Source organism: Semicossyphus pulcher, unplaced genomic scaffold, assembly GCF_022749685.1.
Source record: "Semicossyphus pulcher isolate SPU_LCO1_2020_fin unplaced genomic scaffold, fSemPul1.0.p SCAF_4, whole genome shotgun sequence".
Lineage (NCBI taxonomy): Eukaryota > Metazoa > Chordata > Actinopteri > Labriformes > Labridae > Semicossyphus > Semicossyphus pulcher.
Genome location: NW_027211715.1, coordinates 3,926,976 through 4,071,154, shown reverse-complemented (window position 1 = coordinate 4,071,154; position 144,179 = coordinate 3,926,976). Strand labels below are relative to the sequence as shown.

Below are 144,179 nucleotides of genomic sequence, written 5' to 3'. Positions count from 1 at the left end.
ATGATTCTTTCAAGCAACAGCTAAAATGACGTTTGTTTTCCTCGCTGCACTGACATTTCCTGAGCCTGCATCCTGAACAAGCAGCAGATAAAAAAACTAAAGAGCTCTCCAATTAAAAGGAGCTTTTAGTGAGTCTGAGCAGTTAATGAAAAACTCATTTATCACACGCAAGACAACCGAGAGTGACACAGGAAATGTGCTGCGAACAACGTCTCACTGTAGTTTTCTATAAGGAACACAGAAATGTTCTGTGATTCAAGGCCAAAAGATGAAGAGATTTGTGCTCTGGCTCCAGTATCTTGTACACTTGTAAGCGCAGAGATAAGATACTGCGGTGTTTCAGGCGTCCGTTAGCCTTGAGAAGAATTTAAATGTTGGAATTTAATGAAAGTGAAAGTGTCTAAAGCTTAATGAGTTTCCATTCAAACACCAATCTGTGAAATAGTAAGTAATATCTGTGAAACTCCTCAGTGTTTAAATGTTTAATAATTTATAACCTACATTTCCTACTTTAAAATCAGTAGCTTTTTTGCTCTGATTGCTCTCCTGGTTTTTGCTTTGGGATCAATAAAGTTTCATCCACACCTCAGATGTAACTCACCTAAGTACAAACATTAGAGGGATCAAATGACCAGGCAATAATCAGACTGAAATTAAATCTTACTGTGCAGAGTTAATGCAGTTTTAATGAGGCTTAATTCATAAAACACGAGTGAATGAATGGACTCCGCTGGCTGCAGTAGTCAGCCCTGGCTCTGACCTGCATGCATTAATGAGAGCCATGTTTGGACAGGCGCCTATCCCTCCACAGGGACAGAAAACATGCTGCTGCGGGGTCATTCCCATTTAATAAATGTCACACAGAGGTAACCTGAGCAGCGGCTGTAATTAACTGAGCATGTTTGTTGGCTGAGTGGCCTCGGCAGCTCGGGGAGAGATGACAGGGAGGGTATGAAGACGGCCATCTTCATTTAGGGACAGTGTTAGCGTTAATGAGAGGCTGTTCAGGTCATCCACCAACAATCAGAGGAGGCATCACAGTCAGGAGAGCCAGGTTGACAGGATATAACCCTCAACCTGATCCACATGACGACACTTGTTTTTATTTGTATTTAATGATGTTATTATGGTTTAGTATCATTTCTGTATGTAAACATTTAGAATATGAAGTGTAAGGATCTTAAACTGGGTATTTATGTTTCCGGTGACGTATGTTTTGCTTTGATAACTTGCTGCTGTGACACCACAATTACCAAGGTCTCTCTCTCTCTCTCTCTCTCTCTCTCTCTCTCTCTCTCTACAGTATCTATCCATCTACCTCTCTCTCTCTACCCGTCTCTCTATCTACCTATTTCTCTACCTATCTACCTACAGTATCCATCATCTACCTCTCTCCACCTCTCTCTCTCTCTACCCGTCTCTCTCTCTATCTACCTCTCTCTCTATCTATCTACCTACAGTATCTATCCATCTACATCTCTCTCTCTACCCGTCTCTCTATCTACCTATCTCTCTACCTACAGTATCCATCATCTACCTCTCTCTACCTCTCTCTCTCTCTCTACACCTACCTACCTACAGTATCTATCCATCTACCCCTCTCTCTCTACCTCTCTCTCTCTCTCTCTCCCTACCTATCTACCTACAGTATCTATCCATCTACCCCTCTCTCTCTACCTCTCTCTCTCTCTCTCTCTCTCTCTCTCCCTACCTATCTACCTACAGTATCTATCCATCTACCCCTCTCTCTCTACCTCTCTCTCTCTCTCTCTCTCTCTCTCCCTACCTATCTACCTACAGTATCTATCCATCTACCTCTCTCTCTCTACCTCTCTCTCTCTCTCTCTCCCTACCTACCTGCTATCTGTCTGTTTATGTACTGAAAGGTCAAAAATCTGCGTGCGCACTGATTTTATGCACACAAAAAGGGGTTCCCTCATGATTCACAATGCCAACACCACACGATGCTGCAGTTGAAATGACCACAACAACCTCCTTAGTCAACTGTATTGACTGATTCAAGACAAAAGACGGTGACTGTACAGACATTTATTTTAAATAAAAATCTTGGGATAATAACTTTAAGCAGATAAATGCTACAATGTTTATGAGCTTACTAACTTTGTCTGTCTGCCATTTTGTGCTTGGTGGGACGCATACAGTGGATTTTGCAGTTTTTTCACCAGATATGAAATGGGCCGTATGAGGGAAGTAAAGATTTAATTTAGCAGTGAAGGTGTTGACCAAAAAAACAAAACAATAACTGAGAGAAGCTAAAACGCTCAGTAGAACTGAAGGTTGATGGAGTTCTCATTGGATAAATATGGACCATTGGAATTTGGAGAGGTGAAAACTCCAGTTACACTTTTAACTTTTAAAACTTAATTATCCGACATGTTTCGCTGGTGGCTTTCTGGGCCCTCACAAGAGCACATGAGGCTGCAGGGAACATTCAAAAGAGCCGGGAGTGAAGCAGAATTCATGTCTAAAAAGGTAAACTCACCTCACCCGAACAGATCCAGTGTTCTCGCTGATGGTATTTTCTTTGTATTTGCACCTGTTTCTAAAGTTTCATTGTCTGTAGACAAACGCTGCTGGGTGATGCAGCTTGTGATTTTTCTAGGACAGGTCGTCTACACACACACTTCATAATACTAAAGAATACTGTAAAAGCTGCAGGCTTTCTAAAGTGAGCCATTGTTTACCCATTTGCCAAAAGAAAGTGACTTAACAGAGCCAATCTTCAGGATAGTAAAGCAGATAAACGCTACGATGTTTACCAGCGTCTCACTAACTTTGCCCGTCTCTGTCTGCCATTTGGTGCTCGGCAGGAAGCATGCAGTGGGCTTTTACAGTTTTTCAAAAACAAAACTGCATCTTGAGATTGAAGCAAGCAGTAAATTATGAGCCAGACGACCAGAGCAATAAACTGAAGATGCTAAAACACTGCCGAGCTCACTGAGGCACAGCACAGTCCAGCAAGAACGTGTGTGGGCTCTACACTCAACATTAAACAAATCCATTTCACACATTCTTGTTATAAAAATATTGATTATAGTGGCTTAACATATATATAAGGAAGTATTTAAAGTAAAACGTAGAAATTGCAGCCAGTGTTTAAAGCTTTACGGCTGTAGGATGGTTCCTGATTCTTCCTGGTGCTTTAACGACGAGTTATTGAATTCTGATCTTTTCCTCTGCTGCTGTGCAATCTAAGTTTCATTGCTGCCCATCTTTTCGCTTCAAGAGAGACTTTAAACCACACTGGCAGGTCAAACATTGTGGCAAAGCACACATTGTAGTTTCCCGGAACACTTCTGATGACAGAGGTTTGAAATATCAACGCATGAACAGATGTAATGGAGTCTAAATGCAGCTCTATGTAATTTGTTGGTTGCTTTTGCGAGTCAGCCCACTATTTGGGCTCATTTCAATGCAAGCACAGAGGAAGTTGTGCTTCATAATTACATGACAGAGCCTATAACCACACAGTGGGGCTGTAAAGCAGTGTAATAAGGAGACAGTGCTGCACTTACCGAGATCCAGATGAATGCTGGGAACGAAGGAGTTGACAAAGAACATGAAGATCACGACGCCAAGGACAGACACACACTTCACCAAGAGCACCTTGTCAGTTATTTTGTGCTGTGGAGGAGAAAAATATATATTCTTTTATCATACAACCCACCACATTTCTCTTAAGTGGAGTTTTTTCAAAGACTAGGCCAACTTCATTATTGTGATAACATCAATGCACCACAGTCGCATGAGTGAGGAGTCTGTCTGAGGTGAAGGATGAAAGCTTACCTTCTTTTTCAGCTCTTGAATGTTTTGTTCCCAGTTCTTATCCTCTTGAGAAATTTGTCTGTCAGAGACACAAAAACATTTTAATCAGGTTATTAATTTAATTTTGTAAGCAGGTACAGACTAGTCAGTCCCTTAAGAGTATCAAAATATATGTTGAATCATGCAAACTGTTGCCTTTAGCAGCTAACAAACGTTTTCAAGTGTTTCTTTAAACGTGTTTCTGGTACTTTTGTATTTCCCAGTGTTTGGAAACTGTATGGGCCATAACTGTTGTGATTATTTGGAAACCATGATGGACAATGGGCCAAAAAAAACAACTATTCTTGGATTTCTCATATTTTTTGCCTGAGCAGGATGACTACCAGTTTTTTTGTTTGTTAAGATATAAATGAAGATGTCTTAGATTTGTCAGTCCATGAGGAGACATATTTTGTCTAACTTTTATCTTCCTCTCCAATTGAAAAAGCTCGGCTGCATTTTGTTTTTCCGAGTGTTGAATTATCAAACCAGGAAGCTAACCCTTCAGTGTCCTACGCCGCACTTGCAGAACACAAATCAGAAAAACCTGATTTTGTAACAGGGAGTTGTTGAACATCCACCAAAGAATTTTCATAATATGTTAAGATGTCCAATGATTCTTCTGCGTGGTCTGAAATAATAATACCCCCAGTAAAGAATGATATCATGGAGGGAAGTAGAGACTTCAGAAATGAGTCAATCCTGGTGTACACTTTGTGTTCACTGTTCATTAGAGGAAAGGTGTGGTCCCTGCCCGTTGGGTTGAGCAGCCTTCACACGTCTATGAGCTCAAGAAATAACCAGACATTTACTGTCTGCATTGATTCAGAAGGTTGATTCCTTCATGGTTTTACTTACATAACTTTCAGAATTATTTGTCTCATTCACACAACATGTACAAATACCGTCTTTATCATCTGCTAAACTAAAGAACTAGTTCCTGTGAGATGTGATGAAACCATTCTTAACGATGACAGATGTATTGTGTGTTTTCTGTGCTTTTTTTTCACCTTTGGAAGGTTTTCATCATCTTGTGGAGCAGGTTCTCCAGGTTGAGGACTTTTTGCATCAGGAGACATTTCACAGCCGTCTCCTCTCGGCTGGCGGGGTTAATGCGCTGAGCCGTCTGCCTCCAAACCAGGATCTCATGCTTGAGTTCTGCAGGAAAAGGACAAACAGGGCAGGAGAGGAAGCCACCTGTTTAGTGCATGTTAAACACACAGTCAGTACAGTGATAATGCGCTCGAGCAGTATGTAGCGAAGGGGATTTTGTTGATAACAGCTCCGACAGCTGAGGCTCACAGAGAGGATATAAAGAGGTTTTCGATCAATATGCTGAGAGCTCCCATTGAGGGACTAATGCAACCAGGCGATGGGCGCATTGACCAGCTCAGGAACAGCCAATGCCGAAGCGAAGACGCAGCCTGAGGGAGCTGGACGCCTGTGTAGATATCAGTAGGTGCCATCCTTTTTCAGGAAGGTTGCTAGGTGACCTTAATTGGATCTAACTGGCACAGGGAAAAAACATTCCTGTAAGCGAATCTGCACAATTACCAGTCGTGGCGGGGGCTTTGGAGCTGATTTAGCCGCATGCACTCCGAGGTCGGCCAGGTTGGCGGGAGAAGCGGAAACTCCACGGGGTGGGATTTACAGATGGGCTATCAGGCCTGCATTGAGCGGCCGCAGCAGTGATCGGCAGCAGCTTCCCTCAATCTGCCCGGGGCTCTGTGTGACAACAGCTCTTTACAGGCGCTCTTCCCCACTCTCTGAATGGGAGCGGTGATGGCGACTGGGGAGCTTGGCGGTCTCTGTTTTAATGATGCCCTGCTGAGGTTCTCCCAGAGGGGGGGCACCGTAGTATTGTGGGTAAACACTGATAAGAGGTGACTGTGTTTCTGGGAGAATTGCAAACAATTCCACACAGATATTCCTGTTTTATTAGTTCGGCCATTATCTCCATCCCTGCTGTCTCAAAAGCAAAGCTCTTTCACAGCGGGTACATTTTAGGATGGAGGACAGTTAGCACCCAAACTAAACACACCCTGGGGTTTTTAATGTTATTAAAGGGTCTCACTCTGTCGCTGGTCAATATCTAGGCAGAGTTAAGTAGAGCCGAACCGATATGAGATTTTTGAAAGCAATATTTCCACCCATTTAAGAGGGGAATAAATTACCAGTTACCTTCTCTTTCTTGATTATGCTCTGATTTTACACTGATATGATGACACAAAGGTAATCAGGAGGCTGATTTGTTCAGCTGTGAAACTCTGCGACAAGTGCTGCAGACAGTACTGAGTAAACCACAGAGTCAGAGCTGGACAAACTATGTGATGTCACCATTTCTTAAGAACCAAAAGCATTCGGGCCTGTGTCCATTAGCAGCGCTTTTTGTATTTTGGCATTTCTCTATAATCACATTAGTTATTGTTGTTATACTGAGGCACTCGCTTTTTACCCAGACTGGGCCAGGGACTAGATGAGTTTAGTTAATTACACACACACTCACGTTAAGGATAAATCACTTTATTAGAGACACTAGGTACAGGGGTGCTGGTTCACTTGTTGTTTGCTTTGGTTAGTTAAAGTTATAACCTCAAAGATTTCAGTTTCGTTCTCTTTGGCGGCACCTATGGCGATAAACAGTAATTGCAGGAGCACACTTCCCAGATATCCAGACAGTGTTGCATGTGTGACGTCCACGGTTGGCTCCGGTTGTAACTCTTGATTTTCCTGGCTGACGGTCGCTTTCCTTTTCAGACTGTTTGCTTCATCTGAGCGTCGAGTTTGTTTCTTCTTCTTTGGATTTTCACTTCTTGTTGAAGTTGTATCTGTAGTCATCCATCTTTTCTTTGTTTGTTCAGCCATAGTAGATTACTGTTTACTCGCAGAGTCACTTGCAGAGACCTGAAAAGCAGCCGCTTAGCTCCGCCTACCCTATTTTTGCCTCACCTTTTGTTATTGCTATTTAACTGCTTTTGTTAATAAATAACTTTGTTTTACCTAGAAAACAAACTGGTTTTATGTTGCTTCCCTTTCCCCTCACAGGCTGGGCTGTACCAAGGCAACATACAATAGCACAATCACAATAACTGACGGGAGTCCTGTGCTGCTCGAAGAATAAGTACTTTTTATTTTTACTGATGACTAGTCAAAGCCTGCAGCTGAACATCAGAGTAAAGCGTTTTCTGAGTTGAGAAGTGTCTTGGAGTCTGGGTGAGTCATCAGACCCTTGAGGGAGCAGAGCTGCTGGAGGGGGCCAAAGGTGAAAGTTTTCTACCCTGTGAAACTATACTGAACTGGGCCTCAACATGAATTCTTTGATGAAACCAGTTTTTGCTTGCCTAAAAAAGCATTAACAGCTTATCTATCACATCATGACCGCTGTAATCTTTCCGTCTATTACGCCTTTATCCAGAAATGTTTAATGTGAGAGGACAGGGTCGTCTGATGAGAATGTGAATGCAATACAGAGAAAACGCCTGAGACACAGAGGGGAGAGTCTTCACTTCAGAGGGCAATATACATCATGTGTGGGAGTCAGAGGGCTCAGGTCCAGCGTGGAGTTAATTAAGTTTCTGTGAGGTCATTACATCTCCAGAGAAGGTGAGCAGCTGCACCGAGGCGTTGGTGTGTGCACAGGTGTTCTCATGAGATTTAAAGACTCCATGATGATAATCAAAAGCAATCAGAAATGATTTTTGATTGTGCTGCGTTCAGAGCAATCCTGCAATTTACATTGACAACTTGATAACTCCCCTGCACACCGGCGCCCTTCATCAAAACATCGTCTCTATGAAAAATGACTGCCACGAGTCTGAGAAAGATATTCACTCACCAACTATTTCAATGGACTCTTTGTTGTAGAGTTTCTTGTTCCAGTAGAGCATCCGCAGGAAGGGAAATGAGGTGAGAAGGACGAGGCAGATCCCGAGGAACATGTAGCCTGTGAAACTGGCAAAGTCAATCCCCTGTAAGACAAAGAACAATCATGTGTCAGACAACAAAGACTTCTGAGCATGCCCAGACATCAGTTCTGGTGAGACAGAAAAAAAAAAACATTCACAGTGATTATCTGTTCAGCACTGACACAAAGTGATTTGGTCTCTATGAAGGCTCCGACTCGAAATAAAGTTTAAGCTTTACTGCTCACTGTCTGAGACAAAAGTCCTGTTCCCACCTGAGGCCGCTGGAACTCTTAGTACCACTTTGCAAAGAACCAAAAGGGTTCCCTCAGCACGTTGTTGTCTGCCTTTCCACCAGTGAAGATTTAGTTGATAGTTTGTGGATGGGTGAAAAGAAGTGGCTGTTTTTATACGTCATTTTTGCGCACGACAACAAGTTGTAAAGGAACAATTTCATTGATGGAGTTCTTTGCAGCAGAAATGCTCAGTACTGTCAGTACTGATTCGCAGCTGCAGATTTTATCTTTTTTAATTTTGTTTTGGGGTTTTTCGGCCTTTATTGTATAAGATAAGCGAGGAGAGACAGGAAGTGTGGGGAGTAGAGAGTGGGGGATGACATGCACCAAATGATCAGCAGACCGGGAACCTGCGTTCAGTGACTTTAGCCTCTACATGGGGCGCCTGCTCTACCAACTGAGCTAAGCCAGCGTCACGCAGCTGCACATTTTTAAAGTGGTGGTTGAAATAAATGCTGCAAATACTCAACTACTAAAAATGTTCTTCGGCGCACGTTCAACCCCAGTTGCAGTTCTGTGGACTTTTTCAGGCACACTTCCCCCACGAGCAGGGACTGTTTAGAAGTAACATAATGTTCCAGCAACTTACCGGTAGTTTTGACATTTCTGAAGTGATGGTTGAAGTGGGTTGTTTGAACTTGCAAACACTGAGTATATTATTATTCTCCTGTTAAGAGAAGTCGGAGTTCTGAGACAGAAGCTAAACTTGGAAAGGGTTGAAGAATATCAGAGCTATCTAAAAAAGCATACATTAAAGTGATAATCTCGGAGATCTCAGTTTCGTTCTCTTTGGCGGCACCTATGGAGATAAACGGTAAGCACACTTCCCTGATAGCCAGACAGTGCTGCATGTGTGACGTCCACGGTTGGCTCCGGTTGTAACTCTTGATTTTCCTGGCTGACGGACGCTTTCCTTGTTTGCCTTCATCTGGGCATTGAATTTGTTTCCTGTCTTTGGATTTTCACTTATTGTTGAAGTTGTATCTGTAGTCATCCATCTTTTCTTTGTTTGTTCAGTTGAGTTGTTTACTCGCAACACTTGCAGAGAGCGGAAAAGCAGCCGCTTAGTTCCGCCCACCCTCTCTGGCAGACCAATCACTGCTGGCTGATGGAAAACGCGTCACTAACTGGGCGCCGCTTGTGATTCTTCCACAAAAGTCTACAAACTATACTTGGAATATTTTAACCTTGCAGTGCAACCACGCTTTCATATGGCACTACTTCTGTATTCATATGCATGCTGTGTACTTTATCAGATACGTGTTTAGGTCAGAGAGTTCTGTTGGGAGCTAACACTGAAACAAATAAACTCTGCCTTTAATCTGGACCCTGAACTCTGTGGTCCTGTTGCAATGGGAACGTTCTTGTGGTGGAAAGCAGCTCAATAAAAACTGTGGTAGCACATGTAACCACGAATCTAACATATCACTTTAATACAAAACATTCTAATAATCCCGGGTGTTAAGATGGATACAGTGGCTTTATATTAAGTGGCTTTACAAGGTATAAAAATGTATATTAGAAGACAGCCTTAGGGAAAAACACAACATAAGAAGATAATTGCATTCTCAAGCTTACATGTCCACAGAGCTGTAGCTTGGCATGGATCACATCGTTCTTCCTGCATGAGTAAAAGACAGCAGCCCCGGGCTGAGGCTGTCCTCATAATGGAGAGCTAATCTTTCCCAGACAACACGCTTTTATCAGATACGTCTTTGCAGATGTGTCCTTGTATGAAATTATAATGAGTTCAAGTTCAACTGCATTGTCATGTGTATAAGAAACACAATGAAATTCCTGCACTCTGAGTCTCTCTGCCAGCATTCAATAAATACAACACATGATAACACACAACGTGAGTGCTCGTGCGTGCATCAGCTGTTCAGCAACCTGATGGTCTTTGAAAGGAGCCTCTAAATAAAGTCTTTACTATATAATGTCTGACTTTGTCCTATCAGTGCTAAACACTGTCTTTCCTCCTTATATTTCCACATGGTAGAATAGAATAATAATAAAACTGGTTAACAGTGACCTCTACAGGATTTGCAATTTTCAAGTTGCAACAAAAGTCTAGGATGAAGAGAGAGGAGGAGTGATACGATGAAACCTGAAGCAGGATAAGGATAAAGATATTCTCAGACACGACCTGAAAGCTCTGAAATATCAGATATCTAATATTCAATCAAGTCTGAATGTGCAAAAGATCTTAAACACCTCATTAAGTCTGCAGTAGATTTAATGCAAAGGTCCCTTTCATGTCAGACAATCTATAATTCCATCACTATGTCGTCTCATTGCCTCACTCATACAGCACAGCTCTGCTTTATTCATGCCTCCACAGAGAGCTGCTCTCCCAGTCTGCTGTGACCCTCAGGGCAGCCTGGTGGGTTGAGGACAGCTGCTCATGCTCAAGCAAGCCGGGTAAAAATGAACACTTGAGCCTTACTGAGATAGAGTTCTTCAATCTGATATGATTCTGCCTTTAAAGAGAAAAAAATCACAGATTACTACAGCTGTAAAGTCGGTCTGTACCCGACTCAGTATTTTGTCAGTCGAATTGGATTTGGCTGTTTAATACAGAGCTGTTCCTTCCTCTTTAGTTCAGCCCTTCACCAAACACCTGTATATATGCTAAAATGAGTCTGAGGTTTTACCTGTAAGACTCACAGCTGCTGCCAGGACAGCCAGACATTAGAATAAATAAAGTCGACTACTTTCTTGTTATACGTATCAAGTCACGCCACCCTCGTTTTGATTGTAATATTCAACCTGAAATCCCACCGTAAAGTATCGAGAGACTCCCATTTTTAGATGAAACTGTTTCAGTGTTTTTAGCGGTTTTGATAAGCAGGTACGTTTGTTTTGGAGAGGAGGATATCGCTGGGGATAATTTACTCCCAGTAAAAATCTTGTGAACAACTTACACTGAAGAAAAGTGAAAATCCAGTGTTTAACTGTGTAAACTTCTCCATGTGGTGTTCTTCATGTGCTACAAGACATATCAGGGTCATCATCAGCAGTCATCTCCATGGCTGGGCCTGTCTGCTTTTAAACTGCAGTGTACCAAGGACAGGCTGAACAACACGTTTTCAGATCGGCAGGTTTGAGACGTCACAAACCTAAGGAGCCAATCCCGTTAATGGACGGGGTGACGCTATGCTTATCATTATGTGTAACCTATGGCAACCACTTTGGCGATGCGCGAGCCAACTGTAACCATCATTGTAATTTTTGCAAACTCACTGCTGACTACTAACGTTTACGTTACTACTGCTAATTACTACATTTCAAGCTAGCTACGTTTCAACAAGTTGCCACTAAACGATGAAAGAAACGGGAGAAGGAGGAGATGACTCGGGAGGATTTTTACGAGGTAATTAAACGTATATTGCAAAAAAAACATATCAAACACAATTTATTATTTAAGCAGAGCATTTTATATGTCTTAAATTATAACTGGAGCTGCTCTTTAAACCAACGCTAACCTCAAACTGAAATGAAAATACGTTTCTATGTGAATTGTGAACCTTTTTTTTTTTTACTGATAAATATAAAACGTTTGCTCAACTGTGAAGTTCTGCAACATGTGCTGCAGACAGCGCTGGGAGTAATGTATTATAACCTACGAGGCGCACTCTGCTGGACAAACGATATGACACCTTTCCCGTACCAATCTGAGCACTGTTTTCTGTATTATGGTCTGTAGAAAAGTTTTCTTATAAATAGATTGACTGATATCTTGTTTCTATATCTCAGTCCAAGGAACATTTCCCCAATCATACACGAGTGTTGTGTAGGAAAACAGCTGACAGCAAAACACTACAGCACGACAGTTTGTTTGTGTGTTTGCTGTAATGTATCTCTGTTTGCAGCCGTTAACTATGACCCTGTTGTGTCCATATTTCAGAGCCAATGTCAACCACTCCTCCGACCGGTTGGAGGGGATCCATTTGGCAAGTAGAGTCACCAGTGTCCCTCAATCAAATTATACCAAAATGAGAGAAGGACTTTGTATGCGCCATGCTACCTTGCCCTGTGACAACTCAAACACAAGGACACTGCGATGAGGGCAGAATCACCTAAACACACACTTCACAGCCGAGCCGTGATTTCTATTTCTGGATTTCCCCTCGAAAAATCCCCTCGACACAAACAGGCGAGTATGCAAACAAACAAACGCACAGCCAAACAAACCATGCATGCCCACACAAGCTGTCCTTATCAGAGGCCAGACATGACTGGATGAGCGCGCTTCCCCTGTTTCCCCGCGGTTCTGCCACCTGGGAAACTGAGCCAAGGCAAACTGGACAGCGGGCCGCGGGAGCCCGGTGAGGAAGGATGCTACTGTACACCAGAGGAGACCACATACTGCTGCACCCGCAAAGGCTAAAATGTCACACGCCGTGAACAGATGCCACATCAAGCAGCTGGGAAAATGTCATGTCTTCTAGTGAGGCAGGATTCTGCCCCTCCGAGTATAAGACGAGTGAAGGTTATGAGAAGAGCCTACAAGTCATTGCCCTTTTCAGATGGCGACAGGCTGCTCTGATTACCTCAGTGAAATGTTCTAACTGCTGTTTACTTTTGTCACAGTCTGCATACAGACTGTAGACAATAGAGGAAAATCTGCCGCTTAATGCTTTTCCAAAATAACAGGCTGATAGAGAATACTAATCAGGGAGTGTACAGTGAAGTCATTTTCATTCTTATCACAAGGTCGAAGCCAAACAGACTAACAAGTATGTAGATGCAGTAATGATGTGCAGCAGCATGACGGCATTTCTTCTCAATCAGTGGGATTGCACATTTTTGGTAATTTATGAAAGAGTTTAAGGGCCAGGCTTAAGGAAAGAAAATGAGAGGGGGAGATTTATTTTTAAAGTTTACAATTAGAGAATAAAGTAACAAGACTAGATCAAAACCTCGTATGTGGCTGACCGCGTCAGGTCAATGTGTGCTTTTGTGGGCAATGTGTTACAAGGACTGTCCGTATGAGGCCGATGACAACGTGTTTGAAAGCAGGTGCGAGCTGCGTACGTGGGTGAGGACAGAGGAGGAGCAGCGGGAGACGTGCCAGAGGAGGTCCGGTATGCTCCATGATCCACCATTGCGATATCGCAACTCTCTCTCTCTACAGCTATGAAAGTACCGTCACTCAGTCAGTCAGTCAGTCAGTCACATAGAGACCCGTGTGTAGAGCTTAAATTGTTGAGAATAAAGTCAGAATAAAATTGAAATATTGAGAATAAAATAAGAATGACAATAAGGCATAATGTCGTAGTTAAAATGCAGAAGAATTCAAACTGAAAGGGGCCGTATCTTTTGAATTGATATTCTTATATTTTCATGGGTTTCACATTGTTGGGTGTTTATTGTTCACAGTGAAAAAGTGAAAACTGCATAATTCCGTGTTTTTCCAGAATGACATTTTTAAAAAGGTCGCCTCTGAAACGGGCCGTTCAGAACAGCTGCAGGTTTCTACGTAGAACCTTTCGCTGAAATCAACCAATCGTCATTCACCGTCGTTCACCTCAGGCTCAGTTCATCCTTGACTCCAAGTGATCAGTTTGAAGCAAAATCTGAAGAAAGTTTCTCCAGGTGTTCCTAAGATATCGCGGTCACAAGAATAGAATGGACATGAGGTCACTCTGATCTTGACCTTTGACCACCAATATCTAATCAGTTCATTCTTGAGTCCAAGTGGACAACTGTGCCAAATCTGAAGAAATTCCCTCAAGGCGTTTCTGAGATATCGTGCTCAGAAGAATGGGACGGACGGACGGGCAACCTGAAAACACAGTGCCTCCGGCCACGGCTACCGCCAGCACAGAGGCATAAAAAAATCTTCTTCCTCTCGTTATTTTTCCTGATACGTGGCCCTCCATACATTTCCCATAGAGCTGTCAAAGACAAATCAACCTGAGATAATTACATATTGAATGTGCCCCAGAAATAACCCCCCACATGGAACACCCTGAGCCCGGTGGCACTGATACATCGATTGTCATCAAGGTCTCAACCAACACTGTGTACAGTGTGATGTACGTCATCCAGCACCGGGGAAGGACTGAGCGTTCAGTTACATGCTTTCACACATTATTGCATCAGCAGTGACACCGTCTCCTTCACAAGTTTAATCACACACTAATACCAAACTGGGACTGCAGCGTGCCCAGGCATGCCACTTATATGTGACGAGAGCCACACCAACGCAAGCCGCCGCCGCCGAGGTGTGCGACATGTTGCAGGAAGGGGAAGCACCGGAGGGATGTTGCTCTACATAGGCATCAGAAATTATTAAATGTGCTACAAGAGGGAACGTTGGGACAGCTGGGGTGTTTATAATAATGTATGAACTGTATGACATATGATACTTATGTATTAGACAGCAGACCGCCATCGAGGATGATAGTCCAGTCGTCCAAGATATAGAAAACTGCAGCACAACCACTGTTATGTGATTATAGGGGGCTGTACCCCCCTCACAGTTTTGTCTGTTTGATTAGATTTGGCTATTCAACACTCAGATTCTAATATTCTGTTATGCACTAAACTTAACTCCTATAGAAGCCTACATTAACCTTTTTTTTTTAACCTGTAAAACTCACATTTAGTTTTATTTATAAGCACTGTCTGCAAATGAAATCTTTCCAGCTGAATACTTACTTACAAGTCTTAGCATTTCGAGTCACATCACCATCATTTTAACTGTATTGTTTAACGATAATGAGGACTCAGTGAGTGGTTAGTTAGCGAGAGTTGGCAGCAGCCAGGCTCGTAGCCCCTGAAGCCCCACTGAACCATTCATCTTGAAGGTTAACTTTTATTTGGTGTTTTTAATGACTTTAATCACAGGTTCTGTTTGTTTTGGACACTGAGGAGTCATATTGAGAATTTGTTGGTTTACAGCCTCCTACAATGGAAATTTGCAAAAAGCGAAATCAAATATTGAATGCCTGAAATCATGAACATGGCAACTTGTTATAAAAAATATAATGTTAAAAATGTTCTGCTGTATAAAATCTGCATACAACAGTAGGCAACACTGAGCAGGTTCACTGAAAGAGGAAGGTGTTACAGTTTCTGAGTCGTGTGATTTATGGCTGCAGCAGCATAATAATATAAATTGGTTTCACTGCCACAACATATCCATTCATCACCTTCACATCAACATAAATATGGGCCATGACTCACAACTGTATAAATACACATATAGATTGTGCTGAACAGAGATAACACGTGTACAACCCAGCACTCACAGATGGTAACATTTACCCACAGTGCAGATCTTTAAAAACACTTGTACATCTGTCTGTTCACTATAAATATGTATGCGCTGTAAAGGCTGTGTTATTTAACGTCTTGTGTTAAGTGTATCTTCAAATATAATTAGTATTATGACCACCTTAGAGGAGGCAATCGAGATGACTGGAGCATGGCACTCCTGCAACTCCTGCAAGACTCATAATTCCACTCAGACATGGGAACATTTTCAACGACAGTAGCATCTTTGAAAACTCCTTTTTTTTTCAGTACACATAATGCAGAAAACAATGCCTGGAATAATTCACAAATGTCTTTCATTGTCTTCACCTGGTTGTAATGCGCTACAACCGCAAGACGGTGGCTGTAGCGCATCTCAAAGCTGTTCACTAACCGCCATTAAATAACAAAAGAAGAAGAAGCATTAGTGCCAGGTACGGGTAAAACGGGTGTGGCACTGTGAGATTCGAAGTAGACAAAAATGCAGTGGCTTCTGCAGCTGTTACAGAGTGCAGTGTGAAACTCCTTACAAAAAATGAAAAGTAGTTAAAGTGCAAACTTTGCCAGGTAAAATAAGCCTCTCATAAGCCTACAACTATGCAGAGTCATTTGAAGTGAAATAAAGCCAGAAAAAGTAACTTGGTTGGCCTTTCTCCTTCTGTCTGCGAGTGTCTGCGTGCACGGGAGTTTGAATAATGCTCGAGTTCACAGTGAATTTTGTGTAGTATTTTTGCTTGCAATGCCCATCCCTACTTTAGAGTTTCTTTGCATGGTGATATTGGTGTGAATTCTTCATATAAAAGGTTTTTTTATTCAAGTTAAAAAAAACAAAAAACTATCAGTTTTAAAATTCCCATATCAGGGATAAACTTGGCAGAGGCATTGAGTATTTCCTGTCTCGAGTGGTGACTTTCTGATATATTCGATTCATTTTCTCGTCTCCTTCAGAGCTTGGAGGGCGATGAATTAACCCTCCTGTCATGTTCGTTTCTCCCCCCTTACTTTGGTGTTCCTGGGCTGTTTTAAATGCTCTTAAATTAACATAAAAACCATTAATTATCATCAAATTTTATTTTATACCTTTTTAAGCTGTAAACAATATCTCAGACTAGTGGTTGACATGAATAACTGCAGTGAATATAAAAAGAATAGACACTGAAAATGTATTTTAAATGTCTTCCATTTCTGAGACATCCTGCTCTATCTCTGGTTCAACTTCAATCTCCTCCTCATCTGATTCAGAAATGCTTCAGTCTGAAATGTGTTGTCCTTGTGGGGGAATGTGTTGATGTGTATGGGGATGTTTTCCTGTCCTATTTCCTACCTGATGGATGAACATACTCTAGTGTTACCCATTCATTTCCTTTGGTGGTCATTTTTGACCGGGAACACCACAGGTGTTACAAGGAAAGTGGTCATCAGCAATTTTATACGTATCAAGTCTCCTATTTGTTACTTTATTTTCTTCTTGTCTTGTACCTTGTGTCAGCGTTCCAGCATTCTCTTCGTGTCAGCCCTCGTGTTTCTGACCAGCCTCTTGCCTAACGTACCTTTGCCTGCCTGTTGACCACCTTCTTAGATTAACGGACTTTGAGTTTTTATCGTGTTCGAGTCTTGCATTTTGGGTCCTATTTCTTGGTTCAGTGTCACAGTATGTTCAAATGCCTAGTGTGGAGGATATCATAAGACCTTGAGGCGATCAAATGTAAAACACAATATTTATGATTGATGAAATTCTGTAAATCGGTCAGATTTGACCCGAACAGAATCTTCAAATTACAGTCAGAGAATCTAACTCATACTGCTGCCTAAATTCAAAAAACATCCTTCTATTTATTATAAACACAAAGAAGATAAATAAAGAACTATTAATGACTTGCATGCATTTAATGAGACGTGTTTCTAAATGCATCATTCACCTGTCCCATCTGTACAGCTCTAACAGCAATTTTCCTACATCTTATTAGAAGCATTCAGAGTTATGGTTAGGGAGAAAAGCATTATGTTCGCCTTCCTAAGCATCTGGTTCATGAGTCAGATTACACCCAGCTGATCTGTAGCAGTGTATTAGAGCAAGTTTAGGCATGAGAGCTGTGAAAGTGCTTACTTCTCTGCGCAGGTCCTGATTTGATACTATAATCACATTGGGTGGATCACCGACAGCTGTGGCAGCCCCTCCAATGTTGGTGAAGATTACTTCTGCAATCAGGACATGTCTGGGGTCTAGATTAAGCACCTCACACAACCTGCAAAATCAGATAGAGACAGAAAAGCCCTTTAGCCCCGATTAGATTGCGACGTGTGGGAGAAAGTAATACAGCAATATAAAAAGGATATTGGAAGATAAAAAGCATTGGTCCTTTAACATCAGGTCTGTACAGGATATCCACCCTGCTGGCCTGATAACAGGTTAGAGCACAGTTTGGCACAGATCAGGGTTTTGTGTATCAGGTGTTATTTCAGTCAAGTCAAATATCATCAATATTCTGACCTTCTGGCAACAAAAAGAACTTAATAACAGTTCAGGGTTTGGACTCAATTCAAGAGCAGGAAAAAGACAACAGCAATGGGGGAGAGAAAGAGGTGGGCGGTGCACACACTCTTGATCTGAAAGAATGGGCACTGGAGTAAATTGTAGCTTGTGAGGAGTACATCTGTTTTTAGGAATGAAATCCGTGTTTGCCCTGGCGGGAATACATTCAGCTGTTTCCAAAAGAAGGTCAAGATTTATCAGCTGATGTGACTCTCAAAAATACTGTCGGGCTACTGGACACTAAGCTATGATTAGATTCAAGATCTGTAAGTTAAAAGCTAAGAAAACTAGTCATGGTTATTGATAACCTTTACTTTCTTTAACTATCACATTAACTGTATCCATGATTCAGTATTTATGAATAATAATACATTATCAGGTTTACATTAGCTTAGCTTAGCTTAGTACAAAGACTGGAAAAAGGAGGAAACGGCTAGCCCGGCTCGTCCAAAGCTAACCTACAGTTTTCGCAGAAGCACATTTTATTGTTCACAAATCAGTTATATCTAGTTTGTTTAATCAAGTTATTATTAGTTTATGGGGGGATACACGCCAAACCAGGCTAGCTGTTCTCCCCTGTCTTTGTGCTAAGCTAAGCTAAGCTAAGCTTGTTGAATTCTGGTTGTAGGTGATTCTATATACAACTTATTATTTTTTTATCCATATTCTAATATTGTATAGATTTTCTTTTACATATTTAAACATATTTAAGTATAGGAAACAAATTCACAACAATGTTGTGACTGCTGCAAAACTGTTAAGCCATAATACTACAACTGTTTTCTCGCGTCACTAACTGGGCGAGCGTTTCTTTTTCTTACGCAAAAGTCGCCACAGACACCCAATCTGTAATAATACTATATACTGCAAATGCAAAGGCTTTCATCAGTGGGCCATAGGCTCAGTCACCATTGTGTTACCTCATTCGGTGATAGAGACTTAACAGACATTTTTTTACATGAAAATCTTTGAGATTGTATCTTTAAGGTATCTCTTAAAGCTAAACATTGTCGGACCTTGGGTTTTGATTTTTTCATGCATGTGGGGTCCAAAGATCTGCAGGTTAATTAAGTTAATTATTGGAAACTGTTGTAGCCCAGTTGTTTGCCTGTTTGAAATGATATTGTAAGAGAATTTTCTCTGCTGCCATCACAGCCTCTATACGTTTTATCTGCTTGTAAACTGTTACTCTAAATTATTTCTCCCATCTGTTACTGGACTCCTAATATTGCTCTTAGATTCTTATCACTTTATAATCTTATCAAGTTAATTATAAGATTGTTTTTTATTCCATTTCATTTGCATCTATTTTGTAACATTTATATTTTTGTGTGTTCATGTATCTTGTGAACAAAAATCAGCTCCAAACATATTGGCCTGAGAGGGACCACTTGGCTGCACTTCACCTTATGGTGACAGGGGTGAAAAGCATCATGGTGGTCACATTGTCCAGAAAAGCAGAGAGAATGGCGGCTATGAGACAGAGGATGATGATCATCGGCCACACTCTTCCTCTGGATAACTGGTAGGCCTGCAGAGAGAAAAGTAATGAGTCATAGATTAACGCTATTAGCAATAAGAAAATCCATTAAAAGAATGTCCTGATTTATTCCCAGTGCAGGTGTGGAATGATTAGAGAAGTTATCACTGAGTGGTGTTGCCCCTGAAGTAATCAGACAGTTCTGAAGTTGATTCTCAGAGCATCAAGAATGTCACAGTGAAACATCAGAACATTTCCTTTCTACGCAGCAACACTACAGGGTTACTTATGTAATTCCATCAGTAGCCACATAATATATAATAACACAGATTCACATTTAAGCTCAGGATGGCCATTTTTGTATGCAGTAGTACGATGTGTCCGAGCTCTTCCCAGAGAAGGTATGTTAATTTGGAGTGCCTGCCCTCGTCCGACTCGCACTTAAAATTCATGAGCCTGCATAATCCCTCTGTTCTCCAGGTCTGAGAGCTACTGTACCTGAAGGACGAAAGGCATTCGCCCTCCTTCACCATCTACGGTGAGTATTCAGGATTAAAACAGAGCATCCCAGAGATGTTTTTCTGACGGCAGGAAACCTTGACCTTGTACGGAGAGGATGATGGGCTTATGTTCTACTTTAGAGTAATAGACTAATGTGAGAATGTGTATTATTTGAGGGACACATGAGGAGCAACAGCAGAGCAACAAAGAATACAGATTAAATGGAATAAACTTAACACTCCGAGGATGTATGAAAATACAGCTCCTATAATCTGGCATTTCATATTTGTCCTCTATGGAGGAAATAACACAGACATCTTTCAAACATGCCTGCAGTCTATTTGCGTCCTAATGGCCCGACTTCGAGGCAAGTTCCTGCTAAGTGCATGGGGGCTCGGGGCTGTCCCACTGTCAAAGTGCCTTACAGTGGTGATGCAGACTTTTCAACACCAAGTTGCAAATTTGGTGATGTTATATTCACACAAGAATGTCACAAACACAAACACATACTGAAGTTGTTAAAATCTTTGTTTGTGTTTTAAGGTGATGCTGTTTCCTGGTAACGCGTGATGTCTCGATGGTGTGTCCCGCTCCTCCTTTTGGCATTTTAAATCCTCATGGACTCAAGAAATTCACGCACTGTGCTCCTGACGTCAGTTAGTCCCTGAGGGTTTGTTGCTCAGGCTTCAGGTGGGAGAATAATATTCAGACATAGAGCACATTGTTTTTGTTTTTCTTAAATGACTGGGACAGCATCAAACGCTCAGTAAGGGAGGTCAGTGATCAAATTCATAAACATATATTGTTTAGTTCTCCATATGGATGTTGTGTTTATTAATAAGAGTCTTTACTGTAGTTTACAAATATTTTAGAAGTTAATGTTAATTTTAATCCCTTCAGAATCAACATTATAATCCATGTCTTTGAGAGGGACAGTAGGACTTTCTATACTTTATGAAACAGAGACTGATTGAGGCAGAAAAGATTTTGTTTTCAAGAAGATGAGGAGATGTGGACATGACAGCTGAGGGACGCTTTAGAAAGAAATTACTGACAGCGCCCACTGTGGATTGGAATAATGAAAGAAGGTTCTGAAGTTTAGTTGTTTATCACAGACTGAAGGGAGGGTAAACAGCAGGGTTAGATGATAAATCGTTCAATCACAGCAATTGCGATGTGCGCATGTACAATAGTCACACCGCGGCACGTGCAATAGTGTTGCAAAATAACTGAAACCATCGAGCTGCTACTTTTTTTGTGGCTTCGTGCAATAGGAAAAGAGACGTTTGTACAGCGACCTTGAGTGTCCTGAAAGGCGCTTCTAAATAAAATGTATTATTATTATTATTATTATTATTATTATTATGATCAAGGCTTTCAGAGGGGGCTTTTTAGTGTATGTATTCCTGTTATCAGCAGCACCTCGTCCCAGTGTTGGTTAACACTGTGACCGCATAAACGGACATTTCTCGGAGCGGATGTGACGCGGAGTGTTTACTTTTCGGGGCCACACCTGCAGCGCACACACTGTGTGAGGACAGGAAGTAGCAGACTGTGAGCTTCCGGTTACTGTGCGGTTAATGTTACTGTTACCAGGCTGATCAAGCTATTTAAACATACATTTGAACATCATTTTTAGTGATATAACATGGTATGATGACATACCGTGTAAGTACGCATCTGCAGGCCATCACTCTATTTTACCTATTTTTTAAAGAAACGTGTCGCTCCACCTGAACTCTCTCTACTTTTTTATGTAGGTATCAGAGTCTGAACCAAGTGTGGTAAAAGAAGGAGAGGAGTTTTGTTATGTTAGAAGAAAATAGACTTAAAAGTCCCAAATAATAAAAACTTATTTTTGTCAATTGCACATGAAAACACACTACATTTATCTGATAACATTTCCTGTTTTTTTTTTTGTTATATCGCAATACATATCGCAGAACAAAAAGTTATCACAATGTCAGTTTTTTTTCCAAAAATCATGCAGACTACTTAAACAGAATATTTTTCTGGAACATCACCGACCACAAAGTCATGAAGTCCAAGATTAATCAAATGAGAAACAATGAAAATGAACGATCATATAAAAAGCTGTATTGGACTTTTGGGGGTAAAGATGTTACACATTTAAATCTGTGTGTTATGTTTTATATGTTCAGTCACTCAAACTGTCCAAAAAATATAACTAACTTTTTTCTTCCAGGGCTCAGGAGGACATGTTGAGGAATACAAATGTTTAGAGGTGATGTCTATGAAAGTCAATTATTTGTCTTTAAATGAGAAATATAAAAAGATACAGACAGTACTGGCCTAGTTTTCTGAACAAACTTCATTCTTGTCAGCCTTTTGTATACTCTACATCTGAGCCAGGATGTAAACATGGCATCACAAATCTTTCTCATGTCAGATAGGTCAACATTAAAACTAAAGACGTGATGTACCAGAGGTCATTTCAGAAATAGCTCAAAGCCTGACGCCTTCCAGGCGGCTCATTTCACAGATTTCTCACTCAGTATCCCACCCTGTCAAAAAGTAAGCCTGCTGATATATTATTAAAGGATGTAACATCTTCCAAAAGTCAACCTTACTCTATTGATTTAGCTATTTTCTATGTTAGCAATGAGACCCATCATTATTAACATCATACAGAATACTCACCTTCACAGCACAATAATCAAAGAAGCCCGTCTCGGAGAAAATGGCCACCAGCACCATCTGGAAGAGACAGAACACGTTTAGTAAAAAAAAAATCTTTTACTTTATGTAACAAAATGATATGTCATCTTGACATTTTAAAAACAGTCACGACAGACTACAAGATGGTGCTTATGTAAGAGAGGATATTTCAAATGGGCAAAAGTTTTCAAGATTTTTTACGTATATTCTTCACATTTATATATTCTCTTCATACTTCATACTTTGGTATCACATCTGTTTTTGTACAGAAGCAACACCGTCTCTCTAAAGAAAGAAAGTTCTTAAAAGGACTTTGCAAACTTGGTAAAAAATCTTGCTTGTGAGTAATTCAAACTCGACTGAATTTATATAAAATTTACACAGTTCAGCATAATAGTAACACATAAGGGTACAATAATATGTTCAAGTATTTCCTAACTAATGCGTGACTCATGATGTTTTAATGCCTGAACTAATGCAGGATGAAACGTGAATTCCTGTTGCTCACTGTTAACAAATGATCAAGTCATCGTGACTGTATGTGGTAATTGTAAAATTCGGTGTAAAGACGCTCTTTCAACCCTTTTTTTTGCATCTAATAAGTGGGCTGCGTCCTACATACAGGTGTGATCAATACAGAGGTATAAAATGCAGAGAGAGCTATTTTATTGTGTACAGTATTTTACCCAGACGATGGCACTATAATCTAGCTAAAGCTTTGTCACGGACATGCGCCGTCATGATCGCCAGTGCAGCCGCCATCCTCACAACAATCAACGTTACCGTACACTGAGCTCAACTACCGCACCGGTAGCTAGCAGGATTGCAAACTTGACATGGTGAAAACAGACAGTAGTCTATAATTTGAGTGCGTTTTCAATGTGTATCAAATGAAAATAAATAGTGTGGAAATAACTTTTATACACGTTTTTATTAATAACTAGCTGTAGAAAACCTTTGTCCCTCTGGGATACCCCCAAACACAGATTGTGTCTTATATTTCAGATTTTACGGTATCTTCAGCTAAAGAATGTTAATTTACACTTCTTACGTTAATTTATTTGCAGACAGTTTGCTATTTTTCAGTCACATAAAACTTAATGTATTAGCTAGGGCTGCGCAAATAATCACAACGTCATTGTTATCGCAATATGATTATTATTCACAATAAAAACATCACAGAACTTATAGTTTGTCGTAATGAATAACAACTATTTCCTGTAAACAAGTCATGCGTTCTCGCTCAGCATGTGTTAATGTTGTACTTAGATGGAGCCCTGTGTATCACGCCCATGCTTTCACACCACTTCGAAGTGATCAAATGAAGCCCAAGCAGCTATCAGCTAGCCTTAGGTTAATTGGTGTCAATTTAGTGGTGAGAAAAAACAACAGCAGCTTTTTGGACTTATTTTGGATTCAGGGGGGGGCGTGTTATCACAGCAGAAAAACATAGAAACTAAAGGTGCTGATGCGCACTCTTTAATATTTATTTATTTATTCCACTTCAAAGTGTTGAAATATTGAACCATGTAATCGCACATCAGATTTTCTCATACTGTGCAGGCCTAGTATTAACTCAGCCTATCTAGAAGCCGAAAATTCTGTCATAGAAATATAAACCTTATTTTAAATAAAGCTTGTTGTAACTGGAATCGAGCTCACTCGGAGGATACACATTAACAAAACAGTGAATAACCCTTCTCTGACAGCTTTGAATTTATCACAAGAAGTCAGTGATTATCTTTTTTAATGGTGAGCATAGGAATACATCCTGCTTTATTACAGGCATTAAATCATCAGTCATGCGTAATTAAGGCATTTCTTTCACAATTACTGTTAATTGTTGTATGTATGATATAAATACAGGGTTTGCGTCATACATAATCAGTTAGTTATTGTTTCAGCTTAGTTCAACTTTTTGCCCTAGTTACTAATTGTACCGTTTTTATATAACTGCTTTATATAAAAGTTTAGTGTGGCACATATAAATATACACAGTATCTGTTAAATGTGTCGTCTGAGGTTTGGAGTATTTTCAGAAACTCTCTCTGCTCTATTCTGTAGAACGAATAAAAATTTCAGTGGCAGCTGTTGACGGTGGAAGTTGTCCAAAGGAAGCTGCCATCTGTGGTCATGCATCAATATGAAACTCAGACATCACTGATCCACAGAATACGTGAATAATGAAATCTGAATATTTTGTTATAGTTTAATGACCTGCTATTAAGTTAGTGTCTGAAAAGAAGGGTTCAATAAAATACTGTGAAGACACGCTTCCAATTTATACCCAAGTTGACAGGTCATGCTTGTTTCCATGGAGACAAGATTTTATATTGTCAGTTTCACTTGCCTCCACAGAAACAGACTTCTCTGTCAGTGGTTGGGAAGGCTGTTAGAAAACGTATTAAGTGGATTCAACGTGTCAAATGGTGATAAACAAATAGTGAAGGAAGGTTTTTCTGCCTTTCCAAGAGGAGAGTCGAGTGAATTCACAAATAAAAAACATATTTGATCTGAGAGTCTAACCATGCCAAACAGAAGAGCCAGCGTCTCGTAGTCGATCCACTCTACCACAGTGACCAGACTGGGACGCTGTGGGAGGAAGAATATCATTAGATTCAACAGGGATTTACCAACAATTATAAGATCTGTGAGAGAAAGAACAAAATCAATAAACAGGGGTTGGATACATTAATCTTCAGTAAACTTCCTTTAAAGTGAAACCAAATGTTAAAAATGGGTGTGAGCACAGATATAACTCCCTCCTGGCCCACATCTTCCCTTTGGATGTGATTTGTCTCTTTCCACAGACCTGTTGTTTCTGCAGAGGCACAGGTGGACCTCATAACTAACGATGGCTCTGTTCCACAAAAGTGTCCCAGTGAGCCACACAGGATAAATACCATCAAACTGGAACCCAGAGTAAAAGTTTTTTAATTAAATTTGAGTACACCTGTGGTTTCTCTGCGTAGGTTGGATTTCTGAAAACAGTTTTCCAACAAATTGCAACAAGCAACAAAGTAATATTCTACTGACCTTTGAAGTTTAGGAACGGAGTCCTTCCTGCATTCATTATGCACCGTTGTTTCCCCAAAATACTGTGTTGCAATAAATTATGAACACGGCTAAAATAGAACTTCCCAAGACAAAGGACGAGTCCATTATTTATGTAGAAACCAGGGCTAATCCAAACTCTAGCTAGTTTAACAAGCACTCTGATTAAACAACGGAATAGATGATCTAGAAGGACATGATAAGTTTTCTCTGTTTCAGCTACAGTACCTAGCTAACGGCTTTCAGCTAGCAAACTAACTTTCTAGCTTATTTCAAACACCTGGAAAACCTCCACAAGGTGACATGTTTGACGTAGTCTGGCCAGGGAGCTTGCTAAACTACACTTCCTCAATCTACTTCACTTCCTGTCCTGGACTGTTCTCTGGACTCCACAGAGGAGGTGGGTGAGAGGAGGATGCTATCAAAACTGACATCCATCAAGGACAACCCCTCTCACCCCCAGCATGAGACTGTGGGGGCTTTAAGCAGCTCCTTCAGCAGCATACCGAGACACCCACCCTGCAAGAAGGAGCGCTACCGCAGGTCCTTCATGCCCACTGCTGTCAGACTCTATAACACCTCATTATAGTGTAATAACTGTTCTGTAACTATCATCAAAATTCATAGTACAATTATTCTCCTTTCCATACATAGCTCATCATGCAATGCAATAATCCTGAGCAATAATTTCTGCTACAGTGAGCAATATTAAAGATATATTTTTGTATCTTATTCTGGTTTTAATCATAATACTACACACTGTGTGTTTTGATTTTAAAAGATGACTGATGAATAACCCCTGCATATCTTTCGACAACTTTCTCAACAGCTATGGCGACAATTTCAAATATTATTGCTTCAAACGATTACAGAGAACACCAGCTTTGACTGACAGTGGCTTAGTGTTCTCAAAAATCAATGGCTAATTGCTAACTCATTTTTTGACAAAAGAAGTGTTTGGATGAACCAAGTGGACCGGCATCATTCACTTATTTATCTCACAGCTCATTAAAACAACAGGGAGAAGAGACTTACATCACCGATGAAGGCCAGAGCGGCTAAGGCAGCAAAAGATCCCAACATGGCAGCCAGAGTTCGATGCACAATCTGAAATTCAGAAAGATTCACCATTAAAACTCCTTTCATGCTTCTGAATGAAAGAAGGCGAAACCATTTAAGTGCCAACATTCAAATAAAGATATAACTATTTTTTTATCCTTTAATATCGCCAATAATGACAAATCTGATCTGGTCCTTTCTTCAGTCAAAGTAACAGCAATAATTCCTTAATTCCTTTAATTCCTTAATTCATATGTATTTAACATGAAGTTTTCTCGTTCAATTCTTTAATGATTTTGAATGGTGCCTGCCTTTGCTGTTTTTGTTATCTTTTATTAGATTATCTGATTCCTGGTATTCAGCACCTCCAGCTGAACAACTGAACAAACATTTTTCAACATTTTCAAAAAACCAAATTATTCTCAGAAGAGTCTGGACTCGGCAGCAACAGGAAATATGAGTCAAAAATCTCTCTGAAGCTTGTGTTCCATTAAGTCTGTTATGATCTGTTATTTTCCTCTGTGTAAAACATGAAGAAATCCAAAAGGAGATATTACAGACAATTCCATGATGCTGTTAGGAGCCGCTCTCCTCCAACAGGCTCCATCACTCCTCTCATGTATGATGCAGCCCATTATTAAAAATTGAGGCACATGATAAGCTCGGATGTGTTATCAGACATCATAGCTGCTCCTCTGACATTCATGCGTCCCAATAAATTATAGGAAAGTAGGTCATTTCATGAATATTGGTAAATGCAGATGCTGAAAGTGGGAGCCTTTTGTCTAGAGCTACAGTAAAATGGACAACTACAGCTTATTAAAAAATTAAATTTAACTGTTCAATCTGCCTCATGCAATGTTTCATTAGCAGGTTTATTCTGGCAAAAGAAAACTGTTGTGTATTTTTAATGACAGTTGTCTCTAAAGCATGCTGACCTCGTCGAACTACTCAGAACTAAACTCGGTCTTGTCGTTCAAGCTGAATAAAAGCTGACGCTCTTCAGACTTCTTGAAATGTCTCTTTGTCCGATCTTTTCAGATAATTCATAAAGGAGAACAAAAGCATCTTCCTTCTCTGCCTCGGCCTTTGTCAAAAAACTGTGCTGCGGTTGTCTACTTTAGACCCCGGTGAGAACATTTTGCTTAAGTGCTCATTAAAAATAAGATCACTTTTAAAGCTAAAGTATAACGGAGAAAAATAAACCTCCTCAGCAGAATGAGGCGTTCACTGACAGAGCTGAAGTCTGATGACATTTTGCTGATGTCTGAATAGCTGTGCACTGTATGCTCTCCTACTTTATAGACAATCGCTCGCATTTTCAATTACAGCCTCTGCCGGCTGACAGTCAGTAACAGAGCTGACACATGAGAGTGTGTGCAGAGTGCAACTGTGCTGTCATCTCTCACAGCCCGCTGTTCACTTTCACATCGTAGTGTTGCCCCTGCAGGCACAGATTATGGAGTTCACACCTTGTCGAGCTCAGGAAGATTAGCCGGTCTAATTAAAACCAAACACTGGTGGAAATAAATGAAGGTAACATGTACATGTGGAGAGCTCACGCCTAAACAAGGATCTGTAAAGTGGGAAGCTGGTGAGCAACACATCAAAGTTGTGATAACTAATATGAGGGAATGTAACAATTATTTCATATCTTATAAGTAATTAATTAATCGGAATGATTAAGTGTCAACTGACTCATTATTAATGATTAATTACATATATGTTTTTCAATAAAATTAATATATTTTATTTAATTATTCATATATTAATAATTTGCACTTCCTGGGGTGATGTAGGTTTTTAACACCTCCTTAATAATTTTACAATTATTTGCAATCCATAAAAAAGTTTCATTTGTGTCAAAAACATTCTGCGTTGTAAACATGAACATTTAAACATTAATTACTTTAACTTACAAACCTGCCCAATGAAAAACTATACATAACAGATAATGACCACATTTAAGGCATGATACTTCTTCAACCCAGATTCCAATTAAGTTGGAGCACTGTGACAAGACGTAAATTAAATTTGCAGGCATGAAATTCCAGTTGAGAAAATATTTACAATAAACAATAAAGTTCAACATTAAATCTTCATCCTTTCAATTTAAAATATACAAAACAGGATTAGCTAAGCTAACTTATTGGGAACTGGGGTTGTACAAATCACTACTGATTAGACCTCTGCTCAAGTTAAAGTCAGTTAAAGTTACCTGTGGACGACTATCAGGCAGGGATGCTCTCATGAAATGTGCTATCAAACTGCATGTAAATGTACAGACACAAGAGCTGGGACACCGATAGGCTGCCATTTATTGTGAATGTAACATGGAGTTTCAGCTTGGGACACAACAGGAACAAACTGAACGAAATGAACCACTTTCTTGTTTAAGGTATATCTGAAAATAGTCAAATAGAATATAGTAAGTAAGAGGATGTAATTATGAGCTCTGAGCAACATACTCCCATAGAAAGAGCTACTTTGTATCAGTTTGTGTAAATGCAGCACACAATTCAGGATGTCCCAGGCTCTGATGGCTTCATTTGGACAACTGTTAATCTGTCTCCATAAAGTCACCCAATCAGTTTTTGACATGACAAAATCAAGGTGTGACTAATTTCATAAACAATGGCTCTTTTCCTTTTAAGTGTCCCAGTAAGCCGTGACAGTGGGACTGTTTGCAAGCATGCACAATGCTGGGACCCTGAACCCGAAGCAGCTAAATTTAGCTGTCAGCCATGTTATTATTATTTAGACCTTTTCTTTTCCTATGACATGAATATCACTCATAGCAGCAGCAAAATGAAAACACCTTCAGGGATTTATCATTGGTTTGTAGCATGTTACAGTTCAGTACAGTAGATGAGGGTAAAATCAGCTCTTCCTCAGCTGTACCCGTTTCACATTTCAATTTGGTACAACGAGATTCTGTACTGAACACCAAACTTGTTCATAATTCATCCAACAATTTACCTCAAAGATGATGAGAACATAGACCCCCGCCAGGATGACTCCAGCCATGGCCACCTGTGTCTCCACAGTGACGTAGAGCGACTGGTAGGTCATGGATAACGGCACCACCTCGTTTTCATGGAGGAAGGCTTGAACTGTGATGGCGATGGGTTCACTGTGCAGGAGAGGAGACAGCACAGCAGTGAGGATGATGTCTGTCTTTCACACTGAAACTTCATAAACTACAAAGTATTGTCAGACATTGTTCATGTAATGTTTTAATATTTAAAAAAACGACTATTTCTGAAGTACAGAACACTGTCACTTAATTTATTGTTTTTTGGTCAACAATTGTTTCAAGTTGTTCCTCTTTTATTCTTCCTGTCTTCCTGTTTTATTCACACATTGCTGTGTATTTTACTGTTGGGTTTTTATGTTTTGTAAAGCATTTTTGTAACGACACTTTTGTAGGTGCTATAGAAGTCTAGCAGCTGAGATAAAATAACCCGAAGATCGTACATTGGTTTGTAAAGCTTCCAAAACACAACTGCATACACTCAACATTAACGGACTTAAAAGATGTTTGTTTCTTAATAAATGAGACATTTAATCAAAAAGCACATTTAATGCGTGAGGATAAAAAAGTAATTAGGCCAACAGAGAAAGAACGATTGAAAACAAACTTCTGAATTTATGCACTTTACGTAACGTGTCAATTTAGCAACTGTGGGATAAACTGCAGCAGGTCCAAGGATTTCTATTTAACATAGATTTAATGTAGTTACTTGACATTATGTTGATCTATTACATCATATCTAAATCAGCTGTTTATTTTCTAATTCCTGAAAAAATAATGACATTTTTATCAGGCTTCGCCGTACTTTGTGTTTAGTGCTAATTTGCAGATCTAGTGATATACCTTAGTATTGTATTCCAACTTTATCAATCCTCCAAAATACTTTATATTGAAATAAAAGCTATATGATGAGAATCGGGGAGTGGTTCAACCCCAAACCACTAGATAGCAGTGTTGTAATCTATGTTACATATCTAAACATACACCGCTAGAACAAACACAAATGCTGTGTTTGAAAAGCCGTACTATCCTAACAGTACGTACTGATTTGGCCAACATGTAGTATGTAGTATGCAAACAAAAGAAAAATATGCAGTATGCCAAAAATGCCCTGAATGTCGCACTGATTCGGAGAAAATCTCCAGGATGCATCGGACCAGTCTACCTCGCTTACTGTATCCCACAATGCAAAGCGCTGCAACATCACAGCGGCAGTTGAAATGATGGACAGCAGCAGCATTCCAGCAGAAGGGGGCGCTATAGCTAAAGAAGCGGCGGTTATTGTTTACTTCCGCCTGGCGTAGCATACTGCAAAATTTATTTGAAAAGCTCCTCCATACTACAGACTACCGCCGATATATAAATATACAGTAGATCTGCACTGAAAAAAAAGCCATCAGCTCACACAGTCCTTTTGTTCACAGTTGTGCATGTTAAAACCAACACAGTTCATACTTGCTGAGCATGGCAAAGGTTTTTGTCAACAGTATCTGGTCACTTCGCTCGCCATGGAGAGGAATGGTCCAGTTATGGATCACCTGTTCACAAACAGCAGAAGATAAATGAGTTTGTTTTGCACTAATCAGCACTTCACAGATGATACAGCGAAGTATTATAATTCATCCTCACCGTCTGAGCTCTCCGCCTCCGCTGTCCCGCCTGCTCCGTCTGCTCCACCTGGATCAGGATGTACTCCTGTCTGGTGAAGTCGATCACCCCTCCTGTGAACGGGCCTCCAACCTGCAGCCTCAGCATAGCGTTGTCTCGAAAATCTGTCATGTTCATTGCTGTGGGACGCGGACAGTCAAGAGAAAAACGTGGATATTTTGAAGAGAGTTTGTGTATTTGACAGTAGACTGGCACTCAGTCTTTTGCAGATGACTGAATTTCCTTTTATTAATCATATAATAAAAAACAGCACAGGACATTGGAAAAGGACATGAGGAAAGTTTCTCTACACTTTCACATTTTGAAACTGATTAACGCTCCATAAGAATAGGTGATTTTATACAGTGCAGTGTCCCTATTCAGTCCTTTACTGAATATAAAAAAGAAAATAGTATTCTTTTTTCCTTGAATATGACTCAGGGATTAAAACACTGCAGTAGGGAGCATTTATTCACCTGTCAGGATGGCTACCACTCCCTCTTACCTATTTTCTCCTGCAGTATTCACTCTGATTAAAGCCAGATGAAGAACATTGTGGATTTTTCATAAGTCTTTCAAAGTCTGCATGCCCTTAAACTCAAAGTAAAACGCACATTTATTATGTCTCATCCCTCTCCTTGTAGATTAAAGGCCAGTTGGGTCGTTTGCAGCCCACTTTTTTGTATAATTTCAGAAAAAGAGAGAAAATAAAGATGCATCGACAGAGATGAAGTAGGGAAGGATACAGAAACTCTCCGTTGAAGAGACTGCCAGCATCCTCCAGGGGTTGTTTCTATCTGGATACATGCTGAAGAACAGCTGAAAGCAGAATACATTCATCAACATATTATTCACTCAGTCCACACAGTTCCCCCAAGACATATGGAGGTGCTGAGAATACAGAAAATATTTGAAGTTGAACCCATTATGTAGCAAGGTATGAGTGATAAACCACAGTAGGTCTGAGTTAAAGTCCATTTTGTTGTGTGCTGTTGTTTTTAGTTTGGCAAACATGTACCTATGACAGAAAATGAACTTAGTGGGCTAACTTACTGAAGATATTTCTCTGCTTTCTGCCCAGTTTGACTCTTTCAAATAGCTTCATCATGAATGATTTAAATTGGGCAAAGAGAGTTACAACAGATGGCGTCAGAGTCATCATCTAATCTTCCTCCAAAATCCTCTGATCAACTTTTTTGTCCTTGTTGGGCTGTATAATGCCAATAGACATTTACCACAGGACATTTACAAGACTAAAAAAAAATCACATTAGATCAGTAAGTTTAGTTGATGTTGGTAACGCTTAAAGGAAAAATTCCCCCCTGGAAAAAGCCGCTGTCAGTCAAAGCTGGTGTTCTCTGTAATCGATAGAAGCAATAATATTTGAAATTGGCGCCGTAGCTGTGGAGGAAGTTGTACAAACAGCTCGCGGTTTCGCCCATTCTACATTCCTACAACACCCAGCGTGCATTGCGCCCCTCCCTCTGAAAGGAACGGCCCAGCGAGAGATGCTGGAGTGAAATACTACCGTTTCACTGCAGGCAACGGGTCAGAGCGGGACAGAATCTGAAATACGACGAGAACATACCGGGTAGTCTAAAAAGCCTTTCTGCAGTTTACATTTCAAACTGATGATTTTGAACGAGACATGACATCGGAGGCGGGCGTCCTGGATTGAGGAAGTGTAGTTTAGCGAGCTCCCTGGCCTCCGCCGGATGACGCGTTTTACGTAGTCTGGTGGAGGTTTTCCAGGGCCCATTGGAGAAGCAGATGGCATTTTTTTCCTACCATAATGGCATTATCTCTCTAAATAGCATGATAGGACTGAGGTTGAAAATCGGTGAAGTTGCCCTTTAAGGCTTAGATTTTGTTTAAATTTGTCCTGGCAGTGAGATGTTGGCTGTTGGACAGATTTGGTTTATAAAAGATGATAGCAAAGCAACACAGAACATGAGATGAGCACAGCTGAAGCATCAAATAGGTAAGGACGCCAAGTTTGACTTTATAGCTTAAAAAAATCCAAATTATAAATAAAAAAATAAAAAAATTGCTGATTTCAAATAGCATTATCTCCAGGGTATGCTTATCGTTATAGATATCTCTCAGTAACTAAAGAGGGACACGTCCACTTACACTGCAGAGAACAAGAATAGTAAAGATTGTGGCAATTCTGGAGACTGTGAGGCAGCATCTGAAAGACAAAAGAGAGAACATCATCAACAGAATAAAATAGAAAGTGTTCCGTGTGATAATGCACTGTATACCGGTGGTTTCAGTGGTAGCCATTCCACAACAGTTGGGGAACCACTTGAGGGGTCTCACCTTATGCTGCTGGTGAGCCTAAAGTTGATGTTGTCCAGAGGGTCCTTGTCCGAGGAGCTGGAGCGGGACAGGGACAGGCTGTTGACCTCGCTGCCCAGTCGATACCTCTTCTCCAGGTCCAGGGGCCCGTTGTCCCAGGGCTCCCCCTCCCCTTCAACGAAGCTGGGTTCATGTAGGGTCATGTAGGTTATGCTGCAATAGAATAATCCCCGTCAGTCATCTGGGAATCCCTAACGCTAGCTTCAGTGACACAAATAAACCCGGGTCTTAAGGACACCAGCTGTGGATGTAAGCTGGTAAATTAAAAAAATGTTTCTGCTGCTGAAAAAGAAAAACACGTCTACAAAAAGACAAACGTCCTCTGATCACAGCTTCTTTACGTTTGTTTTGCACACACTGTCAATTGAATCAATGTAAGAAGGGTTTCAAATGATGTGGTGAGTCGAGCCATTCATTGGACAACACTGTTAGCATGTCATTCTGGTTCTGTCCAACATGAAATGCTCCAATTGAAAAATACTGTGTGTAAAAAGGGATTTCACAGTCAGACACCGCAGATAAAACTGCTCCATTAACAAAATACATATTTCTAGACTACAGAACTTTAGTACATTTAACAAAAAGGGCAGAATCATGTGAATAAATTGTATGAATAAATTAAATTATTAGTTCACTCAACAGATTTCATGTCACTTTTCATAATGTCACTTTTAATGATGTTGGAGTTGTCTGGAGATATCACAAAGAAAGATTTAAACTTGAGGCTGAAGAAAATCTTCTATTTTTCATGAGAAAGTGTGTCTGAGTGATGATATCAAGCTCACATGCCAAACTAGCTAGTTAGCTGGCTAGTTTAGCAGCATTTAGATGGGTTGGCTAGATAGGGCAGCCATGTTAGCAACAATAAAACAAAACTTTGAGGTACTATGAGTGATTGGAATTACAGGTCTTTGAAGCGAGCTCGACATTCCTTAACTAATGAGGTGTGAAATAATCACAAAAAGTCAGTGTCTTGACCAATTGCTGATGGTGAGCAACAGGAAGTCATGATACACCCTGCGTTTTAAGGTTCGGTTTTAAAGTTCCCTTTAACTCTTACTTTTCAACATCGTACACTGGATGACTAAGCATTATTGAATCATCATGGACATATGTGGATATGAACACCCACTGCATGCGTTGAGTTAGTGGAGTTACCTGTAGGTACACCGGATCCAATCCTAAATTTCCACATTGACAGCGGTGTTTAAGTTACAACAACCACATGGCCCACATGAACACTAACAAACCATGGGAGATTGATTAGACAGAGCTGATTAACATCATTAAGGCTTACATGAAAACATATGTTGAGCATAAATTATCTACAAAATTAGTCTATTCTTCAACTAAAGCGCTGCCATGGCTGGAGGCACACATTGTTTTTGAACTGTTGTGTCATGTATGTGGTGTCTGCCTCTTGCTGTTACATGTTGCAATGAAGCATTATCACCTAAAAGAAAGGGAGCTACCTAAGATGCATCTCCAGAGAGTTTACTGTGTCCTCTTAGATTAACATTCTTAACATGATGTTTACCTGGCAACATCACTTGGGCATGATTTGGATCAGATTCAAACTGAAACATCCCACTTCACATGATGTTGAGTTTTCCAGCCCTTAATTACTTGTGTTACCAGACATAATGTCAATGTGTGGTTGTCACTAACGTAAACACAATTAGATCGGACTTCTTCCTCCTCTTCTAGTGTTTTTTGACAGGTAGCTGCCACTTAATGAATAAGAATGGAAGACGGGGTTGGATTTAGAAAAGGCTGTGAAATTCCAGCAGAGCAATAATAACAAGGGTGCTGAATTATCATTACTGTGTCAGTGCTGAATGAGTAAACACAATGGTAATTGAGCCTTAACACACTGCTGGAAGCCTTTGCATATGCACTTTCAACTGGCATTAAATGCTGGGTGTCCAGTGACCATTACCACTTCAAATCGTAAACGATGTCCATTACCCAGTAGTTCAGATTAAGACAAACAATCAAAGGGATGTTACTGGACGTGTGGATCTCTGTTAGACTGACTACATAAATACACCTTTGATTACCACTTATTGCCATTAGTGTGGCCAAAGGCAACAAAACTGAGATCTTACAGGTGGCTATTTTAAGATATGGCAGTATCTGCTCAAAGCTGGCTGGTGACAACAACACTGATAAAAAGTGACAGGAAATAAAAATGTCCCTGGGGAAAAAGATAAAACAAGGTTAAACAAAACAAGTGTTATCAATTTTTAATCATTACACAATGATAAATTAAATGATTTAATATTGCATACTTTGGGGCTCCATAGCAGATCAGTAATCTAAAGTGAAAGCGATTACTCACCTCTCATCCTGAGAGAATCTCAGCAGAGGGGATCTCTCTGACAGGTTGGCTGAATTTGATTTTCCTCTGAAAATATTAAACATCCCGATATTGTGCCTGAAAAAGAAAAGGAGTGGAATAAAATTGAATAATTTCCAAAATAAACATCTTAATCTGCGCTTTTCAAAAATATGTGTTCTTTGACCCAAAAGCCCACAGCTGCCACGGCACAGCTGTCAGTCACTGGTTAAAGAGGTCTGCAGGACCCTTTGTAACCCACGGTTGGCAGAGAGGTGGGTGAGCAGCTGGTGACTCGACACCTGAGGAGATCATTAAAGCATCTTTGTCACCCTGCTGCTGCACTGTATCCCCGAGGCTCCTGCAGGCTGCCTCTGTCAGGAGCCTCACAGCTGGGTCTCCACCAACAATCACAACATGCACATGCACACACACCCACTCTATATCTGTCTTCATGTCTGTCTTTTAAGGCTAATCACACCCACACACACACATACATTGAAAGCTGCTGTTGCTGGTGATAATTCTTTATCTTAGAATGTCCAAAAGCAGAACCAGTGGCGCCCTCTGCCATAGAAATGGTTATCTTTTCGTTTACCAAAACACCGATCTAATATTTCATCAAGCCCACAGTCATCTCAGCAATTACTCTGACAACAGTAGAGACATCATGAGAATCGTTACATAATGGAAGACCAACCCCCTGAGCCAAAACTGTTAGATGGAAATCTTTCTGAAAATTAAAGGTCCCCCTCGGCTAATCTTATAATCTTGAAGGGTTTCTACCGTCTGCCTGTCAAAGGGGTCGGCTGCGTAAACACACTCTGTGAGCCTCCTCACACAGCAGCAGGCAGTTTTGTTTACTGTTATTATTTTTTCAGAACCGTTCTGGGTTAATTAATGCATCAATATGAGGTAATTGTATCGGGCTGGAGATAATTCAGTAATTCATAATCCCCCACTTGTTGTTGTTGTTGTTGTCTTTCACGTCTGGAGGGCATTACCAAACACACTGCAGACAGTTGGGTGCTATGAATCAATGAATGTGGTAAGGGTGTTGGATAAAGGAGTAGATTACATTAGGGAAATCTGCCACATTAATCCTCTTTGGAATCTCTTATACAACTAAAAAGAGATTTACTGAATGTCTACAAAGGTTTTTTTCCCTCCTCTTACCCTGATATGACTCGTCTCCTGTCCCCGAGATGTGACTGAGCACAGAGATTGTGTGGTCTCTCTCTCACTGCAGAGGAGTCTTTAAAGGATATTGAGACCGCTGTCTTTTTAGGACACCAACTATACAAGGGCCTGTCAATGTTATTAAAAGTATCTTCAGATAATATATCATAATCTTTGTGATTCTCTGTTACCTGGAAACAAGACCACTCTGCAGGATTTTGTTGTATTTGCTTTGGCAGGGGGGTTTGGTTCTCCTCCTGTTCTGACAGATTTCCATTCAAACTGATTAAGGCCTCATCTCCATTTTTTAACATGTGGCAAATACAAAATACTCTAAAGACATATTCAAATACCTATCTTAAATAGATAACATGTTGGCCCCTTATATATTAAACATAGTTATGTGACTCATTGTCACCAAGTAATAATTATTTGGCTTGAATCTTCTTCTTGTGTGGCTCGAGCCGAGACAGGGCTGTGTACAGACCTTCTTTCTATTCAGTGCACACACAGAACAGACAGCCAGTGGACCGTAAGGAGATATTCCACGAATTTGACAAAAAGCGTATTGGATTAGAATCACATACCCCCTTTTAAAGGTGCCAAATCGACAACCTGACAGCTACCACCACAGCAGCATTCTCTCAGCCAGAAAAATATCATAAAAATGTCAGATGCAATCATGTTCAGGTTTTTAACAGCAGTGGACCCTCACCACTTCTGTTTCTGTAAGCACTAAACTACATGCAGCAGGTGAACAGGTTTCAAACTTTATATTCTCTGTCCAAATAAGCTTGTTCACACAGTTTAATTAAATCAATTAAGTACAGTTGGTCTTTACGGTCTATTTTTGTTGTCTATTTTTTTTTAAAGCTATGCAACTTTCGTTTTTCTGTTGTCATGTTTCATCCACAGAAATTTATAAAACCTGATGTATAAAACGTATTATCATCATCACTGCAAAACACATAACAGCTAATACGGCCAACCACAAGACTTTCCAGGAATCAGCTGTAGTAAACTCTTCATCATGTGCAACTTTGACTCAGTTCACGAAGCAAAAAATTCCCCAGTTTAATCTCAATAACGTCACAGCCACGGGCTTGAGATTAGCACCCTCCTGAGTGAGTGAGATACACACCCACAGACGCACACATGCTTAAGTCTCTGTGTCTGTAAATGTTTCGACTTTAGAGGAATTCCAGTGTTTTCCAGGTATGCTCATACATCCCCTGGAAGATTTAACCAACAGGGCATGTGTAACTGGATCCTGCACGTGTAGTTAAACTGTTGGTATGTCTTTACTACAGGAAACCCAGTGACGGGAGAGAATGAGTGCCAATCCCTTTTTAAACTAGAACACAGGAAAAACTTGTGGCATATAAACTCTTAAGCAATTACACACAGCTTTGAAGTTTAAAGTTCAGAGAAACACAAACTTCAGACTTCTAGGAACTGTTTTTGGGCCACTTGGGGGCAGCAGGATCCAGCTATTAACAAAACAATGACAGACAGGTCTATAATTCTATGTTTAGGTCTTTATTCTATGTTTATATTTTGCAGTACATGCTTTTTATTTTCTCAATTTTTTCTAATTAACTTTATGGTTATACTCAAAAATACCAAAAGCTAATTCCTTGCATGTGAAATGTCACTCGGCAATAAGCCTGTTTGTTATATTTTAAGTTGATGTGGTGAACCTGTGAAGTGCAGGGTGTATGGAAACCTCATAAAGTAATTCCTCTGTTTCATAGAGCTCCATTGTTGTCCAAAAACTACAACGCCCAGCTGTTTTAAATTATTCTGCCTCTTCATGTTGCCAGTTGTAACAAATGGACTCGGCCCCAAGTCCACAAGCTGAGCAAGTCAAACAACACTGAAGCATCGACGGACAAATGTATTGTTGGTTTGGCCAAAATAAAACAGCATTTCGAGAGTATCTAACTAGAGTATAGCGAAGAGTTAAACCAAATAGGGAGGTGGTAGGTACCATTAGGAGAAGGTTGATTTGAACATTTAAAAGTGGGGATGTCTTAACAAACATGGAAAAGTAAAGTCTTCAGAGAAAACTGAGTATCCGTCTGATTGCTCCAAGAAGCTGCTGATGCAATCCAATGTAAAATGCTTTGCCAGTAATCTGTTATCAGGTATCACTTTCCAGGGTAAAGCCCTTAACCATGGTCTGTTGGAGGTTTGAGGTGGCTAACAATCAAAGACAGACCAACATACCACACTTTCTCATCCTAGGCTGTATACTGGGTGAAAGTCCTGGGTTGCTTGGCCCATCTATCTACTTCGACGTAAAGCGGACTATGTCGGTCGGAGTGTCTGATATTGCTGCAGTTGGGTTTACATTTGCCGAAGTTGACAAAATGCGGACACTGAAGGGTACCTTGTGTGTCTATATGAGAAACAGAGAGCTGTAATAAAGCATCTGTATTTGACAACTTGGAAAAGAGAAAGGGCTGTACAGGCCACTCTGTTGCTAGCTTGCTAACTAATGAACCTTAGCAGCTAAAAATGAAGACAGATTGATGTTTTTAATGTTTTTAATTATTAGTTGAAAGTGGTTCAAAGTTACGTTATCACTTCAATTTTCATTAAACAGATAGAAAGCATGATGAGAATCATTTGTTTTCTTTGACACGTGTTGTTGAACGGGTGCACAAAACGATTGGGAAGGAATTTTTCATTTCATCTCAACTCTAAGCACCTAAACTCTCTAAGTTGCACTTGCATATGAAAGCTTTAGGACACTTTAGTGTTTGACCAGGGTTCTTTCTTCAGCTAACCCGGTTGCCACTTAGCCAGTCTTTTCACTTACTGACATTGAGCTGAACCAATGCGAGCCCCCAGAGCAGCTTTCCCCTCAGCAATTCTTGTAAAAAATCAATAAAACTCAAATTGAAATCTTGTCAATAAACCACCACGAGGGAGCAGAAACACATTTTCAGTAGTCTTACCCATCCTCTTGTCGAACAGGGACAAATCCGTCATTATGGATGGCGCACTGTCCCGTGGGCAGAACTGCAGACTGCTGCAGCTTCTGGGTTTCTCTCTTCTCTGGAAAGCCCTGCAGAAGAAGCAGCTCCCCAAAGTTCCCCGCGACAGCCTCTGGTGACCTCAGGCTACTCCTGCCCTGAGGGCCTTGGGCTGGCGTCTGAGACATCTCAATGTCCAGGTTGCCTTTGTTCTCCAAGTACATGGTGAGTTAGCTGGGGGGTAAAAAGACATTCATCAGAAAAGATTCATTGGCTATGTTAAAATAGATAACTAACAGTTAAGACAGCATGAACTGATTGGCCACTTGGGCCTGAAAAGAGGAATACGCAAGCTTATGGTTGCCTACAATAGTATACAGTTGCTTATTTACATCATCCAACTAATAATAGAGATACGTTTGGAGTTATGTTAATTGTCACACAAAAAAACAGTCCAATATTTTCTCTATTTGAGCCCTGTCTTGCTGCTAAATGGTAGCACTAGATTTGTGAAACTCTAGAACCAGATTGGTAAGCATTCTTTCTTCATAGCACAAGGCATTTTTTGTGTACAATAAAGAGTAACAAAGTCTTTGCAGGATGGCTGAATGTTTAACACACATGTACACAGGAGACAAGCGTTTGTCCTAAATTAGTATCATGTTAGCTGGTGAAGTTATTTGTCAAGATAGACTGACAACACTGACATACACACACATGGTATTTTGGTTGTCATAACGTTAGCGAGAATGCTAAGGTAAGCCAACTAGCTCTAACATAAATATGCATGACTCCGGCATTGTGCTTCGTAACCAAACGGCAAATTACTCAATTACCAGCCAGATCAGCCCCGGGAGTCTGTGTGAGTTAGCTGATGTTATCCACTCGATGGTGTTTTGCTACGTTGCCTAACTGGCAAATCATCTGCGATAGCAGACAAGCTAATGGTAGCTCTGTGTACAATGATTTAGGTGAAATCTTCAGCAAGGAAAACCACTGCCACTGCCTCCTCACCGCCCTTATGACTGCCCCATTGAACTTCTGCCTGGAGCCACCTTGCCATCCAGCCACTTGTATAACCTGTCTCGTCCTTAAAGAGCCACCATTGAGAAATACATCGGAGAATCCCTCGCTGCAGGCTTAATCCAACCCTCGTCCTCCCCAGTGAGTGCAGGTTTATTTAAGAAAGACAAGACTCTCCTTCACTCATCTGAAAGAATACTTCACGTCAGCTCCACTCGAAGAGTGGAGACACTGGTTGGAGGGTGCTGAGTTTCCTTTTGTGGTGTGGACGGACCATAAGAACCTGGCTTACATTTAAGCTGCCAAGCGCTTGAAGCCACCAATCCCTTCTCCTGGAGTTTCCAACTGGGTTGGATTGAGTATGCTCATAATTCTCTCGCCTTCTCAGGCACTGGCATGTCTCTTTTTGAAAGCTTTTTAGGAAGGTGTCCAGTCCCATCTTCGGCGCTGCCGCAAGGTTTGGAGGGAGACCCGTGCTGCCCTGCTAAGAACGGTAGCCCACAACAAACGCATCACTGACCGCCATCCGACCCCGGCTCCCAACTACATCCCAGTCCAGGAAGTTTGGGTATCCTCTAAAGACATTCCACTCAAGACTGACTCTAAGAAGCTTTCACCCCGTTACATTGGTCCATTTGAAATAGCAAGGATCATTAACCCATTCACTGTCAGGCTCAAAAACTCTGTGGATTCACCCATCTTTCCATGTCTCTCTGCTCAAGCCTGTGTCTTCCAGCCTATTATGCACTTTAGAACTCCCTCCACTCGCCCGGATCATCGACAATCATCCAGCCTACACTGTCCAACGTCTTTAGGAGGTGCACCGCAGGGGCCGGGGTCTTAGGTTCATTTAAGACTGAACATAGCGAAGAGATGGTAACGCTAGATTATATACCCAGAGGACCAGGGTGTGTCCAATTCGAAACCAAAAAGTCAATAGTGAAGTATCTTTTTAGTCCAAGCAAGTACTTTTAGTGCCTGGACCTAAGCACCATCAACGTTGGGAAATGGCTGCATGTTCCCTAACTAGTTTCTAACTTTGTCCATCTTGTATTTGGTGCCAAGCAGGTAGTGGATAGTCATTATTCTAGAGCTTTCTGTGCTGAAAACATAGTAGTGACAGATGGCAACCCTAGATTTACGTGACTCTCACAAGATTTTTACAAGTTTTTTCTTCGCTGTGTTTTTACAGGATGTAAGATTCAGTGGCTTAATGGATTTAACTCAGAACTTACACACTGGATACCCGAGTCCATTTTCAAACAAAACACTACTGAAGTATAAATTACCCCATAAATAATCTAAATCTAAAGCTAAGCAAATACTTTGGTGCCCTAACCCAACCACCTTCTATGCTGTGAAACAGTTCCAGTTTGGTCACACCTCTATCGCACTACACTTTTGCGGAAGTAAACAAATTAGCCTTTAACTCAACATTAATAACATTACAGGCACTTTTTAACTTGTCTGTGGTAGCTGTTGTTGCTGTTAAACTCTGCATTGTTTATTGCTACTACTGTCTAAATGCACAGGAGGCAAGCTTTTATTCAAGCATCCTGTGGTGTTATCAGCCCTAGAGCACTGCTGTTTTGGGTGAGATATGCAGTGCCTGTTTGCACTAGCACACACATGCCCAGGGACCATGAATGGTCATGTGATAAGTGTTTTCAGGCCATCTAATATCAGGTGATCTTATTTGTTAAAGCACCATTTGTAAATGAAAACAATGTAATGTGAGTATAGCCTGAGGCGACAGATGCTAATAATCTCCATGGAGCTTTGACAAACAGCAGAGTGGGGGGATAAGCTTCAGTGGGTTCACATACGAGGGGTCTTGTGACCCATTTTTAATATGAAAATATTGATTAAAGCAGGTATAAAGTTACAGCTGTGACTCTTTTGTTCACTGACTCTTCTGCGTTACTTATTTCGTTTTATAAAGTGCCTTTTGTCTGCTTCACCTTAGTTGACCATCATAACTTTTCTCATCAAGTGATAATAATGATACACAGTAGTTTAACATCACATCCTTAACTCAGTGCATTTTATACGTCAGTTGTGCTAACCTTTCTGAAGTTGCCCTCTCCCGGGGCAAACGGGAACAAGGAGCTCTATTGTGCAGCTGAGATCGAAGCCAATGTGCACTATAACAGCTGAGTGATTCTCAGTATGAGGCTACCGACCTCTCAGCATCAGGTCAGTGGATGAGGTCAGCTTTAGCAGACATGAGGTACTTGCCAACACAAAGGCTGCATGAATTCGATGGGATTATTGCTCACATGAAAGGCAACAGGAACTCATGTGTGACATTTGAGCTCTCTGTGATAATGACCTCTTAGAGTAGGAAGACTACAGTCTTGTCAAGCAGCAGCACAGGATCAAATAACTGATCCTTCAAACATTTCCAAGAAAAAAGGCTCCTGAGGGCGATCCTTCCACTGTTAACGTAAAGACTTTAAACCATCGATTGTACAGAAAAAAATAAATGAAGTACAACTACTTCTCTTCTACAGCCACAAAAACCAACCTTCAAGACATTCAGTTATGCACAATGAATCTTAGATTCACTTGTGCCACTTTTTTGGCATTCAGAAGAGAGTCAATGAATGCTCTCTGCTGTTTGGTTACACCTCACATAATAGCCTTGTCCAATGCTTGTGATTTGCCTCATCATAGAAAAGAATGATCCTTTCTGTACGACATCCTGCCTGTGGGCTGTGAGCAAAGACACGCATAAACTGCTTTCTTAAGTTTTTCCACACTCGTTCACAGCAATTAGAGCATCGAGATGAACACCTCTCAACTGGTGAGTTACAAAAAAGACAGAAATGTACCACGGAAAAGACTATTAGAGAAGATTTATGTGTGTCAAGTAGTTGAATTTCTTTCTGCTTTTCAATTTTCACCATCAGGTATTGTCTGAACATATATAACATAATATAAAAACCACACACCTGGTTATGTATTAGCAGAATGAAAGGGATTTTTTACAAAGCTTTTGTGGTACTGTACAGCAGCATTAGGACATAATGCCTAAACCCCCTGGAACAAAGCCCACTACTGTAGTGCATAGTAAATCCACCACACACAGACGGCAGGACCCAGAGTAAACCCTGACGTTAAATTAAATTATAACTTTTATTTTGGCGACAGAAAGAGACAGAAATGAAAGTGACTTACTTTTAAAGATGAAGATGGAAGTTGTTCGAGATGATGATGATGATGAAGACAAATAGAAAGACGATAACGATGATGGTAATAGTGATGATTCGTGATGTTAAATATCCAACAGCAAAAATCACAAGTAATTCATGCAGACAATCCTGGAGAAATGCTGATGTGTAGAACTGATGCTGGGTTTCTTTTTACAGTTGTAGTTTATGTTTGTACGTAGACGAGAGAGGCCAAGTTTCTCCTCCTTTGCTGTGCTCCCCAGTGAAGGAGGGAGATGTTGCTGAGCACTCTATGTTGGGAGCAGGGGGGGAGTGGCACAATTTTCTCTCTCCACTCAAAGCAGAAATCTTTCCCATTCAGTTATTCTCCCCCGTTTTACAACCAACCTCCCCACGATGATTAGCCGCCTCCCCCCTCAAACCACCACCTTCACCACCACACTTCGAATCCACCAGTGAAAAGAACATTTCATGACGGTTGCTTGAAGTAAATAAATACCGTTTTAGCCACATTGAAGTAAATGTTTCCATTCAAAATGAAAATGTTAGATGCAGATACAGATGTGTTTTTGTGTGGGTGTCCTGATACGGTTAAGATTACAGAAAAGGTGATATTTATGCTACTTTGTATTCTAGTATTTTTCTGGGAAGGTGGGCTGTCAAATATAACGCCTAACCCGCTTAAACAGGTTGAGTCACCTCCACAGATTTAAGGTGGAGAGAGGTCAGATGGGTCAGTGAGGCTTCAAGGGAAACTTAATCCCCAGGGTTGCTTTCCAGAAAGGAATACTCATTTGAAGATTTTTTTGTTGCTATTTTTTTTTTACTTCTTTTATAACTATTATCTATTATTAGTAATTATTGTGTACATAACTCTTCTCTAAAAACTGTGGCCATGCAGCTCATAGGAAGCCTCTTTAATTAAAGTCACTAAAGTTTTTATTTCACAAGCCGTGCAATTCTGATTCTTCGCTTCAGCTTCTGGTTTATTTTTCATACATATAATTGTATCTTAATAAAAATGACACTATGAAAATGCCAGTTCAAAATGGGGAGTTTGCATCTGTGGGGCAGGAGAGTGGGTGTGAAGTGAAGCCAGTTAACCTCGACTTAGTAAGAAAAGGTCAGGAGGTCCGCTTAAAAAAATGTATGTCAAAGGCAAATCTCCTAGTTCAAACATGACCATGACCACAAAAAGGTCATGGTGTCAGTGATCAGCATCACTCAGCTTTCCTATTTACTGTCAGTTTTGGTTTTACATTCCTCTAAAAAAACATTTAAATCACAGAATCACCAAATTGAAGTGAGGGATTGGGGGGCTTTGTTTGGTGCTATAGCCAAATCAGTGTCCATCTTTAATTTAATCTTTAATACATTTCCCTTTGACCCAACACAAGTGGGCAAATTAGGATTTTAACATCCTGCCATCCATGAGTAAAAGCCTGTGAACCAGACTAACAGGACCTAAGTAATGAGAAACTCCAGCCATTAAAAACCTTCCCACAATGTAAATTATCTATTCAGTGAAGTGAACAAAACCAGTGGCAGAAATATATTTCCATTAACTCTCTCACAAAATGACTTTTGCAGTCGAATGATTTCAGTGTGTGGAATTCCAGCATCGACCTTTTCCATTCTCAGAAATCAGCGAGAACAAAGTTTCCCATTGAGCGGATGGAGTCACCTGGTCTGGACTCAGTGTTGCTGGCGACACCAGAGGATGAAAGCTACGCACAGAGGATGTCCAGGGGGAGATCCTGGTCTTGTGGGCTGAGGTCAGCTATGATGAGAGAACAAAGAAATCACATGTACAAGGAGAGTGAGAGTTAGCCAGGGGCTTTACATTATATTAACCAGTGTCACTACAAGCTCAGGGAGTCTGTACTGAATGAGTTTCTCACTGCTAAATGCTTTTACCCTAACACAACAAACACAGAAATCTTCACCATCCTGAGGTACTTTTACAATCCTCGGGCGCCCCATGTACAGAGGCTGCAGTCCTCGACACACTGATCGCAGGTTCAACTCCCGGTCTGCCGATCATTTGGTGCATGTCGCCCCCCGCTCTCTACTCCCCACGTTTCCTGTCTCTCTTCAGCTGTCCTATCTAATAAACTGGACTTGGCTGAAGTTCTCGAAGACGTTTCCCCTCTCATCCAAAAAGCTTCTTCAGTTATAAACTGACCGACAGACAGAGGCTTATATTTCAAGCTCCGTCCACCAGTCAGTTTAGAACTGAAGAAGCCTTTTGGATGAGAGGTGAAAGAACTTCAGCCAAGTCCAGTTACCTATTGGATGAAGCTTAGAAGCTAACACTGATGTAATGATAATAAAATGCTAAATAATAATAATGAAATATATTCTATTCATAAAGCCTTTTCAGTAGGACTGGGTTTAAAAAAAAACGATTTTTCAGATTCACATCGATTCTCATTTGAATGACGCAATATCGATAAATAAATCCAGAAATCGTTCTTTAAAAATATGAAAAAATGTGTCTGATCACTCACGTTTCTGAGCGCCCGGGAGACATGCCAGGACTTGTTTACTGCGCCTACTACAGAGACATCAGTGATCACCGACGGACTCTTTTTATCGTGTGTGCGTCCATGAACATGCAAGTTAGTTTTGCACTGATGTTGATGTTACTCTCTGTTAGCGTCGGCTTTGGCCGCGAGTGTATTTTCGGCACATTGTTATACAAAATGCCTTTCCCCATAATCTTGTGGCCAAATCTCAAAGCAAGTCGAACCCCCTTTCTTTTAATCAAAACCATGAGCCAGATGTACAAACTATAGGGGGGGGAAAAAAGTTGACTGCTGTGTGTTTGTCACGTTAAATACAGAGTACATGATGTAACTCATTTGGGGTCAATTCTTACTGTAAACATAAAACATTTTGCACCATAATAATACACCAGGTTAGAGGTGCATTGACATTGTAACTGAAATACCCCTAACCAAATCGATGTCCAATTGAATCGAATCGGGACCTCGTGAATCAGAATCGAATCGAATTGAGAAATCCTCATCGATACCGAGCCCTACGTTTCAAGGTACTCAAAGACACTTTAGAGAGTTAAAATGTTCATAGATGTCACCCCAGTAAAAATACAAACATGAAGTAGGTTGGCATCAGAGAGGCGGAGGCTGCAAGAAGGAGTGTGTTGGTGGAGCAGGTCAGTGAGGTAGGAGGGTGTTTGTGAGATTATGGAGAATTTCTGAGTGAGGAGAAGGACTTTGAATTGGATCTTTTGTGGGACAGGGAGCCTGTGGAGTTTCTGAAGAACAGGGGTGATATGGTCAAGCGAGTGGGAGTGGGTAAGCAGGCGGGCAGCTGAGTTGTGGAGATACTGGAGTTTACCAGAGACTCTGGATGCCGGAGAATGCTTTTACATCCTCTGGGAACGATGAAACCATGAGGGACTCATCTAACGCTTGTTGAGATATGACAATAACAACAATAACCAAAAGACAATGCCATAAAAATACAACTATGTGCATAAACTTCTAAAGTAGCATAATTCATGTTCTTGTTTCTTAAATTGGGATTTAGCATTTTTTGATCACCACACACAGCAGCCTGGATCAGGAGCAGGATTGTGTGCCGCCAACCCACTGACCTCTCTGGCTCAGCAGAAAGCTAACCAACCATTAAAGAGCAACAATGGGCAAGGAGTAAGGCACCACTACCATATCATCAGTGCTGTGGCACAAATGGCTCACAGCCAAGCAAGGCGCAGAGCTTATATTCAGCCCAATCTACAGCCTGAGGAAGGCCATCTTATAGCAGAAGCCTAACCTGCCTGAAGGCTAAATGAGAGCAGATGAAGATGATCTTGTGTTATCCCTCCAGCATGTTCAGGGTCTACCCCAGAGTCTGCAACCTGTTGGAATTACACGGAAAAGCTCCAAAGGAAGGCACCAAGGAGGCATCTTATCATATGCCTGAACCGCATCAGCTGGCTCCTCGCAATGAAAAGTAGCAGCAGCTCTACTCCAAGCTCCCTCCTGATGTCTGAGCTCTTTACCCTATCTCAAAGTCTGAGCACAGGCAACCCGGGGAGGAAACTAATTTCGGCTGCTTGTCACCTTTTATTATTGCCAACCGCTGCCTGCTAAAAATATCCCACTTGGTATGGACACTTTTACTTCCTGCGTGGCAGCCTTTGCATCCACTTGCAAACATTTTTACCAATTACCCAAATTATTTTAAATAGGGCTATGGTTTAGGTGTTTTTAATTTATTATTGTTATTATGCCAGAGAAGTCCTGCTTTAATAGGACATGACTGGTGTATCTTATAGGTCGACATTTTCAGCTTCCGTGGTGGCATAAGTTTTTGTTTTTGTCGAGGTCTTGCTCCCATGATCCTCTTATCCTGTAGGTGTGAGAGGAGCTGCCTGATTCCTCCGCAATTTAGGCTGTAGCTGTTTGGGTGAACAGTGGCATAGGTCAGGTCACTCAAACACTTCAGAATCATTTGTAGGGATGCACGATATTGGATTTTTTGCTGATAGATTGCCTTCCTTTAGCTCTCCACACAGACTGTTTTTCCTGACATAAATAAACCAAAGCCTGCAGACACGTGATTGATCAATACTAGTCAGACTACAAACACACTGCAAATGTAAACCAGAACACTTGCGATTCCAAAGTCCACATTGTAATCCATCATTGGCCAAATTTAAAATATAATGTAAATAGTCAAACAAATCAAAACTGGATGTGAGCAATAAATGAATTGAGCACTGAGGTTTGCACCGTATTCAAAGAAAATCTGAATTAGAGCATGAACATGAAACCAGCTTTTCTGTGGCTTTAACATTTAGTCTAAATGTCCCTCAAATAAACCACAAATGTGCATATAAGGTAACGCAGTATATTCCCCATGCCACCAGTCCCTCTCATTCACTTTCTTTCCAGGAATGAATAATGCTTACATACGGTTCACTGGTCCTCATTACTGTGGTCATGACCATGCATACTTTGATGAAACAAGTTATCCTGCACTCATGACTGAACCACTCCCATAGTCACACTCCAACATTTACAGTAACTCAAATATGAGCTTCAGGTAATGAACAAGGAAAATACTTAGCTTCACGTACTATAATCTGTTTTATTGTTTTTAAATACATTACAGGGCTCCTGATAATCAATTTAGCTACACAATGTACATAACACTTTTTACTGCTTCTCTTTAAAGTAGAAATATTCCTCTAAGCTACAGTTACTACACTGATTTACAGTAAAGATTAAACGTAGCCGAAAAGGAGAAAAGAAAAGCTCTTTGAAAGTTGCAGACACAGGACCATCATGCTCTTTGGTCTACCTCCCACATGCAGTCACATGCTGCTGCAGACACACACACAGCTGCCTTCTCCCTGTCTGTCTGTATGTCTGTAATCTGGCCTGATACTTCTCTATTGACATGTTAAACAGTTTAACATGGTGATAGATAGTGATGTTAGAGAAAGTTGCCTAATAACTTGTACTTAATAAGTCAGCTGTTTGTTATAGTTGTTCTACCACAATAGAGAGCAAAAAAGGGAAGTACACACGGCCAATGAAGTGTTTCGGTGCAGTTTTGCTCTCTTTGTATGGCACCTCCCTCCATATTCAGAGACTAGAGGCTGGTCCTGAGTCTATTTATTCAAAAAAAGAGTACAGTGCACAGGTTATGACTGATAGCTGACCCCATTGTCCCCTATATATTTTTCACAAGCCAATATTTCTGAAAATTATAAAATTTTGCAGACAGACAAATTAGGAAACAAAAGTACTTTGTTCCAGACGTTTCTGTCTCAGCAAACAATTTGGCAACCGTTTTTGGAGAGGGGGAAAAAGAGACCACGCCCACTAAGGAGACAGGAAGCGTAAACCATTTCTGATCTTGGATTTAGTTTGTAGTGGGTCATCTTTGTTCTAGAGAATCTCTGTTCACGGGCGGTTGCGGCGCAGGGGGTTTATGACTGGTGGAACTTCAGAGGGGCTGGATTATTTTTAGCAGGTGCTTATGATTGACACAGCAAACAATGACAAATATTATTACTACAGAAAAACGAGATGTAACTTAATGTACTGCGCAAACACACTTAATTCTCTGCATTAGAATTGAGCAAACAAAAACATGCAAAAGTAGCTAGGTTAAGCTAGTTTCCGGCTAGCTAGCATCTCCCTGCCAGCTGAAGCCAACGTTAGCCCGCGGCACACAACAAATGACAGAATTAGCTTACTTTTTAACTTACAGTATTAATGCAGCTCGTTCACTTCTCATTCAGCTCGACAGTCCTCATCTTCCTCCTCATCGTCCTCAATATACTCCATATTTGGCATCACAACGTCTCCATCACGTTACCAGTTTTCAATAAAAAGTAAAGTGGTCCATAATTTGCTAATTAGCTTAAACACACATAAAAACACGAACTTATTTATCCGAATCGACTCTTGACAAACGGCTAGACTAGAAACCGTTGGAAAAACGTATAATGTTGTCGTCACAGGCAAACAGACGGCCAATAATATGAGCCAACCAATCAAATCGCACAAACCGTTAAGGTCAATGGTCAACACCGTCATTACGTAAATGAAAACTGATCAGTTAGTTACTTTTTGATGTAATGGGGATTTCGGCTCTTTTCAGTGATTCAGATCATTTGGCTCAGCAAGAAGAGCTGTAAAATGGCTCTTTATTCGGTATCACGTCAGGATTTCAAATTTAACAATGTTTTGACATTAATTGTTGAGTCTGCACACATATTTACTTAAATTGTTTTATAATAGAATTAGACTGATCATTTCCAGAATCATTATTTTTGGTATAAAAACCCTGAATAAAAATATCTATTTAAAAATATTACTAACTCCTAGATATCCAAAAACGCGGTCGTCATCTTTTTTTAACTCCATTAATTTAGCTAAAATAAATGAATGAAATACATCGGCTGTCAGATGGGAACCCGCTCTTAGAACTGAAATGCCCCTGTAAAATCAACCCTTATTTTTCTTTGGGAATAATTGAATTTTAAATGTGTTTAAATCCTATAAACAAGCCAGTTAACCCCAACAAAATGTCTCTTTTAAAAAGCAGCAGTGCCATAAGTTCCCTTTGTTGGATTTGGATCAGATCCTCACAGCAGAGCTAACTACAGTATATGCTGCGGAAAATATCCAACCAATTGGAGTGCCAAGAATCTTTTAAGAATACATTCACATTGTCAAAGCCAAAACAAAACTTTCTGTAAATGCTGTGATTTCGAAGAGGCGCTGTAATTCTCTTATCCAAGATATCCAAAACTGTCGTAACTGTGCCAGAGGATTTTGTGTTTGTGCATTGCCAGGGGTGAAACCATGTTAAAGTAATTGGGGGGCACAAATCAAAGACCTACAGCAGAATTTTACCCACTATTTCAGGATATTTTGATATGAAAATTTGCACATTTATAATATAGTTTTAGGGACTAAATCTTCACTATAGTATTGCGGATAGTAAGAGGCTGATTGAGTAAATTTTTTTAGGGGGCTTATAGGAGTTCACAGACTTTCATTTAAACACGTAGAAATCTGTAAAATTGATTGAAAATACGTTGAAATAAGAAGTGAGAATTTATATAAGGATGACATAAGAACATCACCGCTCGCATTGTTTCCTGTGAGTAGTTTATGTAACAGAATATACAACACATAAGCACAGATGAGGGCAAGTTCCTCGTCTCTGCTCCCCCCCCCTCCCTCACTGTACTGAGAAGCACCTGACTCCCACCAGCATAATGTACTTTGTGATTATTACTGCGCACTAAGTCTGCAAAGAATGCTAAGGATATTTAAGCCAAATCAAGGCCTCGTAAAACACAGAAGGGTTTTTTTCCTCATGGCTTTGAACTACACAGAAGTCTGCATACATTTACAGGGGGGAGAGGTCACTCTCACACACATTTACAGACGAGCGGGGGTTAACTGCAGCAAGAGACACTATGAGGAATGTCCTGAAGTCTGTGCACGAGTGAGAGGGGTCTTAAGCCCCTCCATCACCTTTTTTCCCAGCACGTGAGGGAGGTGCAGCCCCTCCTGATGCTGGATCACCGCAGACAACAGCACGCCACCGAGGTAATCACGGGAGATTTATTTAATCCCAAACAGCGGCACGGGTTAACAGTGATGTCAAGTTAACCCCCTCCCCACTGTCCTACTGAAACCTTTGTGCCATAAATTTAAAAAATATTCTTAAAGAAATCAAAACGTAAATCTGATTTGGTTTTGGCCACAGCTCCGTCTGGTGTAAAAAGGAAAAGAAAACCTAAAAGAACCCCTGACCTAGTTTGGAAAAACACTAAAAGGTGGTTTTATAAGGAGAGTAGAGAGTTAACACTTTCCCAATCCAGACTACATGTAGTATTTTTTCAGAACAAATAAACCAAGAAAGAGATGAAACTCTGAGGACATTAAAAACACTGCCTGTAACACTTGTTTCTCTTAAAGCTTCAGATCCTGCTGCTTGTTCGGCCGCCTACAGAGAATTAAAGGAAACTAGAATAAACACAAATCTGCCAACCAGTCTTGTTGCAGTTTCCATCCGTCAGTTACCCACATAACGACTTAGTAAATTGGTGTTTGTATTCTGAAATATTTTAAAGACCACTGAACCCCAAAGAAGCAACAGCATAAGCAGGCCTACATTAAATGGGAGAGGTTGCAACATAATAGTTTAAAGGAGGGAGATAACATGATTGTTAATCGACTCGTCTTCGACAGCATCACAAACAGGTTCACGAGGGGAGACTGCAGGTGACGTTCTTTTAGTTCGATTAAAACAAACAAACACACAAACCAGTTGTAATTATTTCCCTCCAGGTGCTGCTGAGAATCACGTTCACAAGATAAAGCCTGAGGTCGCAGTGCCCTTTGACCGAAAACTGATCAGGTCATCCTCTATTCCACAAAGATGTTGAAGATCTTCCCTCCAGCTGTCCTGTGACACCACGTTCACAACGACTGGATGCCATTAATGACCAGAAATGTTTTTTTATCCGCAGTAACATTGAAATTAACCTTTGACCTCACTTCATCGTATTAGACATTTGTGTGAAATTGTGTCTTTGGGCCTTTCTCAAACTGGAGAAAGCTTAAAAAAAAAAAGCTACATTAATACCAGTGAGGCAGAGTCATTAAAATCACTCCACATCATGAGGAACGTAAACTCCATCCCGAGCTTCCTTGGTGGCTTTTCTTATCTGTAAATGTATTTTTCAAACTCATGTCAATGAACTGCCGAGTTTTTACAACCGTCCCTGTGAATATACATTTTAAACTTTTCACTTGTATTGTTTTTATACACGAAAACAGTTTATTAGATCCTGAATATAACGTTAGACATCAGTATATCATTTCATGTTTCTGAATTAAAGCAGTTTTCGTTTGTACGGGTAACAAACAGAACTTTAATTCACAGCGCGTCTCATCTCATGATGAACATCACACAGCGTTCACCTGGTCAGTAAGTCAGCTTCGGTGCAGCCTCGCTGGTGGAGGGTTTAACAACCCACTCCCACTCCACACTCAGAGGGTTGGGACAGCACTCAATGTGGTGGACCCTCCACGCGAGCGCAAAGGGAGTGGAAGTGTAGGGACAGGGTTAGGGAGTGGTTTGAGAAAGGCCCCAAGTAATGGTACTAATGCTTGATTAATTGTCTAAAACCTTTTTTTTTTTTACACAGTGACCTTTGACCTCTAAAATTATCTGTGCCAAGTTTGAAGATATTCCCTTCTGGTGAGATGTTATGTTCAAAATAATGTGACAGACAGATTTAAGGACAGATGGACAACTAAAAAAAACAAACGCACAAAGCTGTCGCCGGCGTGGAGGCAAAAAAACCCAACTCACCAAACATCACAGAGAAGTCTTCAGTAGTTTCTTCATTTGATTTATTAACAGAAATGTATTAACATTTAATATGCAGGAATGAGACCTTCTGTGAATACATGGCACAATCATATTATATACATTCTTTCAGGAGACAGTGCACAGACATGGTGGAGGGAGGGGGAGTACAGGAATCTTAAAATGACCCTTCAGTGGGCTCTGAGTGACGCGAGCCGAGTGAGAAACACTGACTTTTTAAGTTAAAAATGTTGTTTTTTTATAAAGAAATGTGGCTGTTACCAAGAAACAAAAAGTAATCCTACTGTTCTGTCGCACATCAATTTCTATATACAAACTAGGGACAGGAAATTCACACAAACCAGAGGGAGAATCTACCACAGTGCTAGGCTGGAGCCTTTTTTTTACTTTGTAACAATATACATAATTCCCATGTAACACGACAATTACATGTGCAGCTGATCACCTCACTTAATTTTAAAGAAACTAATTAGAGCAAACCTGCTGTTTGTTCCTCTCTTTAGCTTATAATGCTTTTAAAGCTCATTGCACGTTTTTCCCCCACAGACGTCTGTGTCTTGGTATGAATGTGTTAATAGGTGAGATTAGTGCAGTCTCTCTGTGGCAGCTCTTCTTTGAATGATCCTTCTACAAACTTCAGTGTCCGGTTAAGTAGTCCTGGGTGGAGTCTGAGGCGAAGGAGTCGGCGTCCTCGTTATCCGAGTCTTCGCTGCTGTCGTCAGCGGCGGGCTCCCCGGAGAGGGCGATGCGGGCGTAGTCGTCGGTGTCGATGGACTTGCAGAAGTGAATGGCGTATTTCAGTTTCTCCTCCAGCACCTGTTTACACGAGTACCTGGGCAGCTTCAGCAGGAAGAAACACGTGTAGGACTCTGGCAGGAAGTGGTCAGGGGGGTTGTATTTATCCAGCACCTACGGACAAAGAAGATTAAGTTATGACATCAGTTTGGTAAGGAGTTATATTTCTTCACTGAGGAGCTGCGCCATCTACAGCAGCTACGTAGGCTTTGAGGTTGTGGTTTAGCTGCAGGGTTTTTCCTGCATAGAGGAACTTTTGGCGCCTCCCAAAGAGGTTTCAGCCAGCGCCAAAGGAAAATCACCAGCGCACCAAAATCATAAGAACTGAGAATGACTGAACCTGAACCCTCCGCCGTTAAGCTAGCGCTAATGTGAGAGGGGACTTCCTGTGATCTCTAAAATAAAAGCAGTTTTATTTCTGATGGAAATGTTAAAAGCGGCGAGTTAGAACCGCTACAGACTTTTTTCATTATGTCCTGCCTCCTGCACCCCTCGCCTAAAGCAGTGTTTACAGAAGGCGAGAATGCAGGCGGCCCATGTACAGAGGCTATAGTCCTCGACGCACTGATTGCAGGTTGGACTCCCAGTCTGCCGATCATTTGGTGCATGTCTTCCCCCCCACTCTATACTCTCCACATTTCCTGTCTCTCTTCAGCTGTGAAGAAAGATCTTCGTGAAGCCCCTGAAGGTAAGCTCAAGCACAACCACACTACGGCTACATGACTGATGACCTTAGGGCACACACGCACACACAAAAGCTTATAACTGTTAGGCTTTGTGAGGCTAGGGACTGTGGAGACAGAATTTATGACTTCACAATTCGTTCCACCTTCCTACTTAGTTTAAATTGTCTCGAGTGTATTCTTTTTCTCTCCTGCGATCACATCAGTGTTAATCAAGGTCTTGAAGTTTCCTAAGAAACCCCTGTGATTAACTTCCTTCTATACATTTGTTTAGCCATCAGGCTGTGAGTTCTTCACCCCTAAGACCACTGTATGAGCCTCGAGAAGCTAGCTTGAACCCTCTTGTTAGTTGGGTCCCGCAGAGACCACCCTCTGAGAATGACACCGTAGCTTCTTTCATCTTGGTTGTGTGTTGCCCTTTGTTGCTTTATGTCAATTAGCATAGCCTTTTTGGTAAGCCCTTTGTTTTCTGTTACTCAAGATATTCTGACTAGAGCTGACTCTAGTCAGAGAGGTTTTCTACAATTGCTGTGATGATCTCTCTCCACTGCGCAGTGAATAAAACTCATCTGAACCAGCCACTGAATCGGACCTGAAGATTATTAACTTCTTCTACAGGACCCTTACAGGTTCTTCAGTCGGAGAGAAGGGACGGTCGTAGGTTTCAGAGTTCCCCTTAGTGACCCTCTTTAGCTGGGGAGATAAAAAGAGAGACTCCTATAGGGACCAAGTAGTGGACAACAAAAGCTAAGTGAGTAATAAAGTTTGTCAGGGAGCCAGAACCTCCGCAAGCCTCAGGGCTAATTAAGTGTTTCAGGTCGCGGAGGAGGCCAGTGAGCGAGCAGCGGACACTAGGGGACCCACGGTGGTAACCGGACAAGGGGATAAAGGAACTAGCTGAGATTGATGTAAAGATTTGGATTACAGTAGATTAAATTTAATCCTTAAAAATTTGATTGATATTACTTGATATTTATTAGTGACCAAAATTGCAATCTTAAGTCAATCATTCCTTGAGGGTTAAGGGCCCGCTAGCATAGTCCCGTCGATCTGTGAGCGCCACAGGCAGAAGATTAATGAACGTTCCGTCGCTAGCAGGAACAGAAATGTTGCCGAGCAGAAGTAGGAAGTTGCATAACATGTATAAAATAAAAAGTGTAATGCTTGAGTTAACGTACTTTTCCGTCACAGCCCTGCCTTCTCCAAACTCCACACCCCTCTCCCTGTTACTCACTTCCATCCCCCTCTTCAAATGTTGTACAGAATTAAAACATTTTTTATACCAGTTTTGTAAATTGGGTTTTCATTTACTCAAGCATAATAGACATTTGAACCAACCCTCTCCCTCCTTTGTTTCAACATTCCACAGGGTCAGGATGTAAACCTTGGGACAACAATGATTGTCGTTATTAGGGGTTAGAGTAGAGCTTTAGCAAAGATACCCCCCAGTATCTCAGCTGCTGCACCGTGCTCCCTTTACATGTTTCATTTTCAGTCCATCTTTCATCATATTCACCCTGTTATTAATCCTTTTCATGCTCATCGCCATATTCATTTATCTCGTGTATATTTAGTAGTTTAGTTAATAAATTCTTCATTAATTAAGATCTGCATTACGTGTTTTGTATGTGTGAAGGACTAAGCCTCTGTACACCGCGAAACTAACTCAATTCTAGATTGTAGCAACCTTCAGATTATGAGATTGAATTAAAATAATTAGGTAACTAATTATATGTTTTCCCTGTTTTACCAAAATAGGGTGGTGCCCCGTTAAATACCTATGATAGGTTAAGTCTGTTAATTAAAGTTAAAGTTAAATTCTCGTCAATATAGAGTGCAGGCATTCTATGACGAGTCTAATTAATTCTTAAATAATTAATCGACCGATTTCTGCTACACTGTAGAAGAGGAGATGAGAAGGCTGATACTACTCCCAAATGGAAACATGGAGAAAGAGCTGACACTGTCCACAGGCAGCTGATCAGCCTCAGAGACTCATGAAAATTAGATCACTTCAATTTAATTCACAATAAAACCAAGTTTTAGAAAAGCCAAAGAGTGTTTTTTTTGCTGAATAACTGCCATTGGCCTGGCACCCTCTGCGACTAGACTCCAGTAGTCACAGCTTCTGGCCAAGATTTAGTTCAGCACGAACCCTGCCATAAAACCACAAATAGTGGTGTTCACGCCAGTTTTCAACAGATAAAAATTACTTATCTAAATTGACAGGATGATATGGAATAAGCATAAAAAACTGGTGTTTTTGCAGCATTCAGCAAGTGAGATTTAAGACTTTCTATATTTTTCGGACCACACAGACAGCAAGTTAAAAGGAAATTCTGATATAGTTAAACGGACGCCCGATGTTTGCAAAATGTGGGGTCCAATCGAGGAGGCCGTAAAAAAGCAATTCATGTTCTGTGAGGTAAAATTATGTTTTTGTCTGGTGGCTTTGAAACAAGCAATGTAACAGCTGTTTCAGGTTTTTAAAAAAAGAGTCTTATTCTCTCTGTAATGTTGTCAGACACATCAAATAACAATTTGAGCCTGTCGGCGGCAAAAACAAGAAAAGTTCACTATTACAACCATTTTTAGTTTTATTGAAATATCTTGTAGCTCACATAACAGCCTTCAGCAGACGGGAAAATATTGAAGATATTGTGAATTTCATTTAGTTCGGTATTTTTAAACCTGGGCCCTATTTGTACAAATGTGTGTCAAAAAATGACTCATAGGAACAAAATCAGTCCAGTAGATAGCCTCCGACAGAGCCGCAATGGCTGCAACATAATCCAGGGCAACTGAGCCCGATCAAAGTACGTCCACTAAAATGTTTTAGCCACTGACAGGCTCAGATCGTTCCTCCAGGTGTCCGACAACATTACGGAAATGATCTCCGTAATTTTTTTAAATTTTTTTAAAGAGTAAGATCATTTTTTTAAAGAGTAAGATCATTTCGTGTAACCACAAACAGAAGTCTCGCTCAAGGAGAAGTCTCGCTCTGAAATCACGTGGGTGGTGAGATGTTATTCGAACAGGACGGTGATAGAGCTGGAGAGAGGATTTGTTTACGTACAGGACTGCCAGCGGGAATATATTTCAAAAGCCATGGCTGAATATTTACCTGATTTCGACAAAGAAGGTGAGGCATTTGAATTCGATGGCCAGGGGTGTCCAGGGACGATACCTCGGACACTACACAGCGCTGTATGACCATGTCAGAGGATTCCCCCCCCTCTGATCAACAGGGCTGTGCTGCAGACTTTCTTTCATGTGCCCAAAATAAACTGGAGGAGGCGGCCAAGACCACAGGGACCAAACGGGCAACTATCTATCGAGTAAGTCGACCTAACATATTTACATGCATCTAATTTCTTTACCTAGAAATGTCACTGTTTCTGGTTACACAAAAAGGATCTTAATCTTGAAAAAAAGGACGATCTTTGTGGAGATCATTTCCGTAATGTTGGCGGACACCTGGAGTAACGATCTGAGCCTGTCAGGGGCAAAAACATTTTTAGTGGACGTACTTTGATCGGGCACACTTGTCCCTGGATTATGTTGCAGCCATTGCAGCCGTATCGCGGCTACGATGGAGGCTATCTGGACTTTTTGTTCCTGTGAGTCATTTCGATTCACATTTAGAGCCCATGTTAAAAAACACCGAACTTTAAGTTTAAAGTTTAAAAATAAAAAACAGAACAGAAGAAGAATTCTCTTACCTGCACAACAAAGTCCCGCCCTCGGAAGTCAGCGATGGTGCGCGGCAGACGTGTGCGACCCCAGACGAACCTCAGGAAGAGAGACCTCTCCGTGTTGGAGAAAGACTCCATCACTTCCCAGAACCACTGGATGAGCGACGATGTAGGCTCCACTCCTTTATAAGTGGCCACTGACTTCAGCAGGTGGAGAGGGATGTCTGGGCTTCCACACACCTGAGGAGAGGGAATCATTTACCGTCAGACCAGCACACAGACAGAAGACAGAGGCTCAGCGTCACGACCTTTGAATTGCTCTCACTAACCATCGTTTCCAGCTCGTATCCGGTGAACAGCGACAGCAGGGGAACGGGAACTACTCGAGCCATTCCTTCTCGCACAGCAGCCACCTGCTCGTCAAACTCATGGAGCCTGAAGAAAAAAAGGGAGAAAGAGGTCACTTTCCTGAGGTCTAAAAGAGTCCAAAGTGACGAACCAAAAACCCAGTTGACCCTGAAAATGTATTCAAAGATCAAATTAATTGGCCTGATCAATTAAAAAAATGTATATACCCAGCCCACTTTTGTTTTTTTTTTGTTTTTTTATTATTTCAGACCCAATCTCGGAACCCATCGGCTATCATCTGTGACGATATAGCCTCTGGGGACAACGCCGAACATGTCGGGCATGTCCGGTTTAGCCAGCGATAAACATGCAGCCAGTCAAGACTTCCTTTCGTGTGCGCTGCATTGTTTACAGTCCAGTTAGCAGCTTGTGTTCAGATCAAAGTGAAGTGAAATTCTCCCCTCCAGGTATGTCTGCTAAATAAACGATGTCATCTCTCGGTTCGTCCCATCCCCCGGAGGAGCGCCCGTTCATCTGTCTGTGCTGAGTCTCAGTTTCACTGTAAACAGTAAGTTACACAGAGGCTGCACTCTGGCTGACTGCAGCGGGATGAAGCCCAAACAGAAACAGATTTTCTTGTGATCGACTTTAATTAACGGCTCTTAAGTTTGCTGAAATAACAACATCATGATGCAGATTAGGAACAACATGAAGCTTTGTCAGGTCTGTCCTCAGGAGGAGAAGAACACTACTTTAACATGAGACGTTTGTTGAACGGAGGTCGGATCATTTCTGATGCATTCAAGGAAGTCAGGAAATCTAAACCCTAAACGACATTCATGACACAAGCAGATTTGTCTCAGGTTGAATTTTTGATCTAACACAGATCATTAGCTGAACTTCCCGCAGATGTCTGTTTATAGAGATTAATAAGAAGCATATGCCGCAGCCTGTTGATACGTGATTGGTCAAACTTACTCGGACAACAAACGTACTACAAACGGAAACCAGAAAACTTGCCATCACAAAAATCCCTGTCCCTGCCTACACATTCTACATTTCTATGTAGAATCTGTAAATAGAGATTATTACAGAACTGATCCAATGCATGTCAAGGTTATCAAGACTGCTACTAAAAATGCCGGCCTACTTCTTAAAACATTTTTTTTCATATATGATGTTATTTCTCTAAAAACCTTTAATTTCCCAGCTCTGGGATCAATAACAGTTCACAAAATTAACATGCCTTACAGTGTTTATTTTCTTGTCTAGTTTGACCTTTTTATACACATATATTTTCTTTTGCATATTTTTCACCTCTGTGACGATCTTTCCTCTGTTTCCCCACCTCAAGCGTCAGGTTAATGTTTCTTTCACTCTTCTAATGTGATCCTAAGTTTGCCTTATCATGCCTTATTTCTCTCACGATCAATGCTGATCACGTCTTCCAGGATTCATATATGTATTACACATAATGATCACTAAAGTCTAACCTGAATTACCAGAATAAAAGGTGTACCCAGACCCATATTGGTCCGTTACAACACATTAGAAAGTGTCAGTTTTGTTAATTAATCTGTTTTTTCCTCACCTGTAGTTGATTGCCAGGCGGACGTATTCTGCGCGGTTCTCCAGGGTGATGTGGGAGTACTTGGAGCTGAGCTGGATGTCCTGACCGCTGGCGTTGGGCACCGTGAAGGGAAGAGTCATGGCCTCGAACTCCTCAGCTGTGGCCTCGTTGTCCCGGATGTACATCAAGCCGGGAATAAAATCCTTATCAACCTGGGAGGAACGGAGCAGATCACCGCTTAATAAAGGAAAAAAACTCTCATATTAATGCGTCTCTTCATCACTTATAATTTCATCCCTTTAGAATTTATTCAGTCATTTATTGCGTGTGTGTTAACGTCATTTCCCTCGTACTCGTAACACAATTCCCGTGAGCCCACCGGCGATCCACTCCTTCTCCAGTCTTGTGGTGGATTCATTTGCCGTCCAAACTTGATCATGTCTCAAGGGCAAACCAGCAAAACAAGAGCAGCTTTGTTTTACCGCTCCGGTATTCTCCGAAACACGTTCAGGAGCTCATGATCACAGCGTGAGGGCAGGAGGCGACTCACGCAGACTCTCAAACAAAAGCTCAGATTGTGGGACAACTTCTCTCACTGGAATAACTACAGATTAACCTTTGAGAAGAGCAGGTACAGTGTGACTTCAGAAAACGTGTTTCTTACTGTAGAGCTCGGAGGAGCTGGGAGCTAAAAGGCTTATGGTTTAATCCGACGAGGAATGTAAAGGAATATGTTCTTTCTGCAGGTTATAATGCAGATCATGAGGGTTTTGAAATGCTATTTAATAATTTGACATAAAGAGAGACATTCCTCTTTGTCGCTGACAGGCAGAGATGTTGGTTTAGCTTTACAGAGAATTAGAGTTAAGCTGCAATGTCTAACGCTAATCTGCTCATCATCAAACAGTGAGCCTCATGTAAGAACAGTTCTATATTGTGATCCCAAGGTTTGTTCATACAAGAGTTTCAACTTGATGAACGCCACCTGTTCAGGAGTGGGAGCACTTAAGTAAGATTTGATCGCTGGCATGATTGACGGCACTAATTTGCTATATGAGGATCTCTATTCAGCTCTGTTTGTGGGCGAGTTTTAAAAATGTCAAGCAGTAAAAAAAGAATTTCACTCTGCAGATCTTCAAGGCGAGATGTCGGAAATCAGCAGAGGTAAACATAAAATAAAGGAGAGCCAGAAATTGTACAAGGAACTGAAAACATGTAATCAGAGCAGCTTCTTGATGCAACGAGAATAAAGACAGGATGGTTTGAGATGTAGAGAGCCACTAAAAACATCCTGCTCGGGCCTCAAGAATGGCACAGGGAAGTGGGACGCTGGTTTAGCTCAGTTGGTAGAGCAGGCGCCCCACATACAGAGAATACAGTCCACGACGCACTGATCGCAGGTTGGACTCCCAGTCTGCCGATCATTTGGTGCATGTCTTCCCCCACTCTCTACTCCCCACATTTCCTGTCTCACCTAAGCTGTCCTATCAAATAAAGACAAAAGCCCAAAAAATAATATATAAAAAAAGAATTGCCACAGTCCGGTTCGATTCAAATGAGAACAAAAACACTGTGCATTGTGGGTTGCTAAATTGATGTTGACACTTGCAGAGATGCCACGCAGCCAGGCAGCAAGATGAGAAGAGGACAGACGTTGGGGAGCAACAAGGTGAGCGCTCTAATAGAAATATGGGCTGACCAACCAATTTCACAAATGCTTGTGGAAACGCACACAGACACGGAGGTATTCAAACTGTTCAGTGAGAATCTAAAGAAGAATGGAACAGATCGAACTGTGGAACAAGTCGGTTTAAAGTAAAAGAAAACACAAAAAATTCTGCGAGTTCAAGTTCAAGTCTGCGATTATCTCTCGTCTTGTTCTCTCTCTTTGTTTACTTCAGGGAGTTTTTCCCATGTTGAAAGTTGGACCAATCAGAGAGCAGTTTCCTCACACATCAAAACCTTTGGTCCGCTGGTAAAAGCTGCCGTGTGAACACAAACCAAACTCGAGGCAAAATGCAACTTTGTAACAATTTTGTCTTTGATTCAGATCAAACAACCGAACTTTAGTTGTGAAAGATCCCTGATAAATAACATCAGTATGTGGCTGACCGCATCAGGTCAGTGTGCGCTTCTGTGGGCAAAGTCTTACGAGGACTGTCCTTATGAGGCCCATGATAACGTGTTTGAAAGCAGGTGCGCGCTGCGGATGTAGGTGAGGACAGCGGACGCGCAGCCCCGCCTACTCCCCGAACAAAGTATCCAGAGCCGTATAGACAGAGAGTCGCATCAGTGGAGGTCAAATATGCTTCATGATCCACCTTTGCAATGTCACAACTCTCTCTCTCTCTACGGCTCTGAAAGTACCGTAACTCAGTCAGTCAGTCAGTCAGTCAGTCACATACAGGCCCGTGTGTAGGGCTGAACCCGGCGGTCAGCAAAAAACTACAGCCTAAGATGAGCCCCTGTGGACAAACTCAGAGCACCATTGGAAGAGGACTTAGGGCCCGATCAGACAGAATGAAATGCAATATTTAAACTGATTAATATAACCCCTCTATGTGGATGGCACTACTTATTTAACTTGTACATGGGTCTCATGTTTTAAAAAACAATTCATCTTTCATGTACCCTGAGTTTAGTCCCTACTATGATGAATGCAAAAGAGCTAAAGCTCCCCGATTCATACGTTCCATTCATGCACAAACCCTAACAAGTATTGGGTGGAGATGTTTCACACTCTACATCAGGTGTTCATCGTCAAATTAGAACCAAATCCTCTGGCTGCTCTGTTTGGGGTCATTTGAGGGGAGACGCAATTAACTGTGGGAAGTGATGAACTTTATGTTTTGGTTTCCTTCTAGCTCAGGTGGAGGAACGCTGCCCTGCCAAATCACACCTCATGTCCCGCTGAAAACTTTAACCCTATAAATGCTTGATAATAAAGTGCAGTTTAACTACACTGCACACTATTCACAACAAGACCTTAGCGTGGACAGTAAATGTCAGTGTTAATAGCTCAATAGCAGAGAATTTTGTTTATGGTTATAGATATTTTTTTACCTTGACCTTGGTGCAAGATGCTGTTTATATATCCAAACAAACAACAGAGCTCTTTGTCATTCCCTGCAAAACCTCATGAAAAGATTCTGATTTAAAAACATCGTGCCAAAGTTATAAGAGCAAAGACCCGATCTCAGCTGAACAAAACAAGAAAAAAATCCATTTAAGCAATTGAAAGCCTTGAAAGACAGCCGGGAGTCAAAAATTATACCTACATTACAGGTTATTTTTTAACGGTATTAGATACGGTGCAAACCTGAATGAGAAATTGTTAATAATACAAGTGCTGGGGCCAATTATAATGATCGCCCAAATAGGAGTTATTAAACTGCAGGGCAATTTTGGAAATCCAATTCCTAATTTCAGCAACACCTAGCACAGAAAACATCACTGGACGCAGGATTCATCAGGGGGCATTGTTTGCATATCAGCCTCATAACAAGAGAAGTCAAAAATATATGACAGAAAGACGAGCGAGAGTCATACAGTTAGTGATGTCAGACTGTCAGCTGGAACAGATGTTTCTCTGGACACTGACCACCATGAAGACCTTCCTTCTATGAACTTTCATGCACAGGTGCTACAACTTCAAAACCCAAACATTCTGACATCCCTCTTACATCCCACATGATGTTGCAAAGGCTGGGTGTCTTGCAGGGAAACTATTGACAAGACTACAACTAGATTCCTGTTGAGGTTTCCCATCCTACTCAGGGTTGAAGTTTACAAGAATAAAAAAAGAACAATGGAGCAGAAAAAGACGCAGCTTTGGCCGCAGCTGTGTGCTTGGTGTAAGGTATCTGAGATGATTGAGGCTGTAACATTAGCATGAGCTAGCAGTTTGCTAGCAAGCTTTCTTAACTCCTCATTTCTTTCTTACTAGCAAGCGAGCGTCCAGCTATTGAGTCACATTACGTTTGGGCATCATGACAGCAGCCCTCCACGAAGGAAGTCCCCTCTATGTGTACTATCTACACAGTTTGCTGCTTCCTGCTTGGTGCTGGACAACCTATTGGTTGTTCCTAATGTTCATGTCTTTGACCTTTACTATTTGCAAAAGCCAGGAGTAAAAATATTAAACATGTTTGTTTTTATTGGGGGATGCACGGTGTGTAGTGGTTAGTCCGGTAGCCTCCCAGCTATAAGGTTCCCAGTTCAAATCCTTGTTAGGACGTAGTGGGACTTTCTGTGTGGAGTTTGCATGTTCTCCCCGTGCATGCCTGGGTTCCCTCCCGGCTTCCTCCCACAGTCCAAAGACATGCTCGTTAGGTACATTGGTGACTCTAAATTGCCCGTAGGTGTGAATGTGAGTTAGAAAGGTTGTCTGTGTCTGTGTGTCAGCCCTGTGATTGACAGGCGATCAGTCCAGGTGTAACCCCGCCTCTCGCCCAATGACAGCTGGGTTAGGCTCCAGCGCCCCGTGACCCTGAACAGGATAGGCGGTATAGATAATGGATTGATGGATTTTATCAGAATGTGAAGATAAGAAAAAGACTTTAGACAAACCGGACTTAGTTGTATGAACACCTTAAACTAAACAACCAAGATGACAGGAGTGCACACAACTCCAGCAAAAATTGTCTGCAACATTGAAATTGCAAGAAAGATTGTCTGCTGTTAAGCCGCATAAAGACAAACTGAAAAGTCTGCTCAATGACGTCAATGCTGGATGTCTGTCTGGTTGACTTATCCGTCTAATATCTATGTATTACTACAATGTGCGTGCGGTGTAATGTCAACAATTGAGGAGCACATTAAGGAAGAACCCGGCCCGACTCGTCCGTGCATTGAATAATATTTTCTGCATAAGTCCTGCTGTGCTGAAGTTTCAGTTAGTCGTAATAAAACTAAACATTCAGTTCATGTTAGGGCTTTCTTATCCTTACATTAAACATATTTTTTACCACTGTGGAGAAAGGCACAGTATCTGTTTACTCATGACAGGTCCAGAGCACTATTTAATTTCTTCTGCCCTAAAAAGAAAATATTAATAAATAAGCTTTGGGGAAAGTTCTTAAATCACTTCAAAACAACTCCATCCGTATGAGTTATTCTTGCGCGCCCAGTGCATGTTTTCACACCTCATCAATCATCATCTGTGTGTGCTGGATACACACTGAGAGCCTCTCTGTTTACAGGAGAACAGGTCTGTGTACGTACCTCACTGAGGTCAGCGATGGTCAGGTTCATGCCAGCCAGCTGTTTCCACACCGGCTCTGCCAGATTCAGACTAAGAGGGCTTCCGGTCCGGATTGCAATGCCCAGGAGCACTCCTGCAGACACAGCAAGACAGATGGCATTAAACGCTGATCAAACAAGAACAATACTGTCACTGTGCCATGCAGAAAGGGTGCATAATAAAGCAGGAATATCCATAATAAATAAGGCATTCTGAAAAACTCAGGCCAGTGTTTAATCAGCGGAAATGCTTAATACTTAATGCATGTGCACATTTTTAAATAAACATGCATATTTACAGTTTTTGTTTATCTAGGATTAACACCAAAGAAGACCTGAATGGGAGATTAACTGGATTATACCTAGGAAGCGGAACATGCTCATGTGAAGAGAGGACTTGGCGGCGGGGTTGAGCAGGAAGCAGTCCCTGTTTGCGCCCGAATCATCGCGGCCGTTGGGTGTGACGATGAGCAGCGGAGTCAGGGCGTTCTGCAGCTCTTCACACATCTCTGCGATGGACTCACTGTACCCTCCGCCACAGTCGTCCACAGACTCCCCTGAGGAGCAAAACATCCAGGGTGAGGAAATGAACTCATAATTAGACATCCCTTTTTAATAATAATACACCATTTGGAAATTGGGGATGGACATGACAGTGTCACACCTACCTACAAACTTGACCTTCCACACTCGATGAGGGAGCAGCAGACTGTCGGGGCTGAATGAACTCATTTTGGCACACATCTGACCAAATACAGACTTGGTTCCGTCCGGACCTGCCAGGCCCCCTTTACTACGGGAACGCTTCACCTGCAGGGTGAAGAAGAAGGGGGGGAGGGGAAAGGAGAGATTATGTGTGTGTACTTCAAGACAGAGAGGAAGTACTGATAGGCATGAATTCCTGCATATGACAGCTCTAATACAAACATAGCTACACAGGGAGGGGGGCTGCTTGTGTGAAGAGGCAGTGGACCGGACTGAGAATCTATGAGGAGAAATTTCTAAAGCTCAGCCCAGGAAGCCCTGCAGACATGCTGGGGCACAGATCACACACACACCAGGAGAAATCCCGTTATGAAAGACATCACATGTAATGCTCAGGAGCCTGTCTGGAACATAGCCTCACAGTGAGGGTGAGAGGAGGAGGAGGAGGAGGAGGAGGAGGAGGAGGAGGAGGAGGGAGGGAAATACAGTAAGAGTGAGCAGGAGACTCAGAGAAAGATAAAAGTGAAACAGATTATGAGACTGCAGACGTGAGGAATGTGTGTATTAAGTAGAGCCCCACAATTACATATGTCGGCTGATATAACTGGCTCAATATGGGCCATAACAGATAAGTTGCATTATGTAGACTTTTTGACAGAGGACATATAAAACGATGCTTGTTGATGTAGTAATGGTGTACAATCCTCTCAGCACTGTCTGCAGCACATGCAGAAGAGCATTACAGCTGAGCAGTTTATTTTCCACACTAGAATAAGCCATGTCTAAACATGTTTAATATTCTTAAAGTTATTAGTTGAGGAAAGCAGCCTTCTGGGAACCTTTGCATAGTCATATAGGCTACAGTATTCTTCCTGCAGTACCTGTATCCTGTTGAGCTCCACTACAGGTCCATGCTGTCGGTCCCGCACCATCGTGGCTTGAACAACCTTCCTGAAAGCCGCTTCCTGTTCACAGAAAAACAATTTGTTCCCAACAGAGTAATTAGATACGAGCGTCAAGCCAAAAAACAGCATTACCCTGGTACACTGTGGCTGTAAACTCAGCTTTCTAAGTATTTTTCTGGGATAAGAGTCGACCTCATCTCACCTTGCCCTGTGATATAAGGATTCCCCTGAGTGTATCAAATCCCACTGAGGGTCCGTGACCTGTCTGACCCAGGCGACCCTCCAGGTCAAACATGGGAATACACGGGCAGAAGAGCTCTGAGATGTGATGCAGCAGCAGCAGCCTGTTCCTCAGCGCCATGATGGGGATCTCCTGCAGGTGGTTGTACTCCATGGGAACCTTTAACACACCACGCAGACAGTCAGAGATGGACAGCATGACAGGCATTTTGAGGAGCAACTTTTTTTTTGCGGTGCAAAGCTTTACTGCCATCTACTGGAAAACAAGGATGGAAAACAGACACATAATGACAGTAGGTACAGTACCTGTGCAGGCAGTTTTCCAGCATTGGTGGGCTTGCTGGTGGACCAGGCGAGGGTGTGAGCAGAACCACAGGCCACCCTGTTGATTTTCTTGCCCTGCAGCGCAGCGACCAGCCGCGGCCTCTGGATGGCATTAGTCGTCCCATCTCCCAGCTGGCCCTCATCGTTGTCGCCCCATGTGTACACTTCTCCTGAGCCAAACACAACAGCAAAGCTTTCTGTGAAGCTGCAATCCAACCCTGATGATTCAAACTGGCACGATGGCAAACAGAACTTGTTTGATACACTAATCTGACATAAACAATCAAATACATCTCTGGGAACATGAACAAAAAGGACAATCATTCATCAAAGCCTACCATCCTCCGTGCAGCACACACAGTGCAGTGATCCCGTAGCGATGGCGATGACCTTCTTCCCCTGTAGACCCTGAACTTGTCTGGGTCGGCGGACGTGGTCGTCAGAGCCGTGGCCCAGCCGATGATAGTCCCCCTTCCCCCTAAAAGTGACATGTTACAAATGAGCCATCTAATCTCTAACAGCCGCAGTGATAGAAAAGGCCACGAGAGATCTACTCTGCAGCGTGCTGTACGTACCACGTGTACACTGCTCCAGACTTTGTAAGAGCCACAGAAAACTGGGAGCCACACTCCACTTTGACGACTCCGAGGCCGGTGAGAGAGTCGATCTAAAAACATCAATTAAATTCATCAGTCATCTGATTGGCCTAAATGTACAGCTGCATTATCTGAGGATTCATCAGAGCCTGATTCCCTTGGCAGACATACAGCATCAGATGCTTTCATTCTTGGAACTATAAAACCACAACATGTTGAACATTTCTGTTTGCAAGACTCAGACAAATAGACCAGCACATAACTCCACTACTTGACGTTTTACTCTTGCATTAAACAAACCAGATATGTGATGATAACTGGCGAGCTTTAGAGGTGCAGGTAAGTGGATTTTTTAACACTCAACACAGCCAACTTATTCTACCAGTGTACGTCTTAAGGCTAAGCGTTCTGTGACCTCGTTCTGGCTGTAGCTTAGAATTTGGTTGAAGCAAGGCATCGATTTTCGTATCTTACTCACAGAGAGGAGGTGTATAAGTGTCTTCTGGAAAAAAACATTACCTTGAACACTTATCTACTACCCACCCAACGTTTAGAAAGCTCCACTCTAGTGTATTTGGCTTTTTCATGATATTTCTTGTAAATGTTGACTATCGTACAAGCTCCAAGTCAGATTTCATCCTCAAGCTTGTGCAGCAGCTCTGTCATTATCTTACGTCACTATTTGGTCAAAGTTCAGTAACTTCATCAGAGGTTTCCGAGGGACAGGAGTCACTGATTTCACTGTGAAACTGGATCATATGTCTGGATCATCAGCCTTAACAGTTTGGAGCTGTAGACCATGAAGATGTTGGGGTTATGGCTTGGTTAACCCCTGAATGTGAAAGGCCAAACCCAGCGAGAAACCCACCTTGTGTTAATATCCTTCACCTTGATTCATGTTTGAGTGACTGTGTGTTGTGTGTAATGCATTACTTCAGACTTTTTACTAAACGCTGTTCTCTGTTTAAAACATTAAAAGGTAATTTATGTGGCATCTGATCTCAGAAGAAACACAAACTCTGTTGCTAGCTTGTATTCTCCCACATACTCTGATTCCTTCCCACATTAAACAAGCAGGGAAGAAGTCTCAAGTATGGAGTGATGCTTGTGCTGACCTCCAGCGCACACTGCTGTGGAAATTGCTTTACCTTCATGGGGATTTTGCAGCCATCGCTGCCTCCCCGGCCCAATTTGCCGTAGTCCCCGTCTCCCCAGGACCAAACCATGTCATCATCTGTTAGACACAGAGTCTGGGCATCCCCGCTCCCGCAGGCTACATCAATGACCCTGTGACCCTGCAGTGCATCCACCTGGAAAAACCACAGAGACGCAGCTCAGCTTTAGCTCACTGTGATTATCTGGGAAACCTTGTCGCAGTGAGGCAGGGTAAGCAGTTTGATTCCTGTGCAAACACTGACACACACACATGTCGCTTTAACACTTTGTTGTGCACTCAGTGTTAGTGATCACGCTGAAAAGGCTCAGTGAGAGCCAAATGATCACTGACCAGCTTGGGTTTGAGCTGGTCTTCGCTGTCTCCGTGGCCCAGTCGTCCGTAGCGACCTTTGCCCCAGGTGAAGAGCTCTCCGCTGGCAGTGATGCAGGCGCTGTGAGCCCCTCCGGCTGCGATGTCCACCACTTCCACTCCCCTCAGAGACTCAATTACACGAGGGCGGTCGCAGGGACTAAAGTCAAGCAGAGTCACAGACAGAACAGAAACACACGCTTTAATTCTTGATTCTTACAGTGACATGGGTTTGTATTGTCTTTTGTGTGTTATGAACTGAACATTTAAGGTGCAATGAAGTGTTATATTGGATTCAGTTCAGACCTTCTGTTCCCATGGCCGAGCTTCCCGTCCTCAGCCTCTCCCCAGGAGTAGACTTCCCCCTCAGAGGACAGCGCCAGGCAGTGCTTCCCTCCAGAGTTCACAGCCACTTTCCTGATGAAGACGTGTTGGATGGACTCCAGCAGAGTCGGGGTGGACACAGACTCTGTGCCTCCGATACCCAGTCTGCCCCCAGCTCCATATCCTGTTGCATACAGCTGAGAATGAAGACAAATAAATTAGTACAAGAACATGATTCTGATTCTCCTGATTGCTAGAAAACTGGTCTCCCATTTTATAAATTCAGAAAATTTGGACAGACCTTTCCATCGGCAGTGACAGCGAACAGAGTCTGTTCCCCGCCGATAAGCTGCACCGGCCTCAGTGTGGCGAGGGTTTCAGTGGGAGTGGGCACTTTGACCTTTGCCCCCTCGATGCCCCCCAGCTGCCCTCTGTGGTTGTGGCCCCAGCCGTAGATGGTGCCGCTCCCCCCTGCAGAGAGGGTCCAGTCGTCTGGTCGTCGGTTCATCCACTGAACGAGCTGCTCGTCGTGCTCGCGCCTGAACAAGTCGTGGCTCTCGTGGAGGCCGTTCATGCTCTCATGATCAGCCATCAGCTCACGGATTTTCTTCGTAACCTTTGAAGTGGGAAGAAGTGACGGAGGGATTAAAAAAATTCTCAGGTTAAAGGATTATAAAGAAAAGACAGCACACTCACCTCATCCAGGAAGGGTCTTGGTAGAGAAGTTCTCTTGTCAAGAGCCACAGCGACTCTGGAGGCGGTGCAGTATCGGCGGAACCAGGCCCACTTATGGGTCTCAGCACAGCAGGGTAAGGTATCGAGCTCAAGGTCGCAGGCAAGCGCTACCAAGACCTGAACAAGAGGCTAAAATGAGTCTCTGAGAGAAAACTGCAACTTAAGATCAATAAAAACATCAATACACTCTCAGCCTATGTTGTCATTGTGCTGGTGAGGAAACTACTGTGAGCAAACCTTGAAAAATGGACTGTGGAGGAGCTGCTTCCCTCCCCTGACGATGGGGTCCTCGTACTCATACTGCCTCTGCAGAGCCTCTGGTAGACCCTTTACTAGGGCGGCCAACGCACTGCCTGTGAAACTCTGAAAGAAAATACATCATAAATTACATGATTATTAAAAATAATCAACCTTTCATGCTCACATTCACACCTACAGGCAATTTAGAGTCACCATTGAAGCTAACGAGCGTGGGAGGAAGCCGGAGTACCTGGAGGGAACCCACGCATGCACGGAGAGAACATGCAAACTCCACACAGAAAGGCCAAACCGGGATTCAAACTAAGAACCTTCTGGCTGTCTAGCTAATTCTAGAAAGTCATTACACTGTATATACACAGTAAATATGTAAATAAAGTCATTTTATCAGTGTGATCACACTGAACTCACCATAGAACGAGCCTCGCCTTCGTTGTCACCCAGCAGCCTGTTGATGTTGATGGACTGACCGTACTCGGTGGTCAAGAGCTTCCGTAACCTCTGCAGAGCCCACATCCTGTGCCCAGCAGCTGCACAAAATAAAACATAACATGAGCTCATTTTTAAGACTACAGTTGCAGTGCAAGCCCACTAAAAAAAGATGACAATGAAAAAACTGCACTCATTCATTATCAGGGGGCAGAGGCAGATACTGGCAGTGCGATGAAAGGAGGTTAAAGTTTAAAAAGCTCAAACACTGCTCACATCAGGACAGATGTTTAAACCAGGAAGTACAAAAGTGAGACTTCAGTTAAAATTAATTCAGAGTTAATTTTACGTTGGAGATAATTTTTTATTTAAAGTAATAATCCTGAAGATTTTAATTTAATAAATGTCTGTTAAAGTATCTATCTATCGCCGAATGAGGTAACACAATGGTGATTGAGCCTATGATGAAAGCCTTTACATTTGCAGTATTACAGACTGGGTGTCTGTGGTGACACACTCGGACAAATCACAAGCAGCGCCCAGTTAGTGACGCGTTTTCCATCAGCCAGCAGTGGTTGGTCTGCCAGAGAGGGTAGGCGGAGCTAAGCGGCTGCTTTTCTGCTCTCTGCAAGTGTTGCGAGTAAACAGTAATCTACTATGGCTGAACAAACAAAGAAAAGATGGATGACTACAGATACAACTTCAAAAAGAAGTGAAAATCCAAAGAAAAAGAAACAAACTCGACGCTCAGATGAAGCAAACAGTCTGAAAAGGAAAGCGACCGTCAGCCAGGAAAATCAAGAGTTACAACCGGAGCCAACCGTGGACGTCACACATGCAGCACTGTCTGGATATCTGGGAAGTGTGCTCCTGCAATTACTGTTTGTCTCCATTGGTGCCGCCAAAGAGAACGAAACTGAAATCTTCGAGATTATAACTTTAAGTTCGTTAAAATAAAGTTAATGTTTTATTGAAATTTGTTTGAACTACAAAGCTTCCAGATGTTCTTATGAGCTGAGATCAGAAGTAACTGCATATTTATCAGGAATCCACCTCTTGGATAGCATCCATTTTTTAAACAGCCTCCTCATCTACTGTTTTGATCTGATCTTTCAGTATTATAAACACCCTTGTTGGGAGATTTTAGGATTTTGGAGACTCTCCCAACCACTCCCACAAGGTTATACAAATAAAAGCCTATACATGGCTGATCAGGACAATAATACTGTACCTAGCGCACTCAGCTGGGCACAAGCAGCCAGGGAAGCAGCTAGACGAGGCACAATGCTCCTGTTGGAGGCAAAGTTGAGCCTGAAGTCCAGGAGGCATGTGACCAGGTCCATGGAGGGGCAGGAGAGGATACAGCGATCAGACAGCAAGTCTTTGGGACCTGAGGAAGGACACAAAAAGAGCTCAGTGTCATAAGCTTATGCAGTCATATTATAGAGATATATCCTTTCAAATGCCATAAGTAATATGTCAGTGATACAATATCTGGTTTATTAGATATGTTAGTTCATGTAGTTAAACCTCTGCTGATAAAACCAGTGTCAACACTTTGTTGTATGTATTGCACTCAGCTCACCAGCAGCAGGCATGATGGGGTAGACAGTGAAGCGCCAGCCCCAGCCGTTCACAGAGCCGTCACTGGTGAATTTCCATTTGAGTTCATCTCCTGGGATCCTTAACTCACTGGACCAGTCAGACCACTCCCGACCTGAAACACACACACGCATTAATTTTTGATTCACTGGAAAAAGCTCAATTACAATTCATTTAAACGATCTTCCTCTCATCACCTGATCTGACAGACACGATCCTATTGGCTCCATCCATGATTGTCAACGGGTCGTGGCGTCTCTCAGTTGAACATTGTCGGTCAAACTCTATCCTCAGACCCTCAGCGCCTACAAAACAACAAAAGAAATTGTCATTCAAGTTGCACTAGGTAAAAACATTTACCCAACGTCTGATTCCTTTTCTATTGTTACCTGGGATCTTCACAGTACCACTGGTCGAGGTGTCGTCTGTGTACGGATGGCTGCTCTCCACAACAACGGGCTGGGAGGACAGACGGCCGCTCTGCGAGTCTGTGGCGACGTCCTCCAACTCAGTGACACACAGCTCCAGCAGCATGTCAGCAACCTGCAAACCGCAGAGAGCCGAAGTTACAACCGAACTCCTTTTAACATTAAAACTCTGTAATAGAAATAGACGATCAATGCCTAAATTGCTCTTTGTGATTTAAGCAGTTCTTATTTATTAGATGCTCAGAGGTTATGAACCGTAAAATTAAGTGTATAAGACGCACTTTTAATACTTTTTTTTCCCCATCTAAAAAGTGGTACAACTGTGCGACCAATATACCAGTATAAAATGCAGAGAGGTATTTTATTGTGTTACGGTATTTTACCCAGACGATGGAGCTATAATGTAGCTAAAGCTTTGTCACAGTCAAGACCGCTAGTGCAGCCGCCACCCTCACAACAATAGCAAACTATCAAAAGTCAGAAAGGCATCAATGTTCATCCTTTGTGAATATTACTATAAAAAAGTTAATAAAAAACCACCACAGTGATGAACTACATGCTGTCATTTACAGATAAACGTGTTTCCGGTTCCCGTCACAGTTCATGCTCGCTTCGTTTTCATTTAGGTTTTTTTTTTGTTCAAATTTTATGGAAAACTACTTCAATTCATGAACATTTGTTTACATTTAGTCGGGAGCTGGACACATCACCAAGTTGGCTATGAACTCTGGGTAACTACCAGAGGAAAGTCTGCAGATATGCAGACTTACAGAAAGTCAGTCAAAGTGACAGTGGGACAGCACTAAGCCCTCACACACTCACTGGGAACGCGTCTCAAAGTCTGTGAGTCAGTGAGTGTGGAGATCGAGGGATTTAGTCAATCAACATTACCGTACGCTGAGCTCAACTACCGCACCTGTAGCTAGCAGGATTACAAACTCAACATGGCGAAAACAGGTGGTAAGCTAGGATTTGTGCGTTTTGAATGTGTTTCAAATGAAAATACATTTAAATAGTGTTGAAATAACTTTAAGTACACGTTTTTATTAAACCTTTTTAACTCTGGGATACCCCCCAAAAACAGACTGCGTCTTATATTCCGGTGCGACTTGTTTTTCAGATTTTTTGTAAGTCAGTGAAGAATAATAATTTATTTTAATATTGAAACTGTGCTATAAATAAAAGAAAAGTATAAATCTGACATGTCTTTTCATCGTAAACACACAATTTTGATCGGAAATAATGTAGAAACTTGAAGAAAATATTATACTCTAAAAGTTATTTGAAGTCAGCACGACTTCTATTATTTGAAATGTGGTCATTTTAAGAGCAGAGTGCAAAGGCTCTTGATAATTTCTCTTGATATTCGGCATTTTGACCCATATCGGCATCGGCCATTTTTTTTTTTTTTTTAATCCGGCGGCCGATAAGAGTTCATTTCTTTGCAAATTTTATTTAACTTTGTTTTACTTACTTTATAAAACTTCAGGAAGTTATTTATTTATTTATTTATTTAAATTTTCAGTTAACTTTATAAGAGATGCTGCTGACCCTGGGAACTCCCTGCGCTTTTTGTTTGTTTGTTTAATAAACATATGCTGAAAGGAATTTAAACAAAGTTAAGTGTTGGAGTTTGTGTTACTCAAAGTTTTGACGTCAATATTTTCACTTTTACTGCAAATGAATATCGGCTCCAAATATCGGTTATCGGCCTTCTTGACTACTAATAATCGGTATCGGTATCTTCCCTGAAAAAAACACATCAGTCTATCTCTACTTTGATGTAAAAACTTCATCAGGTTATGAAAGTAATGCTTTAATTATTATCCTACAGTTCTGATTTTAGAGCTAATATCGTTTTGAGTTTAGACCTCCGGCTGCTGCCCGCAGCTGAAGGTCTTTTTTCATGGGGTTAATCACGAGGCCGACACGGAACAGAGAGAGTTAATCACCTGTGGATACGCTGTACCCATGCCGGAGAGCACAGCAGATAACACCTCCTTGCCCTTGTCTCCAGAGCGACAAGACACGGCGAGTTTGAGCAGGTCCACCATCACACGTGTGTCATCAGGCACAAGCAGACTTGTGAACTCATCGAGGTACTGAGGCTCCGGACCGACCACTTTACTCTGGCTCTCAGAGTCCTGAAGATGAACAGAGAAAAAGTGTTAGCTACATATAGCTGGGGTTAATAGCTTCCCAAACACACATGCTCAGTTTGACATACCTCCTTGGTCTTGGTCATGGTTTCAGCGATGATGCTGGCAGCTCCGGGGTCATCAGTGACGGGGATGAACGGACGAGACGAGGCACCGGAGGCAGAAGGAGTCATAGCTGAGGATGGGGTGACCGCTTCGTCTGATGAAGGGATCTGCTCACACACAAAAAATACACCTTAAAAACAAGCTTCAAACTTTTTTTGTACTAGCTTATCCCAGTACTTTATTCAAACTAAAATGTTACCTTTAGACTGCTGTAAAGCCAGTATTCATTCTCAATGTCCGGAGTGTCAAATAATACATCCCAAGCGCCTTGTGAAACAAAACGAGGCAAGTAGGGAATACATGGAAACCTTGTGATCTTTCTACGTATTCGAAACAAAGTTATGTGGGTTTAGCTTTTGTAGCAATTAGCCATTTCTAAAGTAATTCAGTCCTTTCTAGTTTTTAATTAGGGCTACTTTTTTTGCAGTAGCCATTCAATGTGTTTACACTCAACAATGACCTCTCTATACAAAGTTTTGTTAGAGGTGGAGTCCATTGTTCTTTCACTGTATTCAAATTGCCTTCACAGGAAATGATGTCGCATGTAATCCAGAGAAATATTAACCCATCAATATGACCCTCGCTGTTCCTTTTACACTCTATTAAAGCTATCTGAAAGTAAAAGGACATCCTACAGCCATTTCTTTGCTTCACAATGGATATGAAATACAAGGAAAAAAAGTAATTTTCTACATTTTTATCAGCATTTTTGGTTTTAGTAAGAAAATAATAGAGCAGACAGGAGAGCCACAGTGAGCTGTTGGACGTGTGCAGCTCTTCGTCCAACTCCTCAGCACGGTTACGCAATTTCCTGCTAAAATGAGGAACACTACTCATCTGTGCACAACATAAAATTAGATTGCCCTTAAAATTATTGAGTAACTTAAAAAATGTGAGCTTGTTTGTCTGCACTTTGAACAGCTACATCGGTTGCTCTTCTGTCAAAGTGACTTCTCAATGAGAGTTTACTTAAGCATTAAACTGCACAGTAAACATGGATGTTTGAGCTGCACAGTAAATCATTGTGCGATGTGATTGTTGCACATGTGCACATCGCAGGATGTTTGTGAGGCAAATTAACTGCAACACATGAAGCTGCTACTTTCTTGTTGCTTGGTGCAAAAGGAGTACTCGCCATTTTCTCGTTTTCCATGACTTATCTACTGAAAAAGTCCTTCTGACATCACATTAGTGCAGCTCTTAATGAAAGCAAAGAGTCATCTGACGCTGTGCTGCTGTTTCACCTGCTTTTAAACGGTAAACAAGCACCGACGCAGCTGTTGCTGTCACACAAAAGTCGGCGGGATGATCGAGGCAGGCTTTTAGTTATACGTGGCGGCTTTTCAGTGTGTGTATTGCCGTTATCAGCGGCACATCGTCCCTGTGCTCGTTAATGCTGTGGCTACATAAAGAGACCGCTCAAGGAGCAGACTTGTTTAGTTTCAGCGGCTTCATCTGCAGCACACACACGCCGTGAGGTTGCGTGTGCCGACAGAAAGTAGGAGACAGTGAGATTTTAATCGTTACTTGTATATGTACTGTTACAGCTGTGTAAAAACACACTGCATATATCCGGTAGGCTATAATTTCATGTATCTTTTTATATTGCATTAAATATCGCTGAAGACAAAGTTATTGCAATATCACTTTTTTCCAGTATCGTGCAGCTCTGATGGGTGTCACCAAATCTTTCAGTACTGAAATCTGAAAGGTTCATACTTTAAAGCCCAGAGTGTGAACAAGGACAAAGTTGTGGTAGAAAACATTGTTGTAGTTATGATCAAAGGCCTGTGAAAGTTTCTAGTGTTCCCCAGTTGGACCCAAATATAGTTTGCTGATGGTTGCATCCATACACCTGGTCGATATGAAAAAAACAAACATGCACTTTGCATAAATTTAGAGCAGATCAGCACAAAATGCAGTGGAGGCAGCACTTTACTGACTAGGTTTTTCACAAACTTTGTGTTTCAAGTCATACTAAATCCATTTTCCTCACCTCTCCTTTTTTGTCCTGCCAGGGATTAGGGCTGACTCTTTCCTCAGCTTCAGGCAGGACGGGAGGACCTTCTTCATCACTCACACTGGATGAGGACGAGGAGTCTGACGGGGGAACAGGTGAGCTGGAAGGACACTCTGCTGGCAGGATCATGCTGGCTGGCATCAGAGCACCGACAACGGCATCTCTGTGGGAACACACGGGGAGTCAAGTCAGCAACAACTAATGACAAATACCAGAGAGCTGATTGAATTGTAAGAGGTCACACACACTTTCATCTCATCATGTTCAGACCTTACAGATTCTTAATCCTGTATTCTTGCACAGCGTTGCTCTCACTTTCCAACCCTCAAAACTTACACTGCACTTTTGCCATCAAAGTCCTGAAGCATCTTATGCCTATCATACTCCAGAAGACTGAAACACTTTGTCACAGACTATAACATTTTGCAAAGTCTTCAGGGTTGCTGTTTATAAGACTATAACTAGATTCCCAGAGAGATTATTTCCCATCATGCTCCTGAAAATTTACAAGAAGAAAAACTAACACTAGGGAGAATCAGAAGCACCCTCAGTGCAGATGGAGGCTGTAATCTTAGCGTGATTAGCTTTACAAGCTAGCAGGCTGCTAGTGAGGCATTTCCTTTCTACCTTCTTCAGTCTTTCAGCGGTTCATCACAGCTAACCACAGACCAGCAGCACTCCAGCAAGCAAGCATCCAACTACTGCATCACAAACAGTTAGGACACGCTGAAAACAGCCTTTTAACGGGGAGTTGCCTGCACCTTCCCAGAGTCCTCTCCATGTTTATCATATACCAGGTTTCCTGTTTGGTGCTAGAGGGAACACTGTTGATTTGTTTACATATTCATTTGCTTTGATCAAGATTAATAATAATAAATAATAAAAAACATTTGATTTTACAGGAGTCAAGAATAGAAAAAGACAGACTTAAAAGAGTTTTGCGTCTACTTAACGTCTTTTAATGTGTCTCACTGAATGTGGTTATTTATTTGATCCCTTTTTCCAAAACATTTATTTCCAATTATGTAATTTCTTAATATTTGAGCATATAAATCTGGGCATATTTACAAATATTTTAAGAAAAGAGGGGGGATGACATGGGAGAAAGTTGACCAGACATGAGATGCTTGTGTTGCTGTTACATGTTGTGCATGTGTGCTTCTTCTGACCCACCGTGAGAGTTCATCTCACCCCCTTTGGGACAACATACCTTGCATACATGATTTGTAGAGCTGACAGAACATGAGACAGAGCCTGCTGCTTGGCCAAGTTGCCGTCCAGACTGAGGAGAATCTTTGCCAGCGACGGTCGATTAGGCTTCACGCTGCTCTGCCCGCTCAGCTTGTTGCTCACTGCTGATGAGTCACTGTCTGACTGGACGCCTGTGGGGTACAACACCGAAACAAAGAGACACACTGTCACTGATGGGAGGCACCCTAAACTAGCTCCAACAATCATCACTCAGCAGCAGATTCAGCCCTTTGATTCGAGTACAACCTCTCCATAAGAAAGTACTCAATGTTTTGTGTTGTGGACAAAACTTTTGTGACATTTTAGAGACCAAACAAGTAATCAAATATTCAAGATGATAATGTTTAGATTAATTGACAATGAAAATAAAAGTGTTGTAATTAACATATTCATATAAAAATAGGGTAAACAATGACATAGGATGGAAATGATTGCAAACAACCTGGGTGCGTGATGTATGCAAGATTATTAGCGTAACATTTTATTAAATGTTCAATAAAATGTAAATAAAAGACTAAAACAAGCTCACTGTCAAGGACACACGGTGCTTTGGCTGAGATATTATTCATCATGAACAAAAAAGTCTGTTTAGTCATTTCAAATGTGCACTAGAGTGCGTTTTTCTCTAACAAGTTTAAATCGGAAATTCTACTTTTAGCTGTTTGATAAATGCAGGCCTTGGTCTGACACTGGCAGAACAGCTCCCCCTTATGGACAATATTCATAACACATGTGAGAGCCAGTGAGAAAGTCATGAAGGGTGGGTAAAACATGTACAGGGTAGCTAGCTGTGTGTAAATATGCTGCAAGGAAAGGCGGGATTACCTAAATAGGAAGCTCCGAGGGAGTCCCTGGCCGTCTGGAAAAGTACCGGCTCATGAACTGAAGGTGTGGTCACATCCACGGTGGTCCACGCCACGCTGTGGGAGGAGCCACAAGCCACTCGAGTGATCTTCTGTCCCTCCAGACCTTGAACCAGAGTGGGCTTCCTGTTCACAGTGGTGGTGCCGTTGCCCTGCTGGCCGTGGTCATTGTCGCCCCACGCATACACCTGACAGAGGAGCACAATAACATGATTGCATTTTACTGGGGTTCGTTTTAAATAGACAATCATTCACTGAATCTCCATACCTTTGTGATCAGGTCTAAAGGAAAGCCACGCAAGACAAAGCAAAGGCACTGCTCCAAGCACTCGATCTTAATAAGCTCTTAAAGTGGTCAAATATTGAGTAGCTGCCTCTCATCATTGGAAGTGATGTGCTCACATTATTAAATTTGTTCTGAGGGAAGGTAATATACAAGATGAAATAATGTATGTAACAGCAAAGGTCAGGGGTGCCTTAAAAGTGGAGTGAGAGTCAATAAATAAACTCCATCTAGAGGGGAAGAGAGTCACAGAGCTGGAACAGAGCCATGGCAGTAAACGAGCCGAGTGCCTGAGCGATGTGCTCAGGTTTATAACGCTGTGATGCTGGAGGTCAGTACAAACCTGTCCTGTCTCTGTAACAGCCAAACAGTGCAGTGCTCCAACAGCAACATGGACGATCTTCTTCCCCCTCAGTCCCTCCACCATCTGGGGCTTCCGCACATGGACATCAGTGCCATGGCCCAACCGGAAATAGTCCCCTTTGCCCCTGTTTGGAAATGAAATCAGTGAACACTCATTGGAAAACGACGATGAATAATCATGCAGAGTGATTGTAACAACTTACCAGGTCCACACAACTCCAGATTTAGTGAGAGCCAAGGAGAACTGTGCTCCACATTCAATCTGGCAGACGCCCTGCCCGTTGAGCCTCTCAATGTTCTGGGGGATGTTGCAGCCCTCGCTGCCTCCCCGACCCAGCTTCCCAAAGTCCCCGTCACCCCAGGAGAACACCAACCCTGACAGGAAAACAAACACACATTACTGACTAGACACTGAAACACATCTATCAATGTCAAAAGATTAATCTCTAGACTCCACAGAATACTTTAATGCTTTAACAGAAATACCTTCATCAGTGAGGGCCAGGGTTTGAGCATCCCTGCTCCCACAAGCCACCTGGATGACGCGGTGTCCCAGAAGCACTTTCACCTAGATGACAGACACATGGCAATTTAAGAACTATATAATTAATTGCATAGCAGGAAAACATCATCACAAATATAGCTCATTAATTATCTAGTTGTACACATTGTAAAGGAAGCAGATGGAAAGGTGTATCTCTATTACTAACCTTAAGCCCATCATTGTCCTCTTTAAGTAAAGACAGCAGGTAGAATATACAGACGTACCAGTTTAGGCCTCAGCTGTGTGGTGTTGTCCCCATGTCCGAGTCGGCCATACTCCCCTAAACCCCAGCTGTACAGCTCCCCGCTGGAGGTGATGGCTGCACTGTGAGAGCTGCCGCAGGCGATGTCGCGGATACGCTTGGTCTTCAGGGCCTCGATCAAACGAGGCTTGTCACAGTTCCTACGATGGGAAAAAACATTCGTATCTTCAGTAACATCTTTTGGAGGTTTTCCACAGCACTACATCATCGAGTGTCAAACAGAGTTACCTTTACAGCCCTGCCTTCAAAGCAATAAACATCTACCTTAGGCCATTATTATATTATTTACCTTCATTGCAAGGATTAAGGGATGTTCGCATAACAGTAAAAAGCCTGGAGTTGCACAACAAATTTCGTGAAGTGACAATACCCAAACTGGTATAACAAAATCCCCATCTTGAAAGTATTTCCAGTGTTTTTTCAGTACAACATACATTCTGCTGAAGTGTCCCAGTTTGCCGTCGTCTCCCTCTCCCCAGGAGAACACCTTCCCGTCCACAGTCAAGGCCATAGCATGGCGACCGCCAGAATGCACAGCGACCTTCTTCACCACGTAGTTACTGAGTGCGGTGATCTGACGAGGGATCGGGATGGTCCCACTGGAAAGGCCCAGGCCCAACCTGCCGTTAGTGGCCTCTCCACACGCGTAAATCTTCCCCTCGACCGTCACTGCAACAGCGACACATTGTTAGACACCATATGTGCATGTATATAATGTAAGAACATAAACTCTGATTTACATTTATCGCTCACCTGCAAAGAGGCTTTTGGAACCACCGGCCACTTGAACCACATTAAGTGCAGAGAGAGTTTCAGAGAAGGAGGGCACCTTGATCTGTGACGGACACAAACAAAAGGGATTAGAGGATGCAGCAGATTCTGAGCTTCTCCCACAGGTTCAGCCTGAAGATGTGTCTGCTCCTCTTTGCCGTACATCCTCTTTATCACCACTGGGTTATCAACAAGTGTTTGGGACGTCCTCAAAAGGGGACAAAGTGAAACATAATCACAATACAGAGCGTGGAACTGGGTTGCATAATACATCAGGGTCACTGGCAGAAAGTAACAAAGTTAATTTACTCAAACACTGTACTTAAGTTCAATTCTGAAGACCTGTACTTGACTTGAGCATCTCCAATATTTCCTACAGGGAAATATTAAGGTAACAACAACAACTGTAGTTATTTGCCATTTTGATACACTGTCTGTGTGGAAGGGGCTGTGTTTATGTAATTCCCAAAAGCAAAGAAAAAGAAACACAGAAAGGTTGGTTAGGTTTAGCCGAGTGTGCAAATCTGAGTTGCTAAGTTATTTTCTTGGCATTGGGAAAAACAAGAAGCAAACAGCAGTGGATAGTCTTCTTGTTCTCAGTCTCTAATCATAGAATTTGGCCTCATTAAGACTGGAATGACAAAGCACTGTTAGTCTCTTTTTTTGACATGCTCATAAAAAGTTAAAAACATGAATATGTCTTTATTGCATTCTGTAGTCTACACAAACTGCGGCACCTGAAAGCAGCGTGGCCATGTTTGTTTTTGTGAAGCTTGTCAGACCTCACAACAGTAACTAAGGGGGACGGAGCTTAGGACAAATCTTTGTATAAGTTGTGTTTATTGTTGCGTATAAGAATAATAATGCAGAGCTACTAAAACATTCTCACTATTTGAAGTTTTAAAAATGTGTGTTTAAGACCAACATCTTACTCAGAGTAGCACATATGACGACTCACGGACTCATGTTTTAATTCATGTGAAAAGGAAGCACTGTGTGAAGCTACCTTTGTTTTCCCTTAATGCAGAGGGTCTGAGCCACTTAAAGAATAGGCTAGTACTCAGCTGTACCTTAGAGCCCTTGAGTCCTCCCAGCTGGTCCTTGTCATTCAGACCCCACACGAACACTTTGGTCCTGATGGTGGCTGCAGACTCCAGCCCTGATGACTTCTTCCGAGCAAGACTGAAAGGACGAATCAAAAACATTTAGTGAGATCCTGGAAATAAATCTACTTCATCTTCACTTTCTAATGTTCCTGTCTAGCTTCCATAATGGTATCAAACCGTGCATCTGTGAGCATATACATACAAATCTATTCAGCGTTTACATATCATATCAAATCCTCAAAATAAAGATGAGCTGATTGGCCTGCGTCGGTAAAAAACCCATGCCTGGATTTCTCATGCTTGCTACGTCTGCAACCACACCACACACGATCCCTCACAGGTTTGATAATCAAGCACTCAAACACTTATTTCCTGCCCCGTCATACCTCCCAGTGGCAGTTTTGTCATCATCGTCTTCCTCGTTATCAGATGCCAGGAAAGGCACGGTGGCGAGGTCTTCATCTTCTGCTCTGATGCGTCCAACGATGCCAAGTCCATGAATCTTGCAGTCTATACCAGAGCTGCGGCACTGCTTGATGGCAACCTCGATGTACCTGTGATACTGGGGGAGCGGCATTGTTTAAGTTATTAAACAGTTATTCTTTATTATTTATTAGAAGTTAACATAACTAGGTCTTCAAACCAACCTCAGTGCAGTCACTCAGAAGGAGGACAGTGGTGTCTGTGGGGTTGATGTTAACTGTCTTCAGCTCAATTAAGTTGTTTAAAGAGCTTCCACCTGCATATATAGAATAAAACGTCACTTATGATACAAGAAAAACGATTTAAACTTTAAAAGAACAACAGAAACTTAACTCACCTGACACCACCACCAGGGAGGGCATGTAGCTGCTGTCCGCTGGGTCCACTATCATCTTCAGTCTGTGCACGAGAACGTCTGGGAAGAGCTCGAGACGAATCCAGTGCTGCAGGAGGACAGAATGACAAAACCTGTCAAGTGATGCATTACTCTTTAACGAAGCTAAACTGAATAGACTGTCATCCAGCTTATTAGAGTAAGCAATCCAATCTCCTGCCTTTCCCTGCGAGCCGGAGGACTGCCAACACTGATCACTGCAGTCGATGAGGCGTGAGGCCTGGTTCACGGAGGATGACACATTGAGGCTCTTGACAGCACGAGACCAGTCGTCGATCAGCATCCCGCGCTGGCTGCTGTGATGCTTCTTGAGCTGTTTTCCTGAGCGGCCGCAGAATGCTGGAGACTGGCCTGATTGTAGGAAAGATTAACAACATTTTTACACACATGCACACACACAAAAACAGCACAGACACAGTCAGGAAGAATGTGACTTGCCTGGCTCGTTGATTCTGCCAAAGGAATGTCTGGTGTTGTGTTTGCACGTCTTAAAGCAGTTTTCACAGAAGTCGAAGTCGTCACAGTTTCTGCATTTGAACCGGGGGCCGTTTATAGGGAACATCTGACAGCCGTCACACCTGTGGACAACACAAGTTGCATTTGAACATCATATTGACGCAGTGGCATTTGCAGCAGGACATTGCTGGAGGGGACTGAGAGACGCAGCACATTTGGACAGACTGTGCCGTTATTAAACTGAAGTTACTATTGAAATGGCCAACCATGTTCCATAAGGGAGTGCCGAGCATCTTGCAAACCAGAACTATGATCACTTGTTACCTGACACGCTGCACAATGTATTTTAATTGTTCTTCTGGTGTTTTGTTTATTTGTATCTGTATTGTCACTTCTAATGTTTCTGTTTTTGCAGTCTCGGAACCCATCGGCTATATTCTGAAGACAGTATATCCAGTGAACATGTTGGGCGTGTCCGGTTTAGCCAGCGGTTAGCGATAAACGACCTGTCAAGACCTCCTTCTCCGTGCGCTGCATTGTTAACAGTCCAGTCAGCAGCCTGAGAAGCGACCGTGTGCTCAGATCAAAGTGAAGTGAAATTCTCCCCTCCACATATGTCTGCAAAATAAACACTGTCATTTCTTGGTTCATTAAATCCCCCGGAGGAGCGCCCGTTCATCTGTTTGTGCTGAGTCTCAGTTTCACTGTAAACAATAAACAGAGGCTGCACTCTGGCTTACTGCAGCGGGATGAAGCCGAAAAAGAAACAGATTTTGTTGTGATTGACTTTAATTAACGGCTCTTAAGTTTGCTGAAATAACAACATCATGATGCAGATTAGGAACAAGTCAACATGAAGCTTTGTCAGGTCTGTCATCAAGAGGAGAAGACTTTAAAATGAGACGTTTGTTGAACGGAGGTCGGCTCGATCATCTCTGATGCATTCGAGGAAGTCAGGAAATCTTAACACTACATGACAAGCAGATTTGTCTCAAGTTGAATTTTTGATCTAACACAGATTGTTAGCTGTTAGCATGCAATAGATAAAGGTTAATAATTGTCAGATGATGCTGATGGGAGCCGGGATGTCATTATGGTGGATTACTTTCCGCCTGCTTTTGCTCTCTACATGGACTGTTTTTCCTGCATACGCCGCAGCCTGCTGATACGTGATTGGTCAATATTACTCGGACTACAAATATGCTACAAACAAAAACCAGAACACTTGTCATCCCTAAAATCCACGTCCCTGCCTACAGATAAATAGAGATGAATGTTTTTGTAACTCCAGATGTAAATAAGCATTCCTGCTAACTCTGTTCTGCTAACTAATGGTTTCATCCTATATTCTTACATCGATGCTCATGCAGGTGCTCTGTCGCTATCAAATAAATAAATAAAAACATAATTTCTTGGGCAGACAGAACCCTTAAAAATATCCATACCTTACTCCAGGGTGAACACTGGGCACCAGTTCCATCTCCGACAACAAGCCAGTCCAGTGGGACTGCTGAGGGAAGTCCACTATCACATCCTTTCCATTGGCACTGAAAGCTGAAACAAACCATTTAGCTCCATTAGTGTAGATAACATTAGATCCAGCCAACAGCATCTTTAATGGGCTTGTCTGTTTAGATTATAAATAGAATAGAAACTGAAGACTCAGTTTAAAAGCTACGGTGAACGTCTTACCTTTCACCACCCCGACACTCCTGTGAGTGACGGAGCCCCATTTGTACTTTGGCGTAGTGACTGTGGGTTTCACCCTCACTTTGTCACCTATCTTGATGTGGGAAGGAGAACTTTGTGGTGGGAATCCTGGGAAAAATACAAACAAGGAATGACCCGAAACATGTTAAAAACCAAGAACAATAAAAACACACAATTACAACTATTACTAAGGTGCCTGCCACGGGACTCTCTGCTCCGGGCAAGGTCACTAACTATATCTCTCTGGGATAAAGAAGCAGCAGTCGAGCAACTGAATCATTAGACACTAGATCACATACTAATATGTAACATAATCATATGCACACTTCATTAGAGTAACCTTACATTACTGACTATATACAGTTACTTACCAAGTAGCTCGATGTGAATGTAGCGAACCCAGTACGTTCCTCCTTTCTGCTGCCAGTCACACTGCACATTCAAGTCATGAAGTCCATCTCTGTCCAGCTTGATCACTTTCCCAACATCTCCATCATACACTTCCTCGTACGTTCTGCAGCACTTCACCATCATCCCCACCTGCAGAGAAGTCAAAAGAGCAATTAGACTTATTTTAAATTTTGTTAACGGTACTTTTAGAACATCTTTTAAAAGTTGCTGCTCTTACCTGAATGTTCTCTCTCACGTACACCGCATAATCATCGTTGCTTTGGAAATCTGATCTCTTCTTAAACGTCTGGCTTTCAGTCACCACTGCACCAGGAGGCTAATGTCACAGACAGGAAATTACATATAAAGCTATTACTAATCAAGTCAGGAGGAGAATTTTACAGGCAGAATGAGTGAGCGGCAGAAATAAAAGAGAATGTACCACAGGGAATGTCGGCTCGGCCTCCTCCAGCTCCTCCAGCACCTCCTCATCCGAGTATTCATCGGACACAGTGTCGGCATCTGACAGCTCGGTGACGTGAATGTCTGGATGGTCAAGCAGCCAGCCCACCAGAGCCTCAACACCTGAAGTATACAGACAGTTACTCTCCAAAATCTCCGAACAATAAATCACACTGTGAAACAAATATAGCAGGCACACTGCTGCAGAGACGCCTACAGAGTTTAAACTAGAGGCTGAAAGTTTCAGGTTTGTGTCATGTGAAATCATACCTGGGACACCAGAGGCACTGCTTGTGGTTCCAGACAGCGACTTCAAGGCAAACTCAATATTCTTCCGTGGGAACCCCATCTCCATGAGCTGGAGGACTATGGGTAAGGGAGGGACAGGGGAAGTCTTCTGTTTCTTCTGTTTGGGGGGTCGGACATGTTGTATGGTGACAGGCGTGGTGGCCTCACTGGAGCTGCTCTCCTCAAACAGCGGAGAGGACGGGTGGGCCGATTCCACAGCCAGATACTGACACACTGCCAGAGCTGCGGCCTGTAAATACACAGTGATAAACAGACAACACTGAGGTCAAACTGAATATAGCAGCAGGAATGTTTGCAGCATCAGAATGACAAATGTAAAAATAGGGTCCAGTTTTAAAAATACCCCTATGAGTGTATTTGAATGTCTAAATTATTACAAGGTATTAAAACTTTTGGAATTGCTCCCGTAGATCGTTTTAGCCAGCAGTCGCCAGACAGGCTGTAATGAACGCAACGCAATCTGTCGGATCAAATAACGTCTAAGATTGGTATTCTAAGAGTCTGACAACATTTTGGAAAGGACCCCTTCGGAGATTTTTGCCTTTATTGGATAGGACAGCTGAAGAGAGACAGGAAATGTGGGGAAGAGAGAGTGGGGGATTAAATGCACCAAATGACCGCCAGACTGGGAGTCAAACCTGCGATCAGTGCGTCGAAGACTGCAGCCTCTGTACACTGGGTGTCTGCTCTACCAACGGAGCTAAACCAGCGCCCCGGATGCAGAAACATCCGTCTCAACATCCGCCACCAGACTCCATTGACAAAAACAGTCTTTTTTACGTTGCTGGTCTACAGCTGCCCCCATCAATTAGTTTGCTTGTGTTATTGTCATGTGTTGGATCCAACAACAAACAACAAAATAACCAGCAAGACGAGCAACTCATAGAGCCTGCAAAACATTAAACTCTTTACCACTACTCTGCAGGGATCCTTTCTTTAATGCCATCAGACACACACAATAACTATCTGATCCTGTCAGTGGAAAAAGAAGCACTTCAGGGGATGTTCTTTGATCAGGCGAACTTGTGAAATTCTAATTCAACACGAGATTAATAAAGGAAAATTAATCAACTCACCTCCATCTCCTGCCGGTCAAAAATGGCTTTGATGGGCGAGGGCTGGGTGGCAGCAGACAGCAGCTGCTGCAGGAGGATCAATGGAGGGAGGGGACCCTCAGGGGACAAATCACCAACATCAGGAGACGACACCACTTGATCCTCTGCAAACAAACATAATCACGAAAAAGTCAGAACAGTAGCTGCAGCATGGTGCCTCAAAGTTCAGTGAATAATAAAAGAGTTGGTTGTCTAAACTCAGTTTCCATCCACCCACATGTAATCTCAGGGAACCATTAAAAGTATGCAAGGTCAGCAAAGAGGTTATAAAACACACTTCTAAGTTTGTGCTCCCACACAGAAGCTGCTGAACCGTATCAGTGAATTAATTGTGCAGACACAGCTCCTAATGACCAAACGTCCACCCCGTCCGCCCACCGGGACCCACGATGTTTCTCCAAAGCAGAATGTTCAAAGGGTCACTGCCCTTCATTAAACCATATAATAATTTGTTTCTCATAAAGCATGTCGTGACTAACTCCCCTGTTCCGCTTTGAAGACCAAAATAAACCCCTAACTGACATCTTACCACTGGGGTTTGGTCCTATGTCCACAACTGCCGGCTGAGAGAGGATCTGCCTGAGCTTGTCCTGATGAGAGAGCAGAGCCCGTCCTGCCTTTAAAATATACAGCCTCAGCTGCTGGCACCGCAGCAGATGGATGTCCACCTGATCAGCTGGAAACACAATAGGCTTGATTAAATCCACTGCATAAGACCTTTCAGCTCTTCACAATAAATCAAAGCGTCCTCCAAAGCTCAAAGCCTCTTCATTATTTGTAAGATGATGTTTATAAGTCATTTGTGAGAACATAAGGTCTGTGTCTTTGTACCTGTAAGCCCTCGACTCAGAGACTTCTTCATGCGTTGTTTCTCCAGTTTGCTTCCAGCCAGGCTGACCAGCTGAGCCCAAACAGCGAGCATGGGCTCAGTGAAAGGCAGGTTGTGCACACTGAAGGTTACCGCAGCCAGCTGAGGAAAATATGGACAAATAATCAGCATTTTATTGTGTAAAAATAGAGCTAATGTGCTTCTTTTATAAACACACATGAACATCTGAACACTTATACCGGTTTAAGGTGGCTGAGCAGGCAAACCCTGCAGGTCCTCATCTCGTGAAACTGGACGGTGATGCGTCCTTTCGGTGTGATGCGAGTGACGGTTCCCTCTCCGTATTCTTCATGGATAACTTGGCCTCCCAGCCTGAGCCGCGCGTCAATTCCTCCAATGACTGCCATCACTGCCATCAGACTGCCCACTCTGGGACCCTCAGCATCAAGAAAATAATCCTCCAGGAAAGACTGAAATAGAGAGCAGACTTTAACCATCACTATTTTGATAGAACTTTATCAATGAAGCCAGAGTGAAGGCGCAATAGTCAATAATAACACCCTAAATATTTCTTACCGCTTCAGACTGGCAGCCTGCCATAACGTCTCCAATGGAGCTCAGCTGAGAGTTGATGTAATCATTGATCATGCTGTTCCACTGGCCGAGAGAGTGCAGAGTGCGCAGGACAGCTACTATCTCCTCAGCCAGGGTGCTGCTGTGAGTGGCTGTAAGAGATGCTTGAGGGCGGGACTTCCTCCTTCGCAGGGACCCCTCTGTGTGCAGGAAGAGGCAATTTAAGAATACATAAAACAAACAAACAAGCATCCCATTCCCATTAAGAGTTTATACATGATCCATCATCAAACCTCTAAGCAGTGGCAGGTCTGAGGAGCAGGTGCTCAGCAGGCTTCCCAAGAAGTTGAACAGCTTCTCCACCAGGAACCTCATGTCCTGAGAGCGCTCCGTTTTGTCCCATGAGGGTAACACTGCCTGCAGGAGACGCAGAGCCAGGATCTGCAAACACACAAGGTGTTACTTTGACGGTTTCCATTCAGAGGTGTTGCAGAATCGATTCCTGGTTTGCCTTTTTTTTCACAATGGATTATTTTTCAGTCTCTCTATTTGCACAATCAATTTGCCTCCTTTCAGACTGCTGGCAAGTCAGATTCGTTTCTTCAATCAGATCTTTAAGAAAAGCTGTTGGGCTCTTCTTTCCAAGTGATTAGATAAGATTTGTGTGATCAGGAATCAACAACCTATGCGGTGGTAACAACACAGGTGTTGTGAGTTGCACAAAACACAATTTGAAATCGTATTTGAGCGACAAGAGCAGCCAGCCTGAGACGTCTGTAGAAATCTGATTGGAATTGCATTTGAAACCACCTCTAACTGTGGCTCGGGTTTAATCAAATAAGTATTTCATGTGAGAGTTCAGGAGCCGTTTTTGTTGCTGTTTTGAAAGCGAGCAACAGGGTTTTGAATTTAATGCGAGCTGTGACTGGGAGCCAGTGGATCATCTGCAGAGGTTTGAATGTGCATGCAGGGAGGCCTGACAGTAGGGAGTTGCAGTAGTCAATGCGTGATATTACGAGAGCCTGTACCAGCAGTGTTGCATGCTCTGACAGGTAAGGTTTGATCCTCCTGATGTTGTACAGGGCAAATCAACACGAGCGAGCAATCGATGCCTCATGAATCTTAAAGGTTAGCTGGTCGTCAATTATGAGGCCATGTTCCGGGCAGAGTTAGTGGGTATGAGTTCAGTTTGTGTCGGCTGAAGAATCTGGTATCTTTCCTCTTTATGTTTCTTAACATGATTTTAACAGCTGATAGGTTGTGCTTTTTAGAAACTGTTAAGCTTTCAAATAACTTCAATAAGCTTCCTTTGAGCTTCTTCATCATTACATGTTTTCAAAAGAATGTGCTAAAAAAAACAGTCCAACATAATTATCCCACCTGTCTCTGCAGAGTGATGGCATTAAAGGACTGGTGTCCCTCAACAATTCGGATGAGCAGGCTGATCCATGCAGAGGTGCTGAGCGTGCTGCACATCTGGGGCATGAGAGCGATGCTGCGGATGAAGCCCAGCGTACACCAGCTCCTGTGCTGCTCCCGAGACACCAGCCTGTGAGAGTGACAGCCTGAGAACACAGACGGTCAGTTTAGAATTAGATAATGAGACAAATATTTGTTTTGTAAAAAAACAAAAATGCTCTTCATGAATATGATCGATCACATACCTGACTTGTCATTCGCTCCACTTTCCACAAGCATCCTCAGAAGCCCACAGAGGGTCCGTGTAGCATCTGTCTGCAGCACCTCTGCATAGATCCCAGCTGACAGAGACAGCGTCTTCAGCAGGTTCACTGTGCTGGTTAGCATCATAGCTGTCGGGTGGCTGCTTTTTTCAATCAGCTCACCTTCTATGAAGAAGAGAGGAAATTGTAAATGTCCATATTTTCTGGCAGCTCTGGTGAGTCACAGTGAGTCAGTATTGTGAACTGACCTGTATCATCCTCTGTGTCTGAGTCCTCAGTGGGGGGCTGAGCAGCTGGTGGGGGCTCTGCCAGTTTAAGGTCATATTTGCCCTCTTTGCCCATCCTGTACGAGTTGGTGCTGCTGGTATCCCACTGGACCCTGATCCAGCCGTCCTCCCCCAGCTCCCCAATGACCCGACCGAGACCTGGTGCAGGCCCGTCCTGGACAGAGCATGCAAAGGGTCAAACACTGAACACCAGCATGTCCTCTCCTGCTGTAGATTGTAATTATAATGCAGTAATTAAACTCCCAAAGTGACTGTAAAATGGATGCAAGTACCTGATCTCCCCATTTCCAGTCGACTCCCCTCATGACCCTGGTGCCTATCTTCATCATGGCAGCCAGCTCAGGGCCAGATGCAGGTAGAGGGGCAGGTGCAGCCTCCTTCCTGGACTCCTCCAGTACTGTGGCTGAGCCTCCATGTGCACATAAACTCAGGTCCTCCTCACTGCTGTCCGTGCTGGGCCCTGGAAACACAACAGCAGAGAAAACATTCAACAACATGTACAGATGTTCTCCTGCTTGTACATTTGACTGGACAGTACTCACCTATGAGCCTGAGTATACTCTGTGTCAGGGCCAATATGCCAGAATTTAGCAGGAGACTGAGGCTGTTGGACCCGTGTTTCAGAGACAGCATGTGTATCATGGCCAGAAGGAAGCGGGCTTGTGGAATGGTGCCGAGACTTGGTCCCGCTGGGTTTTCATTAGTGATGGTCTGCAGGGGAACAGGCTGCACACCTGTTTACAAGAACAAGTGGTCAATAATAAGGACTAAAAATTATATGCTAATAAAATGGTAAATGGACTGTACTTAAATAGCGCTTTTCTAGTCACAATAGATGTCACAATCACCCATTCACAGACTCATCCACACACTGATGGCAGAGGCCTAAGTGCCAATCTCCAATCAGATCTGTGCCCATTCATACCCAAACGTTATGCCTTCGGGAGCAGTGTCTTGCCCAAGGATACTTCGACATGTGACTGTAGCAGACAGGGATCGAACCACCAACCTTCTGATTGAGAGACGACCGACTCTACCACTGAGCCACAGCTGCCCCTCTGAGATTAATAAACCAGTCATATAACCACAACACTCACCAAGCTCTTTGAAGCGTGCGCTGGCCTCGAGCAGGATGTTGCGAACATTATGGATGGCCCATGAATACAACTTGCCAAATGTCACTTCCAAAAGCATGCGGTTAAAGGGAGGGATCAGATCCACATCCTTCAGGCAGTCAGACAGGGGCTCTCTGAAAAGGAGAGTTGAACCATTTAGATGGCTAAATACACACAAAATCACATCAATATTTTCATGTTTAAAAAAACAACGACTACAAAGTCAACGCACCCCACGAGATCAGGGGAACTTCTTTTTATGGTAGATACAAAACTGTTGACTAACCCGATGTTGGTCCCTTCTGGTATGACCCTCTGCCAGCCACAGAGCATTGCGTACTGCACTGACGGCAGCAGGAAGCTTTTGGAGGCCAGCTTCAGCATGGTGTCGATGCCCTCCAGTCTCACCTCAGCCCTCTCCAGCTATGATAAAACAAAAGTTCACATCCATAATGCTTCATAACTTCTACACACAAGAAATTTAAAACATGATGCAGACTACTTTTGTTGTTTACAGTCACCTGTTTGAGAAGACACTTCCTCATCTTCTCCACATCCAGCGGCTCCTCCTTCAGTGCAAACTCTACTATGGTGGCCATAAGGCTGGACTGAGAAAAGGCACCCTGAACGCTGTGTTTCAGCCACCTGTACTTCTGGACATTGGCCACAGTGTTTAGAAGCGGCTGCCACTTGTCCTGCTGTAGAGAAAGGAAACAATGAAGGATTGTTGTTAGCTGAATCCCAGTCCAGGGGCTGCATCCCTCGAAGGACATATTTGATGGCAGATTGCGTCTCGAAGGCTTTCCCATTTCGAAGGCTCCTTGAGATGGTGCCGACAAATGCGCCAGATCTATCAGGTGCATCCTTCGCGGCTCAAAGTATCCCAAGATTAATTCTGCGCTAATTCAAACGAGATGGCGGACTCTTAAACGTCCGAGGAATACACTTTAAATGTAAAAGTTTTTCGTTCGATTCAAATACCTAGAGAACCAAATGTTAAAAAAAGGGGGCGTTGACACAAATTATCTTTAAAATAACAGGTTATGTTATGTGACGTTAGTTATAATAGCTACCTGTTGCTAGGCGACAGGAGCAGTGTTTGGTGACGCAAGGTTAAGGGCGGAAACAGCTGGCGATGCAAACAGGAGATCCTCTGTAGACCAGACCGTCTCGTTACAGTTCAGCCTTAGCGTCTACCCAGGCTACGAATGACTCATCTTTTATAGACCACATCCTGCGAAGGATGCAGCCCCCGAATTGAGACACAGCTAAAGTGTCAAACTAAACTACTGTTTTGTCTTCATCCTCACTAGACTTGTATCAGTACCATGAGCAGCGTACTACAATAGGTCTGTCTGTTACATTTTTCTTCTAATGACATATTTCAATAATTGAGCCCCTTTAAACTACCTTGGATGTCTTGCTTGTGGGTGATTTCCTGTCAGCAGGTGTGGGGCTGATGTGCACATTGATTTCCTCTTCATTGGTCCCTTCATTCTCCAGCTTTGGCTCTTCTATGTCAGCAGACTCTGACTTCTTAGGCACTAAAAAAAACAGAATACAACCAAATTAAGAAATGCGCTACAAGTCAAGAAAACAAAAATCTGGTTTTGAACTATTCACCTCTTTTTTTCCTGCGGTCCCTGATGAGTTTCTGGGTGATCCTCCTCCAGCGGGGCTGAGAGCTCAGCTGCTTCAGTTTGGACACTATGGACAGGTCGTTGCTTACAGCTGGACGCAGCTCATTAAACAGGAAGCGCAGACGCTCAATGACAGGGGCACACACCTCTTTGTATGAGCGACCTTGTTCCTGATGGGTCTAAAAAAAAAAAAAAGGAAAAGCCTTATTAAAAGCCTCATTTCACTTTGTTGTATTTTGTTATCAAGATGTTGTGCAGGTAATCTTTATGGTACAAACAGTGATAATACCTTGATTAAAGAACATTTAGCCTGGTAGACCATGCGGCACACGTCAATCACAGATTTAGGGAGGGACCTCTGTTTCCCTTGGTCCACACCCAAGGCACATTGACTGACAAGTGAAAGAGCGATGTGACCTGTGACGGGAAGAGATTTTAAACTAAGTTGCTGTTGTCTCAGTGCAAGTCATTTCAGAAGTGGGTTTGGAGATTGTGGAAGTGCAGGAAGGAACGATTTCAATGCATCTTTACATAACTGACAACAACAAAAAAGCAATTTCAATGACAAATTAAGCCATAAATAGCTGCTCAAACGGGCTGTCTGAGACCAGTTGCTAGGTTACCAAGGTCTTGATGTTTGAGCAGGCAGCACAGCAGCAGGCGGCCAACTTCCTCCACAGGGTGCTCCGGGGGGAAGGTGATGGGTGTAATAAGATGGTACTGTTTACAGCAACGCTCTATTTGGCATAGGAAGTCCTATAATGTAATGACAAAAACAACAGCATGATTGCATGACTCCTTCAGTGGAGCTACACAGTCTGCTCGGAAGCCATTGCTACCATGCGTGTACCTTCACAGTGTGATCCTGAGTGTTGTTGTCAGCGATGGCCTGCAGGAAAGGCTGTGCGTGGTCGCTGAGGGTTATTCTGCGGGAGTAGAGTTTGGCCTTATCTGGAGTGGTCGTACCCAGGGAGCTGCAGTGGTCTTCATCCTTCTCTTCGTTGTAGTTGTAGTGGATCTGACTGGTCTGCAGGCCTCCAGAGAATATCGAGGACTGGAGCCATTCTGTGCAAAGAGGTTAGAAATCCCAACCAATTAAAAGGAATAGTTTTGGGAAGACTAAAGTCATAAGACTTGACTTTTAAGCTAAGTTGCTTTAAAAAAGCTGAACCCACTGGCACATTCGATCTCCATGGGGGACAGGGGAGTGCTCTTGGCAAGGTAAGAGGCATGGAGACCGAGCAGCAGCCCCAGGTTCCTCTCTGTGTCAATAAGCGGGGAGGAGAGACTGCTGAGGTCTGGGGTGGTGACAGTCTCCTGATTCGGCTGCGGATGACAAAACATCACAATATCAAAGATTTGAACCAAATACAGAGAATTTATTGTATTTACAAAAACATTAGGATAGATGTTACCTCCATGTACTGGCCCACACAGAAGGCCTGCATTGACTCCCTGGTGTCCTCAAACTGAAGAGCAGCTTCCAAAGCAACCACTGGGTCCTCTCCTGCAAACTGGGCTGTAAGAGGAGATTCTTTGTTACACCACAAGGACAAAGACAAAGGTGCAACTTTCTGAAATACTGAAGAGCTCAGAAAAAGGTTCATAATATGGCACATCTCATTCAAGCTTACCTAGGATACTGTTTCCTGCTAGCGACTGGGACTGAGCCTGGAAGTCCTTGATGTCATAAACCTTTCCGTCAATGACCGTCCAGAAACCTCCGTCTTTGTTGTGGTTCTCCAGGTCCGCCTTGCGAATGAGGGAAATCTCTTCATTGTTCTTGGAACTTTGTCCTGTGAAGAAGGATCCTGCCACAGCAGAACAAGAGCTAGTTAAATTCTAACAACGACAATCTTATCTTAATCTCAATCTTGATTTTTTTTACCCATGACGGTTTTTTTTACTGATTGAGGGACTGAGTGATCCGTGTAACTTGAGTCAGACCTTCAGCTCAGGGCAGAGAGCGAGCTCCGGGCGCCGGACTGTGGGAGCGAGTACTGAGTTGAAACAAGTGCTTAAGTGTTTGGCAGTTTGCAGTGGCTAGTAGCCGGTAGGAGCGGTGAGACAGTGAACAAGTTAATGGAGATGAGGACTCGTGACTCCCGAGTCAGTAAACAGAGTTGTTCGTTTTGAACGTCCTCAAACATCATTAATCATTTCACATCAGTGACACTTAGGGCTGTCCTGACTAATGATTTTCCAAGTGGACTTTTCTTAGTCCCAAATTTCATTTAATGGTGGGGGGTTACAAAATGCTTTAGTTACGAGAAAGAATGTTTAAAGTAATAATCTGGAAGATTTTCATGTAGATAAATGTCTGTTAAGTCTCTATCTATCGCTGAATTAGGTAAACTGATTGAGCCTATAGCCCACTGATGAAAGCCTTTGCATTTGCAGGATATAATATTATCACAGACTGGGTGTCTGTGGCGACATTCACCGAAAAAAATCACAAGCGAGGCTCAATTACTGACGCATTTTCCATCAGCCAGCAGTGGTTGGTCTGCCAGAGAGGGTAGGCGGAGCTAAGCGGCTGCTTTTCCGCTCTCTGCAAGTGTTGCGAGTAAACAGTAATCTACTATGGCTGAACAAACAAAGAAAAGATGGATGACTACAGATACAACTTCAACAAGAAGTGAAAATCCAAAGAAGAAGAAACAAACTCGACGCTCAGATGAAGGAAAGAGAGCGTCAGCGAGGAAAATCAAGAGTTATAACAGTGAAGTGAGCCAGCCGTAGACATCTGGTTATATTGGGAAGTGTCCTCCCGCAATTACCGTATATCACCACTAGGGGGCACCCAAGAGAACAAAACTGAAATCTTCAAGATTGTCAGTTTAAGTTACATTTTAACATTGTGCTAATGAGCCTTTGAGACAAGGATATGGATAGGATAGGTTGTTGCATATTCTGTTAATGTAATTCACCTCAGTATAACATCATCCCTCCCTTGCTTCTGTCCAAAATACAGTAGTTGAGAGACCTCTGGTTTCTTTAGGCTTGTTCAATTAAGGTTTGGCTTACTCATAGCTTTAAACTAACTATTAACTCTACAGAAAGTACTAACAAACACAGTCAAAGTGCAGACACCAAATGGGGTTTAAAGCATTTTTTTCTGCAGCTAACAAAGCAATGAAAACTCAGTCGACTCTTCTCATCAACTTCTGTGTGGTTGACTACTTGGGGGCAGGCCTCAGACATTATAAGACACAATTGGTGTTATACCCATAATGCCTGGCCAGGCCAGATCCTCATTATCGTCCCTCTCATTCCCGGGGGCGAGGTGGTTAAAGCGGTCAAGATGCTCCAGGAGTCCAGCCAGTAGAGGAATAGAACCGGTCTCCTGCATCACACCGGCATCAATGGTGAGGAGGAGAACGATGGACACCACCAACTCAGGCAGCAGCACACCTATCAAAGAACAAACAGCAATGCATCCATAACTGTCTCACAAGTTTCTTAGCTGGTGTGCTTTCAATCCATGCTGCAGAGAAACACTCAGCACTTATAGGGAGAAGATTACCAGTTAGATCTCCTTCAATAACACGAGAGACTTCAGCAAAGTGGCGGCGACCAGTAGAAGCAATACTTGTGGCCACGGGGAGGATGTCTCCGATGTGAGTGCACAGCAGGGCGATGTACTTTTTCAACAAGGAACCAACACCAAGAAGCTCAGGATCTGCAGAAAGCAACAGAGAAATCAATTACTACCCATCCATAGCTGTGTTTCAGACTTTTAGTTCTGACGTTTGGGCTGAAATCCATAGCTTACTGTATCCATTGCCATTCTCTGTGCCGTTGACACCCAGGTAGAGCTTGCTGACCAGAAGCCTCTGGAACCGCAGCAGCAGGTCCAGAGAAGCAGAGCGTTCCTTGCTGACATGCTCCGCCTCTAAATAGTTGGAAATACGGCGAGCAACGTCTTTTAGCCTTGCGATGGTCTGGGAGGCGATGTTCCTGCAGAAACGCATATGTGTAAATCTTCTAGCAGGAAGCAAGGGGTAAGTCTGTACACTGATTCGGGCAAAGAGCAGATACCTCAACAGCTGCTGTACAAGCTGCACCAGAGGCAGGCTTTGCTTCCCCGCTGACTCGTAGATGCCTGTGTTGATGAGGTCTTTGTCCAGCATGGTGCGACAGCGGTGCATTGTGGACGCATTGGCCTCCTGCTCATCAATCTCCTTCTCTTTCTGAGCCTCCTTTTTGGCTTCAATGTCCTGTTATTAAAAAAACATGAGTGAGAGAGACCAATGATCAACACCCTCTCATGTCTAAAGACATTAAAGTCCCAGACTATAAAGACTGTTTATCTTACAGGGGTCACTTTTTACAAGACTACAACTAGATTCCTGTTTTCCATCCTGCTCCTGGTCGAAATTTACAACAAGAAAAACGAATAAGAGGCATCAGCAGAGGCAGCTTTTTGCCACAGCTGCGCTTGTGTGTTTGGAGGTTTGCGTTATCTAAAGTGATTAAGGGTCTAACGTTCAGTGGCAGCTTTTGGCAGCTAGTTTTATTCAACACTTTTATTCAAAACGTTTTCTCTCTATTAGCCTAATACAGGTCAGGTATCAGAAATTAGTATCAGGGTGACAGGTTGTACCAAGAATTTGAAAAGGCACCATTTTACTCTCATAACACTTTTACTTGTGTAATACCTGGTTCCTTACCTCGGGTAATCTAGCCTACACTCTGGCCCTGATTCTTCCCACCTTTGCAGCCACAGGGCGTCTCTCTGCACACGCTCCTCAACCAATTCAACCAGGTACAGGAATGCATTGCTTGTATTTTGCTTTTACAGATTAGACGCACAGTGGGAGGAAATGTGGATTTTAAGTGCCACCCACATCGGCCCGTCGTCTCGTTAACGAAAACTAAACATACATGTTGTCAGAGTTTGTTATCAACGATCAACTTTTAGCTCGTCGACATCTCGTCATGGAGGAAAGGTTGTTGATGATCATTTATAGTCATAATTTGTTAATGAAATAAACACTGGTAACGTTAGATGGGTTAGCATTACGAGCCAGTAGTTAATAGTGAGGGATTTCCTTCCTCCCTGCGTCAAACTTTCACCAGTTCACAGGAGCTTACTTCTGCGTTTATGTGTCTATCTATCATGTCACATTCTGTTAGAGGTAACAGCAACTCTTACAGTATCAGCAGAGTCCACTCCGTGTTATCTATACTATCAACCTGGTTTGCTGCTTCCTGTTTGGTACTGGAGAGAGCGTGCCTATTGGTTGCCTTATGTTCTGAGGCAGAAATTCAAATCTATATCTACATGCTGTTAAACACAAATACGATACAATTTGAGAGAAAAAACGAGAAGAGAAAGAGACACTGACCTGTATCTCAGCAGTGATTGCTGCATTCAGTGCAGATTCCAAACCTCCATCAGCCATCAAGCTGCTGACCAGCAGGTCGATCATGAAGCGACGCCCAGGGCTCACACTCATCTCATTTCCAGATGCTGAAAAAATAATACAAAAACCTCAGCGTCCTCAGTCTAAATTATTCATTCATTTCATGTTGTTAGGGCTGTATGTTTCCCTGCACTGTTTGTCCCTTTTCCCCTTCTGTTGTGTCTTCCCAGGTGATTGCTCAACGAGGTTCACCTGGTCTTACGTGCTTAAAAACCCCAGACATGACATCTGCAGAACGGAGGCTTCTGGAGTGGAGATTTTGTGTTGTAATGATTTGGTTGTTTAATTGTCCTTTAATAAATCCCTTTGTTTTGACTTTTATAAGGTGTTTAATGTGATTTTTTTTTGGTCAATTGTGGATCGTTAGCCCCACAGGGTCGCCTTAGGGTGGGGCGTAACACAGCATTAAGGAAATATTCAGTGTCCCTTATTGTGTTTAATGTAAGCAGATGGTTCTGTGTGTACTCACCAGCATTAGGCAGAAGTGAAGATAACGCCCGCGCCCTCTCCTCAGCAGTGGGAAGCAGCACTGACCAGCCACTTTGGAGAACTGCTTGGGCAGCTGCTTGCACAGTGTTGAGCACCCCAGCATTGCTAGCTAGAACTACCACTGTTTGTTTGAGGTTGTTAAGCAGCACGCTCCCGAGTCCCAGTCCCAGCTCCTCTGGATCCACCTGGTTACTGATGGCTGCATGGAGCTGAGGAGAAAGGTTCGAGGGGTTAATATAAGCTGAAGTCCAATTAATCTACTGCTGTTAGAAATGTCTGTGCAGAGTCTTGTGTGGTAAACTAGGCAAGCAGGTGGCACAATTAAACAACACATCTGTAAAGAAATGTCAGTGCTGACAGACTGTTGTCTACCTGGAGCCTGAGCAGATTGAGTGTGGCGACCACCATGCACTCCTTCTCCTGCGGGGGAGGCCAGTCTGAGCTGCCATCCATCCCCTCGCTGACCTGTCGCAGGAGCAGGTCCAGCTGCTCAAAGGTCATGCCACAAACATCCACCACGAAGGGAACACGCTGCCCAACAGACCACTCCGAGCACGAGGACCAGGCGAAACTCTGAAAACAAACAGAGCGTTAGATGTTCTGGGTCTACAATTAAAAGCACAAAAACATCATCAGTGACAATTATTTTTTACCTGTCCTGAGCCACAGGAGATCCCAACAATGTGTTTGGAGTTGAGACCTGGGAGAGCCTTGGGCTGCTTCTTGTTATAGAAGAGCGTGTCAAAGTGCTGAAGCTTATCATTGCTGCCCCAACTGTGCACCTCTCCGTCATCGGTGAGGGCCAGGCAGTGTGTCGATCCCACAGCAATATCCACTACTTTCTTTCCTGAATGCAAACATAACAAAATGAGATCTGTTTTTTTTTTTTATAAAAGCCTTTGAAGTCATTTACATGACAGTCAACTCACCCTGTAGACTGTCCAGCAACTTAGGGTAGCGAACATGCTCATCTGTGCCATGACCGAGGCGTTGATTGTCTCCCTTTCCCCAGGTGTACACCTGGCCATCTTTGGTGAGGGACACAGAAAACTGGCTTCCACAGCAAACCTTCACTATGTCAAGGTCCTGCAGTTTTTCCACAAGTTTGGGTGTCTTGCAGCCGTCACTGCCTCCTCGACCCAGTTTACCGTAGTCTCCGTCCCCCCAGGACCACACCTGACCTGTGAAAGCATATAAAAAGTTGGTAAATATAAATACATATTAATAAATATAAATTCATCTCTGATTTTTGCAGATGATGTGGTTCTGTTGGCTTCAGCAAACTGGGCAGCAGGCATTGGGGAGGTTTGAAGTGTGAAGCAGTTGGGATGAGAGTCAGCACCTCGAAGTCTGAGGCCATGGTTCTCTGCCGGAAAATGGGGGATTGACCCTTCTGGGAGGGGAGTGAGTCTCTGCGTCAAGTAAAGGAATTTAAATATCTCTATGTCTGGAGGGACTATATATCCCACCTGGCCTGGGAAGGCCTCGGAGACCCCCAGGAGGGGCAGGCAAACTTTGCTAGGGAGAGGGACAACTGGGTCACCTTGCTTAGCCTGCTGCCACCGCGACCCAGCCCCAGATAGGTGGAGGAAAATGGATGGATGGATGGATAGGTAGGTTTAAAAGTTACCACAAAAAGATCCTGATTCTCACCATTCTCTGTCACAGCAAGTGTTTGAGCATCACCGCTTCCACACGCCACATCCATCACTTTCAGACCTTTCAGTGCCGTCACAAGCATGGGTGTGGTCTGATCCTCACTGGAGCCTAGAAATGCAGTAAAAAGAAAACTCTTTTTCATCATTAAACAAAGACAACTGTGTCATTATTTTAGCTGAGGCTGCGTCAAGAGGTTTAACGCAGATGGAGCGTACCGTGGCCCAGTCGACCGTAGTTCCCTCTGCCCCACGTGTAGAGCTCTCCATCAGCAGTAATCGCAGCGCTGTATGTGCTCCCACAAGCAATGTGCACCACATGCTTTCCTGCCTGTTTCCCATTGAAGGCTGCAATCATCGCCGGCTCCTCTAGATAACTGAAATTAATTAAAAATGGAGATGCAGCACAATGAAAATCCTCTCACATATAAAAGAAGCTTTGCAATCATTGAACAAGAAATAATGTCTCTGCATTGTTATGCTTTTTAGGAATAGGTTTTAGTGTTGTCTTTACTGTTGTTCAAAATGCAGTCAGTAGCAGCTGTAGGAGCTGTCCTTGGTGTAATAGCATAAAACATCAATACACTGTCCTAGATTTGGGATATAATGTAGTGTTTAATTTTAGCATCCATTTCATTAATTTTTAATGAAGCTTGATTTTTGGGGGAATTTGAGTTTAATGCCTCAAATCTTCGGCTGAAGTGTCTTAATCGTGTTTTAATCCAGAAGCAATAGAATTTCTCCAGAGCTTCATATTCTATAACACGATGACAACGCGGAAAAGTGGGGTGTCCTTTATGGATGTCAGACATCAGCTACGGTTTTCTAAAGTCGCTTACGTTGTGTCTCCATGTCCGAGGCGTCCTCCATCGCCGCAGCCCCATGAAAACACCTCCCCGTTGCATGTCAGGGCCAAGTAGTGTTGCCCATCAGGGTGAGCTGCTAGCTTCACGATCTTTCTGCAGCTCAGACCATGGATGAGCATCGGAGCCTGCAACACAATAATTCACTGTCTCAGTACGAAAGTGTCACCTTGAGTTTGTGTATGTAACAGGACACATAAGTAAAACAAAAAAAAACACCTGTTCAACAGAACTGACCAGGGTTGTGCTCTTGTAGTTTTGGGTGTAAACAGCACCACTGCTCGACAGGATGAGGAAGCCCTTCTCTGAACAGACAATTTGTGTGACTCCGAGGCTTGACAGGGCTTTACACTGAATGGGCCCGTTAACGTTGGCATGAAGCTTCCAGCCCAACAGACCCCAGGCAATCACCTCCTGCAAGGTTCCCTGAAACAAAAGGAGACAGGGAGACAGTCAGTGGCTGTAATTTCACTTTTGACCTTCACGTCTTACAGCCTCCCTAACAAGAGAGAGAAATAAACCTGAGGCTCAAAGTGGGGACCACAACAAATGAAAAAAATACAGTGTATGGGGCGCAGGTTTAGCTCAGCAGTTAAAACGTGCGCCCCATGTATGGCCCTCACAGCCCTCTACTCAGCGGCCCTGGGTTCATCTCCAACCGTCAGCCCTTTGCTGCCCGTCATTCCCACTTTATCTTCCCTTGTTTCTGACTTTATCCACCGTCTTACTCAGTATAGGACAAGGATGATAAAACAGGCGCTTTACAAAGCCAAAACAATGGAAGGAGGGAGTGCAGTGCCCTAAAAAATAAGATAACAAAGATTCAGGCATTGCCAGTGGATAAAAAGCGGCGTCACCTTGTGTGATGTGGGGGAGTTGCAGTGCGGAGGACTGAAGGGAGAAGCCAGGCGGTCCAGGTGAGCCATGATCACCACAGCGGTTTGCCGAAGGTCAATAGCCAGGTCGTTATCCTGAGGCAAGGTCAGGTAGCGCAGGAAACTTTCATTTGGACTCAGAGGGGCAGTGAGGATCTGGAAAACGCATAAATCAACCAGAACGTGCTTATTAGTTTGATTCTAAACCTGGAAAAAATAAAAAGGGCTATTTTAAGACAGCCACATATGAGGCAACAGTTTTGTTTGAGGTGTCAAAGTGTAATAAAAATAGATAACAAAGGAATACAAGAAAAGTAAAAAATGTTCTGACTACACTGCCGCTGGAATACAAAGATGCAGGTACAAATGTTCACCTCAGCTTCCTCTTCAGGAATGGGCTCCTCCTTGCTGCTGTGTATGTTGTGAAAGCGCTGCAGGAGGGGCAGCAGAGGGGCGCTGGTTCCCTGTGTGGAGCGCTCGTTGTCCATCTCTCTGGTTCCACTTTCCCACAGACGCAGCAGCAGCAGGACAGCAGACAGCAGCTGACTGGAATAACACAATGACAAAAACCCAAAGTGAGCAGTGAGGCAGCAATGCGGTCATCTGGAGAAAGACATCAGCATAGGCAAATCTTCAGGTTCTGAGGGTATCTGGTTACCTGAGGGTGCCCCTCTGTACAGCCAGCTCCAGCAGGATGGCCAGGGCCAGGTGCTGGTCCTGAAGAGGAATGTTGCCTTTGGTGCTGGCACTTCCATGGACGTCACTGCTCCCAAAGAAGGCCAAATCAAAGATGGTTATCAAAGACATATAATAAAATACACAAAATGATAATCTGATAAGTAAACAACCAACCTGAGGAACTTGGTAGCTCTCTCAACAACTTCGAGCCACACTGATGATACGGTTCCTTCATCAAACAGTGTGGCCTCTGGGAGGGCACGCAGGGCATCCAGAGACTCCTGGAGAAGCTCACTGCAAAGATCTGCATCGTCACCTGTAAAACATAAACCGCTTCTTTATTATATACAGCAAAAAGGCTAGATAACACCAAACACATCGAGGCTTTCTTAATCTGTTAGCTCAAAACATCACTTCTCATCTACTTTTACTTTTACTTGTTACTCTAATTGCTTTTAATTTACTTGTTTATAGATCTTAGATTTTAATATATTCTGTATTTTAATGTCTTGTTTTGGCTTGATGTCATATTTCTTTAATGCTCTTGTTCTTAATGTGGTTTTAAACTCCGTAAAGCACTTGCATTGCATTATGTATGAATGGTGCTTTATAAATAAACTTGCCTTGCAGAGGGAACCCAAAAATATATAATAGGTACAATTTGTAGAGCCCAGCTCGAGGACATAAGGAAACAATTATAATATATTCCCATTTTCCATTTCCCAAATAAAAAGGCAATTTAGGCACATAAGACTCACAGCTACAAAGTGCACATTTCTAATACATTAGTTCAAATCAATCCATGGTTGATGGTTGACAATTGAAAAGCTCTGAAATGCAAATAATTTCCTGCATCAAAGCTTAGCCTTGATGTTTATTATGTTCCATTTTTTTACTAAATAAGGTTCCCGAGTGTTCATTTTCCATCCTCTGCACATCTCATATGGCTCTCATTACTCTTTGCGTTGCTGTGCATGAAAGCTTTGCGAGTAAAAACACCTGTGTGACAGCTGACAAGAAACAAAGGATCGGATCAGGCTCAAGATAGGTCAATGTAGCAGATACCCATCAGTTTAAAAACGCCTTGGTCAGTCCAAATACAGATCTGTGAAATATGATCAGAACATCCTTATCTGATGACCTTTATGTATATGGCTTCAATCATGCAGGCATTTACAGACAAGAAACTTCAAGGGAATGGAACCCCAGGAAAATGGTCCTTATCTTTTTGCCCTTAAATTACCTGCAATGTCAAAAAGCTATCTAGGATTTATACACGTGTTTACTCAGCAGGTGAAAGAACACACTGATGCTCTGTTTTTACAGTGTATTCCAGGAATACAGCTAGACTGAGAATGAGAGGCTCAACTGTCTGTGTGTGAGCGTGTGCGTGTCTGTTTGTGTGAACTTCTCATGTTACAGGAAGGCTACAGAGAGTAGGCCGGCTCTTTGTTCCCACCCAGTCCCAGAGGACAGGCAGCTCTCAGCCTCACATCAGAACACGTAACAAAAAACAGCATCCCTGCTTGTCAGGCTAACGATGAAGAGGCTTTAAACAAACACAGCCACGGCCAAAGATTGTAATTATTAGATATAATCAGACTGTTTGAGATGACGACACATACAGTATGATACAGGTATATATATTGCTTGAGTATTGCTTGTAAAAATAAATAGTCTCATAGTCTGTACTTTTGTTTTGCTGGACTGCATTATATAAAAAATATGTTTATATAAATGAAGGTGAATAAAGTCCGACAGGTTAAGGCCCTTAATAATTACATATTTAAATGTGAGGCAGAGTTAATTGTTGCCTATAATGGGGACTTTTCTACTTCAGTGGTGCTGCTAATGGATTAGGATTCAATTAGATAGATACATTCTTGTCCCAAGGCAGCAGGAATGTCACATGAGTCATGAACACCTGCAGTCCTTCACCCAGCTGACACCACAAGCTAAAGGCTAAAAACATAGCATTGGGAAATATGCACGGTTGTTTACCATGAGCAGCGTGTAACATGGTGCAACGCATCCGTTAACAGCTGTTGAGCAAAGCTCCAGTACCATGACAGAAGCTATCAACACAACTATTTGAACACACAACATCTTCACTGTCAGTTTGGCTGGTGGCTCTTACCTGACCTCCAGGCGCGACGCAGGAAAGCAAAGGCGAAAGAGAGAGCTGCCCTGGAGCCGACTCTTGCCAAACCTTCCACACCCTGACTGGCCGGACGAGAGCTGCAACCAAGAAAAACACGAGGATTAACACAAGATGTATGTGTGAGAGTGTTTAAGAGGCCTCCATAAGGAAAAAGGGAAACATAGTGTGAGCTTAAACACCAAGCTGTAGGTTGGTGACTAATCTGTAAGGAAGAAACTGTACTTTGTACATTGTTGTACACAACATGGCTTTTTTTCTCTTCAGACTTACAATACTGTGCTCGCTCACAGCACTGGTGTCGTGGTGGAGTTTAATGGAAATTTTAAAAAATCAAGATGTGCAGTTTCACCTACTGCAACATTACGAAATAAGCTATTTTCTTATCATTACCTCGGATAAATAGCCATAAACTACTGTTTACAAAAGCAGCTTGCCTTGCATTGCCGTTTTATTGGCATCAGTGACCGGGCCAGCTATGAACAGCAGCAGAGCACCCGCTCGTTTGCTACTCCAGCATGTATATAAATGTATATAATGTTCCAACCTTCCTTGCCGTGTTTTTCTTGCTTCTGGATACATTGGAACAATTGTCTTTATGTGTTTTAAATCACAGTTGTAAACAAAAACAGACTTGAAGAGAAAATATCAGGCATATCAGACATATCCCAACATACATTGCATGTGGGGCTGTATACATACTTGACATGGCACCAGAAATCACAGTCGTACTTACAGGCAATTTATAATCTCTGGTTCATAAACCCTGGAGCTCCTAGCTGTGAGGAGGCAGCAGTAACCAATAAATCAACATACCAGCTCCAAAGAACCTCAACATTATTTTTACCTCTTGTTGTCGGCAGCAGGCAGCGGTGGGGTGGGGGGCATCTTCCAGCCGACCAAGAACGTCTCCTCCATCATGCTGTGACTGAGAGAGATGAGGTAGCGCTCCAGGATGACCAGGCGCTGGCGGAGGCGCTGAGCCGACAGGGTGCTTTTGGCCATCTGAGCCGAGAGCTTCTGCTGGTCGTCAACGAGGACGAGCAGACAATCCTTCAACTCAGTCTCATCTGCACACACAAAGAAAGGGCAATGAAAATCTAATCATTGTAACACGCATAATTACTTATCAATAAAAATATATCAGTAAACTTTAATTTGAAAGCAAAAAGCGCTAAATGTTTTACATTATTAGACTGGTAACAATTTGTCTATTTTGCGTAAAAACTGGAGCAAAGGTTGAACGTAAGTTCAACACTGACACGAATTATTTCCCTGCAACAGTTAAAGCTTATTTTACATTTAGTATTTCTTTAACTATGCAAAACCAATTTCTGACAGCAAAACTTCCTGAAAATATATTAAAAATGTATGTGCATTATGTGCAGTATATGGTCCTTGTTCATCACAAAGGCTTTCCGAGTTGAAAGGAAAAGAAAAACCATGTCCAAAAAGTTTTTTTCCACCTCTGATAAAAATCACTGTTTCATTTGTGTAGCAATGTGACACATTAAATCAGGGGTACCCAATCCCGCTCCTGGAGAGCTACCTTCCTGCATGTTCTAGGTTTCTCCGTACTCTAACACATCTGATTCAAATGTTTCGCTCATTATCAATCCCTGAGAAGCTTCAGTTGATTGATAACGAGCAGATTATTCAAATCAGGTGTGTTAGAGTACAGAGACATGCAGGTAGGTAGCTCTCCAGGATTGGGCACCCCTGCGTTAAATGATAGCATTAAGCTGCTGATACCGGGCAAAAAAATGCAGAAAAGAGATTTTGCCATTCTGTTAAAAGTCTTCCTGGACCTGACCTGGGAACCAGAGGTGGGACAGTCCAAGTCAAGCACCAACCACTTATTATCAGACCTTAGTGCTCAGGTTGGCTGATTATCAGGAAACCCGCTCTCTCTGACATCTCTCCATACATTGATGTATGAGTTTTGGTCAAAGATGTGCATAGATTTCAGGCTCAGTGTGTGTAAAGGAACAACAGAATGTTTAATTTCCCCTAGAGGCATTAATGAAGTCTTCCACTTCTTCTAAACATACTGCCTCATTTTAATAATTTAGGCTGTAATCTGCTCTCATAATTTTATCATTCAACTCTCACGTTTACATGATGCACTGTGGATGTATAATGTATTATGATTATAGGGAGCTCTGCAGTTTTCTGTTAATGTTATTATTACATTGTAGCTCACCAGCACACAAACATGGTTTGTCAAGAAAGGGTCCTGTGACACTTGAGCTTTTTGCTTGCAGGCCTTATCACAACCAGTCCTTTGTTCAGAGATAGTTCAAGAGAAAAATGCTTTATTATGCTTGCATGCAGTAGCGCTGCAGGGAAGATGAGATGGGCTAAAATAGCAGGTCTAAAATCCACTTAAGCTTTTTAAGCCAAACTGGCCTGAGGTTGTATGAGCCTCACTACAGTCAGCTGTGCTCGGCTGTCAGGACAGATATGTATCCCACTCTGACAAAGTCTCTAACTACTTATTATATAATACTCATGGCTACAAAGTGGCTTGTGCTCGAGAACAACCTGATTCACAGATGTTTCTATTAAAGATCTAACATGGAAACGAGAGGAAAACACATCCACTAAGAATCAGAGCATATCTGTCACGTGTCCCTGATTTCACAACAATACGTTGTGTCTGTTCTGTCTGTTGAGATAAACATGCTCCAGATATCTGACCACTCAATGGAAAAGCAGGAAGTTTGCTGTTTGAACTTTAAGCATCAATGACAGAGCACTCTTCCATGTAGTGATCCAGTTACACTCACTGTACAATGAGACCAGTGTGATTTCCAGCCTCGCTCCATGACAAAAAAGAGAAGAGCAGTCAAGTAGCTAGTGGCAAAGCCTGCATTTGCGAGGCATGTAAACCCTCCTCCCCCCGATGATCCACCCCCACCCATGTTATCTCCCAACACCATGACTCCGTCCCACCCAGTCCAGCCTGTAAACACAGCTTGGGGTGAGAGTTGTGTCCCCAGGCTGGACGACATTATAACGCCTACCAAGAGTACACTCTGAGGGGTAAAAATAACTACGCAAACCTTCAGACGGCAACTTGTCATTTCAGAGTTTCCTCGCCTCACGTTCCAGAAAAACATGTACGCATCAGCAGAGTCTGACAGACGTGAAATAGATAAACAGACAAGTTGTCCATGTGTTGAAACGGTCAGTATCATTGCATCTAGTTGACATTTAGGTGTTGTGAAACCATCTGCTGTCAGCGTGGTATTAATTACCCTACTTGGAAACAGAGAGGCGTAAAATAAAAAGAGCTATGGACGTAGAACATGGCAGCATCGTAATAGCAGCCCCCCACAACGGGATATTTGGTATCCAGACACATCTGAACATTGTTCAGGTCGCTCTCTCACCTGGCTGCCGCCCCCAGTCCCAGGTCTCAATGATAGAGTGATGCACAGATGTTGATGTCTCCTCCTCCTCTTTCTTCTCTTTGTCGTTGGGTTCATCCTTCTTCTGTGTTCCAAAGCAGTCAGTGCAATCCTCTGAAACGATCAAAAGAAATTCTCACCTTAAAGTCGTGCTTGAAAACCCTTTTTTTTTTCCCTCACTAAAGGTTTCTAACTGACTGAAACCACTGAGAAGTATCTCTGGCAGCCATGATGTAGAGCTGTTTAAAGAATCTGGCGCTGCACATCACAAGATACACTGGTTGAGATTCAGTATATTAACAGTTCTTCTTTCAATACTGCGAGCAACGCTATATATTCAGGAATTTTTAGATCTCATTTAGGAAAACTGTGATAGTATAAATGTACACTATAGTATAATAGTATATACCACAAAAATGTATTTGTATGTATTGCAATCATAGGTCTTCATTTGTATTAATTGAAGTCCCTGTAACATGCAACATTTTTTGTGCACTCAAGCTAGGAATTAACATTTGCTAATATCAGCAAAATAATAAAACCTTTGAATGTAAACTATTGATTAAAAAATTGATGTTTTTGACAAATGATAGAGTATCACAAAATATAACAATTCAAGTTTATTGATTTTTTATTTCTTCGCTGCAATCATAAGAGCTTGTTAAATTACCTAAATGCTAAGGAAAGGTGGTTCAATACTTCCTTGTTAGTCTCCTTTAAGAGAGGAAACAACTGACCGACAGCTCACTTTCTTATGTTTATTTGTTTTTGTTTGTTTGAACTCCCATGTTAAGCGACCTTGGGTTTGTTGAAAGGCGCTCTATGAATGTAAGTTATGTGACTGACTGACTGACTGACTGACTGACTGACTGAACTTTCAGAGCCGTATAGACAGAGAGAGTCGCAACATCTCTGTTCACAACAATGCACTTATTTACAGCCATGGTGGATCATGGAGCATGTTGGACCTCCACTGATGCGACTCTCTGTCTATACGGCTCTGGATACTTTGTTCGGGGAGTAGGCAGGGCTGCTCGTCCGCTGTCCTCACCTACGTTTGCAGCGCGCACCTGCTTTCAAACATGTCGTCATCAGCCTCATAAGGACAGTGCCTCCACTTCACTCATCTCCTTTTAAAGGTTTTTCACACCATGAACGGATATCCAACTTTTCGTGAACAATTCTGGAACTAAACCATAACTTCTAATATCCAAACATTCACATCAGACACTACCACTAACTATCCTTGCAACACGTTGCCCAGAAAAGCGCACATTGACCTAATGCTATCAGCCACATAGTAGGTTTTATACCTAGTCTTGTTATTATCCTTTTTTCAAAAGAAAAGGACATGACGCCTCAAGGGATTGTGGGAAAACGTTAACATTTAAAGCGACGCTCCATTGTGTCGTTAAATTAAACTTGACAGGAGTAAATTTTAAGACATAAAAATATGACTATATTGCAGAAATTTCAGTGTAATATAATCATACTGATGGCACTCATGTTGTTTAATATGATTGGAGATAAAGGCGAGAGTCAGCTCATATTTGTATGATTTTTTTAAAATATCAATTCCAACCTTCAATCAGTCAAACTTTATTTAAAGCACTTTTACAAAGGTTAGTGCAGTTCAAGGAGTTAGACAGCTGACTGACAAGCCATTCAAAATCCGGAGTAAATACAAACTATAATGACATAATATTATTAAAATAAGTAAATTAGTTAAAAAATGTCTATAACCCATTGTTATCTCAGCCAGGATGAAGAGGTTTTACATTTTAAATATAAAAATAACAGCACCTCCAGCTGCTCTCAGACCCTTTGCCAGACTCTGAGCAAAAGTGTTACCTCACCAAAGGTTTAAGTCCTGCACTTTGAAACAACTTATGGACAACAACTTAAAGTACCAAAGGAACTAAGGGCCAGTAGTGGTCCATACACTATAAGCGTGTTTGTGTACAGCCAGGCTGAATGAAACAACACAGTAAGAATGCACCAGGTGATAGATGGGCTTTTTCTTTGGAACACTGTAATTTCAAAAGGCAGACACACATCAATGTAATCTACCAGTGCTTCATTTTGTAGCATTATGTTAGTCTGATTCTCTCTTCCTGAGTCTGTACAAATTCTCATTCACATTTTTCTTTATCTTATAACAAGTGTGGCAATTTTTATTATTTGAATGAAGCCTGGCGATAATCTTAACGCAGTCCCTGTCTCGCATATTATCCCTAAACAGCATGTTAAAATATAAAATGCCATCATCAACAGATAATAACTCTGTGTAAATCTGTAAAACAAACAACAGAGGGTTATTTTATGCTGTAATCTGAGCGTGCCATACCTGGGTGAGCTGATTCTTCTCCGTTGAATGTTATCTCCTCATCTTTTACCATTTCATTCCACATCTCACTCAGTCCTTCTGGAGAGAATGCCCGCTGCAAAAAGGGAAGAAGCACAGCACATTTATAAAATTAACTTTGAAAACTACGTGTATTCGCTTCGTAAGTTCTGCATGAGACAGGTTTTTACCATATTATGAGAGGACTGGAATCAGCTGTAATGACCCAGGTTAGCTTGTTTTTGTTAGCATTTTAAAATAACAGGTTCCATGTGTGTAATTTCCCTTTATTTAGATTTTAAGACAATGAAAGGAACCACACATCATCCATCCATTTCACTAGTGGAATAAATCTGTTGTGAAATTTTCATAACCCAGCTCAGAAAACTGACATCAACAAACAAATATGAAAAGCAAAGAAAGTTCCAAGTTATTCAAGGATACATCAGCTGTAACATCTGTGTCATCACCCTTGTAGTACATCAGTCATGCATTACTAGTAAAAACTGACGAGTGGAAAGCCAGCTCTTGCTTTCAGGGATCTAATGTCTTAAATGTCAAAAACATGTTAGCACAGAGTTGACACCAGACAAGACACAGAACACTACAGCAACTGGGGAGAGCTCTAACGATCAAAACAGGATGCCCTGTCCAAATTTAAATCCTTATTTTGTAGTGCAAAGCCAATTTCGAAGTTCAGGGTGAGTCCAGACAGAGTGTAATTTGTGGAGAGGAGCACAGACAGCTTGTTGACAGTGTAATTCATCACAGAGAACATTCAGTATCCACAACTTCTCTAAAGCCATCATATATTAAGATCTCATAATTACAACCAACCTGAGTTTGTTTTCACAACAAGTTTTTGTTTTTCAAATACCATTTCCCCAAACCTACTGTGATTTTGAATGCTCTTTACACAAACGGGAAAAGCATTCGTCTGTGCACCAGACTAGATACAGCTTGCAGGCATATCTTAAATTCTGAGATTATAGAGGAAAATATCATCTCAACTGAAGTAAACACGAGAAATGTTGACAAACTTCGCAGATTATCATACACTGATATCATATCTCATATCTCATGTTATAAGAAAAAGCAGTTGTAGGTTTTTTTTGTTTTTTTTACATGTTTTCTTGCTTATGTACTATACCTGTAAATCTATCTTCAGCCATTTGTCATGAAATCTCAGCTGAGCATCGAGGGTAAAAGATGGAGAAGGCATCTTCCCCTCTCCTCTCCTGGCTGCAAACGCAGCCAACCTGCACAATAATGAGATGAAGGCTGTGTTATAATTAAGGACAAACTTAAAAGTCAAGGTTAGATGAGAATCAGCTGACATTTTACAGGGCTTATAAATCAATGAGTATTAAGATTTAGCCCATGGCATAATAATAAAGTAAGGTTTGACAACATTAGCATTCTCCTTCCCAGGCCTGTTTGCAAGTTCCCTTTTTGATTGAATAAAAACATACCTTTCTGATTAAACATGAAAACTTACAAAACATTACCTTAAACTGGTAAATTTACACAGTCGGGGAATTGCAGTGAAAGCACTGTTAGTATCTCAATGTAAACAAAAAGGGAGCCTAACTCCAGTTAGCAACACATCAGTCAAATCACACGTATTACAATCACAGGTCTTAAATTAACAATCTAACATTAGACATCAGCTCGCTAGGTTACATCCAAATTTAGATGCTTTTATCATAAATGTTTCAGTTGACGTAACGTTACACAAAATGCCTTAGATGGGCTAACCTTTTTATTTATAACTCATCTGCAATTTAACCTGTACTTTTTGTTCTTTAATCTAAAAACTATTATTGTCACTTGAAAGCTGTATTTACCTTGCATTAGGCTTATTAACATAATTAACTCTAGAGTTTGAGGCCAAAAATTTATCCGTGAGTATAACGTTGGGAAGAAAACGATAATATCGTAGCAATAAATGCTAGCAAGGGCACAGTCTCCGATAACCTTCATATTGTGGTTATAAACAGGTTACCACATAATGCAACAAACACTAGTGCAGGGGGTAATATAGCACACTGACACAGCATCAGTACGTTCATAACGCAGCACCTAGTGCTGGGTAACGTTAACATTAGCTTGGGCGCTAAGGCTAACTGCTTAGCCTGCTAGGCAGCTAATACTAACAGAATGTATGCTAGCTAACGTTAAACCAACTCTCATCCTCCAAGCAACTATGAACAAGCTTCTATGACATGACAATAAACCGTACGAGACGCAACATGCCGGGGAGTAGAGCAATGCAACGGGTAACATGTAAATTCTGACAACAAATTTCTAAATTACCTGCGGTCTCTTCTCAAGCTATTCTCGTCCCCTCTCAGCTGCTTTGCTGCATTAACAAGACGTTCATAATGGATTTGATTGACAGTTCGAGGACTGGGGCACGAGGCATGGAAACAAATTACGTAGTCTGAACTCAAAGATTCAATGCGATTGATCTTTACCAAAACAGCCCGCTGGGGCGGGGTTTCTAATGTGAAGGTATCCGTTGGGCATAGATTCTACTCCGCCCGCTGGTGCCGAGTCGTGTAATAAAATGTACGCTCCTTTTGCATTGGAGGCGGGACATAGGAGGGGCGGGGTTGGCCTGGAGTGAAGGCAAAATGTCCGCTAGGTGGCGGTGTGTTTCAAAGAAAGGGTGGGGATGTTTAGGCTATCCACAGAGCATTTTTTAGCTATAGAGTTATATACCAACCATACAGTGTATGATTTTAAGACCATTATTTCATAACGGACTGTATATATTTAATGTCATTGTTAATTTAAAGCCATAAACTAGGTACATTTTATTAAATAGAACAGCTTTCATCGAATAAAAATTGTATAATGATTTTGCTATCATTTGTTATGTTTTGTTCTGTCTATGTGCTGTCATTTTATCTGTGACCATTGACCACCTTGCCGAAATTGGTCTGTCTCATACTGAGAGTCAGTAGAAATGTGGGTTCCTTATCATTTTGGGATTTAGAGAGAGCCATATGTTTATAAATACATTATAAAGTTCTACAGACGCTCCACTACTACTTCTGATAATAATATATTCCTTACAATTCATTTAATTACATAAAGACAACAATTAGTCTTCTTAAACAGATTTTTTTCCTTAAATTTCTTTTGGTAGATTTAATTAGATCATTACTGAACTGGAAATGAACTACATTTTAACTCTCTGCATAAATAAATAATCCACAGGCCTGTCCATGGCATAAATAGTGCCTCTGACTGTATGAAGATAGCCTCTTTCCTGACCTTAAATTAAAGGTTTATACTGTTCATTAATTGTGTCTTATGGGAATGCTACCTTCAGTTTGTTATGAGAAATCTATACAGAGACAGTCCAGCATACAGGTCCTAATGTTACAGACAACTGGATTCCCTGTCTCATCCAGGGCTCCCTTCATGATGGATTATTGACATAGCCTAATAGCATTAAATGGCTGCCGTGTGCAGGTACAGTAGGTGAGGAGAAGCAAGGTGAGCAGATTAAAGTCGTTTGTTAACAAACACTAACACATGATGGAGAAGAATGAAGCTGTTATAATGGAATTACGATATAACTTTGAATAGGGTGACGTATTGTTCGCTGCAATATTATGCTGTATGCTAGTTGAAGTTAAAGTGAGGAGTTTGGTGCTATTAGTAAGCCTGGTTAGCCAGAATTAGGATGGACAATGAAGGTGGCCACGCCAAGAAAAAAGCTTAAAACATGCTATTTCCATGGGGAGGGGGAAAGCAAGTTTTTATTCACGAATGTTAAGGACAAGTGTGTGTGCCTCGTCTGTGGTACCAAAGTTTCAGTCGACAAAAGAATCAACATGGGGCGCCACCAGCAATTACAGCGATGTAAAGCAAGTAGCTCTTGGCCACTTTAGTTTTTTCAAAGTAACTTTCAGATGAAAAAAGCTTGAAGACTCCCGATTTAAAGTAATAATCTCAAACATTTGCACTTAAATAAATGTCTGTTAAGTCACTATCTATCCCCGGATGAAGTAACGCAATGGTGATTCAGCCTATGGCCCACTGATGAAAGCCTTTGCATTTGCAGTATAACTGTGGGTGTCTGTGGCGACATTCGCGACAAATACAACTTCAAAAATGTGTTTTTAAAAAAGTGAAAATCCAAAGAAAAAGAAACCAATTCGAAACTCAGATGAACAGTCTAAAAGGGAAAGCGACCGTCCGCGTCACACATGCATCATTGTTGGAATATCTGGAAGTGTGCTCCCGCAATTACCGTTGATCGCCATATCTGTTGCCAAAAAGAACGAGTCTGCTTCTAAAATCACACAGAATAGTTCAGAGGAAGACTGAATAAGTAATGAGTGTAGGTGAGTCCATCCTGATACAGTCTAGCAATGAGAGAGAGGGAGAACATGTAAAGGGCCTGTTTGAGCTCAGACAGTGACACAGAGTTGTTTCAGTTCATATTTATTAATTACAACTGCATTAAAAGTAAAAAATAAAATAAAGAAGAAGAAGTAAAAAGCTGTTTAATAGCTATGTGTGAGTATTGATTAAAATAAACAGGAATGTATTTAAGTGTCATTTTAAGACTGCAAACTGCATCCATTTTTTCTAGTGTCTCAAATGTACCCAAACTTGGAAGATAAACGTTTGAAAACGCTGTCATTAGAGCCATGTGTATTTTTGTTGTCACTTTAAAACCCTTGGATGAGTGAGACTGATTGAGTTCTATGCAAAAATGACAAAAAAGTTTTCACAGTTGCTTTTTTTGGCATGAATGTAATAGTGAGACGAAAGCCAGAAGGTCGAGTGATAATGTGATAAAAAAGAAATATAAAAAGGTAAATAATTTATCCATTTACTCCCATACTTTTTTTTTTCAAACTAATGCAAAACAAAACAATCAATATTCAATTTGGCTGTTACATATAAAAATGTTTCTTTTCCATGTAAAAACATATCGGACCATCTGCAGACTCATTGTTTAGCATGTAATAAAATTAAAAATAAAACATCTTTTTTCTTATTATCTTATTTTAAATTATTTATATTAGCAGGTTACATAGTAACTAATAACTGTTACTAATAATAGAAAGGCAAAGTTCTTGAAGTAAAATTGAAATGAATAAACTTTAGCTTTGGTCATGAACACTGGAGTTTGTAAAATACCAACCAGCAAAGCACTATGGTACTGGAAAGTCCTGTAAATATGAAGGCCTCTCAATCAGTCTGTCTTTTTCTTCCAAGTAATCAAAGCCTCTTGGGAAATGCGAAGTAAAATGACTCCAACACACACTGTTGTCAGACCACACAGCATGGCCAGGCTGTCCATTAAAGTTAGAGCAGTCCACTCCTTGAAGAGAAGAGCTGAGGCAAGTATCACTGTGGATGTGAACGTCACATAGTATATCGCCTCAAACATGTTAGAGCTGAAACACTCCAGGGCCTTATTGATGAAGAAGAACTGAATCAGGATGCTGACAACAAGTGTCCCCAGCAAACTCAGGAAGAGAGTCAGAGCTCTGCTGCTCGAGGGTCCGTCTCCGAAGACGTCCAGTGCAGCCAGGCCGAGTCCTTTGCTGCTTGGGACGGTAAAGCTTCCCAAGAGGGAACATATGGAAACATACACCATGATGTTTGATTTGCCGTGAGCTGGAGCAATCCACACAATGAGTATGACCAGCAGGAGGACCACCAGAAGGGCGTAAAGTACAAACACTGCAGGATGAGAAAGAATAGCTTCATTTAAAATTAAAATAGTAGGAAGAAAGGTACAGAAAATTCAACTGTATTTATCAAAAACTAAGGTAAACGAAAGTTTAAAAAAAAGAACGGAATTTTGTCACCTGGGTCAGATAGCCTCTCCTCTAACGCCAGTCTTGACGTTACAGTCGCTGCTTTAGGTGCATGAATGATGAGCACAACAGAGCCGCTGCAACATAACACACAGGCAAGCTTCCCCAATATGTTTAAATGCTCCTTCAAGATCCAAGAAGCCAGCACGGCCCTGCATCACACAAAAACAGCATACTGCAGTCATCATCCTGTACTCCAGAGGCATGAACAAGCATCCTATGCGTCGGTCAAGACAGTGAAGTTATATACATGAGACTAAACATAACTGACTGGCATCATGGAAGTAATATAACTTTGCCCTGTATCATTAGAAAAATCATTCATTGTTGACTGGAACAATGTTAGCTGCTTATGTAATTCGGCACATTACATATCCACTCAGATATTATTTTGCAAGCTATAACATTAGTGAGCAAGAGAGCTCATGTTAGCCGGCCACCTGTAAATCAGCTTCAGAGCCTGCTTTAGGCAAAGGTTGCTTTGTTACATCAGCTGATAAAGTCACTTGAGATTGCTAAGCTAGCCAATTTATCAGCCACAGGAGTGTAGATGGTTAGGATGACCTTATCCATCCAACACAGTATTTTTTGCTACGTTTTGAGGTAGTTAGTCATGTACCAAAAATTAAGGTCCCATCATAAATCAATTGCCCTGCCAATGTTACACTTCATTTCCCAGGAATGTTGAGTACATTTTCGTTCGAGAGGAACTGCTTTATTAGATAGAACTTTGTGTGCTTTTGGTGGGTTTTGCCCACTGTTGGTGCTGTAGGAACCTGATGAGAGGCAAGACCTTCACAAGCGCATATAAACATAACATCTTCTCAAATTTCCACAGCATTACCCCAGTTCCTCAAGCTGTAATAGGGCGAGACAGACAGGGAAGGTCTAACTTCTTAAACTGACAAGCTCGAAGATTTCAGTTTCGTTTGCTTGGGTGCCACCTAATGGCGATAAACAGTAGAGGGCACTTCCTAATTTAACCAGATGTATATGGCTGGCTCCCTATGTTCTTTGTTTTTTCAGCCATAGCAGATTACAGATTACTCGCAACATTTACAGAAACCAGAGATGCATCCGCTTAGCTCTGCCTACCCTCTCTGGCAGACTAACCACTGCTGGGTGATGGAAAACGTGCTTATGATATAATGTCACCACAGATACCCAATCAGTACATTGATTTACATGAAAATCTTGGGGATCATTACTTTAAGGTATGTCCCAATCAGTACACGGTACGCAATCTGATACGTTATGTCATAATCTTTACACAATGCAAAGCAATAAACACGTTAACCACTTCACATTGTATATTTAAAGCGGTTCAGGATGGCTTGCTCTCACTCTACCAAAATGAAACAAACAAAAAAATAACTACTTCAAATATATACAAATTAACAAAGAGATAAAGGAAAAAGATCCATTTTACAAACAGGGAACTGGAGGAATTGAATATGGCATTTTACAACCGATTATGACATTTCACTTTAAAACCAAAGTGTGAAACTGACTGAGTATAGGTACAGTTTTTTGCTGCATTTACTTAATGTTGTTTCTAGACTTGCCAAACCATATCACAATGTCAAGCTACATAGATTTAATTCTTTCTCCGACTTACCCAAATAACACTCCAAGAGCTCCTAGTGGAGTAACTATCACAGCAGGGGCCACATTGTACGCCAGAAAATTCCCAATCTGACCAACAATCACTAATTGGAGTCAAAAACAGACGTTACAAACATTCATGGAGAAAAACTGCACACAATGCGATTTCTAACTGTAGGCTATTTGAACTGTGCATCCAGAGTCGATAGAGCGCGCTGTACTCACTGGCTACTGTGCCACTCCACCACACCACATCTGTAAGATACGACCCTCCTGTGGAAAATAGATCGAAGAGTTTAACTGAAATGTGTGTGACCTGCAACGCCATACTCAGCTGAATTGTGTCTGAAATATATGTTTTATGGCCGCTTTTGCTCGTGTAGATATCCAGTTCGTGTCCTTCTGTTTCAGTGTACCTCTTTCGCGAGAGCGTAATATTCCCTTTTTTTGAAGCACAAATGTCGACCCATTGATGAAACTTGATACAACAGCTATTACTATGCCAGCAAGAGGCAACGAACCCCCACTTGGTTCAGAGTCAGTGGTCATTGCAGCAGCCGATAACTCGGTTTAGTTCATCTGCAAAATGACAGGTCGCCTGTAGTCCAACTTTATACGGTTGGAAGCCGGAAGTAAAGCAGTGCGCATGCGCGGTTTCCTTAGCACCCGGGTGCACCATCCATATCAAACTTAGAAGTAAAAGATGTCTATACTCTTTTGCATATTAGGCTCTTTCGAAATGACAGCCGGCTCGCCTCGACAACAGGCGAGAGTAGCAGTCGGGGGAGGGGTCGTACCTATGGCGGATGGATAGTGTCATTCGAAGGATAACCAGGAGAACGAAAAGTAGCAGTCTACCGTATGACGTGACGGCGAGTGCATGGAAGGTCTACCAGCGGCAGCGGCGTACCTTAGAATATACACGCGTGTTCACTAAGCACGTAGCCTTAAGATCACAATATGAAACAAAAGTCTTAACTTAGCATGTGTGAAACCACACGTATTCACAATGCATGTAGCCTTAAGGTCACAATATGAAACAAAAGTCTTAACTAAGCACGTCGCCTTAATTTATGACCGTTTGGAACCACACGTATACACTATGCACGTCGCCTTGTGAACCCCCACATCATAAATACGTTGTACTTTAAGTTATCACTAGATTCCTTGCAGAAAATGCGTGGGAATACTGAAAGCTGAAATTAAAGTGCAAAGCACTGCTAAAAATGTCGAAAGCTGTTAAAAAGATTGCAAAAGCTGAAAGTGGGAAAGTTGAAGGTGATAAACAGGAAGCTAAAGTTGAGCAAGAGAAAGCTGAAAGTGAGAAAAATGAAGTTGAAAGTGATGAACAGGAAGCTAAACTGAGAAAGAATCAGAATCAGCTTCATCTGTGCTCTCAATGTACAGACAGGCATACTAAACAAACATACTAAACTTTAAAAAAAGGAAAAGTTGGACAAGGTGACACACTTAAACACTAAAAACTAAATCTAAAACTAGCCTACTGCAGACTTAGAAAGGAGACAATAGTGCAATGGTGCAATAGAGAGTGCAAAGGTGCAGATATAAATATGGCTGAGAATCGGGTTATGTACAAGAGGTAGATGTTTATATTATTTATAGTGTTGGCTGGCACAGAGAGCTGGGTGAGTTTGTGGGATGATGGTGTTGAATGGCTAGCTGTCCACACACAGGACCCTTACGTAGGTCCCTGGGGAGTCGAGGTGATGCAGGATGTAGTGCAGTCCCATGTTGAACACATCATCCACCGTATTTAAACAATAGACAACTTTGTCCACTAATTAAGGCATGATAAGTATTCAAAATCAAATGCTCTCTGGTAGACCAACCTCTGCTGGCTGATGGAAAATGTGTCACTAACTGGGCGCTTCTTGAGATTTTTTCAGTGAAAGTTGCCACAGATGCACAGTCCATAATAATATTATATACTGCAAATGCAAAGGCTTTCCCCAGTGGGCCACAGGCTCAATCACCATTGTGTTACCTCGTTCAGTGATAGATAGTGACTTAACAGACATTTATTTAAAAGACAATCTTACTTTGAATACATATTAGAATGAATCTCATTTGTCTCTATGATGTGGAATTTCAAATTTAAAGCCCTGTAAAATGTCACAAATAAGCACATTTTCATCTGATTTCAGATTAGGATTAAAAGAAAACTTCGTTATCACACACTAAATTCACTTCAGAGTGATAGTGCAACACCCCACGGTGTCAATCAGAAAATATCAGGCCATTCTGATGTGGAATTTCAAAATTAAAGCCCTCTAAATTGTCATACATGAACTGACAGAAGGAATTGAATTCTACGACATCTACCACTGACCAATTGCCCACTTTCATTTTTTACTTCTGGGCCAATTCATGATTCCTATGCTAAAAAGCCATTTGCAGTAGAATACATAGTTAGCTTTATTTGGAGGGACAGTGTAGTCTGAGGTTGTGTGAGGGGCCTTACTGCTGTTTGCAGACATGCATTCAGAGGCTGAGGAACTTACAGCCGCTTGCACACCTGGCCTTGTAGGAAAGAAAGAGTTTTTAACTTGTCTTGAGTGCTTTGCATCTGAATAGACAGGGACCTCCTTCTGTGCACTTTATTGTCTCTCTCTAGCCTGTGTACTCTTCTATTGTCATTGATCAGTTCTGACCTGTGTTATGTTGCGTTTACCTTTTACTATTCCACACTGTGCTGTGATCGCACCCTGCTGGCTAAGATGAGAGGCTGCTCGCTCGGCAACCGCATCTCCCGTCTCCGAAACTATGTAGCAGAGCAGCACACCACAGACTGGATGTCCAGGGTGGAGGCTTACTTGGAGACATATAAAAAGTTCAAAGTGCCTAAAAATGGACTCGACAAAGAAGGTACAAATATCCAATATGTATTATATAATATAATTATATGATGAGTGTATGTGGAGTGACAATTAAGGGGCTGGCCTGGCACTGTCGCCGCTACACGTGTTGCTCAGGAGACAGAGCGTCACATTGAGGAGACCCTGCATGCCTTCAAGGACGCCACAGACAACACCGGCGTTCCCCGACAGACAGTGCCTGAATGACTGACATCTGGGAAACCCAGAGGAAGCACGTCCCCTGCATCAAGGACCTCGCTGATGCGGGGCTGTATTGCAAGACAGGCGAGGTCTCAAAGGGAGGGGAGGCCCTGCCTGTCTACCGCTGTGCACGTGGCTCTACATCCCTGAAGTCATTTCATCTCCACCTCAACAGGTTCATCCCTGGTAAGTAATAGAAACCCAGACAACAGCCAACAGGCTGGGCCACGTAAATTAAATCACACCTCGTCTGATAAAGTTTCTGTTTTCAGGGATGAGTGAAAAAGCTCTGCACTTCAAACTGTTCCTGCTGTAGGGGATCACTCGGTGGAAAGAGGAGAGGGATCGACAGGGTTCTAGGGCTCCTTCTGGTTCCTTGAGCTACGACCAGCTGCAGCTGTGCCAGGTCAACAAGCTCTCTGAGGAGTTACCCCACATGTCCCTGGTGGAGAGCAGCACTCCTCTTAGAGTATACACTGGTGGGCATCTTCCAGTTTATACCTACTGTAACTATATACGTTGAAATATCAGAATGCAATGACTTCATGTGAAGACATTCTTCGTGATGTTGCCTATTTTTAATATTTAAAATTCCCAGTGAAATGGAAACGGCCTGAGACATCTAACAAGTGTGCCCACTGCGGTCTGCCCCAGACATAATACTTTGGTCACAAATGGACGCCCCAGCAGCATCACTGGGTCTGCCCTGAAGTCAAGAGTGGCCTGACTGCCCAGGAGTGGCTGCAGAGCAGAGCAGCAGGAGGAGGGAGGACTCCCAGCCAGCCGCCTTTAACCCAGCAGGGAAGCAGGTCTGAAATACATGATAACAACAAATGTCACACATGTTAAAACCTGACACACAAAACAATACAATCATAAAAATAGCCTTAGTCCTACCAATTAATCCTGGACCTGGCGTCTCCCCTGCACAGCAGCATGGAATGAGGTGTGCACCTGCCTCACTCCACCAACCTAAATCAAGCATCACAACTCGTGTTCCCACCACAGGTAGACTTATATTCTCTAGACGCCACTAGATGGTGCACCTCCCCTTTTTATTCATACCACTCGCCACAGTAGCTCCTTTCTAATAACGTAATGCTTTCACCATCTAGAGCTTGGAGGAGGAAGGGATGACCTCTGTGGCACCTGTGGACCAGGATTTGGCTGCTAAGGACAAGAAAAGTAAGTGCGTTACCCTCAAACTTTTTGTAACTCTTTTTACTTTTGCTTTTATTTCATGTCTAACATATTTTGTCTGTACAGAGAGGAAAAAAAGGCCCAGTGTCATGACGCTGGTGGACAACTATCCACCCGTGGCACCAGGCGAGACCCATACTACCTACCGGAGAAGGAAGAGGGCCAAGCTGTCGGCGGAGGCAGAGAGAACTGGAATTCGGAGGCCAGAATTCGGCCATGCCAGGAGAAATGGCATAGACTTTTGTTCCCAGGCGGCAGGGAAGTCCCTAGAGGAATTCCTGAAGGAGCAGAAGTCCAAGTCCCATTGCAGCGTGGCAGGGACAAGATGGTGAAACAATGAGCAGGTTGCTTTCCAAAACATTTTGAATGACACCTGTTTGTTTGACCAAATGTTGGAGATGTTATTTCAATAGTGATCTCATTAATACATCCTATTTCCCAGACATAACAAAGACCAGCAAGACACGGGCTGCAGCAAAAATGTCTGCCCATATAAGAGCAGGAAGCCATACACCTGCCAGTTGTGTTGAAAATATTGGTCGAGAAATTCTGGCCACACAAACTCGAGGGAACACGGTTCTGCTCAGAGGCAAATGGGGGGCAGCCTGTGGCACAGTGGCTGAAGGAACAGCGGGAGGCACAGAATAAGTGAAAGGTATTGTATTAATATGATCATACTACATTTAGCTGCCATCTGTAGGTCAAGCACAGTTTACAGGATATTTGTGTTATGCTCACATACTGTATAGCATGAATTGAACTAGATCTTTTTACTCTCCACCAGACCTGCAGAGGAACGTGGGGGCCCTGCAGAGGATGGCCTGCACACACCCCAGAGGATGGAGGAGTACTTTATTACTTTATAAGTACACTGATGTTTACGCTACATACATACTGGTGTACACCACACAATAAAAAAATTATTTATTAGAACCATTGCTGTGTCAGTGTTATGTTTCTACTCTCTTGAGTGTATGTGTGTGTGTGAGTGTGTGTGTGTGTGAGCGTGTGTGTGTTAATTGTTTTGTTTTTAATTCAAGTTTATTATTTGATTTTTTACTTAAACTGTGTTTTTGTTTTTTAAAAAACTCCTTAAAAAAGAAAAACAGCACTGACTGATATTGTTACTTTGTCTCACCATCAATTAACCATTTACAAGGAATATATATATTCAGTTATATTAATTAAGCATAATAACATGAGAGGGAGTGATGTTGTACTGAATATCATCATGACTGCGATTTGCTCGTAGGCACGAGGCCGCAGACAAAATCACAGCCATGATGATATTCACTACATCACAACCTGGAGTGTGATTAAGTTAAACAAGCAGCAAATAGTAGTAAACGGTAATTATCAAAAACAGATTGTTTTTTGCTCCACTAACTCAACTAGTTCCACAACTTCACTGAATCTTGACTGTTGTTGCTAAGCAACCCAAACATTTTCCTGCACTCTGTCTACAGGTCACCACAGATCAGCTACTTTGTGTGATGTATATTTATCAGTTTGATGTAATTTATAAAGCAACCAGTGAAATAAGAGCCTGCTGTGTGATTAAGAGGTACCAGCTTGATCAGTGTAAACATACACGGTCTGCTGTGATGTTAATTAACAGTATTCAGAACACCTGACTGAGGCAGTGATACACAGAGTGGAATGTCCCAGTGATGTTGTTCGCCACTCATGGAATGCCTCTTGTCCAATCAGATGACTTGGTCAGAACTATGTGTTGTATAATGACCAATCACGTATCAGCAGGCTGCGGCTTAGGAAGTAAAGATATGCCTCGTGGAGAGCAAAGGCAGGCGGTAGTACGTAATCCATCTTAATGACATTTCGGCCCATCAGCGGCTATCTGACGATGATTTAGCTTCATATTAATCTCTGTAAACAGTCATCTGCATGCTAACCGCTAACAAAACGTTCTAGAGCGTAAATTCAACTTCAGATAAATTCCCTTGATGCTGTGTCACGAAGGCCGTTAAGCATTTAGATTCCCCGACTTCCTCGAATGCAACAGAATGTCATCCGACCTCCGTTCAACAAACTTCTAATTTTTAAAGTAGTTTTCTTCTCTTGAGGAAAGACCTGAGTCATGATGTTGACATTTCGGCAAAGGTAAGACCCTTTATTCAAAGTAAATCACAAGAAAATGTGGTTCTTTTTCTATATAATGCAGCACGTGGACGTTGTCGTTGATAGCTAACCGGCGGCTCATGTTCACAGGTGACCCCAGTATCGTCGTCAGACTCAGCCATTAAAGAGATTCTCATTAAATTGGCTCTGAGTCTGACGACAGACGGCAGCGTCCAAGAATCCCCCCCTGAAGAGAAGCCCCACAGCGACACAGATTTTAGCCAACAGACATTTTGATACATATATTTCACGTTCAGAGGCAGCAAACAGACCAAAAGAATGATATTAGCGTCCAAGAATCCCCCTGAAGAGAAGTCATACAGCGACACTCAGTGGCAGGTTAGTGTAACTGCAGCTACATTTTTTGGACAGACAACAGGGAAACTGGTTTCTCTTCCTGCCTTTACAGTTTACACACAAAATAATTGCATTTGTGGCAGATTTTAGCCAACAGACATTCATATACTTATACATATATTTACATACATATGTATATATAATTGGTAAAATATACTTTATTAAGTGTCGAGTTTTTTTGTTTTTTTTAATTTACTTATTTTTTAATGTGTGTATGTATCTATATATCTATAAAGCTGATTCTGATTCTGACGATATCTTTAGATTCACTCCATTTCAGCAGTAGTTTCTCATTCATTTAGCAGCAGAACAAAAACAGCATAGGCAGGGGTTTTAAGCCACATGGCTGGGTTTAAATTGAGCCCAGCTCCTGCATGAGGTTCAGATGAGTCTCCTGGGTTTCTGTTGTGTTGTATTTTCTGTGTTTTTGTAGCAGGATCCAGACGTCAAGGAAGTTTCTTCTGCTGCGACAGTCTGCCTCTTCTCTTTCCGGCTTGAAGGAATGACGTAAGCCAGACCAGATCAGACCGGTTCCTTTTCGCATGTCCCCCTCTCTTTACCCACTCCCCTGTCTCCTACAGTGTCTCTCTACCAGCACACGCTGATCTCTGACCAACCCCCACTGACCCCTGAGGGTGTCAGTCTCTCCGGAACAACTGCTGGAGGAGGGGCTATGAGTCAGCCTTTTGTTCTCGCTCCTTCAGCCCTCCAATCCCCATCGTCTGACGTAACCCCAGAGTGCATAAAACTCCCATCATGCCTCTGCAACCCTCCAACTGAACCCGGACAAACTTGTGCAGAACCACAGTGGGTCCTACTGAGCCGTTATGATTATTACAGGTACACAACCTACAGCACAGCATCCAGACTTCTTTCTGTTGTTATTCTATTTATTAGAAGCTTTCTTAATCCTCACTAACCCTACTGGGACCCGCACCATGAGTGTACGGAGTCATATGACAGACCCCTGTATATACAAATGAGGTTTTTAGAATCATTGTGTTAGTTCTCTAACACATATATTAAAATTGGAACGATACAGAGAAGATTAGCATGGCCCCTGCGCAAGGATGACACGCAAATTCGTGAAGCGTTCCTTCTTTTCTTTATTTTGTAATGATAAAAAAACAAACAAATCCAAATAGGTGAATCAGCGCCGCCACAGCCAGCCGTGGCAGCAGTGTAGTACTGCAGCAAAAGCAGCAGAGAGGATATGTTTCACACTCTCTGATTAACTGTTTTAAACTGTTTTTATCTGAGGAAAACTACCACAAAACCAACTGAACCTGCTCTTTTCTATCTTTATTCTTATTCTATTGCTTTCCTGCTTCTGCTGACAAGGAGAGAACAATCTTTTTCTTGGTATGTTGAGTTGAGGAGGATCCTTTGGAAGCCCATTTCTGTCAGAGAATTTTCATGAGAAAGAAAGTCAAAATTATGAGATAAAAAGTCAAAAAATTGAGACAAAAAGTCAGAAGTTTGAGACAAAAAGTCGGAAGCTTGAGACAAAAAGTTGAAACTTTGAGACAAAAAGTTGAAACTTTGAGATAAAAAGTCAAAACTTTGAGACAAAAAGTCCAAACTATGATACAAAAAGTCTAAAGTTTGAGACAAAAAGTCCAAACTTTGAGACAACAAGTCGAAACTTTAAGACAACAAGTCGAAACTTTGAGACAAAAACTTGGAAGTTTGAGACAAAAACTCGGAAGTTAGAGAGTCCAAAGTTTGAAACAAAAAGTCAAAAGTTTGAGACGAGTCAGAAGTTTGAGACAAAAAGTCCGATGTTTGAGACAAAAAGTCGAGACTTTGAAACAAAAAGTCCACGTTTGAGACAAAAAGTCAAAAGTTTGAGACTAAAAGTCAAAACTTTGAGACGAGTCAAAAGTTTGAGACAAAAAGTCAAAAGTTTGAGACGAGTCGGAAGTTTGAGACAAAAAGTCGGAAGTTTGGTTCCTTGTGCATGTCCCCCTCTCTCTACCCACTCCCCTGTCTCCTACAGTGTCTCTCTACCTGCACACGCTGATCTCTGACCAATCCCCACTGACACCTGAGGGTGTCGGTCTCTCCGGAACAATTGTTGGAGGAGGGGCTATGAGTCAGCCTTTTGTTCTCGCTGTTTCAGCCATCCAATCCCCATCGTCTGATGTAACCCCAGTGTGCCCAAAACTCCCATCATGCCTCTGCAACCCTCCAACTGAACCCGGACCAACTTGTGCAGAACCACAGTGGGTCCTACTGAGCCGTTATGATTATTACAGGTACACAACCCACACCACATTCTTTCTATTGTTATTCTATTTATTAGAAGCTTTCTTAATCCTCACTAACCCTACTGGGACCCGCACCATGAGTGTACGGAGTCATATGACAGACCCCTGTATATACAAATGAGGTTTTTAGAGTCATTGTGTTAGTTCTCTAACACATATATTAAAATTGGAACGATACAGAGAAGATTAGCATGGCCCCTGCGCAAGGATGACACGCAAATTCGTGAAGCGTTCCTTCTTTTCTTAATTTTGTAATGATAAAAAACAAGTAAATCCAATTAGGTGAATCGGCGCCGCAACGGCTGGCTGTGGCAGCAGTGTAGTACTGCAGCAAAAGCAGCAGAGATGATATATTTCACACTTTCTGAACAACTGTTTTAAACTGTTTTTATCTGAGGAAAACTACCACAAAACCAACTGAACCTGCTCTTTTCTATCTTTATTCTTATTCTATTGCTTTCCTGCTTCTGCTGACAAGCAGAGAACAATCTTTTTCTTGGTATGTTGAGTTGAGGAGGATCCTATGGAAGCCCATTTCTGTCAGAGAATTTTCATGAGAAAGAAAGTCAAAATTATGAGATAAAAAGTCAAAAAATTGAGACAAAAAGTCAGAAGTTTGAGACAAAAAGTCTGGAGTTTGAGTCAAAAAGTCTGGAGTTTGAGTCAAAAAGTCAGAAGTTTGAGACAAAAAGTTGAAATCACAACAAAAAAGTCGAGACACAAAGTGGAAACTTTGAGACAAAAAGTCGGAAGTTTGGTTCCTTGTGCATGTCCCCCTCTCTCTACCCACTCCCCTGTCTCCTACAGTGTCTCTCTACCAGCACACGCTGATCTCTGACCAATCCCCACTGACCCCTGAGGGTGTCAGTCTCTCCGGAACAACTGCCGGAGGAGGGGCGATGAGTCAGCCTTTTGTTCTCGCTCCTTCAGCCATCCAATCCCCATCGTCTGATGTAACCCCAGTGTGCCCAAAACTCCCATCATGCCTCTGCAACCCTCCATCTGAACCCGGACAAACTTGTGCAGAACCACAGTGGGTCCTACTGAGCCGTTATGATTATTACAGGTACACAACCCACACCACATTCTTTCTATTGTTATTCTATTTATTAGAAGCTTTCTTAATCCTCACTAACCCTACTGGGACCCGCACCATGAGTGTACGGAGTCATATGACAGACCCCTGTATATACAAATGAGGTTTTTTAGAATCATTGTGTTAGTTCTCTAACACATATATTAAAATTGGAACGATACAGAGAAGATTAGCATGGCCCCTGCGCAAGGATGACACGCAAATTCGTGAAGCGTTCCTTCTTTTCTTTATTTTGTAATGATAAAAAAACAAACAAATCCAAATAGGTGAATCAGCGCCGCCACAGCCAGCCGTGGCAGCAGTGTAGTACTGCAGCAAAAGCAGCAGAGATGATATGTTTCACACTCTCTGATTAACTGTTTTAAACTGTTTTTATCTGAGGAAAACTACCACAAAACCAACTGAACCTGCTCTTTTCTATCTTTATTCTTATTCTATTGCTTTCCTGCTTCTGCTGACAAGGAGAGAACAATCTTTTTCTTGGTATGTTGAGTTGAGGAGGATCCTATGGAAGCCCATTTCTGTCAGAGAATTTTCATGAGAAAGAAAGTCAAAATTATGAGATAAAAAGTCAAAAAATTGAGACAAAAAGTCAGAAGTTTGAGACAAAAAGTTGAAACTTTGAGACAAAAAGTTGAATCTTTGAGATAAAAAGTCCAAACTATGATACAAAAAGTCTAAAGTTTGAGACAAAAAGTCGGAAGCTTGAGACAAAAAGTCCAAACTTTAAGACAACAAGTCGAAACTTTGAGACAAAAACTTGGAAGTTTGAGACAAAAACTCGGAAGTTTGAGACAAAAACTCGGAAGTTAGAGAGTCCAAAGTTTGAAACAAAAAGTCCAAAGTTTGAGACGAGTCAGAAGTTTGAGACAAAAAGTCCACGTTTGAGACAAAAAGTCAAAACTTTGAGACGAGTCAAAACTTTGGGACAAAAAGTCAAAAGTTTGAGACTAAAAGTCAAAACTTTGAGACGAGTCGGAAGTTTGAGACAAAAAGTCGAAATTATGAGACAAAAAGTCGGAAGTTTGGTTCCTTTTCGCATGTCCCCCTCTCTCTACCCACTCCCCTGTCTCCTACAGTGTCTCTCTACCAGCACACGCTGATCTCTGACCAATCCCCACTGACACCTGAGGGTGTCGGTCTCTCCGGAACAATTGCCGGAGGAGGGGCTATGAGTCAGCCTTTTGTTCTCGCTGTTTCAGCCATCCAATCCCCATCGTCTGATGTAACCCCAGTGTGCCCAAAACTCCCATCATGCCTCTGCAACCCTCCATCTGAACCCGGACAAACTTGTGCAGAACCACAGTGGGTCCTACTGAGCCGTTATGATTATTACAGGTACACAACCCACATCACATTCTTTCTATTGTTATTCTATTTATTAGAAGCTTTCTTAATCCTCACTAACCCTACTGGGACCCGCACCATGAGTGTACGGAGTCATATGACAGACCCCTGTATATACAAATGAGGTTTTTAGAATCATTGTGTTAGTTCTCTAACACATATATTAAAATTGGAACGATACAGAGAAGATTAGCATGGCCCCTGCGCAAGGATGACACGCAAATTCGTGAAGCGTTCCTTCTTTTCTTTATTTTGTAATGATAAAAAAACAAACAAATCCAAATAGGTGAATCAGCGCCGCCACAGCCAGCCGTGGCAGCAGTGTAGTACTGCAGCAAAAGCAGCAGAGATGATATGTTTCACACTCTCTGATTAACTGTTTTAAACTGTTTTTATCTGAGGAAAACTACCACAAAACCAACTGAACCTGCTCTTTTCTATCTTTATTCTTATTCTATTGCTTTCCTGCTTCTGCTGACAAGGAGAGAACAATCTTTTTCTTGGTATGTTGAGTTGAGGAGGATCCTATGGAAGCCCATTTCTGTCAGAGAATTTTCATGAGAAAGAAAGTCAAAATTATGAGATAAAAAGTCAAAAAATTGAGACAAAAAGTTGAAACTTTGGGACAAAAAGTTGAATCTTTGAGATAAAAAGTCCAAACTTTGAGACAAAAAGTCCAAACTATGATACAAAAACTTGGAAGTTTGAGACAAAAACTCGGAAGTTTGAGACAAAAACTCGGAAGTTAGAGAGTCCAAAGTTTGAAACAAAAAGTCAAACGTTTGAGACAAAAAGTCAAAACTTTGAGACGAGTCAAAACTTTGGGACAAAAAGTCAAAAGTTTGAGACTAAAAGTCAAAAGTTTGAGACTAAAAGTCAAAAGTTTGAGACGAGTCGGAAGTTTGAGACAAAAAGTCGAGACTTTGAAACAAAAAGTCCACGTTTGAGACAAAAAGTCAAAAGTTTGAGACTAAAAGTCAAAACTTTGAGACGAGTCAAAACTTTGAGACAAAAAGTCAAAAGTTTGAGACTAAAAGTCAAAAGTTTGAGACGAGTCGGAAGTTTGAGACAAAAAGTCGAAATTATGAGACAAAAAGTCGGAAGTTTGGTTCCTTTTCGCATGTCCCCCTCTCTCTACCCACTCCCCTGTCTCCTACAGTGTCTCTCTACCAGCACACGCTGATCTCTGACCAATCCCCACTGACACCTGAGGGTGTCGGTCTCTCCGGAACAATTGCCGGAGGAGGGGCTATGAGTCAGCCTTTTGTTCTCGCTGTTTCAGCCATCCAATCCCCATCGTCTGATGTAACCCCAGTGTGCCTAAAACTCCCATCATGCCTCTGCAACCCTCCATCTGAACCCGGACAAACTTGTGCAGAACCACAGTGGGTCCTACTGAGCCGTTATGATTATTACAGGTACACAACCCACACCACATTCTTTCTATTGTTATTCTATTTATTAGAAGCTTTCTTAATCCTCACTAACCCTACTGGGACCCGCACCATGAGTGTACGGAGTCATATGACAGACCCCTGTATATACAAATGAGGTTTTTAGAGTCATTGTGTTAGTTCTCTAACACATATATTAAAATTGGAACGATACAGAGAAGATTAGCATGGCCCCTGCGCAAGGATGACACGCAAATTCGTGAAGCGTTCCTTCTTTTCTTAATTTTGTAATGATAAAAAACAAGCAAATCCAATTAGGTGAATCGACGCCGCCACGGCAGCAAAAGCAGCAGAGATGATATGTTTCACACTCTCTGAACAACTGTTTTAAACTGTTTTTATCTGAGGAAAACTACCACAAAACCAACTGAACCTGCTCTTTTCTATCTTTATTCTTATTCTATTGCTTTCCTGCTTCTGCTGACACGGAGAGAACAATCTTTTTCTTGGTATGTTGAGTTGAGGAGGATCCTTTGGAAGCCCATTTCTGTCAGAGAATTTTCATGAGAAAGAAAGTCAAAATTATGAGATAAAAAGTCAAAAAATTTAGATAAAAAGTCTAAAGTTTGAGACAAAAAGTTGAAACTTTGAGACAAAAAGTTGAAACTTTGAGACAAAAAGTCCAAACTATGATACAAAAAGTCTAAAGTTTGAGACAAAAAGTCGGAAGCTTGAGACAAAAAGTTGAAACTTTAAGACAACAAGTCGAAACTTTGAGACAAAAACTCGGAAGTTAGAGAGTCCAAAGTTTGAAACAAAAAGTCCAAAGTTTGAGACGAGTCAGAAGTTTGAGACAAAAAGTCCGATGTTTGAGACAAAAAGTCCAACGTTTGAGACAAAAAGTCAAAACTTTGAGACGAGTCAAAACTTTGAGACAAAAAGTCAAAAGTTTGAGACTAAAAGTCAAAAGTTTGAGACGAGTCGGAAGTTTGAGACAAAAAGTCGAAATTATGAGACAAAAAGTCGGAAGTTTGGTTCCTTGTGCATGTCCCCCTCTCTTTACCCACTCCCCTGTCTCCTACAGTGTCTCTCTACCAGCACACGCTGATCTCTGACCAATCCCCACTGACACCTGAGGGTGTCGGTCTCTCCGGAACAATTGTTGGAGGAGGGGCTATGAGTCAGCCTTTTGTTCTCGCTGTTTCAGCCATCCAATCCCCATCGTCTGATGTAACCCCAGTGTGCCCAAAACTCCCATCATGCCTCTGCAACCCTCCAACTGAACCCGGACCAACTTGTGCAGAACCACAGTGGGTCCTACTGAGCCGTTATGATTATTACAGGTACACAACCTACAGCACAGCATCCAGACTTCTTTCTATTGTTATTCTATTTATTAGAAGCTTTCTTAATCCTCACTAACCCTACTGGGACCCGCACCATGAGTGTACGGAGTCATATGACAGACCCCTGTATATACAAATGAGGTTTTTAGAATCATTGTGTTAGTTCTCTAACACATATATTAAAATTGGAACGATACAGAGAAGATTAGCATGGCCCCTGCGCAAGGATGACACGCAAATTCGTGAAGCGTTCCTTCTTTTCTTAATTTTGTAATAATAAAAAACAAACAAATCCAAATAGGTGAATCAGCGCCGTCACAGCCAGCCGTGGCAGCAGTGTAGTACTGCAGCAAAAGCAGCAGAGATGATATGTTTCACACTCTCTGATTAACTGTTTTAAACTGTTTTTATCTGAGGAAAACTACCACAAAACCAACTGAACCTGCTCTTTTCTATCTTTATTCTTATTCTATTGCTTTCCTGCTTCTGCTGACAAGGAGAGAACAATCTTTTTCTTGGTATGTTGAGTTGAGGAGGATCCTTTGGAAGCCCATTTCTGTCAGAGAATTTTCATGAGAAAGAAAGTCAAAATTATGAGATAAAAAGTCAAAAAATTGAGACAAAAAGTCAAACGTTTGAGACTAAAAGTCAAAAGTTTGAGATGAGTCAGAAGTTTGAGACAAAAAGTCCGATGTTTGAGACAAAAAGTCAAAAGTTTGAGACGAGTCAAAACTTTGAGACAAAAAGTCAAAAGTTTGAGACGAGTCAGAAGTTTGAGACAAAAAGTCCAAAGTTTGAGACGAGTCAGAAGTTTGAGACAAAAAGTCCGATGTTTGAGACAAAAAGTCCAACGTTTGAGACAAAAAGTCAAAACTTTGAGACGAGTCAAAACTTTGAGACAAAAAGTCAAAAGTTTGAGACTAAAAGTCAAAAGTTTGAGACGAGTTGGAAGTTTGAGACAAAAAGTCGAAATTATGTGACACAAAGTCAAAATTATGAGACAAAAAGTCGGAAGTTTGGTTCCTTGTGCATGTCCCCCTCTCTCTACCCACTCCCCTGTCTCCTACAGTGTCTCTCTACCAGCACACGCTGATCTCTGACCAATCCCCACTGACACCTGAGGGTGTCGGTCTCTCCGGAACAACTGCTGGAGGAGGGGCTATGAGTCAGCCTTTTGTTCTCGCTGTTTCAGCCATCCAATCCCCATCGTCTGATGTAACCCCAGTGTGCCCAAAACTCCCATCATGCCTCTGCAACCCTCCAACTGAACCCGGACCAACTTGTGCAGAACCACAGTGGGTCCTACTGAGCCGTTATGATTATTACAGGTACACAACCCACATCACATTCTTTCTATTGTTATTCTATTTATTAGAAGCTTTCTTAATCCTCACTAACCCTACTGGGACCCGCACCATGAGTGTACGGAGTCATATGACAGACCCCTGTATATACAAATGAGGTTTTTAGAGTTATTGTGTTAGTTCTCTAACACATATATTAAAATTGGAACGATACAGAGAAGATTAGCATGGCCCCTGCGCAAGGATGACACGCAAATTCGTGAAGCGTTCCTTCTTTTCTTAATTTTGTAATGATAAAAAACAAGTAAATCCAAATAGGTGAATCAGCGCCGCAACGGCTGGCTGTGGCGGCAGTATAGTACTGCAGCAAAAGCAGCAGAGATGATATGTTTCACACTCTCTGAACAACTGTTTTAAACTGTTTTTATCTGAGGAAAACTACCACAAAACCAACTGAACCTGCTCTTTTCTATCTTTATTCTTATTCTATTGCTTTCCTGCTTCTGCTGACAAGGAGAGAACAATCTTTTTCTCGGTATGTTGAGTTGAGGAGGATCCTATGGAAGCCCATTTCTGTCAGAGAATTTTCATGAGAAAGAAAGTCAAAATTATGAGACGAAAAGTCAAAAAATTGAGATAAAAAGTCAGAAGTTTGGTTCCTTTTCGCATGTCCCCCTCTCTCTACCCACTCCCCTGTCTCCTACAGTGTCTCTCTACCAGCACACGCTGATCTCTGACCAATCCCCACTGACACCTGAGGGTGTCGGTCTCTCCGGAACAATTGCCGGAGGAGGGGCTATGAGTCAGCCTTTTGTTCTCGCTGTTTCAGCCATCCAATCCCCATCGTCTGATGTAACCCCAGTGTGCCTAAAACTCCCATCATGCCTCTGCAACCCTCCATCTGAACCCGGACAAACTTGTGCAGAACCACAGTGGGTCCTACTGAGCCGTTATGATTATTACAGGTACACAACCTACAGCACAGCATCCAGACTTCTTTCTATTGTTATTCTATTTATTAGAAGCTTTCTTAATCCTCACTAACCCTACTGGGACCCGCACCATGAGTGTACGGGGTCATCTGACAGACCCCTGTATATACAAATGAGGTTATTAGAGTCATTGTGTTAGTTCTCTAACACATATATTAAAATTGGAACTATACAGAGAAGATTAGCATGGCCCCTGCGCAAGGATGACACGCAAATTCGTGAAGCGTTCCTTCTTTTCTTAATTTTGTAATGATAAAAAACAAGTAAATCCAATTAGGTGAATCAGCGCCGCCACGGCAGCAAAAGCAGCAGAGAGGATATGTTTCACACTCTCTGAACAACTGTTTTAAACTGTTTTTATCTGAGGAAAACTACCACAAAACCAACTGAACCTGCTCTTTTCTATCTTTTTATTCTTATTCTATTGCTTTCCTGCTTCTGCTGACACGGAGAAAACAACCTTTTTTTTCTTGGTAAGTTGAGTTGAGGAGGATCCTATGGAAGCCCATTTCTGTCAGAGAATTTTCATGAGAAAGAAAGTCAAAATTATGAGACAAAAAGTCAAAAAATTGAGATAAAAAGTCAAAAAATTTAGACAAAAAGTTGAAACTTTGGGACAAAAAGTTAAAATCACGACACAAATTTATGAGATAAAAAGTCGAAACTTTGAGACAAAAAGTCCAAACTATGAAACAAAAAGTCTAAAGTTTGAGACAAAAAGTCGGAAGCTTGAGACAAAAAAACGAGACTTTAAGACAACAAGTCGAAACTTTGAGAAAAAAAACTTAGAGATGAAAAGTCCGATGTTTGAGACAAAAAGTCCTCATTACGAGACAAAACGTAGGAAGTTTGAGACAAAAAGCCAAAATTATTAGACAAAAAGTTGAAACTTTGAGACAAAAAGTCAAAATTATGAGACAAAAAGTCGGAAGTTTGAGACAAAAAGTCGGAAGTTTGAGACAAACAGTCGAAACTTTGAAACAAAGTCGAAACTTTGAGACAAAAAGTCGGAAGTTTGAGACAAAAAGTCCAAATTACGAGACAGAAGTCGAGACAAAATGTCGGAAAGTTTGAGACAAAAAGTCAGAAGTTTGACACAAAAAGTTGAAACTTTGAGACAAAAAGTCAAAATTATGAGACAAAAAGTCAGCAGTTTGAGACAAAAAGTCGGTAGTTTGAGACAAAATGTCAGAAGTTTGAGACAAAAAGTCCACATTACTAGACAAAACGTAGGAAGTTTGAGACAAAAAGCCAAAATTATGAGACAAAAAGTAGGAAGTTTGAGACAAAAAGCCAAAATTATGAGACAAAAAGTTGAAACTTTGAGACAAAAAGTCAAAATTATGAGACAAAAAGTCGGAAGTTTGAGACAAACAGTCGAAACTTTGAAACAAAGTCGAAACTTTGAGACAAAAAGTCGGAAGTTTGAGACAAAAAGTCCAAATTACGAGACAGAAGTCGAGACAAAATGTCGGAAAGTTTGAGACAAAAAGTCAAAATTACGAGACAAAAAGTCAGCAGTTTGAGAAAATTTTGAACTAAAATGTCGAGATTTTAAGATAAAAAATCAATATTTTGAGAGCAAAAGTCGAAATTCTGGGTAATATGAGATAAAAAAAGAAGTTATTAGATTAAAAATCGAATTTATGACATTCATCCATCCATCCATCCATTATCTGCCCCTTATCCGGGGCCGGGTCGCAGTGGCAGCAGGCTCAGCAAGGTGACCCAGGGATCCCTCTCCCCAGCAACATTTTCCAGTTCCTCCTGGGGGATTCCAAGGCGTTCTCAGGCCAAACGGGATATATAATCCCTCCAGCGAGCTCTGGGTCTGCCCCGGGGTCTCCTCCCAGTTGGACGTGCCCGGAAACCCAAGAGGCATCCTAACCAGATGCCTTAACCACCTCAACTTGCTCCTTTCGATGCGAAGGAGTAGCGGCTCTACTCCAAGCTCCCCCCAGATCTCCGAGCTCCTTACCCTATCTCTAAGGCTGAGCCCAGACACCCTCCGAAGGAAACTCATTTCCGCCGCCTGCATCCGCGATCTCATTCTTTCGGTCACTACCCAAATAACCTGACAATAGGTGAGGGTTGGAACGTAGATTGACTGATAGATTGAAAGCTTTGCCTTCAGGCTCAGCTCCCTTTTCACCACAACAGTCCGGTACAACCATTACTGCTGATGCTGCACCGATCCGCCTGTCAATCTCACAATCCATTTTACCCTCACTGGTGAACAAGACCCCGAGATACTTAAACTCCTTCACTTGAGGCAGAGACTCACTCTCCACCCGGAGGGAACAATCAACCGTTGTCCCGGCAGAAAACCATGGCCTCAGACTTGGAGGTGCTGACTCTCATCCCAACCACGTCACACTGGGCTGCAAACCGCCCCAATGCCTGCTGGAGGTCCCAGCTTGATGAAGCCAACAGGACAACCTATATCTGCACCAAACTGAAAACCCTCCTCCCCCCAGCTACGCCTTGAGATCCTGTCCATGAAAATCACAAACAGAATCAGTGACAAGGGACAACCCTGGCGGAGGCTAACACGCACCGGGAACCTGTTTGACTTTGTACTGAGGACGCGGACACCGCACTGTTCCTCCTGTATCTGAGGTTCGACAATTGGCCGGAGCCTCCTTTCCAGCACCCTGGAATAAAGTATACCCGGGAGGCTGAGTAATGTTATACCCCGATAGTTGGGACACACCCTCCGGCCCCCCTTTTTAAAAATGGGAACCACCAACCCGGTCTGCCATTCCACAGGTACTGTCCCAGACCTCCACGCGACATTGAAGAGGCGTGTCAGCCAAGACAGCCCAACAATGTCCGAAGCCTTTAGCATCTCAGGGCAAACCTCATCTACACCTGGTGCCTTGCCACTGAGGAGTTTCTTGACTACCTCAGCAACCTCTGCCACGGATATAGATAAGGCTTCCCCTGGACCTTCAGACTCTGCCTCCTCATCAGAGGACGTTTTGGCTGGGTTCAGGAGTTCCTCAAAGTGTTCCTTCCACCGCCCGACAATATCCCCAGTCCGGGTCAGCAGTTCTCCACCCCTGCTGAAAACAGCTTGAGCCAATCCCTGCTTCCCCCTCCTGAGTGGTCTAACAGTTTGCCAGAACTTCTTTGAGGCCAACTGAAAGTCCTTCTCCATAACTCCCCGTCTGCTGCCTCTGGAGACCCCTGGGCTAACCAAGCTCGAAAGGCCTCCTTCTTCAGCCTGACGGCTTCCCTCACAGTCGGTGTCCACCAACGGGTTCTAAGGTTGCTGCCACGACAGGCTCCGACAGCCTTCTGGCCACAACTCCTTGTAGCAGCTTGTGTGATCAGCTGACAGCTCTGCTCCTCTCTTCACCCGAGTGTCCAAAACATGATGAAACGACCACAAAGTCGATCATTGATCTACGGCCTAGGGTGTTCTGGTACCAGGTACACTTGTGTCACCCCACTGCTCAAAAAACCCACCCTCAACCCAAACCAGGTTGAAAACTTCTACCATTCCTGTCAAAAATACTTGAGCGCACAGTTTTTAACAAAGTATCTGACTTCCTGTCCAAGAACAATCTGTTGGACCCAAATAAGTCTGGCTTTAAGCGGGGCCACTCTATCAAAACGGCACTACTGTCGGTAACGGAATCACAGCGTCTGGCTAAAGCTGCTGGACAGTCCTCAGCTCTAGTAATGTTAGATCTGTCAGCTGCCTTTGACACAGTGAACCACCGAATCTTGACATTTTATCTCAATTATGACTTTTTATGTCATAATTTTCACTTTTTATCTCAATTATGACTTTTTATGTCACAATTTTCACTTTTTATGTCATAATTTTTACTTTTTATTATAATAATAATGATGTTTTTTATTTCCTAATTATGACTTTTTTTCTCGTAATTTTGACTTTTTATCTCACAATTTTGACTTTTTATCTCACAATTTTGACTTTTTATCTCATCACTTCAACTTTTTATCTGATAATTTTTTACTTTATCTCACAATTAAGTTTTTTATTTCCTAATTATGACTTTTTATCTCACAATTTTGACTTTTTATCTCATGATTTTAACTTTGTATCTCATAATTATGACTTTTTATGTCATGATTATGACTATTTAAAAATCTCATAATTTTTCACTTTTTATCTCATAATTTTTCACTTTTTATCTCATAATTTATCTCATGATTTCATTATTTCGATTTCTTATCACATCATTTTGACTTTTTATCTCATATTTTGGACTTCTATCTCATAATTATGATTTAAGATTTGGTTGTTGTTGTGGTTTCTTCATCGAGGCTAAGTTTTCGCTTTGTTTTTTTACTGGCGGAAATAGTCTTTTCACAAGAATTACTACTACTACAGACTTATAAAGGAGGCAATAGACAATAGTGCAATGGTGCAATAGAGAGTGCAAAGGTGCAGAGATAAATATGGCTGTGAATCAGGTTATGTACAAGAGGTAGATGGTTGTAGTATTTACAGTATTGGCTGGCACAGAGAGCTGGGTGAGTTTGTGGTGGAGGATTCCAGGGATGATGGTGTTGAACGGCTAGCTGGAGTCCACACACGACCCTTACGTAGGTCCCTGGGGAGTCGAGGTGATGCAGGATGTAGTGCAGTCCCATGTTGAACGCATCATCCACTGTATTTAAACAATAGACAACTTTGTCCACTAATTAAGGCATGATAAGTATTCAAAATCAAATGCTCTCTGGTAGACCAACCTCTGCTGGCTGATGGAAAATGTGTCACTAACTGGGCGCTTCTTGAGATTTTTTCAGTGAAAGTCGCCACAGATGCACAGTCCATTTTCATTTCACATTGGGATTAAAAGAAAACTTCGCTATCACACATTAAATTCACTTCAGAGTGATAGTGCAACACCCCAGGGTGTCAATCAAAAGAAAATCAGGCCATTCTGATGTGGAATTTCAGAATTAAAGCCCTCTAAATTGTCATACATGAACTGACAGAAGGAATTGAATTCTACGACATCTACCACTGACCAATTGCCCACTTTCATTTTTTACTTCTGGGCCAATACATGATTCCAATGCTAAAAAGCCATTTGCAGTAGAATACATAGTTAGCTTTATTTGAAGGGACAGTGTAGTCTGAGGTTGTGTGAGGGGCCTTACTGCTGTTTGCAGACATGCATTCAGAGGCTGAGGCCTTACAGCCATTTTCACACCTGGCCTTGTAGGAGTGAAAGGGTTTTTAACTTGTCTTGAGTGCTTTAAATCTGAATAGACAGGGACCCATCAGGGGTCCTTCTGTGCACTTTATTCTCTCTCTCTAGCCTGTGTACTCTTCTATTGTCATTGATCAGTTCTGACCTGTGTTATGTGTGTGATCGCACCCTGCTGGCTAAGATGAGAAGCCGCACGCTCAGCAACCGCATCTCCCGTCTCAGAAGCTATGTACCAGAGCAGCACACCACAGACCAGATGTCCAGGGTGGAGGCTTACTTGGAGACATATAAAACGTTCAAAGTGCCTAAAAATGGACTCGACAAAGAAGGTACAAATATCAAATATGTATTATATAATATAATTATATGATGAGTGTATGTGGAGTGACAATTAAGGAGCTGGCCCGGCACTGTCGCCGCTACACGTGTTGCTCAGGAGACAGAGCGTCACATTGAGGAGACCCTGCATGCCTTCAAGGACGCCACAGACAACACAGGCGTTCCCCGATAGACAGTGCCCGAATGGCTGACAGCTGAGCAACCCAGAGGAAGCACGTCCCCTGCATCAAGGACCTTGCTGATGCTGATGTATTGCAAGACAGGCGAGGTCTCAAAGGGAGGGGAGGCCCTGTCTGTCTACCGCTGTGCACGTGGCTCTACATCCCTGAAGTCATTTCATCTCCACCTCAACAGGTTCATCCCTGGTAAGTGATAGAAACCCAGACAACAGCCAACAGGCTGGGCCACGTAAATTAAATCACACCTCGTCTGATAAAGTTTCTGTTTTCAGGGATGAGTGAAAAAGCTCTGCACTTCAAACTGTTCCTGCTGTAGGGGATCACTCGGTGAAACAAGGACAGGGGTCGACAGGGTTCTAGAGCTCCTTCTGGTCCCTTGAGCTACGACCAGCTGCAGCGGTGCCACGTCAACAAGCTCAAGCACAACCCTACAGCTGTTTGAAGTCAACCAGAAGACTGTGTAGCTGTGTTGAGTCTTTCACATCCATGTAGTCCTGAAGATATTTCATCTGTTTTTCATATTTGCTACATTAACCGTTAACCATTTTATTTGTTTAGGCACATCCAGAGGACCAAGGCCCAGGAGCGCACAGTGCTGTACCGGTCAGTGCCGCCCTCTACAGCACTGTTGATCACAGCAGAGCCTCCTGGACTGGCTCCAGCTGCACAGCCAGCTCCATGCCAGCCACCTCCATGCATGGCTGCTGCAAATATGTTATATGTACCTCCTCCAGCCATACCTAGGTCAACTGTATGTTTGCGGGTGAAGAGGGCGAGGGT

The 144,179-nt window shown here is 42.2% G+C and overlaps 3 protein-coding genes and 8 non-coding genes across 13 annotated transcripts in view; 8 read left to right on the top strand and 3 right to left on the bottom strand.

Annotated features, from left to right (window-relative positions):
• Nucleotides 1–40,356, bottom strand: part of oca2 (oculocutaneous albinism II) — a 66,851-nt gene extending 26,495 nt beyond the window's left edge. Inside the window, exons 1-17 of the mRNA XM_069680362.1 lie at nt 40,115–40,356; nt 35,976–36,071; nt 33,596–33,787; nt 33,407–33,464; nt 32,020–32,092; nt 31,256–31,413; nt 31,082–31,164; nt 29,572–29,725; nt 26,569–26,640; nt 25,006–25,071; nt 22,462–22,518; nt 19,226–19,350; nt 17,394–17,532; nt 7,661–7,793; nt 4,836–4,983; nt 3,808–3,865; nt 3,537–3,645 (exon numbers count right to left, since the gene is read on the bottom strand). Of these exons, the coding sequence (XP_069536463.1) occupies nt 3,537–3,645; nt 3,808–3,865; nt 4,836–4,983; nt 7,661–7,793; nt 17,394–17,532; nt 19,226–19,350; nt 22,462–22,518; nt 25,006–25,071; nt 26,569–26,640; nt 29,572–29,725; nt 31,082–31,164; nt 31,256–31,413; nt 32,020–32,092; nt 33,407–33,464; nt 33,596–33,787; nt 35,976–36,071; nt 40,115–40,356 (1,963 nt within the window). The remainder of the gene's footprint in view (nt 1–3,536; nt 3,646–3,807; nt 3,866–4,835; nt 4,984–7,660; nt 7,794–17,393; nt 17,533–19,225; nt 19,351–22,461; nt 22,519–25,005; nt 25,072–26,568; nt 26,641–29,571; nt 29,726–31,081; nt 31,165–31,255; nt 31,414–32,019; nt 32,093–33,406; nt 33,465–33,595; nt 33,788–35,975; nt 36,072–40,114) is intronic.
• A 13,890-nt stretch (nt 40,357–54,246) lies between these two features.
• herc2 (HECT and RLD domain containing E3 ubiquitin protein ligase 2) lies at nt 54,247–116,078 on the bottom strand. 3 transcript variants are annotated; one of them, XM_069679325.1, is made up of 91 exons: nt 116,024–116,078; nt 114,858–114,966; nt 113,711–113,804; nt 111,346–111,477; nt 108,798–109,020; nt 107,930–108,030; nt 105,967–106,108; nt 105,773–105,877; nt 105,489–105,660; nt 105,097–105,270; nt 104,477–104,665; nt 104,216–104,367; nt 103,596–103,753; nt 103,375–103,488; nt 102,651–102,902; nt 102,375–102,568; nt 102,094–102,294; nt 101,702–101,930; nt 101,155–101,279; nt 99,845–100,023; nt 99,579–99,763; nt 99,330–99,485; nt 99,032–99,217; nt 97,438–97,614; nt 97,219–97,322; nt 96,979–97,129; nt 96,654–96,868; nt 96,427–96,559; nt 96,093–96,220; nt 95,787–95,982; nt 95,574–95,707; nt 94,685–94,861; nt 94,450–94,586; nt 94,146–94,297; nt 93,591–93,782; nt 93,321–93,508; nt 93,010–93,202; nt 92,744–92,926; nt 92,460–92,644; nt 91,373–91,520; nt 91,083–91,279; nt 90,746–90,976; nt 90,509–90,647; nt 90,207–90,353; nt 89,639–89,781; nt 88,524–88,791; nt 88,234–88,376; nt 88,030–88,128; nt 87,773–87,941; nt 87,384–87,509; nt 87,137–87,245; nt 85,674–85,813; nt 85,396–85,586; nt 85,179–85,284; nt 85,006–85,097; nt 84,745–84,920; nt 84,323–84,434; nt 83,235–83,316; nt 82,916–83,150; nt 82,444–82,621; nt 82,162–82,243; nt 81,879–82,050; nt 81,656–81,800; nt 80,992–81,217; nt 80,126–80,297; nt 78,892–79,078; nt 76,859–77,002; nt 76,584–76,775; nt 74,593–74,746; nt 74,401–74,508; nt 74,187–74,318; nt 73,833–73,991; nt 72,584–72,702; nt 72,152–72,277; nt 71,876–72,031; nt 71,481–71,795; nt 71,162–71,376; nt 70,838–71,015; nt 70,479–70,640; nt 69,310–69,401; nt 69,073–69,212; nt 68,717–68,904; nt 68,373–68,570; nt 68,147–68,230; nt 67,229–67,370; nt 66,923–67,117; nt 66,543–66,655; nt 61,341–61,531; nt 59,731–59,836; nt 59,429–59,641; nt 54,247–55,137 (listed from the first exon to the last, which is right to left on the bottom strand). In XM_069679325.1, the coding sequence occupies exons 2-91, from the start codon at nt 114,927–114,929 to the stop codon at nt 54,865–54,867; spliced, it is 14,490 nt and encodes a 4,829-aa protein (XP_069535426.1). In that variant the 5' UTR covers nt 114,930–114,966; nt 116,024–116,078; the 3' UTR covers nt 54,247–54,864. The 3 variants fall into 3 exon arrangements, with proteins under 3 accessions (XP_069535426.1, XP_069535429.1, XP_069535428.1); XM_069679328.1 differs by having other exon boundaries at nt 68,717–68,901; XM_069679327.1 differs by having other exon boundaries at nt 92,744–92,923.
• Nucleotides 116,079–118,191: 2,113 nt separating this feature from the next.
• Nucleotides 118,192–121,745, bottom strand: nipa1 (NIPA magnesium transporter 1). Its single transcript, XM_069680405.1, has 5 exons — nt 121,581–121,745; nt 121,390–121,437; nt 121,178–121,268; nt 119,551–119,711; nt 118,192–119,422 (listed from the first exon to the last, which is right to left on the bottom strand). The coding sequence occupies exons 1-5, from the start codon at nt 121,711–121,713 to the stop codon at nt 118,929–118,931; spliced, it is 927 nt and encodes a 308-aa protein (XP_069536506.1). The 5' UTR covers nt 121,714–121,745; the 3' UTR covers nt 118,192–118,928.
• A 7,191-nt stretch (nt 121,746–128,936) lies between these two features.
• Nucleotides 128,937–129,042, top strand: LOC138608050 (U6 spliceosomal RNA). The gene has a single exon (XR_011309409.1). It is a non-coding gene; the product is annotated as a U6 spliceosomal RNA (small nuclear RNA).
• Nucleotides 129,043–130,344: 1,302 nt separating this feature from the next.
• Nucleotides 130,345–130,450, top strand: LOC138608049 (U6 spliceosomal RNA). Its single transcript, XR_011309408.1, has one exon. It is a non-coding gene; the product is annotated as a U6 spliceosomal RNA (small nuclear RNA).
• A 973-nt stretch (nt 130,451–131,423) lies between these two features.
• On the top strand, nt 131,424–131,529 carry LOC138608048 (U6 spliceosomal RNA). The gene has a single exon (XR_011309407.1). It is a non-coding gene; the product is annotated as a U6 spliceosomal RNA (small nuclear RNA).
• A 1,261-nt stretch (nt 131,530–132,790) lies between these two features.
• LOC138608047 (U6 spliceosomal RNA) lies at nt 132,791–132,896 on the top strand. Its single transcript, XR_011309406.1, has one exon. It is a non-coding gene; the product is annotated as a U6 spliceosomal RNA (small nuclear RNA).
• Nucleotides 132,897–134,217: 1,321 nt separating this feature from the next.
• On the top strand, nt 134,218–134,323 carry LOC138608046 (U6 spliceosomal RNA). The gene has a single exon (XR_011309405.1). It is a non-coding gene; the product is annotated as a U6 spliceosomal RNA (small nuclear RNA).
• A 1,223-nt stretch (nt 134,324–135,546) lies between these two features.
• LOC138608045 (U6 spliceosomal RNA) lies at nt 135,547–135,652 on the top strand. The gene has a single exon (XR_011309404.1). It is a non-coding gene; the product is annotated as a U6 spliceosomal RNA (small nuclear RNA).
• Nucleotides 135,653–136,867: 1,215 nt separating this feature from the next.
• Nucleotides 136,868–136,973, top strand: LOC138608044 (U6 spliceosomal RNA). The gene has a single exon (XR_011309403.1). It is a non-coding gene; the product is annotated as a U6 spliceosomal RNA (small nuclear RNA).
• Nucleotides 136,974–137,818: 845 nt separating this feature from the next.
• LOC138608052 (U6 spliceosomal RNA) lies at nt 137,819–137,924 on the top strand. The gene has a single exon (XR_011309410.1). It is a non-coding gene; the product is annotated as a U6 spliceosomal RNA (small nuclear RNA).
• The last annotated feature ends 6,255 nt before the right edge of the window (nt 137,925–144,179 follow it).

Coding starts and splice junctions, on each gene's coding strand:
- herc2 (XM_069679325.1), bottom strand. CDS start 114,929: ATGCCTTCTCCATCTTTTACCCTCGATGCTCAGCTGAGATTTCATGAC. Junction 102,903..103,374: donor ACTTGCTGTGACAGAGAATG/GTGAGAATCAGG, acceptor ATGCTTTCACAG/GTCAGGTGTGGTCCTGGGGG. Junction 96,560..96,653: donor CTCAGGATCACACTGTGAAG/GTACACGCATGG, acceptor ATTACATTATAG/GACTTCCTATGCCAAATAGA.
- nipa1 (XM_069680405.1), bottom strand. CDS start 121,713: ATGACCACTGACTCTGAACCAAGTGGGGGTTCGTTGCCTCTTGCTGGC. Junction 121,438..121,580: donor ATTACGCTCTCGCGAAAGAG/GTACACTGAAAC, acceptor TATTTTCCACAG/GAGGGTCGTATCTTACAGAT. Junction 121,269..121,389: donor GTGGAGTGGCACAGTAGCCA/GTGAGTACAGCG, acceptor GACTCCAATTAG/TGATTGTTGGTCAGATTGGG.